General features: G+C 39.8%; 2 protein-coding genes and 1 pseudogene across 3 annotated transcripts; all 3 read right to left on the bottom strand.

Moving 5' to 3' along the window:
- Positions 1–44,367: 44,367 nt before the first annotated feature.
- On the bottom strand, positions 44,368–46,336 carry LOC149023101 (acidic leucine-rich nuclear phosphoprotein 32 family B protein). Its single transcript, XM_089147409.1, has one exon. It carries the CDS (start codon positions 46,117–46,119, stop codon positions 44,809–44,811), a length of 1,311 nt encoding a protein of 436 aa, XP_089003535.1. The 5' UTR covers positions 46,120–46,336; the 3' UTR covers positions 44,368–44,808.
- Positions 46,337–49,562: 3,226 nt separating this feature from the next.
- On the bottom strand, positions 49,563–89,384 carry LOC149023100 (ethylene-responsive transcription factor-like protein At4g13040; annotated as a pseudogene). The gene is made up of 7 exons (XR_016172510.1): positions 89,146–89,384; positions 86,502–86,746; positions 86,084–86,215; positions 79,195–79,249; positions 63,042–63,226; positions 50,461–50,582; positions 49,563–50,353 (listed from the first exon to the last, which is right to left on the bottom strand). The product of XR_016172510.1 is annotated as an ethylene-responsive transcription factor-like protein At4g13040 (transcript).
- Positions 89,385–119,186: 29,802 nt separating this feature from the next.
- LOC149023099 (protein WHAT'S THIS FACTOR 9, mitochondrial-like) lies at positions 119,187–124,191 on the bottom strand. The gene is made up of 2 exons (XM_089150952.1): positions 123,912–124,191; positions 119,187–121,108 (listed from the first exon to the last, which is right to left on the bottom strand). The coding sequence occupies exon 2, from the start codon at positions 121,054–121,056 to the stop codon at positions 119,572–119,574; it is 1,485 nt and encodes a 494-aa protein (XP_089007078.1). The 5' UTR covers positions 121,057–121,108; positions 123,912–124,191; the 3' UTR covers positions 119,187–119,571.
- Positions 124,192–144,179: the final 19,988 nt, after the last annotated feature.

The following is a 144,179-nucleotide window of genomic DNA, read 5'->3' as shown; positions in this document are numbered from 1 at the left end:
AGTGCCCACAAATCCCCATTGCTACCACAGGTCGTTCGGTCTCAATGCCCTTCCGATTCGGGTCTGATACGACAGGGACATCCTAGCCAAACAACTAGACAATCCTATGTATGTCATCCAATAACACGGGAAAGAGTCGATAGGCACCATCGAAGAACATCCCATACTATTCCCTCCGGTGCCCAAGGACAGAATCGTCAATAGGACACTCCCCAATCCCAAGTCATGCGTAAGCAATCACATATTCAAGTTCATCACTTCTCATGCATCCAATACATCTTCATAATACAAGTTAAATCATGATATTGAAATGAATCATCATAGACATAAGTAGACAAAAATAGTAACGTAACATGACAAGAGTATAAAGATTTCAATACTACTGTTCTAACACATATATCACAGTCTTATAACGATTAAAAGAAATCAAGAGATTTTATTCATAAATAAGAACATAAATCATAAGTTGATGATCTATATGTTTATGGAGATAACCATCCTTACCTTAGGTTGAGTTGATGATGAATTGAGAGTACCAAGAAATAGTCCAAAATAATTGTTAAGGCCCTAAACAAACATCAATAATAAGTTAGAGAAGGAATCGGGAAGATTGGATGTCAATTGGATCAAAACTGGCCAAGGTTGCTGGCAGCAACAACTTTGGTCGATGGTCTTGGTCGATGGTATCGACCAAAAGGATCGACCAAAATTGTCTTCGGGACAGAATAGTGGATTTTGGTCCGAAATGGGTCTTCCGGGTTCGGATCGATCCAAACTTGGAGGGATGATTAATAACAATGTAAGAACACTACCTAGCAAGTATTATCACAATCCAATGGTCCAAATGAAAACCCCCAAATTGAGGTCCTATGTTCTAAAGACAAGAATCCTAGCATTCATGAGAAATTGATGTAATTGAAAGGGAAGCTAGAGAATTAGTTGGGGAATAGGTAAGGAACATGATTACAATCATTTGCAAGCCAGAGATTAGACTAATCATACTCCACATCTCAGTTTAGTATAAGAAATCAAGTTGTTAAGCAAGGAATCATGGTAATGTATATGTAAGGATCATGATGCAAGTGAAGCATAGCAAGAATGAAGGAAAAGTAAGTATAAATGGGAAGAGACGTTCATGGCAAGGTGTTTGCAAGGTTGCAGCACCTTGGCCATGGTCTCATCAGTAAAAAGAAGAAGAGAAGTGAATAGAATAGAGAGCAAGAGAGAGAATCATACCTTAGAAGATGGTAGTTGGAGAAGAGAGACAAGGATTCTTGTAGAAGATTATCACCCAAGCCAAGGAGGAGCCTAAGAGGAGCATTCCCACGTTCTCAGGTGTTGAAATGAGTGAAATATCATTCTAGGTTCGAGGTTTCACTTAAATAGATGAAGGAATATCCAAAAAGCATCTTTTTCTAGATTCTGGGCAACTTTGGTCGATGGTCCTTGGTTGATGGTATCGACCAAAACCATCGACCAAAATAGGTAACAAGTTTCAACAGAAAATCCAGAAATAGTTCAGCAACTTTGAACAGGGATTCGGAGGGCTATACAAGGTCAAATTGAGTGAGTTTTTCTCCTACAAGTCAATCAAGAAGTATAGTTTCCAGAAATACCTTTGGATCAAGCATGTGAGGTCATTAGGTCCACCAACTAAGCTCACCTTCTTCGATGCGCAAGCAGGATTTTCCAGACACAGTTCAGCAACTTCGGACAGGGATTTGGAGGGCTATATGGGGTCAAATGGAGTGGGGTTTTCTCCTACAAGTCCATCAAGAAGTCTAGTTTCAGGAAATATATTTTTATTGAGCACAGGATTTCATTTGGTATTTCAACTAATTCACCCCTTTTCGGTGCGCAGATTCAAAACTAACACTGACAATGCTCTCAAGTGAGGGGCATCATCGTCAATGTCCACGGGCTTGGGTTCCGACACCAAAACATCAACCAAAAGGGTCCACAAGTCTCATTTCCCCCACTTCGGGTTTTTGGACCTACAAACATAACAGGTCCCGGGCCGGGCCAAGGTAGGATAAGGCCAAACATTACAAATCTACCCCAAGGGAAAGGTCTGACATGGCTTCCTAAGGTTTTCAAAGATAATAATAATATTACCAAAAAAAAAAAAAAAAAAACAAAGATAATAATATTGAAATTAAAGTCTAACTTTTAAGGTCTAACATTGAACCAGTCTTTCTTTATCCCAAAATAAAAAGGGTGTCCGGGCTAGGTTTGGGCTGGATGTTACAATGCAGCTACAGGAGCTCCCGCACATGCTATTTCCATCTCCCACTGACGGTGCCACATCTTCCTCATACGGGATGGTTCCTTCATAGGAAACCAGTCCATCTTCCTGTAAAGTTCCTTCTTCTGTGCAGGATAATAAACAATACAAAATAAAGACATGAGTTCTAGAGAACTCAGTAAGAAACAATCACAATCCCATCAATCATCCAACAAATGTCAAGATACATAATTAATATAAATGAATGCAACATATGAATGATACTATGATTTCTAACTATGCAGGTCTCTAATAGTTGACATGCTTTAAGTTATACACTGACCCTCCTCTGGGTAAGTCTCATCACTCTGATCCGGCATGGACTAGCTACCTCTGTAGGGATCCTGGGTAAAAGGGAAAAGTCCACACCTAACTCTCAATTCCATGGCTGGGGGTTAAGTCAACACTCTCTTACCACGACCATTGGTAATTAGTACTGGCGCATGTCGGGGTTTCTAATCCAATGCAAGGTCATATTGGTTACATGTCTACATGAAGTCCAGATACATCCCCTATGGCACCAACCAACTCGGTTCAGTATCCTTCGCAACCTAGGAGAAAGAATCCTCACGGACTGGATACCTCTGTTGGACTCCACTCCTTAACCCTATGGTCATCCACATATTATTGGGGCGGATGCTCTCATGATTCCTCACGACACCCGGTCCGATCCTTGGACATCCATGAGCCCAACCCTAACATATGCAACCCTACCATTTATATGACTAACAGTGGACCACCAAGTCACATCACTATCATCACGGGTCACTCGGTTTCAATCCCCCTACCGAAAGGGTAGGAGAATGTGGGGTACCTAACCATGCAATCTAGACTCTACCTAAATAATGCCATCAAGTAGTAAAGACAGTGCTGGAGACATCAGCAGGCATGTGTCCCATTCCACAGCCTCCTGATATCCCTAGCTAAGATATCCCAAAATAGATACCTCATCCATCAGAACCATATACCAACTACCATCAATACATAACATCCATCATCAACACAATATGTATATAATTAAGACAAACAGCAGTAAAGTAATATGATTTCTATATAAGACATATAAACAGCAACATATATAAAGAAATATGATTTCAAATATACACTAGGTTAACATATTATAAGTCTATTTAAGAGATAGGATGAATTGTCCTTACCTGCATATAATAAGATTGTCCGTAAAATGAAATCCGATAACAATTATATGACTTTTCTTTCAAACAGTAGTTACCTATATACGGGTTACAGAACATATAAGTTAAATGAATCAATTTGAATCGAACCAAAACCATTTGGTCTCTGTTTACCACCCGTCGCTTAGGTTGAGCGACCGCGAGGTGACCGCCCCAAAACGTGAGTTTCAATCCGAAACTCGGCCTCTGATTACTCATTTTCAATCCGGATTTCGAGTAATCTTGACCTAAGTCTCGAATCAAACACTCCCTAAGCCAAAAGGGTGAGGGAAAACCAACCATTACCATCAATAGATTACTCGTAACTCTCCCCTTGACTGGATTAACCTTCTCACGAAACCAGGGTTTTGTTTACGGTTAATTCATCTCAAGTAGATTAAAAAGAGAGTTAAAAATATCCAAGGGGGTAATCACAAAGACGAGGGGATGGGTTAAATACTAATTTAACGGACAAAGAGAGTAAAGAACGAAGGATTTATTCAATACCTCATGCCAGAGAGTCAAAGAAGGAAAGGACTGATCTTCCAAGTCATCGCCGCCTCCGAGTCTCTTTCGGATCTTCCCCGCAGCCGTCTAACCTCCCAAATAAGCAACAACGAATAAAGTATTTGTTAATTAGCCGAAGGTTGCCTTTTATAGAAGTCAGGGGGCAAAATAGGGCAAAATCCCCGAAAACAGACCGGGCGATCGCTTGGTTTGATCAACCGCCACTAGCAACCGCCCCCATGTAATTTGCCATAAAAGGGTGCTTTTGCTAGGGGGTTGATACCCAAGGCCATCCTAGACCTAAAGAAGAGATGGGGGAGCTCTTACCTTCATTCCGGACATCTCTGAACAACACCTGACTTTCAGAATTCCAAAATCCAACCAAGGCAAGCTCTTTAGATAAAGGATTCGGACCGGGCGGTCGCTCCAGGTGGTCGCTTGGTTTGATCAACCGCCACTAGCAACCGCCCCCATGTAATTTGCCATACAAGGGTGCTTTTGCTAGGGGGTTGATACCCAAGTACAACCTAGCCCTAAAGAAGAGATGGGGGAGCTCTTACCTTCATTCCGGACATCTCTGAACAACACCTAACTTCCAGAATTCCAAAATCCAACCAAGGCAGGCTCTTCAGATAAAGGATCCAGATCCATGGGTCTAGGGTATGGATCATGGGCTTCAATCCGGACACTCCACAAGTTCACCCGACTAGACCTTCGGACCTGGAATACGGATCTCGGGTTTGAATATGGGGGTTGTTACAATTAGAGTGACTAGACCTACCCAGAGGAGGGCTGGTGTTATATCTTAAAGCATGTCAAGTATTTAGAGACTTGCATAGTTAGATCTTAGTAGCATTCATTCTATTGCATAACATTCATATCATATTTGCATTGCTGATTGTGTTGACGTATGGATGAGAAATGTGTTATCCTTACTGAGTTCATCAGAACTCATTCCTTTTTTTCTTTGTATGTTATACTAACGCACCAGAGGGTTTCACATCGTCAAAAATGGGAGATAATCCATATGAAAGAACCCTCTCGTATGAAGAAGATGTAGCACCGTCAATGGGAGATGGAGATAGCGTGCATGAAGCCTCCTGCAGATGCTTAGAGTGCGCTTATAACACCCATTGATGGCCGAAGGAGGTAGATTGTCCAACATTTTGCAGATCATATGGAGAAGAATTGGAGAACCCCCTTTCTTGCTATTCATAAAGCACATTTCTTAGCTTTAGAAAAAGAAATTGGAAAGAAGATAATTTAGTTTATTTTGATTGCTTCCGCTGAACTCGTTATTCCTTTTTGAACATTGATTCTTTCTTGATTATTTTATTGGAGTATTTGGACTCCAGTAATCCTTTTTATTAATTATTGAACTTGCTTTTGCTCTTGATTGTCTATACTTGCATTTATTATTATTGATGGGTAAAACCGTGGATCCTGTGATGGATCGCACCCACGGGTTGTCGGGCGGGTAACCAAGACCGGCGGGTGGGGTGTGACAGGGAAAGTTTGAATTCAATTCAAAGTTGAAAATTGAAAATCACCTAATATATGCTAACCATTTTGCATGTTACCAAATTTCCTATCAATTAACATCTTATGTGCTAATTTCATTATAAAACTTCCATCATTGTGATGGAAAATTTAAGTTGAATTTCAACAACTCCCCCCCCCCCCCATTCCCGAATTAAATTCTCAAAAGAAAACAAAATGAAAAATAATTCAGGACAATGATTCCATTAAAGATGAACCTTACCTGAAAATTTGTGCGATTTATATTTTTAAGTGAAACAATGAGACCCTCATTAACAAGTATCACGCTACTACAAAGATCATTGTTATTTTTTTCTCTAGTGTAAATTCCATAAATACAACAAACACACAGATTCATTTATTTTCTCGCAATTCACTGCTCTTGTTTGTTTCAACGTAAATATATATTGCAAAACACTTTGTCTTCCATGATGCACATTCTAATGGAGTTAGGGACGAAGAAGCAAGATCTCAAATTCATTCACAAACTTTCTTGATATGGCTCTTCAATCACATTTTAAATGGAGATGACTAGTACTCTTTCAAATCCAAATTTATTCTTAAACCTAAGAATTTTAAGGACATAATTGGCATGCAATATGATTTCTATAAACGAGTGTAGTGTCATTGTTTTGACTTCTTAATGTTAGTGAAAGGAGAAATAGACATTACAAGAGCCACTTAACATTGTGTGAGGTGAGGGGGCAATAGTAATTAATTATTTGCCTTATGAACTTGCGGGCCCACTCCCATATCTTATGCGGGCCCCACTTAGGGCTTCAATTAATTACATCTTTGGGTTCAGAAAATTATGCTAATTCTTTCCTTATCATTGGTTCAATCAAGTTTCGCCATATAAGAGACCGAAAAACGGAAACACGTATCGATCTAGATAAATTAGGGGTTCAAACGTCACTATTTTTTTAAATAATCTAGCGGATTGGGAGCTTGCCAATACCGTATTAAAACAATAGTGTAATGATATGTATGGCATCACATGAGCTCTCTACTCTTAGTAGGAATCTCTGTTAATATTTTGTAAATATTGCAATTAATAGTCTTTCCCCTCTGGTGCTAAGTATAGTAAGTGTTAGAGATTATGAGAGTAAATATGATGTAAAATGATAGGGAGAGTTCCTGTAAAGTGGTTTCCTTATTAGTTTGGGTTTGTGGTGTTTATGGTTTTCTTATAGGGACTATAGTTATTAATGTCCTAGTCTAAGTGAGTTTCCTATTTAGCTTTAGGTTTAATTAAAAAAGTGTTAAAGAGTTATATTTGAGTTTGGGTTTTCTTTTGTAATCATATTTTAGTTTATTATAAATATGTGAGCCTAGCACTATAGAACATATAAATCCTATCATCCAAACTGTTGGTGCTAAAATTGCCGGAGGCTTTGAATCGTAATCTTCGCACCAAATCACTAAGATCTGGATCGATCTGGTTTGCTCTACAGTCAATCAACCTCTCGCTCCTGAAAAATAGAACACCGTAGTGAGAAACGGAGCCGATCGTCTTGATTGGCCCGTCTCCAATGATCTAGTCAGTAGTTGATCAAAAGTAGTGTTTTCAGAGCTCTCAGAGAGCTTTAATGGAAAACAAGCGAGAAGAGTGTGAATATTCGAATTACCTTACCTCTCATGAGAATCTTGGCTCTATTTATAGGCTTTAATACGTTGTCTCTTATCACTGATGACCGTCGGATGGAAAGTATAGATCGGATGGCTATGATTAAGCCTTTGTTTAACCTTTGGGCGGACCCTTAAATTCATTCATCTCATCAGCTGAATCCGGTTGAACCTGGTTAGACTGGTATAAACCGGAAGTGGACATTTTAGTCACAACACGAGCCCCCAAGCCTGCTGATCAGGTTGAACTTGTATGAGACTCTGGTCAGGAGGTTTGAATCTTTATGATAGATGACTTTGAATTATTCCGTATCTTGTATTGGCTATGAGAATTCTTCAATACTTGAGCTTACCTCCAGTTATGAGGGATTATTTGAACGCTGGTTGGGTTCATCCTTCAGTTGAGAAAATTGCTTTTTCATCCAATCTTGATCTTCTCTTACATTTGGAAAATGTTTAGCCCCCAAATCATTTTAGAAAGGAAAAAATGGGTGACGGAAGAGAATCTTGAGGATGAAAGGAATATAGAGGGGGTAGCAATATTTGACCTGCTGCACATCTGACCACATACTATACTTCTGACCACTTGTTGTATCTTTGATCACTTGCTGTATCTTTGATCAGTTGCTTGATGAAGTATTCTTAGGAAAGAGTGGCTGATGAAGCTTTTTGAGAAAATAGCTAACGAAAGCCTTAATAACTGATCAGATGCCTTCAAAGAAAACGGCTGATGAGAGCCTTAATAGCTTATCAGAAACTTTTTGTCCATAGACAATAGTTGAAGAGAGTCTTAGCAACTTTGATTAGAATCTTCAATATAATCTGTCTTGTGAGAAATCTTCTTGATCAGCTTCGGAAAATGTGATCAAACCTTGGAAGGCTGGCTACTTGAGCCTGACTTACGGAAAGTCGGGACCACCCTCAGAAGGAATGATCCGGGGTCAGCTTCAAAAAGCATGACCAAGCCTCGGAAGGCTGGCTACTTGAGCCTGACTTCGGAAAGTCGGGACCACCCTCGGAAGGAATGATCCTTGACCAACTAGCATGATCAGGCCTCGGAAGGCTGGCTACTTGAGCCTGACCTCGGAAAGTCAGGACCACCCTCCAAAGGAATGATCCGTGGTCAGCTTCAAAAAGCATGACCAGGCCTCGAAAGGCTGCCTCGTCAGGCTGGCTTACAAGAGCCTAACTTCGGAAAGTCAGGATCATCCTCGGAAGGAATGATCCTGGATCAGCTTTAAAAAGCATGATCAGAAGGCTGGTTTGATGAAGAAGACCTTTTGCACGATTGAAGAAGAATCTTTAAGTGATAACAGCTGATTGAAATAAGAATAATATTAACAGGAACCTTCTATTTGTAAAACCCAGCCCTAACCTTGACCCGGAAACCTTGTTATTTGTAGGTCCAGTGACCCGAAGTAAAGTAAGAAGTCAGCTTTGGACCATCCCAGTGGAGGACTTGGTGTCTGGCTTTGAATCCATGAGAGTTGATGATGAAGTTCTATTTATGGAAACTGAATCTTGATGAAGATCGGATTAGTTGATGGACTTGGAGTGCTCTCTATAATGGTTTGAAGGCATTTCTACCTATTAGGTAAGTCACTTGATATGTGTGCAAAACCCCTTTAGGATTGGATTTGATCTGGGTCTTCAATTCCCTGTTTTGGAATTGTTGTGCATTGGTCGAGATTGGTCGATCGGGACCGTCGACCAATCCACTCGACCAATGGGTGTTGTCTTTGGCAATTAGGTCTTGCTTGCTCTATTTTAAGTCCAATCTCGAGTCTACTTCATATTTTCTGCCTCCAAACTCTTTGGAACGAACCAAAGACCTCTGCAAGTCATCTCCCTTGCATCCTTGGTGTTTTTCTTGACGGATCCTCGTCAAAACTCTTCCTTTTGCATCAAAGGTATGTCTACACTCTCTTCTTCTCCTCCATCTCTGTTTTTCTTTCCTTTTTGAGTTGAGCGTGGAGGAGATGCTGCATTCTCTGTTGCAAACATCTCTGGACTTGTCTCTCATGATTTTCCTAAGGATTAATGGCTAATGCAATGATCTTAACCATGATCATTGCAAGCTTTTGAGGGAATCATGATCAAACCATGATCTAGTCTTTGTTTATCTTTTGATTTGAATTCTGATCTCCTTAGATCTACTATATTGATCATGTTAGTAGACAATTGCTGTGTTTTCTTTTCATGATCCATGATCTATCAATCTCTAGTTGTTTCTCTTCTACCATACCATGTTTTCTTCATGAATCATGATAATTACATATATGGTAGGTTTTGTTTCCTTATTTAGATTTATGCTCTTAGGTCTATTTTCTTGAAGATCTAAGTATGCTTTTCATGATACCTTTACCTGAATCAATGATTCATTCTCCTATTGTTCTTGCCTTTGATTTCTATTTTGAATTCTTCAAGAACCATGATTGATCTAATTATGGTAACTTTTTGTTTCCTAATTTGTATCTTGATGACTTGATTTGATTAGTGTTTTGAGATCCCCTATATGTTAGGATACTACTAATGTAGTTTATCCCTTGATTAGTACCCTTTTGAACCACCAAATTCGGATTTTATATCTCAAAACTCTGATTTTATAGGCTACTGTCTGCATTGGTTGACTGATTGGTCGACTGGACCAGTCGACCAATCCACTCGACCAATGAGTACAGAACTCGGTTGGTCTGTTTTGGATGTTTTGGTATCTTTTCTGTTAGGGATCTTTCCTAATATGTTGTGTACACTTGTTTAGGACCTTCTTCTCAAGTTTGTCAAGATCTTACTTGATTTCTTAGGATTCCTTTGCGAGTTATAAAAGGTAAGGATGGTTACTTCTTTAACAACATAAATTGCATATCTTAGTTTCTATATTTGAATCTTGTTAAGTTATTTCTTTAATTAGATTCTTATAATGTTATACTACTGTGTGGTCTTGTCTTGATATCGGTAGCATTACTTATTTATATTGAATTGACTCATGTATGATTTACTTACCGGTTATATACAAAGTGATTGTAATTATTTCTTTCTTTCCATATATGAAGTTACCATATATGTGATGTTATGAATTGATGCTTGTGTATGCTTAAGTATGGTTTGGAAAGGAGAGGTGTCCTTTTGACACTTCTGTCCTTGGACAACTACGGGAATATTATGGGATGTTTCCGGAGATGCCCTCTCGGACACCTTCCTAAACTGTTGGATGACATATTTAGGACTGTCTAGTAATGTTTGGCTAGGATGTCCCGTTATGTCGACCCTAATCGGAGGGGTATTGAGACCGAGCGACCCGTGGTAGCTGGGGATTCATGGGCGCTCAAGACCGGTAACCAACCCATGAGGGCGGAATCACATTGTGGGGGCCATTTATTGGTAGGGTTGCATATGGATAGACTTAGGCTCACGGGCGCTCAAGCCGGTAACCACCCGTGAGGGGACGTGAGAGCTTCCCGTTTACCATATGTGGATGACCGGTGGGTTGATGAGTCCGTAGTCGGGGACTATGAGGACTCTAGTGTGAAGGATACCGGAAAGGATCGTCGGGGATGAGGAATGGACGTATTGGATCGACTTGATGTAACTAAGTAGAAGACTTGCATTTGGCTAGGCTTTACCCCGACATGCGCCGGTACTTAGACCAATGGTTATGTGAGAGAGTGGTGACCTATACCCCCAGCCATGGAATGTCCCAGGGATGCCGGACCCATTACCAACTGATGATGAGTGATTGGACTTTCCTAAAGAGTACGGTGCTATGACTTAAAGCATGTCTGCCAATAGAGACCAGCATAGATAGAGTTAGATTCATACATTCATAGTTTGTCTCATACCATATTACATCTATGTTTGTTTTGTAATCCTGCCATTTATGTTATTATGGATTTAACTGCCTTACTGAGTTTCTTTGAAACTCATTCCTTTATTGTACAATGTTTGTTAGACTATTCTACATGTTTTGAATATCATGACGGCCCATATGAAGAAGCGCAAGGAGAAGAGGCATATCTCCAGGAAGGTGATTGCGGTTACAACAATTACACTGAGGATCCCGCGAGTGGTTATGCTCCGTACGATGCTTAGTCCGACCATAGAGTGGAAGCGCCCTTGTGCTGTTTATGAGATTTATACTTATAGGGATGTTGTCTATAAAGTTGAGAACAATTTAGTTACCTATTGTACCTGCTATTGGGATTAGATTTTATCTTGCTTATTCTCTTTTAGAACTACTTTTCCGCTGGTTGTAGAGCGGGATTTCGCCTCACTTTACTTATCTGATTAGACACTCTGATTATATCTAGTACTCTGATTTATATATGATTCATTCTTTCCTTATTTGGATCTATGATTTATCTTCCGCACTTTTATTATTATAGTTCATGATTATGTTATTGTTTATGTGGGAGGTTGATTACTCGATACCTGATCTTCGGGCTGTGGATCACACTCTCGGGTATGCCAGATAGGGTACCGGCTGGGAGGATGTGACACTGTTGATAGAAATAAATCTTCAAGAATAATTAAGTCTTCAAGAATAATAGGAACCTCTGCTCTTGCTACTGATAATATCAATCTTCAAGAATAAAAGGAACCTCTGCTCTTGCTATTAATAATATCTTTTGAGATGGATTATATTTCATGGTTGCCTTAAACAAATCTTTGGTGGCCCTCTGCTATATAGAAAATTGCTGGTTAGAAGCCTTCATAGCCGAGATAAACCTTTTATGCGGCTGAGAGAAACCTTTAGAGAATGGCTGACGTAAACCTTCATGGCTGATGAAGAACCAATTTGGCTGACGAGAAAAAAGGTGTGCAGAAGAAGAGAATCCTGGGGGTGAAAGGAATACAGAGGGGACAGCTGAGTCAATCCAACCCTCTGGACATAATGTCTCACCTTTGCCTTCCCCAGTTCATCTGAATTCATTCTAAGCATTCAAGTTCTTCAATGCTTTAAAGAAAGTTGCACAATGATCAATGCTTTAATATTTAGCCTATTAAAATTGAGCAGAGTGAAAGATCAAATGATAATATGAAGTTTGCCATAAAGTGCAAGATCAAATAATAAAATGATAATATGAAGGTTTAAAATAATTGCAACTTAAGAAAAATGTAATATATGTGGAGTTCTGGATTGATGAATTCCCTTGTCCATGAATTTTCTGACTTTTTATTTATTTATTTTTGAAGTCACTGCATTCTATGCCATAACCATGGTAGTAGAAAACCAAGGCCCTTGGTGAAGTTGCAGTAAGTAACCATCTACAAGTAAAGAGCTGCACTCATCTGGAATTTTTGATATATTCCTTTTGATATTCCACATTCATCTCTAGGTTGTATGTGGCGAACACTCCTGATCAATTATCAAATGTAGAAAGCATCTTTGTAAATCAAAGATTTCAAATATTGTTAAAAAAAGAAATGATGACCATGAATTTGTAAATCAAATAATGTTAGAAAAAGAGATGATGACCAGGAAACTCTAATATACTTATCTTTTTATTGCAGTAGATTCCTTGCTCCATGATCTCTTTCTATACTCGAATTCTTCAAGAATCTTTGAAATGCTTCTTTGAGGAGTTGATACTTGAATAGAAGAGCTTTCGAAAAATAAGAATATTGGGGATGTAGCATCGATTGCTGCTGCTGCTGCTCAAGCTACCATCATCTATGGCTGTTATGCTTTCGTTTCCAATTTCAAAGATATAAGAAATTAACCTTGAGGAAGAAAGTGACTCAGAAGAGAAAGTATTTAGTTCTTCAATATGCTTCTTGATTGGAGTTGTTTCTCCATTAGCAACATTTCCTGCTCTTAAATTCCCCATTCCTCATGCTAAGACGCAGTTGGAAAATATTGGGTGAGAAGAAAAATCAGCAAGAAACCCTCATCTAGTACTTGGTAATGAATCCGTGCTGGGCTTCCTCGGGCAAGGTTCTAAGCCCAAGGAGAGGAGACCTTTTGCATGAGAACAGATGTAAGATGCAGCTGATGCAGTGATTTCATAAGCTATCGAAGGATTGACTGATTGCCAATGTTGCGCTCGACAGTTGAACCACAAACAGAACCACAGCCCTAAAATTATTATGCTCATTCCAAGCTTTAGCTAATGCCTCTGCAAACCCATTGACTGCATCATTTTTGGGGACCTTGTAGAGATCCAAACCAAGTTTCTTTCCATGGTGGTTGAGAAAATTCCTGTCAAGCTCACTAGCAACAGAACCAAGGCCACCAAAAGGAGCTGAAATTGTATTGAGCTCTATTTGGAGAACTGCATTAGTCTGAGCATCAAACATATAGTCTGAACGATGAATCCCAAGATGTATTTCCTCCTTTTTCTGTTTCCACCTGCAAACTTAAAGCTTCAATTCTAAACCTGATAATCATAAAAGGAGAATAATATATCATAACACTATAGGGGAAACCCACGGTTAGAAACTTAATAAAAAGCCTAATTAATGAATGGTTAGGAACTAAGCATTTCATATCAGTTCAGTATAGAATATATGGATTCCTGCCTCATTAAAGATAAGACGATATCTCATCCTTCTTATATGCAGCCAGAAGGATAACTAGACATTCTTTTATGATTAATAATAAAAACAAATAAGACACTTCACAAATTTGTTTAGGGTACTGATATCTATATGCAATTAAAAGAAACATACAAAACAAAATAAAAAACTTCTATGACTCCTCTAAACTTATATTCTATTTACTCAAACTCCCGTCATAAGTTAACTATATACAATACTAACAGAATGCATATTTCACCAATGTCTATTCTTTCTCTCCTTTTTTTTTTTTTTTTTTGGTAATCTTTTTCACTAATATCTAATAGTAAACTATTAGGCAAGAAAACAAGATTGGCAAGATATTGAATACCCCAATCCTTCAACTATTTTGCAATTTGCATCTCAGCCATATTTAGTCATGCTAAAATCAGAATTTCTTTCGACACTTTGGAGGGGAGAAGCGAGGACCAATTTCTCTTTCAACCATGGTCATGAGAAAAATCTCTTTGTTCTTCTCATTTGATCCTCTGGATTGTAGATAATGAGCTAGGTGTATGTGGTGGCATCCCTTGCATCTAAACATGAGAAAATTTTGTTTTCTTGTTTCTCTGCAATTGTAAATATTTCATCTCCATTTACAAGAATATATAAGATTATCCCAGCACTTCATACATCCATACCTTCCCATTGCTCTACACTTCAAACTTCCATACCTTCAGAAGCAGCAATGCAAAGAAATCAAAGCAATGTGACTGTCAAACAAGAATCTCCAATGAGTTAAAGAAGACATCCAGCAGTTTAAAAAATCTTTACTGAACACAAGCATACACAGAAGCTCAATCGGATGATGATCTGCAACAGCAAGTGCAATATAAACCAAACTCTTACAGGCTGTGTTGGGTATCGGGTCTTCTTGGTGGAATTCCGAAATCATTTCCAAGGATCAGAAAAATAAGGACTTTGTTTCGGATGCTCAACACTCATTAGGCTTAGAATGCATTCTACAAAACAGGTCAGTCATTTCAACTTGATCAGATATTTTCTTGGGGCAAATCATCGATTAGATTACAGATATGTATGTGCCTTTGGAAGAACTATAAATAGATAGAGAGACAGCACATAGGTGATGTCCACTAATGATGCCGGAAACTGACCCATGGCCTCCTCAAGCTCCCATTATCAATAATAATGTCCATACCGTGTGTGAATAGAAGCTTCCCTTGCTGCTCGCAGAGTTGCGTCCTCTGGCGGAAGAAACTTACACAAAGCCAGAGCCTCTTTAAAATCACCAGACCTGTTAATTGCACTATCTGTACACCAACAGGAACAGGAAAAAGTGAAGCAAATAAACAAAACATTCTGCAATAGCTATTAGCTGAGATGTCCTTATTTTGTTTGAAACAAAATCTATCTGATCTTTACCGATCAACATGTTTCTTTGAAACATTTTGACAAAGAAATTGTTGAGAAGAATCCAGCATTCATTGAAGCATGGAGAGGTTTAGCAAAGTAAAGTGAGGATCTTTTCTTGCGGCGTCAGTCCCAGCAAAGATTGTGGCAGAGAATGGAAAAGATATAGAGAGAGATGAATTGAATCTAGAAGTAATGCAATGAGTTAATTTGATCTGAAGGGAGAAACTCCTAAGGGAAAAGAGAAGATAAAATCAAAGACGATGAAGGTGAAGGTAATGAAAACTTGCAGTATCTGTTCATTCGAGGTAGGTAAGGCCGTGAAAACTTATCGCTGCGAGATCTACGGGAAAGGATTCAAGCGAGATGCCAATCTTAGGATGCATAAGCGTGTGCATGGAGACCAGAAAGGAGAGATTAGGTTTTAGAAAAGGAAAGCTCGATTCTCTTGTCCTTTTAATGGATTTAATCGTAACAGAATGCACAGATTGTTCAAGCCGTTCAAATCGGCCATTTGCCTGAAGAATCGTTTCAAGAGAAACCACTGTCCGAAGCTGATGTGGTGTAATCGCTGCAGCAAGAAAGCTTTTCTGTGGTGGCTTTTCAACAGGTTTACCTTCATGCTTCTCAGAAAAGAGTGATAAAGAAATTAGAAAACAGAGATACTTAGATGTGAGAGAACAGTGATAGATATCAAAAATCTGAGAAGACGGAGATACTTAGATCTAGAAGAACGGTGACTGAGATCTCAGATCTGAAAACAGAGATACTTAGATCTAGAAGAACGGAGGAAGATGACGGATTTGTTTGATGAGAAGCTCTCGATTTCTTCTTCAAATTCACATAACTGAATCAGATCTAACTTGCGGTATATGAAACTTCGTCGGGAAAAGTGCGTAGAGGTTCTGATGCTTCTCCAAGACCTGACAAAACTAAAAGAATTTTAGTAGAAAACAACAAATACAAGAAATTGTAGATTTCAACAAAGCTTCACAGTAACTGTTCAAGAATCCAGAAAATGAAACAGATCTTAGAAGAAAAACTTGATCGCTGAGCCAAAGATCTTCGAACAAAAAGATTGCAGAAGAATGATCGGTGAATCATCATGCTCTTCCGGTAGTTGAGCCATAGCTTATTGCTCAGGTTCCCACAGACGGCGCCAAATGTTGGTGCTAAAATTGCCGGAGGCTTTGAACCGTAATCTTCGCACCAAATCAGTCAGATCTGTATCAATCTGGTTTGCTCTACAGTCAATCAACCTCTCGCTCTTGAAAAATAGAACACCAGTGAGAAACGGAGCCTATTGTCTAGATCGGCCCGTCTCCGATGATCTAGTCAGTAGTTGATCAGAAGTAGTGTTTTCAGAGCTCTCAGAGAGCTTTAATGGAAAATCTTGGCTCTATTTATAAGCTTTAATACGTTGTCTCTTATCACTGATGACTGCAGATGGAAAGTATAGATCGGATGGCTATGATTAAGCCATTGTTTAACCTTTGGGCGGACCCTTAAATTCATTCATCTCATCAGCTGAATCCGGTTGAACCTGGTTAGACTGGTATAAACCGGAAGTGGATATTTTAGTCACAACACAAACCCTTTTCTCCAATTGTTCTCTCTTCTTCTCCCTGTCCCCGTTTATTCTTCTCTCTACCTAGTATTTGTTATAGATATTGATATTGTTTATATGGTATCAGAGCCATAATCTATAGCTGAATTGAGAGTCATTTTGGTCTTTTGCTTAAATTAAACCCTAGTTCAATAAGAAGATGAACTAAGTTTCCCAAAAAAAAAATTTGAAGACTTAGTTTTTTCTAAGGTTTCACTTTGATTGGAGTTTTCTTGGAAGTTCTGGTATGACTACAATCAAATCTGGTTTTTTATAGATCCCTTTAGAAGGGGGGGGGGGAAGTATTTCCTAGATTCGGCTTTTGTTTCTTGTCACAAGAAGGAGAAGAAGTAGTAGCAAAAGAAGGTGAGAAAAGAGTCTTAGATTGAGGCTATATTTTGCAATCAAAAGCAGAACTGCAATCGTGTAGATTCAAGTCTGTAAAATCGAAACTTTGACAAAATTTCAGAATATCATTGTGGGGTTTGATTAAAAGAAGAAGGGGGGAAAAAATCTTTTGTGTGTCCCTTCAATTGAGGTTTGTAATGAAGTGATAGCAACTAACTCTTCACAACTAACAGTCAGAATTTCATTCTACCACAGTTCACATGAAGCCTCTCTGGTGACTTTTCTCCATTTTCTCTTAGATTTCCATTTTTGATCATGTGGTTGTAACTTTGTGTTCTTCTAGTATTATCTAGAGATGGAATATTGATTGTATACCCATTATTGTTATCATTTAGTGATAGTGAAAGTTTGGGTGGACTCTGATAACAGTCTCGTGGTTTTTTCCCTTGCAGGTTTTTCCACGTTAAAAATTCTTGTGTGTCTGTTGTGGTTTGTTTGTTGAATATTTGATCCATTATTATTATGTTTATTGCTTTGATTTACAATAGCATATTGTTTGAGCCCCCAATAAAGTGGTATCAAAGCTTGGTTGATAGTTGTGTAAATTAAAATAGAAGATACCTCAAGTACTATGGTAAAGCTTAATAGATCAAATTGGTTGATTTGGAAGCTTATGATGGAAGATCTCTTATTTTGTAGAGACTTGTATGAACCTGTTGAAGGTAATATTAATTGACCATCAGATATGTCTGAGGCTGAGTGAACCAAATTGAATAGGAAAACTGTTGGCACGATTCAACAATGGTTGGACATTAGTGTTTTCCATGATGTTGCAAATGAGACCTTGGCAAAAGAACTTTGGAAGAAGTTAACGAGTCTCTATGAGAGGAAAAGTGCTGGGAATAAAGGTTTTCTAATGAAAAAGCTTGTTAATATGAAGTTGAAGGAAAATACTTCAGTTACTGAGCACTTAAATGAATATCAGAGCATAGTGAACAATGAAATTGAAGCTTGAAGATGAGCTGCAAGCTTTATTGTTATTGAGTTCCTTACAAAATTCTTAAGAGACTTTGGTTGTATCAATTAGAAATTTTGTTCCAGAGGGTAACCTATCAATGAGCATGGTTACCAGTGCATTATTGAATGAAGAGACAAAAAAGAAATCTATGGGTTCAAATGATGCATAAGCACTTGTCACAGATAATTGGGGGAGGAGAAAAGGCAAGTTTAACAAAAGTCGTGATAAATCAAAAGACATATCAAAATCTAGAGAAAAATTCAAGTGTTACTATTGTGGCAAAGAGGGCATATGAACAGAAATTACAGAATTTGGAAAAGAGAGCAAAATGAAGACAATAGTTAAAAGAAAGATGATGATAATAATACCGCCCCTGTAGCATCTAACAAGGCTTTAGTTCTTTTTCCTTTTGGTGATGGTCAATGTTTTCATGTGTCAAATCATCAGGTTGACTGGATAATGACACAGGAGCTTCTTATCATGCTACTCTTAGGGAGCCCTTTAGTAGATACAAAGCATGAGAGTTTGGAACTGTGAAGATGGAAAACACTAGTGCTTGCAATATTGTGGGTATTGGTGATGTTTGTATAGAGACAAACATGGCTTACACACTCACTTTGGAAGATGCATGACATGTTCATAATTTGCATTTCAATTTGATCTCGAGGATTGCCTTAGATTGAAAATGATTTGAGAGTACCTTCAGTAATGAAAGATGGAAGCTCACCAAAGGGTCATTGGTGGTTGCTAGAGAAGATATTTGTTTCTCTTCATACAAGACAAGAGTTATGTGAAGGTGGATTGAATGCAATAGAGGATGATTCCTTACCTAATCGAGGGCATAGGAGACTGGGTCACATGAGTGACAAGGGGCTACAAGTTTTGGCAAAGAAGTCATTGATTCCTCTTGCCAAAATTATGATTTTAAATCCTTATGATTATTACTCATTTGGTAAGCAACATAGAGTTTTATTTCGAAAGCATCATGGTAGGAAATCAAATTTATTAGAATTGATACATTATGATACTTGTGGTCTAATTGAGGTTCCATCATTAGGAGGCAATAGCTCTTTTATTACTTTAATTGATAATGCATCACGAAATGTGTGCTTGTTTTTGTTGAAATCCAAAGACCAAGCATTCCATTATTATCAGCAGTTCCATGTCATGGCCAAATGAGAAGCAAAAAAAATTTTGAAGTGTCTCCGCACTGATAATGGAGGAGAGTACACATCAAAAGAGTTTAAGAGCTATTGTTCTATGTATGGCATCAGACATGAGAAAACAGTTCCTAGAAACCCTTAACACAATGGGATAGCAGACAAATGCAACGGGACCATCGTTGAGAAAGTGAGATACATGTTGAAGATGGTTATGTTGCTAAAACCATTTTGGGGAAAAGTAGCCAACACTGTTTGTTATCTGATGATTAGGTCTTCATTAGCTCCTTTAGGGTCTGATATTCCAAAAAGGTTGTGGAGAGGGAAGGATGCCTCCTACTCTCATCTGAAGGTGTTTGGTTGCAACCCATTTGCACATTTACCAAAGGAGCAGAGATCAAAGCTTGATGACAAGGTGGTTCCTTGCATATTCTTAGGATATGGAAATGAAGAGTTTGGGTACAGATTATAGGATCCAAAAAAGAAGAAGACTTTCAGAAGTAGAGATGTAATATTTCGTAAAGCTAAAAATATTACACACTTTGAGAAGTATGAGAAGCCTACTCATGTTGACAATGTTATGTTTGATCCCACGTCAGTTCTAGGAGGAGAACCTACTCACAAAGAACATCTTGATCATAATGATCCAGAGATTGTGACAGATGATTCTATAGAGCACGAGGATATTGAGCAAGGGGAGCAGCCCCTCAAGAAGAGGTTGTAGAACCTTAAGTGAGGCGGTCCACAAGAGAGTGTAGACCAACACAAAGGTATTCCAGTTCTAATTATATTCTTCTTACTGATGAGGGGATCCCGAAAGCTTTCAGGAAGCAGTGATCCACAATGATAAAATTAGTTGGATGAAAGCTACGCAATAAGAGATGAGTTCCTTGCATAAGAATCGTACTTATGAGTTGGTAAAACTTCCTAAAGTCAAAAAAGCATTGAAGAATGAATGGGTATACAAGATAAAGAGAGATGCATCTAAGAAGCTAATGAAGCACAAGTCTCATTTGGTGGTGAAAGGGTTTAGACAGAAGAAGGGCATTGACTTTGATAAGATCTTCTCTCCAGTTGTAAAATTGACATCCATTTGAGTCATTTTGAGTTTAGCAGCTAGCATGGATCTTGAGCTTGAGTAGTTATATGTGAAAACTGCATTTATTCATAGTGACTTAAATGAAGAAATTTATATGATGGAACCAGAAGGATTTGAAGTCAAAGGGAAGAAGCACTTGGTATACAAGTTAAAGAAGAGTCTTTATGGACTGAAGCAAGCCCCAAGGAAGTAGTACAAGAAGTTTGACTCATTTATGGTGTCTATTGGGTATAAGAAGACTCAAGTAGATCCTTGTATATACTTCAGCAAATTTCTAGATGGTAAGTTCATTGTTCTTCTCTTTTATATTGATGACATGTTGATCATTGGGCAAGATGTAGATATGATTAGGAAGTTGAAAGAACAGTTGTTCAAGTCCTTTGATGTGACGGACTTAGGGCCAGCCAGAAAAATGTTGGGCATGCAGATTGTTCATGATAGGAAGGTTAGGAAGCTATGGTTGTCACAAGAAAAATATGTTGAATGAGCGCTTGAAAGGTTCAACTTACAAGGTGCTAAGTTTATAAGCATGCCTCGTACCATTCACTTTAAACTGAGTAAGAAATCATGTTCATTTACCAGTCAAGAAAGAGAAGCAATGTCATGTATTCCTTACTCATCTATAGTTGGTAGTCTTATGTATGTCATGGTTTGCACTACACTAGATATTGAACATGCACTTAGTATTGTGAACATGTTTCTTAATAATCCATGGAGAGATCATTGGGAAGATGTGAAATGGATCTTCAGATATTTGAAAGGAAGTTCCATATGTTTTGACGGTTCAGATCTAGTATTAGAAGGTTATATTGATTCTGACATGGTGGGTACACCACCTTGATTGTAGAAAGTCAACTTCAAGGGAAACTGTCTCTTGGCAGTTCAAACTACAAAAATGAGTGGCTCTGTCTACAACTAAGGATGGATACATTGTCGCTGCAGAAGCAAGGAAATAAATGTTGTGCTTGAAAATATTTCTCCAAGAATTGAGTTTAAAGCAAGACAAGTATGTGGTCTACTGTGACAGTCAGAGTACTATAGACTTAACCAAGAAATCTACATATCACTCTCGCACAAAGCACATTGATGTAAGATATCATTGGTTAGATGAGGTGGTGGAAGATGACTTGTTGAAGATTGTGAAAATTTTCACACAGATAATAATGCCTGTGATATGTTAACAAAGATTGAACTCGAGAGAAGTTTGATGTGTGCAAGGAGCTTGTGCACATGGATTCTAAGTAAGGAGTCAAGTTGTGGTATCCTCCCTCATGGGCATGGAGGGGGAGATTTGTTGGATCCGACCCATTAACCCCTCGTGGGGCCCAAGTTTTTGAAAAAGGATCAAAAAACAAATAGGGTTTTTGTTTTTCAAGTTTTTCAAAAACATTGTTGTCACACAACAGAAAGTGAAAAAACGCAAAAAGAGGAGAGAGAGAGAGAGAGAGAGAGAGAGAGAGAGAGAGAGAGAGAGAGAGAGAGAGAGAGCAAAAACGGGAGGAGGAAGAAGAAAGAGGGCTCTATTGGTTTTTCTCAAGCAAATCTGACAGTGAAACGTTGCTAGAATGAGCTGAAATTTGAAGATAATGGTCGTGGCACCTAGCTCTTCACATCCGTCGGTCAAAATTTCATTTTGTTCATGGGAATCCTCTTTGGTGATTTTTCTCTATTTTTTCTTAGATTTTCATTTTTGATGATGTGGTTGTAACTTTATGTTCCTCTAAATCTAGTGTTATTTAGAGATGAAATATTGATTGTGTACTTATCATTTAATGATACTGCAAGTTTGGGTGGACTCCGATAACAGTCCCGTGATTTTTTCCCTTGCAAGTTTTTCCACGTTAAAAATTATTGGTATTTTGTTTATTGAATACTTGATCTATTATTATTGTGTCTGTTGCTTTAATTTACACTAGCTTAAAAGAAGAAGAAGAAAAATGAAGTCGACCGTGAGAGAGAGGTGACTCTGTTGTGATCAAAAAGGAAAAATACCTCACGGCAAAGAGAGTCCTTGAGGGGAAAAAACGAAATTAAAAGGAAAAAAAAAAAACCTCATGATCAAAGAGAGATTGTGAGGGGATTTATGTTATTTATTTCTTTGCGTTTTTGTTAAGCTTTTCATTAAAATCTATATTAAATTTCAAAATTAGTTTTTGCATTTCTTTTATTTAATTGTTTTGTTAGTGTGTGGGACCCATGAGGTAAGGGTGGTAATGCGACACTCATGAGTAAAAGAGGCCCTTCATGACCTTGGTTATGAGTCTCTTTATAACATTGATCATAGGTCTTAAAGGTCTTGATCATGGTGATGAGGTGGACTTACTTGTAGGGTGGAATTTACTCAAATTCTAACTATTGACCTTCAATTCTCATTTCAACTTCATGACCATTCATGATCATTACCATGAATGGAGTTAAGGTTATTGAATGGATTAAATCCAATTCATTCAAAAGAGGTGAATATGAGAGTTAATTTTCCAAGTAGTGGGGAGGTTAGGTCAAGGTGGTTTATTCTCAGTAGTGAAGAAGGGACAAGCCCATTGATTCTCCAATAGTGGAGAATTGATTCTCCCCCTTGTGAGGAGGTGAGTCATTGTGATTCAATGACTCAATTCATTGTCTTGAGAATCTCAAGGGGTGTAAGGTGTGGTTTGGGTCTATAAACCCAACCCTTTTTTGCATGTGGGGTGCAATAAAGACACGCCTCACACTTGCATTATTTGTTACTTATTTTAAAAGTTTCTTCCTTTGAATTTGTCTAAGTGTTGTGCTCTAGCTTTTGGCTCCTTGAAGGGACTAGAAGAACTACCTCATCTTCTAGTTGGAGGTTGCTTTATCTTAGAGGTGGTGGTGCGAAGAACCCTTGGTAGTAGGGTGCATCAATTACCTTAAAGACAACACTCAAGGTGTGACTTTACCTCATTCATTGGTGGATCGTTCAATTGCAACATCAAGCTCTCCGGATTGGCTAAGGATCTTCATCTTTCAATTGTATTGCAATTTCATTATAGTGTGTTGGGACTAAAATATTCACTTCTGGTTGATACTGGTCCAACAGGTTTAACCGGATCCAACTGATGAGATGAAAGAGCCTATGGGTCCGTTCGAGATTATAAAGGAAGGATAATCAACACCATCCAATCAGAAGCGATGATCCAACGGTCATGATTGAAAGTATTATGAGCGGGAAAATCTATATAAAAAGGGAAGGAGGATTCGTAAAGAGGTAAGTCTCTCAGATCAGTTCAAACACTGGATTATTCCTGATTTACTCCATTAGAACAGTTCAGAAGCTCCTGTGAGCTCTAAGGAATTATCTTCACATATCTAACTAGACCATCGGAGACACGACGTCGATCAAGACGATTGGCTCCGAATCTAACCGGTGTGTTTCATTTTCCAGCGAACGAGAGACTGACAGAGGAATCAAATCAACCAAATCAATCTAGATCTGAGGAGTTCGGTGCGAAGGTTGCTGTTCAAAGCTATTGGCAAATTTAGCACCAACATTTTGGTGCCGTCTGTGGTAAAAGTAACTTGAACAAGTTCAAAGCGAGGTTATGGCTCAATCACCTGAGCGAGAGGAGGTATTACAGACTGAAATGGCAGAAACAAGCCGAGGGGAACCAAGGAGAGTAAATCCAAAAAGGAGAACAAGAGAAACGGTTCCAGCACTACGAACTCCGACTATGTAGACTCGGCAGAGACAAAGAATGACTGAAGATCGCTCACCTTATCCTACTGAGATGTTTGAAAGACAGGAGAAGCAACTTGCAGATACGTTGACGGCATCTCATTTGGAGCTGGATCAAAATCAAATTACTGAACGATTCGAAAGAATGCAACATCAAATACTGGAAACTCAAAATCTGATGAGGACGTTCATCAGCAAATTAGAATCCATCCAGAAGGAAGAGTTCCAATCTCACCAGCTAGAAGATCTCAAACTCTTTCTCGAGCTGAGACAATCTCTGTTCTGAATCCTCAGATTCAAAGGTCAAGAGAAGGCCAAAGAAGATGAATTCTTAGAGAAGGATCAGGAAAAAGTGCAGATCCGAATTATATTCCCCTGGAATCTGAAGATCAAGGATCATCCAAGGACGATCGATTAAGCCACATTCAAAGTAAAAAGAGTAGAAGTCTTGGAGACCGGGGAGATAAAAGAGAAACAAGGAGGTCACAAGGTAGCAGATCTGAAGTTCACGTATCAGAAATTAGTAAAAGATTTTGTATCCTGGATGATCAAATTCAACGATTGACGAACAAGGATAATGGAGAAAAAGTGGAAGAAGCGATGAATCAAAATCCATTTTCTAAAGATATCATGTTAGCACCATTGCCACACAATTTTAAGTTTCCAATATTCACGATGTATGATGGAAGCACAGATCCGATGGAGCATCTGGCTCAGTTCAATTCCGTTATGATGTTGGCAGGTAATTCTAATGTTTTAAAGTGTCGATCCTTTCCATTTTCATTGAAAGGTCCTGCAACAACTTGGTTCTTCAGTTTATTACCAAATTCTATCAGAGATTTCAGAGATCTGACAAAAATATTCTTGTCGAGATTCCAAAGTAGTATGAAGAGTAGTAAAACTGTGGATAATTTGGCTGCAATTCGTCAAAAAGCAGGAGAATCAGTTCGAAGTTATATGAAAAGATTCAATCAAGAATCAATTCAGATAAAGAATTTAAATGAAGCAGTAGCGTACGATGCTATGTTCAGAGGTATGACGGATGATCATTTGTTAGAATTCCTGATCATGAACAAACCGGCAAACATTGCGGAGTTGACAACTCGCTGTAATCAGTATGCTAATATGAAAGACATCCTTCAGGCGAGGAAGGAGACTGATGGCGACGGAGGCAAAAAGAAAGAAGATGGAGTCGTGAGATCTGATCAGAGGGATCGAAGGAATAGCAAAAATTTCCCAGGAAATGGCCCTGATCGTCAATTCAAAAGGGATATTCCAAGGCCATTTCAAGAAAATTACACTCCTCTTAATACTAGAAGGTCGGAAATTCTTATGCGAATTCAACATCAAGGAATTGTAAAATGGCCATTACCAATGATAGCAGAGGCAGATGAGAGGAATCCAAATAGATTTTGCAGATATCACAGGGATCATGGTCATGATACTGATGATTGTAGAATCTTGAAAAATGAGATTGGAAGATTAATCAGTCAAGGGAGACTAGATCACTATGTTCAAAGGAGAAATGGAGGTAACTGGAGAAATGTTGCTGATCAACCGAGAAGATGGAATAACCAGCTACCAGCAAGGGAGGATCAGGCGAAAGGAGATTTTCAATCTAACTCTCCAGATGAAAATGCTAAACATCATGAAAACCAATAGGTTCAACAAAAGCAGTCTCCTATTATGACCATCCTGGGAAGTTTAGATTTGAATTCAATTTCAAAGTCTAAGGCACATGCCAGGTATGTCAATGCTGTCGAATCTCATGTTATTCCTAAAAGAGTCAAAAAGATGAAAGAGATAGTCTTCACAGAGGAGGAGATGGATGGAATTCAAGAGCCACATGATGATGCCATTGTGGTAGTCATTGAGGTGGCAAATAGGGATATTCACAGAGTTCTAGTCGATACGGGGTCTTTCGTAGACATTATGTCTTATGAAGCCTTTCAACGGTTGAAGATGGATACGGTCAAGATAAAACCTTGTGGGACAAGATTATTTGGATTTTCTAGAGAATCTACTTCGATGGAGGGAACTGTGGAGTTAACAATCACATTGGGGACGCATCCACAAACAGTAACTACAGTTACTAAATTCTTGTTGATAAAGAATCTCATTGCCTACAATATGATTTTGGGAAGACCAACACTGAATGTTGTTGGAACTGTAGTTTCAACGAGGCATTTAAAAGTAAAATTCTGAACTGAAGGAGGTGTTGGGGAATGCAAGTCTGATCAGAGAACTTCGAGGCAAAGCTATACAACTTTTTTGAAAGATTCAAAGGCACAAGGTAAAGCTCTTGCTCTTACTGTGGAGGTCATGGATAACAGGGATGAAGAAAAAATTCAAAGAGGTGAACCAGTAGAAAAGTTGGAAAAAATTTGTTTTGGCCTTGAAAATCCAGACAGAGGAACCATGATTGGGGCTGATCAGAGCAATCAAGACAAGGACTAGTTAAAAGAATTTCTTCAGCAAAATGCAGATGTCTTTGCTTGGTCAGCACAGGATATGTCAGGTTTAAGCAGAGAGGTGGCAGAACATTGTCTTTGGATAGATAAATCTATCAAACTGGTGAAACAAAGGCGAAGAAATTTCTCATCAGAAAAGCATGATGCGATCAAGGTTGAAGTGGAAAAGCTCAAAGAATCTAAATTTATTGAGCAAATTGAATGTCCCAAATGGCTGGCGAATGTTGTAATGGTAAAGAAGCATAATGGCAAATGGCGAATGTGCGTAGATTATACTGATTTGAACAAGGCATGTCCTAAGGATTGTTATCCTTTGCCACAAATTGATCAATTGATCGATGCCACATTAGGTCAGCAAATGTTAAGCTTTATGGATGCTTATTCTGGTTATAATCAAATTCTTATGAAAAAGGAGGACCAACCCCATACAGCATCCATGACAAATCGGGAAAGCTATTGTTATAAGGTTATGCCTTTCAGATTAAAAAATGCTGGTGCAACATATCAAAGGGCAATGAATAAATTGTTAGTTGACCAGATTGGAAGAAATGTGGAGGTTTATGTAGATGATCTTCTCGTAAAAAGTCAATTCAGATCTGATCATCTCACTGATCTAAGGGAGTGCTTTAATGTACTCAGAAGGAATGGAATGAGACTCAATCCTGAAAAGTGTGCATTTGGAGTTTCGTCTGGTAAATTCCTTGGTTATATGGTTACACAGAGGGGTATTGAGGCGAATCCAGAGAAAATCAGGGCCATCTTGAATATGACAGCACCCAACAGTATAAAGGAAATCCAAAGTTTAACAGGAAGAGTTGCGGCATTGAGCAGATTTATATCAAAACCAGGAGATAAATACGCACCATTCTTCAAGGCGTTAAAAAATCTAAATGCACTTAACGAATTCAAATGGTCAGAGGACTGTCAGAGTTCATTTGAAGAATTGAAAAGGAGGCTAACCAGTCCACCAGTTCTGTCTCAACCAAAGCCAGGAGAGGTCTTGCAGATATATTTATCTTCTTTGAAGGCGGCAGTGAGCGCAGTATTAATTCGAGAAGAAGGTACTATCCAAAATCCTATCTACTTTGTAAGTCATACATTGTTAGATGCAGAGTCTAGATATCTAGAATTTGAAAAACAGGCTTGAGCTTTGATAATATCGGCCAGAAAGCTTAGACCCTATTTTCAGGCTCATCCAATTATTGTTCTTACTAACTGGCCTTTAAAGAAAATATTGCATAAACTTGATCTGGCGGGGAGAATGGTATCATGGGCAGTAGAGTTGACAAAACATGATATAGATTATAAACCCAAAACTGCGATAAAGGCACAGGTGTTGGCTGATTTTATTGCTGAGAGTATTTCACCACCAAAGGAAGAAGAAGATTCCAATGAAATATCTACCGAGTGGACTCTACATGTGGATGGATCAAGTCATTCTCAGGGATCAAGAGCAGGCGTGATTTTACAAAGTCCATTTGGATTTGTAATTCGGAATGCACTTCGATTTAATTTTCACGCTTCAAACAATGAGGCAGAATATGAAGCTCTCATTGCTAGCTTGCGACTAGCCAGATCCCTCTGTGTGCAGAACATTGAAGTAAGAAGTGATTCTGAGCTGGTGGTCAGCCAAGTTACAGGAGTATATGATGCGAAAGATGATCGGATGATCAGTTATCTTAAGAAGGGTTAGAGTGTAAAGGGTGGTTTTCACAATTCTCGATCATGAGAATATCCCGAAGTCAAAACAATGAGGCAGATTCTCTGGCGAAATTAGCATCTGCAAAGTCTACTTCTTTACCTCAGGCTGTATATATTGAGGAACTGGATATCCCAGCATATTCAGAGCCAGAGATAATGGAAATTGATGCAAAAATATCTTGGATGGATCCTATTATACAAAGGAAAGAAATTCGTGGTAGCTGCAATTGATTACTTCACAAAATGGGTGGAGGCAGAAGCCTTAGCCACAACCACTACAAATCAAATTGAAAAGTTTTTCAGAAACAATGTTATCTTTAGATATGGTCTGCCGAAGATTTTACTGACGGATCATGGAACTCAATTTGACAATGAAAGATTCAAGGAATTCTGTGTAGATTATCACATCGAATGCAAGAACTCTTCTGTAGCGTATCCTCAATGCAATGGTCAAATCGAAGTAACCAACAGAACACTTCTGCAAGGAATAAAGAGGAGACTGGATGAGGCAAACAGCCTATGGATCGATGAATTAACTCATGTACTGTGGGCGTATAGGACTACAGTCAGAACACCAACAGGAGAAACGCCTTTTAAGCTAGCATATGGGTCCGAGGCATTGGCTCCAGTGGAGGTTATGGTGAAAGGTTTGATCCGATGACTAATGAAGAAGGGCTGAGGGCAAATCTTGAATTTTTAGATGAAGTCAGAGAGAGAGCTTTATATCGCAATATAGAATACCAAAGGAGAACAGCGGCGTATTATAAGGCTCATGTCAAACCTAAATCTTTTAGAGTGGGAGATTTGGTCTTCAGAAAGAAATCAGCATCAGATCCAAGGAACTATGGAAAGCTTTCTACAAATTGGGAAGGACCATATGTGGTGACAAAAACTGGTAAGCGAAATACATATTGGCTTAAGGATGCTTATGGGAGCTGTTTGAAACGATCATGGAATGTAATTCATCTCAAGAAGTATTATCAATAGAAAGGAAACATGATTTTCTGGTATTCTTGAAGAAATCATTTTATTAATTGTTGTCATCAAAAAATTCTTCTTCATTTAGTTCAGAAGGTATTTTTGGCGGACCAGTCTTCTGATCATGCCTTTCAACGCTGATCCAGGTCATTCCTTCTGAGGGTGATCCCGACTTTCCGAAGTCAGGCTCTAGAAAGCCAACCTTCCGAGGCAACCTCTTAAAATTTGATCATGCCTTTCAACGCTGATCCAGGGTCATTCCTTCGGAGGGTGATCCCGACTTTCCGAAGTCAGGCTCAAGTAGCCAGCCTTCCGAGGCAGGATTATGCTAGCGGATCATGGATCATTCCTTCCGAGGGTGGTCCCGACTTTTCGTTCGTAAGTCAGGCTCGAGTAGCCAGCCTTCCGAGGCCTGGTCATGCTTTCTGAAGCTGATCATGGATCATTCCTTCTGAGGGCGGTCCCGACTTTTCGTAAGTCAAGCTCAAGTAGCCAGCCTTCCGAGGCCTGGTCATGCTTTCCGAAGCTGATCACGGATCATTCCTTCTGAGGGTGGTCCCGACTTTTCGTAAGTCAGGCTCAAGTAGCCAACCTTCTGAGGCCTGGTCATGCTAGCTTAATCATGGATCATTTCTTCTGAGGATGGTCCCGACTTTCCAAAGTCAGGCTCAAATAGCCAGTTTTCCAAGGCAGCCTTTCGATCGAGAGCAAAGGAGCTGATCAAGAAAATTTCTCACAAAGCAAATTATGTGGAGGATTTTAATCGAAAACGCAAAGACTTTCTCCAAGCCATTATCTAAGGATATCTGACCAGTTATGAAAGCTTCATCAACAATTTTTATCTAAGGATATTTGATCAGTTATAACAGCTTCGTCAGTTGTATTCTCCTCAGGAATATTTCGTTGGAAGCTAATTAAGGGTACAGATTTGGTCAGAAGGGTATATCTAATCAGATATACAATAGCCTGAAGATGGTGGTTATTTAACGTCTGTGGTCAACATTATAAAGAATCTCTTCAAAGTACTATTTTATCAAAACCACAAGGAGCAAAAGAAAAGAAAAGGAAATTCTATTGATATAAAAGATTAACAAAGTCAGAAATCTTATATATTAAAGAGGTTAATAAAAAGGTAAATTGAAAAGCAAAAGAGAATGTTTTCTTAAATTTTTTAACTTGCAGGTGGATCATCACCTGCAGCAACTTCTTTATCACCTTGAGAAGGTGAGTCATCATCATCATCTTGATCACTGACAGAGTGATTATTGCCAGAACTGGAAGACTCATTATTGTCATCATCATTATCATCTTCTGATGAACTATCTGAGTTCGAGTGTTTCAAATTCCTGAGATCAAAAAATTTTCTAGATGGAAGAAATTCTGGGGGCAGCAGCTTGAAGTCTATGTTGGGGTGAATCTTGAGGATTTCCGAGAAGATTTGGTCGAAACAGACCTTTACCATACTCTTGCGAAATCCAAGGAAAGCTGGGGTATCTCCAACTTCCTTTATAGATGAGGTAACTGAACTGAGGACAATTTGATTTTCATCTTGCATTCTTTTCTTTTTTGCCTCAAATCGTCTTCTTTCTGTCTCCATATCTTCAAGCATAAAGGTTTTATCTTTCAGAGTCTCATCTAAAAGAGCATGTAAACTTTCTTTTTCCTGTGAAATACCCTATGGGTCCGTTCGAGATTATAAAGGAAGGATAATCAACACCATCCAATCAGAAGCGATGATCCAACGGTCATGATTGAGAGTATTATAAGCGGGAAAATCTATATAAAAGGGGAAGGAGGATACATAAAGATGTAAGCCTCTCAGATCAATTCAAACACTGGATTATTCCTGATTTACTCCATTAGAACAGTTCAGAAGCTCCTGCGAGCTCTAAGGAATTATCTTCACATATCTAACTAGACCGTCGGAGACACGACGCCAATCAAGACGATTGGCTCCGTTTCTAACATGTGTGTTTCATTTTCCAGTGAACGAGATACTGACAGAGGAATCAAATCAACCAGATCAATCCAGATCTGAGGAATTCGGTGCAAAAGTTGCGATTCAAAGCTATTGGCAAATTTAGCACCAACATTGCGTTTTGTAGAATTTGTAATATAATTACCCCAATAGTTTTGGATCTAAGATTGGTGTGAGGTGTTGTGTTCTTTGAAGCTTTGATTTGTTCGTTCTTTGAAGCATTCTTGCAATCGTTCTTGATGCTTTCTAAATCTTCTGTTTGTTCTTTGGAGCATTTTCTTCGTTCGAATTCTTTATTTGCATGGCTGCATCTGAAACACGGTTCTTAAGAGGAGAAAATTTTCATTCAGATCTAAGGATTTATTTAGAAAAAAAAAATGGTTTGGAAGGTTGAAGAGGAAAGGAAAAAGATGAGCAAAGTTGCAGGTGGGGATGTTTGGTATGGCACCGTCTCTTTCTCGTTGGATTTTCAGGAGGGTTTATTGAAGAAGAAGATGGTTCGGTTGGTTTAGATTTTTGGTTCAATGTTGGGTTCAGTTTTTGGTTTAGTTTGGTTCAATTTTTCGTTTAGTTTTGGGTTCAGATTTGGGTCAGTTATGGGTTCAACTTTTTTGTTCAATTTTGGCTCAGATCTTGGTTCAGATTTGATTCAGTTTTGGGATCAATTCTTGTTCAATTCCAGGTTCATATTTCAGATTCAATTTCTTGAATCTGTTTCCCTGTTCTATTTCCAATTCTGTTTTCTGATTCTGTTATGTTCTTGATTCTAGTATCTCGTTCTGTTTCTAATTCTATTTTCTAGTTCTATTTCTTGGTTAGGTTTTTTTATTTTGTTCTATATTTATTTGCTACTATATTCCCATAGTATTTCTTTAATTTAGGTTTTCAAGTTTACTCTTTGGCTTTTGTTTTTATTTCCTTAAGGGGATTTCTCTAGTTACAATCTTCCATTCCCATTTTAATCTCGAGATATTTACAGATTTGCCATTATTTTTCTTTATTTCTCAATAACTCTGTTTGCAAAATAAAATAACCGCAGCGCGCACGTATGGTGTAGCTAACGGGTCGATCTCAGGGAGATATGCCACCTAGAATTCAACTTCTTAATAGTAATGCGAGAGTGGAAAGATTCAATTTTTATTAACTTATTACTTAAACTAAACAAAAATCCTAATCCATACATCTAATGCAATCGACTTGAAACGAAAAAAATAAAGCAAACATAACTAATGCATAAATAAAAGACAGGAAAAAAAATGCAGATGCAACACCACCCGTCACCAGAAACAGAGGCACGACTGTAGGCTTGCTCCGGTTATGTGGTCCGAAATAATGAATGAATAGACAGAAAGTAAATAACAAAGCAATAAAAAGAAAAGGAAGCCTTAACCAAAGAGAGGCACGACTGTAGGCATCTCTGATCAAGGATCCAGGGGAAGGGAGAACAATAAATAATACTGAAAGTAAATCCTAAATTAAGAATATTGAGGGGTAGATAGAAGCGGGAATGGAGGGGGGAGAGAAGACTATTGAAGAATCTTACTTACTTGCATCTTCTAAACAAAACTTGAATAAACAATTCGAATCTCAACCAACCCTAACAACCAGATCTAGAATAAACTAGATCTGCAATTGCTAGACCCAGAGAGAAAGCGAATCCTCTTGAAACTTGAACATGAACTTGAACTTGAACTTGCATTGATAAACTAAAGGAATTACACTTGCATAAAAGAAAAATTACACAACTTCAATCTTCCTAAACATTCAATCTAAAAACTAGAACTAGAGCCCAAAAATTAATCAAAGAACTAGAGAAAACTAGAGCAAACTAAAGAGAATAGAAAGTGCAAGACTAAAGTAAAACTAAAGAGAAAGTAAAGTGTAAAACTAAAGAGAAAATCAAGTGTGTTAGACCTAAGAGGGAGGTAATATTTATAGAAGAATGAGAATAATTTACAAACAAGGAAAAATAATGATAATAATAATAATAATAAGAGAAAAATAGAAAGAGAAAAAACAAATAAAGAAGGAGCAAAAAAAATTCGTTAGAAAGAAAGAGAGAAAGAAAGAGAGAGAGAGAGAGAGAATAAGTGGAGAAATAAAATAAAATAAAATAAAAACTTGCTTTTGAAGTTCACGTGGAGACAAGGTGGAAGAAAGAAAGAAAAGTGGAAGAAGGAAAGAGAAAGAAAATAAAATAAAACAAAAAATATATATATTTTGTTAACAAAAATATAGGTGGGTTGGTTATTAAGGAAATAAGAAAGTAAATAAAATAGAAAGTGGGAAGAAAGAGAAAAAACTAATTAGAGAAATAAATAAAATATTCTAAAAAAAAATAGAAAATCCTAGTCTTTGACTACTTGTGGGCCCCATATAATTCTCAATTACAATAAACAAAAATAAAATAAAAATCCTAATCTAATTTTACAAGATATTCTGGAGTTGGCCCACTATTACATCTCTAGCCCATCATGCTCCAAATTAGGTCCACTTTCGCACTTGAGAATTTGAACGGACCTCTTGATGTGTAAAACCGCATGTTTAATACCCAAAACTCCAGATATTCGCTAAAGTCCTAGAAATTCATAAAATCTGCAAAAACAACATAAAACCCAAAGTAGCTCCACTCAAAGTGTTAAAAATGCATAATTTATGCCCTAAGATTTCACACATAAATGTGCTCATCAAACTCCATGAAAATTCTGGTTTTTGCCATTATCTTAATTTGGTGGACATCACATCCATTTGATCTTATTTATCATTGTAATTGAAAATGTTGGGACTTTATTTATGGGATCTTTTTTTATAAAAGTTGAGGTGATATTAGTTGTTCTTGGTCATGTGTAAATGACATACATGAGAGGGAAATTGAAAGTGTACAAGAAATTTTTTTGTTGGAATGCCTTCTTTGGATATGAGACTCTCTAATTCTTCTCGATGAGATCAAAGTAGATGACTTTGATCTCTCGGCCAATTTTGTTTCCGATCATTCAAACCTCATCGCACAAATTAATGATGTATTAGATAATGAAATTTTACTAATTTCACGCTTATAATGTAAATAATTGGTTTAAAATAGGAACTCACTTAGACTAGGACATTAATAATCATAGCCCCAATAAGGAAACCCCAAACACCACAGACCCAAGCCAATAAGGAAACCACCCGAGGGGGACTCCCCCTATCATGTTACGTCATATTTACTCTCATTATCTCTAACAGTAACAATGTTGTATATCTCTCCATAAATAATGCATTTCTTCTCCCAAAAACAAAAACAAAAAAATTTGGAAGATTCACCCGTGGATGTAACATTTCTTAGTCTTTGAGATAGTGTGAACCACATTAAAGCCCTATCTCCATTGGTTGTGCGTGATGTTTTATACATGGTTAAGAGTAAAAAATTATTAGACTATTCTCTATATAGCTTGACAGTCTCCTTCAACCTGTGTTTAGGTTGATGGTTCTTTGTATGTGGATCTTTGTTACTGACCTACAACTCTATCAGTGGTTTTCTTTTTGTTGATCTATGGTTCTTTGTGTTGTTGATCTACACTTCTAGCAACTCTTGTCTCCTTCCCGAGATAATGTTTTAGCCTTATTCAAATCAACATTTTTGTTTGTGAATTATTTTTGCTGCTACTCTTGAATTATTTCTCCACTCTTGAATTTTGTATAATGCTGCCCTTGATTGGTTATCATGGGTAACAACATTCAAGATAAGTCCTTTACTTCAAATATTGGTTCCGACTTTACCAAGGTAGTGTCCTATAATGTGAGCAACCAATATCTCATCTCACTCTTAATGAATGAAAGAATCCTCCTATGGCCTTGTGTTGTCACCGTTGCTCTTGGTGATAGATCTAAACTTGGATATATAACAAATAAAACTCCTAGCTCTTATCAAAAGAATAAAAGGAATCCACCCCACCCCCCAAAGACAGCTGATCCTAAGTTTATTGATTAGCAAATTGGTGACCATTCTATTATGTTATGGCTTTTCAATTCCATGGAACCCCACATCTATGAAATCTTTGCATATTCTGAATCGACTTTGGATTTCTGGAATTCTTTAAATGAAATGTATGGCCGAGTTAATAATGTTGCTTGCATTTTTGAGTTACAACAAGAAGTGGTTTAGTCCAGCCACAGACCAATTCAACCATTTATAGAACACCTTAAAACTTGAAAAAAATGTGGGACCAACTTAGCCAATATAGGCTTGCAACTCAATCAACTATAGATTATGTTAAATTAGAATAACAAAACAAGATTTTCAATGTTTGGCTATAGGGGTGCGTGTTTGGCCCTAGTGGCCCTATTCTACCTTGAGCGTAAATAGAGTCTAGTGTCACGGCCTTAGTTTTTGACTAAGCTAACCGTGCCGGCACTTAGCACTTACTTGCACTAAGTCAGCCTAAAACCCAACTAGAAATAGTAGAAGAAGCTTAGAACTCAAAGAGAATCTTGAGAGAACTTGTATTGATCACTTACTTGATGCTTTGTACAAATGAGTCCCTCCCCTATTTATAGTTGAGGTAGGATATAATGAATGGTTATGATTTTGTACAAATGTCTATATTTAATGGTTAAGAACATTCTAGTGGGTCTAGATATTTCTAAGGATATTTCTAGAGACAAGATACTTTCTAGATGTAGATTCCTCTAGAATGTGGGCTAAGTGTAGCCCTTTAGTAATTTTAGCTAAGTTGGGCTAGACCATGTATGGCCCATTAATATTATATCATTGGGCCTATGATAAATTGGACCGTATCACTAGGCCCAAGATTTTCGCCCTGAGGGCGCCAAAATATTTTGACCTAGAATCAAGGCCAAGGGTAGACTTGGATTACTATTTGTCTCATATGACCCATCCCTGATTTTTTCTCCTAAATCCTAACTCTAATTTTAGCACTGATTTTGACCCTAATTTTGGCCTTGATTTTTCCCTAATCCTAACCCTAGTTAAGACCCTAACTTTAACTATGGATTTAATCATAATATTGACCCTTATGGTACGCTTAACGTAGGTCCTTTATTTTGACCCATAGGTCATTCTAATCCCATAAGTCCACTTCATTTTATACATATATAATTTCTTTTGTTGTTGTCGTTTAGTAAGATAAATGTTTATCATTTTTCTATTTTTAATATGTTACCATGAAAACAAACTAAATTGTCTTATTATTCTACATTTTTATTAAAAATATTTATGTAAATAATTATTGACTTACTTATAATCAAAATTCTAATTCAATTTAATTATATGGGGTTTTAGAATCAAAGTTCTAATTAAACTTGGTACATTTTAAAACCCATAATTATTTTTTTATATAGAATAAATGTTATATAATTTAGTCATAAATCATTACTCTTAAACTAGGGCATGTGTTTCTAGCATAGTGGTGGTAGCCTTCTACTTAAATGCAGTAAGTCCAAGGAGGTCATGGGTTCAAACACCTGTCCCTACCACAGTCCCCCTCCCCCTTCTCCCTTGGACCCCCTATGGGCCCCCATTCACAATGGCTGGTTTCATGATGACCCCCCCCCCCCCCAAAAAAAAAAAAAAAATAGGGCATTCTACAAAATTCAAATTAAATCATTCTATGTGTTTCTTAATGATCAAAACACAAAACAAAGTTAATTCAAAACTTTAAGTGTAAATGTGTATCAGCTGCCTCATACTATAAAACAAGAATTGAAAACCAATTATTCTTATACCTCATATTATTTATAGATCAACAACCTTAATTTGTAGTTTGGAACACCTTCTCGTTAGGGGAGAACAATGTACTCTCCTAACACTTCCCACTACACAATAGTGTTGGGCCCATGTGGAAACCATTGGAATTTCTACCTATGATTTATTTTATCAATATTTATAGGTGGTCCCTCCACTATTATGTGATGGGGAAGCATTAGGGAAGCACATTATTCTCTCATGAGGAGGAGGTGATCTAGCCTCTTAATTTAGAACATATAAATAAATTTTCAAAACATAAAGTTTTTAAGAGAAATTCAAATGACATGATATATAGATTAATTATTTTCATATGACATAAAGTATTAAAAAATATTTTTAACCATAAGGCCCATGTAGAACCCATTGGGGTTTCTACCTATGATTTATTTTATCAATATTTATAGATAGTCTCTCCACTATTATGTAGTGGGGAAGCATTAGGGGAGCACATTATTCTCTCATGAAAAGGAGGTGATCTAGGCTCTTAATTTATATCTAAGTAATTTTTTAAGAGAAATTTAAATGACATGATGGATAGATTAATTATTTTTATACGACATAGAGTATTAAGGAATATTTTTAACCATACTAATTGAAAGATGATGCCTTGGTTGCCAATGATGTGAAGCATCTAATATTTATTATATTCTTTTTTTTTTTCTTTCTTTCCATGATTTGATTAATCAAATGGACATCAAACCAAATTACAAAGAGATTAACAAGTTAATCATTGCTAAAATATAATTCATAGTTATTTCTATAAGAATTTTATTTTCAATTTAGAATCGGCCAAAATTATTGGTATTATTTAAAAAATCTTATTTGGAAGAATAAAATCATACCAACTCTATTTTAGGATAAATGCTATTTATATTTGTATTTTCTTTAGATACAAAAAATTGGTTTTTAATCAAAAGGGTACAATTAGGGGTGTCAACGGTGCGGTTTGGAGCGGTTTTGGGCCGGGCCTAACGGTTTCGAGCTGAAAAACCCCCAGCCCAAACCAACCCATTTAAAAGATAACGGTTTCGGTGCGGTTTCAGTTTGGTGCGGTTTGGGTTCGGGTTGACTAACGGTTTGGCCTAATGGTTTGGATTCGGTTTGGCTAACGGTTTGGACTAAATTAAAAATAAATATTGAAATTTATTTTACACAGGCTGGGCCGAGCCAGCCCGAAACCGTTCGAGCTGAGGACCCTCAGCCCAATTACGGCCCATTAAGGATCGGTTCAGGCCGGTTCGGGCTATAACAGGCCGGTTCGGTCTGGTTTTAACAGTTTGGGTTGAAAATTTACACCCCTAGGTACAATAGATACTTCACATCAATATATAGGTTTTATCTTTTAAAACAAAATTTTGATGGTAATGACTATTAAGGGTGTGATTGATACTTTGATTTATTTTATGATGACATTAATATTAGAAGATAAATCACGAAGTGCCAATTGATAATTTGTCTATATATATAAACTCCTTTTCCATCTTTTAATTCAAAAAGTTCTTTTAATAGTCATATACATTGTTAGGCATATAGTAAAAATAAAATATTAGAATAATATATATAAGGTTGTAAACATTAACATCAAATTTTGTTTCTTAATCACTTAGCCATATAATATAGTTGTATTAGACCAATATTTTTATATATTAGATAATTCAAATTAAACAATAGATTATATTCAAAATTAATAACAGGTTAGATTATGTATTTTCTTGATTATATATATCATTAAAATTTGATTACGGATAGAAATAGGGCCAAGGCCAACCAAGGACAGGAACAGGACCATCAAAAATAGGGATAGGGAAAGAATAGGGTCATGACCAATTAAAGACAATTAGGGAACATGCGATTGGCTTGGCCCATCACAGCTCAAGGTCAGGGACTAGAATCCTAGGCCCTAAATCAAAGTCAAGGCAGGAATTGACTTAACTAAGAACATTCAAGGTTGAGATTGGGATTAATAAAGCCTAGCCCAACCCTTCCCTGTTACAACCCTAATTAACTAGCATAACATCAAAATTTGAAGATTGTCGGGATTTATTAATTATTATATTAAAAAATTATATGCCCAAAGGAAAAATGGAAACTCACAATTAGAGCGGTTACAAAATATAGGGTTATATATTTGTAACCACCGCATCACTGAAAAAAAAAGACGAGATTCATTAGTGCGTGAGTTTTTTCCGGAGAAAAGGCGGCTCCCATCTCTCTCTCTCCTTCTCTCTAGAAAACGAAGGAAAGGACCTTCCCTTTGCTTTAGATCTCCTTACCATCCTTTTCACACATGGAATTTATTCCTTTTCCTAGAGATTGTGGAATCACACCGGTGGAGCTTTGGTGGAGGACCGAGTACGTGGAATCCAGATTACTTCCACTGCAGATACTCTATATTTAGGAAAGCGAATCCAGATAAGGATCTTTCCCCATCAATTATGCAATTGATATATATATGGAGTATAACCTTCAAAGACCTTATGTAACAACCCCCATATTTATAACCTGGAATCCGTATTGCAAGTCCGAGAACCCGAAGGTCTAGTCGGATTAATTTTGTGGAGTGTCCAGATAGAAGTCCATAATCCATATCCAGAACCCATAGATCTGAATTATCTTGTTGAAGATTCTTCCTTACTGGGAAGTTGGATCTTTGGTAAAAAGCAAGTGGTGTTTGGAGATGTCCAGAATGAAGGTAAGACCTCCCCCATGTGTTGATTAGGTCTAGGTTGTGTTTGGGTTTCAACCCACTGAGCAAAGCACCCTTGTATAGCAATATACTTGGGGGCGGTTGCTAGTGGCGGTTAATTAAACCACGCGACCACCTTAAGCAACCGCCACTTTCTGCGTACGGGAAAATGCCCTATTTTACCCCATGTTCGTTATAAATAGCATCCCTCACCCTATTAACGCATTATTATGTTCGGGATTTTGCTATTTTGGGCGATTAGGCGGCAGTGGAAACATGCTGGAAGGTGGGCGAAGTGCTGTTAGTGATCTAGAACCTTTTCCCTTCTATTATTGGTGATTCTGATTAAGGTAATGAATCTCCATCTGCAACTCTCTTATTTTTAACCTCTATTTGATATGAACCCATCCCCATTTTGTTAGTGGTTACCCAATTGATTAGTTGTAGCTCTCTTTCCAATGTTCTTGATGAGATCATGTCCATAAACGAATCCCTGCATTTGTTAATGGATTGATCTAATCAAGGGGAATGATTTGGGTAGTTGATCTTTGTTAATTTTAGGGTTTCTTGTTACCCCTTTGTTCCAGACCTATTAAGTTTGAAATTCGGACTAAGATCATCCCAAAACGGATTGAAATCGGATGATCAAAAGTCTGATTTTCGAAGTTGGAAACTGTTTGAAACAGGGGCGGTCGCTTGTGGAGGTCGCTACCTAAACGACCAGCACAAGCAATTGGCTGGTTTCCAGTGACTGTGTAGGTTTGATTTTGGATTTGTTTTTTATGCGTCCAAAATCTGCTCAGCCTTTAGATCTCTTGTGGATGACTTGCAAAAACGAACGTCAAATGTGGCCCGACCGCTGGGGTTAGGAGTCCACCTCCGAAGGCTAAGTCAGTTGATGAACTGATCATAAACGGCTCTGCTTGAGCACAGAGCTAATGAATGAATGATGAGAATACGATTCAAATTGTATGTATTTCTATTCCTCTTTCTACCTTGTAGGTAGGGGATGTCTTATATAGTGTGTACCTTCGAATCTCCTTCGTTGGATGTATTTGAGCCTTCTTTGGATAGCCGTCAAATCTTAACGAATAGATCTGTTAATGATCGATCCGTTTGAGGTTTGGCTAATAGATAACTCATTTGTTGATACGATCGTTATATGGTAGTTATCCATATAATAGCGATAAGCATCTTCCGCAAATGCTGCTACCTGTCTCTTTGACGATTAGTCCATTCCGATCATAGCGGATTAGGGCGTGCTTGTGACTGAGTTAGTTTACTTCCTCAGCAAGCTACCTTTTGAACCCGGCCTGCTAGGAAGCGAGTAGATTCCTTTTGTCCCGACCGGGGTCGAGGGTCAAACCAAGGTTGAACCCGGTTCGATTATATTTTCTCCGTATCAGTTTTGACTCTTGACTCTTATACATTCTTGTAACCCTATGCCTAGGTGTCCTCTGTTTCTACTAAAAGTCTTATAATTGTTATTGGATTGCAACTTAAAGAGGTTCTACTAAATTACAAGGTAAGGACATGCATTCTTATTTATATGCAATTACATATACATGATGATTCAGCTGTTCTATTTACTATTCTTTGATCATGTAACTTGCTGTAATTGTATAAAGCATGTGAATCCTATTGTATACTTGCTATTTGTGATGTTCCTTGATGTACTTCATCTATTATGATATTACACAACTGTTCATGGTATGATAAAGAGTGATATAGTGTAGTTGTGATGGAAAGGGTATTTCATTGGGATATCTTGGCTGGAGATATCAGAGGGCAGTGGTATGGGACACATGCTCACTGAGGCCTCTAGCACTATCATGATTACTGGATGACATACCTAGGAGAGTCTAGAATTGCATGGCTAGGTACCCCATATGCTATTACCCTTTCGGCAGGGGAATTGAAGTCGGGTGACCCGTGACAATGGTGACCTGACTCTGTTTCATCCTACAGCGGTAACCAATCCTGTGCGGAGACTCAGTGGTCCACTGTTGGTCATGCAATGGTAGGGTTGTATATGTTAGGGTTGGGCTCATGGACGTCCAAGGAGCGGACCAGGTGTCATGAGGAGTCATGAGAGCATCCGCCCTAATAATATGTGGATGACCATAGGGTTAAGGAGTGGAGTCCAACAGCGGTAGCCAATCTGTGAGGGTTCTCACTCCTAGGTTGCGAAGGATACTGAACCGAGTTGGTTGGTGCCATAGGGGAAGTATCTGGACTTCATATAGTATGTTACCATTATGACTTACATTGGATTAGAAACCCCGACATGCACCAGTATTCATTGCCAATGGTCGTGATGAGAGAGTGTTGACTTATCCCCAGCTATGGTTTGAGAGCCAGGTGTGGACTTACCCCTTTGCCCAGGATCCCCATAGAGGTAACCAGTCCTTGCCGGATCAGAGTGACTAGACCTATCCAGAGGAGGGCTAGTGTATATCTTAAAGCATGTCATCTATTAGAGACTTGCATAGTTAGATCTTAGTAGCATTCATATTTCTGCATAACATTTCATGTATACATTCGTGGATTGTATTGACATATATATGAGAATTGTCTGTTCCTTACTGAGTTCGTCAGAACTCATTCCTTTCATTGTATATATTATGAGTTTTACAGATGATGGCACAACGTCGAAAGTTGGAGATGATTCGTATGAAAGAACCTTCTCGTATGAAGCTGATGTGGCACAGAGAGTGGTACATGAACTTGTAGAACATGAAGTCTCCTGAAGATGCTTGGTGTGAGCTTTTAGCACCCATTGATGGGTGGAGGAGACAGGTTGCCGGTCAGTTTGCCCTTCATATGGAGAAAGATAGGAGGATCCCTTTACTTGCTAATTTAGAAAACTAGTTTTTAGATTTAGAAAAGAAAACCGGAAAGAGGATTATTTATTTTATTTATTTTGCTTCCGTAGAACTCGATATTACATTTGATTCTTGATTCTTTCCTTTGATTCTTTCTTGGATATTTATTGGAGTATTTGGACTCCTGTAACATTTTTATTTATTATTGCTCTTGATTGTCTGTACTTGTGTTTATTATTATTGATGGGTAAGACCGTGGATCCTGTGACGGTTCACTCCCACGGGTTGTCTAGCAGATAACCGAGACGGCGGATGGGGTGTGACACCTTAGGAGGTAAATCCTTATGAGCCTAACATTGCCTTAATTTTCTGTAGTTTGTGCTACAATTCAGAGGGAAGAAACTATGGTTGTTACTCCTTTAGCTAGCAATGGAACTTTTGAAAGTTCTATTCATGTGGCACCTAATGCTGAAAACCAAGTGAATGATAATTATGCCTAGTCTGAAAAATGGAGCACACTCATGTTTTCATTGTGATCATTTTTCCTAAGATGGTCATGCTAAAGACAAATATTAAGTGTTGCATCCTCATCTTCGTCCAAAGACAACAGTCAAGAGCCTAAAGTAGGTGTTTGTTCCAACTTTGGTAACTTTATATCATCAATTTTAGTACATGCTATAAAGTTACGCCCCAAATTCCATTGGATCTAACATTGCACTTGAATCTGGGAACCTGGCTAAATCATCTAGTAATGTCCATGCTCTCTCTATGCTCTCTAATAATTATTGTATCATGTCAATGGAGGAGTAGTAGGATGGTTAGGAACGTGACTAGTGGAGAGGTCATGGGTTCAACTCCTACCGGTGGCATATGTAATATCCCTATCCCGATATATAAAAAGCGCCTTTGTACCCAAAAAAAAATTTATTGTATCATAGGTTCTTCTCTCCATTGCCACTCGGTCACTTTTGGTGCTCCTCTTGCTAATGCTTCCAGCATGGCCCTTCTTAGTGGGTTCAAGTATCATTATATTGCCGTGGGAGCTTTACAATATCTTACTATGACTCGTCTTGACCTTAGCTATGTTGTGAGCAAGCTTTCCAGTTCATACATTGTCCTATAAAGCCAAGGAGATTCAAAACAAAGCAAAAAAAAACGTACGAGGAAAAAAGAAACTAGAAACAAAGGAAGAACCAGCCAAGGGACTAGAAAATCCCTTCTTTCCCCCCCCTTCCCCTTCCCCTTCCCCTTCCCCCTTTTTTTTTCTTTCGTAGAAGACTTGAAATCAACAACAATGTCTTCATCAAAATGGCAGCGGCCTCTGATAGATCTGCTACTACTCCGACCACTACGAAGAGTAGAGTCCCTGACGGGGAGGCAGACGGCGAGTGGAGGGATTGGAGGGGCAAGGATTAAGGAGGAATGAGCAAGAGAGGGGTGGGCCAACAGCAAGGGAGACAAGGGCGATGGAGATAGGGCTTGGTTTTAATTAGTTGCTAGAGAAGGTTGACACTTGACAATTGAGATGAGGAAAGTGAGGCCTATATATCCACGGTCAACTTGCATGCGAAAGAGGGCCAAGACATTAGGGAAGAAGGATTAAAAGCAATCTGTTTCGAGGGTTACTTCCCCTTCTCCCAAGTCCTAACTCCGGGCATGCATGTCTCTTCCTAATAGGGCCATTGCTGATTCCTGACTCCACCAAGCAAACTTCATTTCTTCTGTTTTAAATCATACCACCTACCACCTTCTGCATTCTTAACCACAGATATTCATTGATTATGAATTCCCTTCCTTGAACAGAGTGAAGCTGCATCAAACTGTGATTGATACAGCACCTCTCTCCCCTTCTCATCTCTTAATTCACTTCTTTGGTGGGGGGGGTCCCCCCCCCCCCCCCTTCCCCCTGTTTTTTGTTTTTTCCCAGGCCCCCCAAAGGGAAAAAAAAACCCCCCCCCGCCAAGTACCAGCCCCCACTACTTGGCTGTAAATCCTGCAGGGATGAACATGCAACAAGGGGGAAGAGATAATCTTACATGACAGGAAGAATTAATCACGATTTTGACAAGATTATCAAAGTCCTCCTAACAGAGCCACTTCAAAGATTTCTAACTCAAAAAACGAAAATGGGAAACAACCATTCTGCCAACAACTAGCTGAATCTCTACACACTCTGTTTCTACTCAGTTCAATCAGCTTCAACTCTTTGCAATTAAGCAGGCTCATACAGAGAGAACAGAAAAGAGAATGGCAAGAGTTGAATAATTTGAGTGACTATAAAATAAGATATTTACTTCGTTATTTTGTCAACAACTTTACTTTAACATCAAACCAAGTGAAACAGATTTTTAATTTGAAAGAGAAAAGAAGGGGGTGTGAGAGAGAGAGGAAGAAGAAGACGAAGAAGAAGAAGAAGAAAATCTATCTTATCTAACTTAATTGATCTACCCTTTCTTACCGTGCCGACTGATCTGATGAAACCATCCAATTCCCTTCAAGGCCTTGGAAATCTTGTTAAGGTTGGGCCTGCCCATCCCCAAGTTCATCTTCCCTGTTGAAAACTTCAAAGCTTGTAAGCAGCAGAATTGTTCATCCATATCATCATCATCATCATCATCATCGTCTTCCTCATCATCATCTTCATAGTGCTCAACTTGGTGTTTCTTCTTTGTATGCTTGTTCTTTTCCTTGCTTTTCACTTTCTTCTCCTGCTTTTCCAATTTCGCCTTGCCTGTGTCAGTTTCATAAGTTTCCCACAGTAAGTCCATCCCTTCTTCTTCATCTACATTCTTTCTTTCTTCATAAAGCTTGCACGCCAGTGTCCTCTTCCACTCCTTTTCTCTCCTCATTGACCCAAAGCTCCCAAGAGTACTGGAACCCAGTGCCTCAGGATTTACATTCATAACTTTAGGTTTTGAGTAGTACCCTTGGTCATCATCATCATCATCATCATCATATTCCAGACTCGATTTGACTGGGTTTTCATCTACCCTGTTCACAGCTGCCTTGGATTCTCCACCCACTACTCCTACTGATGACTCCATTTGGTTTTCTCCACCCTTGTCGTCGGACACGGTACGTTTTTGTACCGGTCCAACAACATGCTTTTCTTCTTCTTCTTCTTCTTCTTCTTCATTTGGACCTGAATTCTGTAAGAAGCATCCTAGGCCATCTCCACCACACTTCCACTTACTCTGAACAACCACAACAGGGTTTTCTTCTACCTTGTCAGTTACTGCTTCAAGTTCAACTAAATCAATGTCTGGTACCTGTGAGCCTTTGACATCAAACTCAGCTTCTACAACCCCAAATGGGTCTTCTGCTCCTCCTCTTTCTCCCACATTGAAGCCAATTCCGTTGAACACTAGCACCCATGATTCCAACTCCTCAAGAAGACTGAATTGGATGCCTTCATCGTCAATTCTGGACCGTAATGCGTGTACTACTTTTTGGGATGCATCAAGGAGAAAACCCACTTTGGAATCAGAGGTTTCTAGAGAAACTCTGTCATCCAAGATGCCAGGGAAGACAGTTGAGAGAGTCAGGAGGAGAAGGGAGGTGGTGATGAAGAGAGGAGAAAGAAACGAGAAGAGTTTAAGGAGGTAAGGAGAGAAGAAAAGCAAGTAGGAGAAGTATAGAGGATGGGAGAGTATGAAGGAGCAGAATATGACCAAGTCAGAGAGGAGAAGCCTAGAAAAATGAGTCTTCTGCTTGCTGTTCTTGTTATTTGAGATGGAGAAACAGAATTCGGACATCTCTTCTCTTCACTGTGCACAAGCAAGGAAGAAAGGAAGGAAAGAAAAAAAGGTTAAGTGGAGAGAAATATTAGAGAATTTAGAGGAGAGGAACGGCAGGGAAGAATGGAATGATGGAATGGACAAAGACGAAGAAGAAAGCAAAGACTTGTTACTTCCTTTTTCAGTGCGTGAAGAGGGAAAGAGAGAAAGAGAGAAAGAGAGAGAGAGTGAATTGGGGGGTAGTGAGTGAAACCGGCGTGACTATAGGAGAGGACAAGGAACGACAAGGTGAGAAAAAGGTAACAACCAACGTTGGGTGCAAGCAAGCAAGCAAGGAACACCTTTACATTGTTTACAAAAGTCCTCTTCACCATAACCACCAAATCAGTTTCTTTTAATAAAATGACTAGAATGTCCTTCCTCGCTACCATATTATTTTTTGAACAATAATTGCAGTCCTTTCTTCATAATGCCTCTTACTTGACTTCTTGAGCTTTATCACACTTACGAACCTTCTTGTAATTGAGTTTTTTCGAGTCTTGTGTGTTGGGGACCTTGCCAAGCTGTGTTGAAGTTGTCCAAGGTCCTACCCAGATCCAAGCTCAAAGTGAGGTATTTACTGGCTACTACATATGAAATATTAGTGGCATCGTATTCACAAGGCCAGACTTTTGAGAGCAACGACAAGCGTTTGATCCTACAAGTGGTACTAGAGCTATGAGGTCTTGCCAAGGTTGTGCTGAGATTCAGAAGGTTGCCCAAGGTCCTGATCAAATCTAGACTTGAAGCGGAGTAGTTGCTGGTTACTATATATGACGGCAAACACTTGATCCTACATTGTGGTTACAGTTTCTTTTCTGGTAATTAATGACATCAAGCCAGAATTGGATGTACTACCTTCATGCATTTATTGAATTTGCATGTTCTCACAACTAACTAGCGTTACTCTATCATGGCATCAAAGTGAATGATTAAGATGGGGATTCAATAGGTAATGATTAGACTTAATGTCGAAATATAGTATAACCGCGTAAAACCTATAGTTGGATGAGACTTGCATCGATGGGTCCGATATTCTCCTTCTTCTTCTCCTTCTTCTTCTTAATAATTCAACGGATGCAACTTGCATTCATGATAAAAAAAGCATCTAAATGAATCATGAACTACTAAGTGATTTAGAAAGGCATGTGAAATTGAAGGTGGTAGTTACAAGGGTCCTGATTAATTTGTCTTTTGATATGCTGATTCGAACATTTTACCTAACATGAATCAACAACCAATTTATATAATTTAACAAAAAAATGAATTAAAAAAAATACTATAGTTAAACAAGAATGTAAAAAATCCCTACTAAATCCACCATCAATATTAGAAAAATATACATATTCTGTATAAAAAGAAAATAACCCTTAGCCCGATAGAGGACAATAATTGAAAACTAGCACTAGTCATGTCATCGAGTGCATTTGGTCCCTCCTTAGACTGAATTTTGTAGTGATAGAAGAACGCTAACTGTTTTTTTTTATTTTTTATTTTTTTCTGGGTGTGGCTAATAAGAGCGAATTGCTTCAGTGCTATGCAATTAATGTACAACACAGTGAAATTTGTAGTCGAGATCAAAACTTGTGATCTAGCAAAATCTCGACCACTTATTTCCCGCAAGTAAGCTTTTTTTTTTCTTCTTATAAAGTTTATCTATGAGACAAATGATCGAGATTTTGTCTCGACCATGGACTGCACCATTCTATGCAGCACTAAAGCAAGACCCATAGTAAAGGGAGCAAGGAGAGTAAGGAGAGGGCCTGTGTATTATGCATAGAACAAAATTTCATCGAAACTTGCGAAATTTCCACTGAAATTTTCCATTTTGGAAAATGCGAAACTAAACTCATGGGGACCGGAAAAAAATCCTCAATTTCGATCAAGTTGGACCAGCTGGTTCATGAGGAAAAAAATTCCCAAATTTCGTGGGAAACTTGGGAAATTTCGTGGAAACTTGAGAATTTCGTGGAAACTTAAGAGATTTCGTGGAAACCTAAAAAATTTTGTGAAAAGTTGGACTTTTTCCTGTAAATTTTGTAGTTTCCCAAATTTTCAATTTTTTTTTTTTATTTCATGTTTCCCCAAATACCCCCTCCATTAGGACTTCCCTATCCAAAGTGTGTATTCCTTCAGGTTAGTTATCTTAAACATATTGAAGATCATACTCATAAAGTTACAATTGTCGATTAACTTGACAACCATAGGCATAAAATGTCATGGGATGTCTATGTTCATTGGTTGGAGGAGAGGATGTTATATGCATAGTACTACTCAGCTCACAGGATAAATCCACTATTGACATTCCTCTTAACATTAAGTTGTATTTTCCTTTTATTGTCAACTATTTTGAAATTAGAAATTATATATTGAATGTTATGTATTTAAGTAGTTAGTTTATAATGTACTTTTTGGACAATTCTACATTGATGTTATGTATATTGAATGACATATCTACATTGATTTTTTTTTTTAACAAATTACAACAAATGTATTCTTTATACTCTAATTAGCTTAAATATAGGATCTCACCCCAAAATACTTTCTAAAACCTGTCAAAACTTGTAAGAAAAAGTTCTCGATTTTCTCGAAAATTTTCAAGTTTCCATCTAAATTTTCCATTTTCACCCTTGAGTTTTCTTCGAATTTTTTACCATGATATTATATATATCTAGATGGCTGGTCGGGGCCTTGGTGGGAAAGGGACGGAAGTGAAGAAAAATCGGGTTCTAAAAAAACAGAAGTCCTATCAAAAGAGAAAGAAGAAAGAAAGAAGAGTAAGATAATTTAGGGTTCACACTTCACATGGGGAACCCAATCATGACCACTCGAGTGCACCCTATGCAGATTGCAGGCCCTTTCCTCCTCTTTAACTTAACCGGCCCTACAAGAACGGAAAAGGCCCCATGTGTCTGTCTGTTGTTACTCAGGGAGAGAAAGAGAGAGAGAAAAAAAAAAAGAGAGGACACTCTAGGTAGCACAGATGCAAAAAATGATAAAATGCTCCACAGCACATTCTAGGTAAAAGTATAACTGATACATAAAACGATAAAATGCCCCCACAATCCACACAAGTGAGAGGTACTTCTCTTTGATCCTCTTGATCAACTATGATTACCACTGGATGATTGTACCACTGGGGGTGGTGGTCTAGTGGTTCCAAGTTCATTTCTAAGTGGTTTGATAAACCTTATATCTCAGGTTTTAATCCCCTATGCTCTTATGTTTTTGGCATTGGACAGTTGTTTGCTCTTTAGCCTGGGCATGAACCATATCAGCTTCTGTGGACTATACTAGGCCTCCAGTGGGGCTCCGCTGACAGGGTCAGTGCTTCCTTTGGTAGTGCACAAGGCTAATGCTTGCATAGATCGCACTCGATAAAAAGTCCAAACAGTGCATAACGAGGGGCGCTAGGTCGCCGCTACTACATCCCCTCTTTTCCTTACCCAAAAAAAAAATCAACTGTGGCTGTGGAGGTGACTACATTGCATTGTTTTCACTATCTGACGATAACACCGTTGCTTGGACCTTAGAATTAACCGAGGATTGAAGTGGGACCAACATCCTCATTCTCACTCTCACTCTCATTCTGTTGTGAAGACCAGTTTTCACCATATGGTTAGAGGGTTTAAGCTATTAACCAGGATTGGATTGTGACTGCACCGCACCCAAGTAAACCTGGAATTGATGGAGCTATTTTCCATCCAATTCATTCACAATGCTTCAACTTCCATCTCAACTACATTCAAAGCTCATCTCTAAGAGTCAATGTGACATCCATCCCCAAATATGGATGTTTTCTACCAACAAATGCAACTTGGAAAAAAAAAAACAAAACAAAAGCCAATCCATAGCTAGCGTTATGCAAATAGAGGACAATTAATGGTGCAAGAAATCATAATGATTATTCCAATTGAGGTCAACATCTGCTCAATGATACATGGTCTCAACTATACCCTGCCCTAATAGGGGCCCTTTATGTACAAATAATAATGAGGCCAAATGACTTACACATGAATTACGCTAAAACTGGGTTATGGAACCTTCCACCTGCTCTCCCAACATTACCACGATCAAAAGACTGACATGCCTTGCTCCGCATCCTCAGAAGCCGAAAACCCCACAGCTCCTCGTGCACCATCTGAATCTTCACTCTTCGCTCCGATTTCAGACTTCTTCACAGGCACTGGACCGACCCTTCTCTGGTGGTGTTCTGCAAACCAGTAATGCATCTGGTTAATTCATATTCTGGATATCTCCAATGAAGAAGAAGACGCTGTAAGAAGCACATGAAATCAATTATGTCTAAGAAGAAAATACTTTTACTAGTAATTGCACTGCGAGTATAAGTCAAGAATTCATCCCAGTTGAATCGCCTTAGCTCTTGCTTCTCTTCCTCTGGGAGCTCAAAGTTGGGTTCTCTCCCGCACATAAAAGCTGCCCTGTAAAGATACAAGATGGATACTAAGTAACACACTGCCATGTACCCAAATCATTTCAAATTCTTAAAATCCTACTCTTGAAAGAGGATGAATGGGAACTAGCCATGAGGACACTTCCTCATAGATCTACTGCCCAGTCTTCTTCCAATAGGTAAATCACCTCAAAGCAGTTATGCCTTTGCTCCTCATACCATCGTATGTAAGGAAAACCCTATACTTTCACTGGATGTGCATATCAGTGACTGACAAACGACAGCAAGAAAATGAGAAAAAAGCGTACATTAGAAATTCAAAACCAAAGTTTGGCACATCAATATATAATCCTGAAAACCATAGTATTATTTGCAATTGATTTTTTTTTTTTTTTTTTTGGGGGGGTTCAAAACAAAAATTGCATAGTTGGCTGCAATTGTATGAACTGTTTGGCTACCCAGTTTACAAGGCTCCCACCACTATAAGGTCCCGGAAGGATCATAATGTAAACAGCCTTTTTTTACCATGTTTGCATAAAAAGGCTATTTCCAGACTTCAACCCACGACTGTGGTCACAATGTTTGGCATTCCATACTCCTTTAAAATAAGCAAATTTAAGATGTCATATGTATAGATTTTCTCTTTAGAAGCCTGACCTGACTACATTACATGGTGTTGGGATTTTATAATTATTAATTTAATTATATGCCCAAGGGCAATATTGGAAATTCACTCTTAAGGCGGTTACAAAATATAGGTTATATATTTATATTTGTAACCACCGTATCACTTGAGTGATTACATTATTCATGCATAAGTTTTCCAGACGAGAGGCGGCTCCCATCTCTCTCTCTCCCCCTCACCAAGAAACGCAAGAAAGGAGTTCCTTGCTTTAGATCTCCTGACCATCCTTTCCACACGGCATTTGGGTTCTGGAACTTGTTCCCTTTCCTAGTGATTGTGGAATCACACCGGTGGAGCTTTAGTGGAGGAACGAGGACGTGGATCCAGTTTACTTCCGCTGCAAATACTCTATAATTTAGGAAAGCGAATCTAGGTAAGGATCTTTCCCATATCAATTATAAATTGAAAATTATATGGAGTATTACCTACATTGATAATAAAATTGTGGTTCCCACGATTCTCGGTTCCTCCCCATTGTTTATTTTCATTATATGGATCCAATGGGAGGATCAAGGGGTTTATGATAACCCGCGGAGAATCCAAGGTTTAATAGGAAACCCATGGGAGAATTGATAGGGTTTTTAGAAACCCTTATGTTTTGATTTGGATCCGAGTGGGAGGATTTTTTTAAGTTTCCCTTATGACAAAATTGCATGATTGATAATCCATGAGAATTATTTTTGCTTAATGATTGCTGGATTTTTTTCATGCATTTTTTTTTTTTTGATGAATTTTTTGGGACAAAAAACTGTTCTTTCGTTTTTTTTTTTTAAAAAATTTCGTTCAAGAAAAAAAAATGACGCCGTTTGGTCACTATGGACCAGACGGACGTCCGTCTATTGGTCTGTCGGATCACAGTGACCTAGATGGTCGTCCATCTGGTCACAAAAGGCTAGATGGATTGTCCATCTAGTGAGACAGCAGTCCGTCTGGGTAGACGGAGAGCCGTCTCAGAATCCATCTCAGACGGATTGTCAGACGGTGATCCGTCTCGGAATCCGTTTGAGAGTTTGTCCAGTTCTAAATGTGTTTCTATTTACTGGACACCAATGGCTCGACAATCTGTGTGATGTTTGGGCATTGAAGGCCTATTGGGGCCTAGTGGGAGCTAATAAGGTAGAAGTGTTATGTGTGAACTATCTCATAGCATTAACATGATTGCATATTTTATTTTATTAAAATTATTTTTAATTATGGTTCTATTAATCATGTTTCTTGCACAGAATGAAACTAGTGTATAAGTCTATGTGGGTTTGCATAAGAATTTGATTGAATGTTTTTTAGCATCTCTTTTGGTTTGAATGCTTATCCCATAGGTTGACTATGCTAGTGTGATTTGTTGTTGCTTGTGTTATGTTTTATGCTAGAATAGTTGAACTCACCCTTGCATATAATGTCTCTAGGATAAATGGCTGCTACAAAGAGCATAGTTGCCGACCTCACTAAAGGAGATAAGCTAAATGAGAGGAATTATGACATCTGGCACCGAAAGGTACAATATCTCCTGGAAGAGCAGAATATGCTGGAAACCATAAACCAAACCATGTCCCCACCTGAGGAAGGTACCACTGCACAGCATCGCAGGGACCTTGAGTCAAACAATGCTTGGAAGAGGAAAGACCGGGTAGCCAAGATTATAATCCTGAGCACCATGAGGGATGACCTGATGCTTCGGTTTGAGAAGCATAGGACTGCAAAGTCTTTGTGGGAGGCTGTGAAGTTCCAGTACGGGGGGACTTCCACCACAAGAGGCCGCCGGCTCGGACTCACCTTTGACAGTTATAAAATGCGCCAAGGTCACACCATGAGGCAGCATATAACCGTCATGTCGAACATGATTAGTGAGTTGAGCGCATGTGGGCACCAAAAGACTGATGAGGAGCAAGTCTCCACAGTCATTAGGTCACTGCCAAAGACTTGGGAGCATATGAATATCTTCTTGACTCATGCTGATGATGTCAAGACTTTTGATCAAGCTACCAAGCACTTTGAGCTAGAGGAAAATCAGATGTTGGCCGATGCCCCTCAAATTGAAGTACTTGTTGTTGAAGCTAGCACTAGTAAGGGTGCAGGCTTCAAAGCGCAAGAGAGACAAAGCTCAACCTCAGTAGTCCAAGCAAAGTAACCAGGGTGGGAACAAAAACAAGAGTGGCCCCAAGCGTTCAAGGGGGACTAGAGCTGGCAAGAAGAAATCACCTTTGATTTGCTTCATGTGCCGAAAGCCTGGTCATTTTGCTCGTGATTGCACTAGCAGGAAGTATGTACTGTGTGTTATACCTCATCTTGTTATGTAACAAATTCTACTATGCTTGCTGAACTAAATCCTTTGTGAATTGTTGATTCAGGTGTGACAGAACACATAACAAGGGAACCCTCGAGCTTTGTGGAATATCGTCGTATTCCAAAAGTAAGCAAGAGAATAACGATGGGGAACAGCTCAAGTGTGGAGGTTCATGGCATAGGCACATGCAGATTAGTTTTGCAAGGTGGCCAGACGTTGTTACTCCATGATGTGTTGTATGCTCCAGACATTCGGCGGACTCTTGTTTCTGTTATTTATCTTTTAAGACATGGTTTTAGAGTTGTATTTGAAAACAATTCTTTGGTTTTGTATCTAGGTGATTCAGTTTATGGTTATGGTTTTCTTCATAATGGTTTTATTGTATTGGATACAATTGATAATTTATGAAATCCTAGTAATGCTTTTGTTTGCCAAAATACTATGTATTGATTCTAATTTGTGGCATGTTAAACTAGGACATATTGTCTTAGATAGGATGAACAGGTTGGCAAGAGAAGGTCTCTTAGGCCAAGGTTCACTATCTGATTTGCCAACCTGTGAATCATGTCTAGTAGGAAAAGCAACTAGAAAACCATTTAAAAGGGCTTTAAGAGCCTCTCTTCCTTTAGAACTTATCCATTCAAATGTGTGTGGACCCATGAATGTGCATACTAGAAAAGGACAGGCTTATTTCATCACATTCATAGATGACTATACACGGTATGGTCACATTTATCCTATTTCTCATAAGTCAGAAGCTCTATAATGTTTTAAGAAATTCATGAGTTTAGTTGAAAATTAGTTAGATAAAAAGATTAAAACTCTTAGAATGGATTAGAGGTAGAGAGTATCTCTAGGATATGTTCAAAGGGTTGTGTGATGAAAAGGGGATATCTAGACAACTTACTATTCCAGGGACTCCACAGCAAAATGGGGCTGCTGAGAGGAGGAATAGAACCTTGCTAGACATGGTGAGATCCATGATGGCGTAGGCAAATCTACCCATCTCTTATTGGGGAGATGCTTTGCTGACTGCGGCTTATATCCTCAACAGAGTTCCAACCAAATCGGTTCCTTCCACACCATATGAATTGAGTTGTGGATCGAAAGGAAGCCAAATTTGAGTTACTTGCGCACATGGGGATGTGCAGCATATGTTCACTCTACTTCTCACCAATATGGAAAGCTTGGACCCAGAGGAAAAAAGTGTATCTTTGTGAGATATTCTGAACCCTCAAAGGGCCATGTCTTCATTGGACTAGATGAGAGTGAGAGGAGAACAGAAGCTTGAGTCTAGAGATGCAACATTCATGGAGAATGATTTTCCATCTCTTTCAGGAGTTAACAAAGAATCATCAAAATTCTTTGAAATACAAGATAGTGGTCTTGTCACTCCAAGAATTCAGATTATGGACAATGAACCTGGGGTTCATCCAAAAGATCCTAGTGGGAGTGGGAGTGCAGATGTGATAACTACCTCAGAGGGTGAGCTATCTGACATGCACTTGCGCCGTAGTGGGCGCAGGCTAGTTCTTCGTCGACGTTTCGACATTGATGATGAAGCCTATATGGTAACTCCTAAAGAGATCAACTGTGAGATAACTTCAATTGATGAGCATGAACAGAAGAGCGTGCAAGAAACTCTTGCGAGGTCAAGCTCAAAGGAATGGTTGAAAGCAATAGAGGAAGAGTTGGAGTCGATGAAAGTTAATCATGTTTGGGACTTGGTTGACTTGCCGCCGGGCCGAAAGGCAATTGGGAACAAATGGGTTCTCAAGATCAAAAGAAAGGCGGATGGATCTGTTGAGAGATTCAAGGCTCGTTTAGTGGCTAAGGGCTACACCCAACGAGAGGGCGTTGATTATAAGGAAACTTTTTCCCCTGTGGATAGGTTTGCCTCAATTCCCCTCATACTAGCCATTGTTGCTCAGTTGGACTTGGAGCTTTATCAAATGGATGTAAAAATTGCTTTTCTCAATGGAGAACTGAGGAAGAGATCTATATGGATCAACCTCAAGGCTTTGAAGCTAATGGACTTTAGCGCAAAGTGTGCAAGCTTAAGAAGTCCATATATGACTTAAAGCAAGCATCTAGACAGTGGAATGTGCGCTTCCACCAAGCTATGAAGGAAAATGGTTTTTCCATGCTTAAAGAAGACCACTGTGTTTACACCAAGAGATCTGATGGTAATTATGTCATTCTAACACTGTACGTAGATAACATACTTATGGCTAGCAATAACAAGGAGCTATTGCAAACAATTAAGAAATTATTGTCCTTCGTATTTAATATGAAGGACATGGGTGAAGCAAGCTATGTGGTTGGTGTCAAAAATTGTCAGAAATAGGCAAAAGAGATTACTGGGTTTATCTCAAGAGACCTATATTGACAATGTCTTGACGAGATACCAGATGCACAACTGCAAACAAATTGATACTCCAGTGGAGAAGGGTTTGCATTTGAGCCTTGATATGGGTCCTAAAACTCCAGAGGAGAAAAACAAGATGGAAAGAGTTTCATATTCCAGTGCAGTGGATAGCCTTATGTACGCTATAATGTGTACTAGGCCGGATATTTGTTATGCAGTGGGTTTGGTTAGTCGGTACCAACCAAACCCAGGCATAGAGCACTGGATAGCAATCAAGAGGATATTGAGATATCTCAGAGGAACGAGTAACTACATGCTGCGTTATCAAGGATCGAATTTGCGGTTAGTTGGCTATAGTGATGCCGACTGGGCTAGAAACATTGATGAGCGCAAATCAATCTCTGGATATGCTTTCATGCTGAATGGTGAGGTCATTTCGTGGTGTAGCAAGAAGCAGACTTGTATATCCCTCTCAACCATGGAAGCAGAATATGTAGCATGCTCAACTGCGGTTTAAGAGGCTGTTTGGTTGAGGAGATTCCTTTGATATACTGGAATTGTGATGACATCCAAAGAGGCTGCTTTTGTCTACTGGATAGTACGGCAGCTCTTAGCTATGTCAAGGACCCCAAGTATCATGGGAAGACCAAACATATACAGTTGAGATATCACTTTGTTAGAGACATTATATCAAAGAAGAAAGTTGTACTTAAGCACATATCTACTAGTCAGATGGTAGCTAACCCTCTTACCAAACCTATAGCCAAGAATATTTTTATTTCTCATGTAAAATCCTTCGGCTTGCGTAGATTGTGACTTACGTTTGTACTGAAACTTTCTTATTATTAAGTAATATGAGTTCATTCCAGCATTTATTTTATTCACTTTCTATGTGATTGTGTTCTTATAGCATAAAACGAGATATGTCAATAAGCAAGAGAATTGCTCACTCACACGAGCATTCGCCTCTGGCGCCTTGGAGGCGAGTAGAGATGAGACGGATTGTGAATGACTTTGTGTAGGTCAATTCATAATCATGATGTCGCCTTGATTTGGAATCAAGATGAGTTTCTTTATTGTGAAGAGAATCATACATGAATGTTCCCACTATTCATGTTGCCCATAGGAGCCAGGTGCGAGTACTTTATGTGGTGCTAGGGTGGTGACAATAAAGAAACTCGGGTTAGGCGCAAGAGGTTGCGACTAGACTAAGACTTGTATGGTGTTGAGAGGGACATACATTCTATTGAGTATAGAATGCTACACCATAGCACGTATATCATACTATGTGTGCTTAGCGATCATTGAAAATGAGAGGATGGATCCCTACTCCTCTCATTGTGTGAGTCCTGGACTTTATGGTCCGTTAGTGTTCTTAGTGACTTTTGACGACATCATGAAACAAATGGTTGATGTGGCTACTTTGGGGTGTTACCTATGGTCATGATTGATTCGACCTAAAGGGGCACTACCGAGAAAGGAGTCAATCCTAAGTGTAGTGATGGTCTGGGGCAAAAGGAAAGGTTTGATTCAACTGCACCCTAAAAGTGTTTGCTAGCGCCAACTATATGTGTTATAGTAGTGAACATTTTAAGGACAAGAAGGTGATCTCTCAGAGGGATCGAGATACCTTTAGTCTTGTGAGTTTGAATAAACCTAGGACACTGTGGTATACTAATGCTTATTTGATTTGTTTCTTTGAATGATGGCCTTCTGGGAAGGTTTTTAGTTTGGGGCTCATGCTTGCAGGTATATCACCGGTCGCACAACCCATTTGCAATATGACTTGTGGATGTTTGTGTCTGGGACACAAGAGGTCTATGTATCTGGGATACATAACAGAGAGATCAAATATGTATATCTGAGATATACATGTGTCTGGGACACACTGTGACAAAGAGATTAACACTTGCCCTTGTGCAAGTGGGAGATGTTGGGATTTTATAATTGTTAATTTAATTATATGCCCAAGGGCAATATTGGAAATTCACTATTAGGGCAGTTACAAAATATAGGTTATATATTTGTAACCACCGTATCACTTGGGTGATTACATTACTCGTGCGTAAGTTTTCCAGACAAGAGGCGGCTCCCATCTTCTCTCCCCCCCCCCTCTCCTAGAAACGCAGGAAAGGAGTTCATTGCTTTATATCTCCTGACCATCCTTTCCACACGGCATTTGGATTGTGGAACTTGTTCCCTTTCCTAGTGATTGTGAAATCACATCGGTGGAGCTTTGGTGGAGGAACGAGGACGTGGATCCAGTTTACTTCCGCTGCAGATACTCTATAATTTAGGAAAGCGAATCCAGGTAAGGATATTTCCCCTATCAATTATGGAATTGAAAATTATATGGAGTATTACCTACATATGGTTTCAATAGTGAAATAATGCTGAACTAAGATAAAAGATATGAAAAAGCAAAAAGGATGTGGAGCTTGCATTAGTCGTTAAGCTTCCAAGTAGACTTATAAATGGATACCCAAAATCTACCTCTGAATTTGCATTCATATTCGTTTAAAGGTCTTTGAATCCGAAATTTTTCTTATCGGAAAATATTCTTGTCCATCCAATAAGTAATCGGATTCGGATTTGAATATCTGCTAATCGGATCGGATAATATCCGGTTAAGATTTTATCTGATTAGAATAATATGATTTTTTTAAATATATATAATACGGCATTCAGTTAACCCTAATATTGAACTCACCCTGAAGGGCTAAGTCAATAAATCTATAATATTTTAACCCATTAACTCACAACCCTAAATGACTATATCCCCAAATCGAATTACCAGAACGGCAAAACACTCGTCCAGCATCTTCAAGCTTGGGAAACAACGTTCTTCAAGCTTGGGAAGCCCAAACAACCAAACCCTAACTACCCTCTTTCAACTAGCAGCAATCGGCATTAGTCTTCGTCTTTCTAATCTTCATCTTTTCCCTCTTTCTTCTTGGATTGAATCCTGGACAACCATGGCTAAAGATTCTGGATTTGTATAGGCTACTCTTGCGAAGGTTGTGTTGTACAATTCTTCTTCAAAGGTTCTGTTGAAGTATATGCAAGTTTGGGCGATTTTACTGTTCACATAAACAATAACGCAAAACAGTAAAATAGCCCAAACTTGAGTAAGCAACTAGGAAATCAGCCAAAACAGACACTGTATACTTCAACAAGTTCTGCTCACGACATTAAAAGTCGAGAAGATTAAGCCTCTATATCATCTGAACAATTTTATCTCTTAGTATTTCCTCTGCTCCTGCTGAAAAAAGTCTTCGACTGGTAAAGTTTCTTCAAGAATGATAGCATTCACTTGCATGAATTGGAAATTGAAGATCTAGTCTTATTTCTTCTTCTTCTCCTTCTTCATCTTTTCTCATTTCCATTTGTCAATTGGGTTTCTTGGATTTTGAATGTCTGGGTTTTCTGTTATGTCTTCTCCTTCTTCCTTTCTCATTTCGTTTTTGTGAGAGCAACCCCCCCCCCGAGAGCAACTTCTTCTCTATTATCAATCCAGTTTCTTGAATTTTTTTTTTTTTTTTGTGTTTTCTATTTCCGAATTCAAATTCAGATACCTTCTGGGATAGGACTGGAATTAGGAACTGTCCCGTCTGGGGGATCTTTCCGCGTTTCGGTTGTTTTTGGGGTGGGTCGGCTTGGTAGTCATTGTTGTATTTTACTGTGTGTCTTTGTCTACTGGTTGTCAGTACTTTAGTTCTACTTGCCTACTTCATTTTTTCTACTTCAAATGTTGCTAGGAAATCCTTGTGTTGGGGTGCCGGTGGTTCTCCGTGGGGTGTCTGCGTCTCCTCTCCTCCCCCCTGCTCCCTGCTTTTGCCTTGGTTGTCGTTTCGCCGCTTTGGTCGGTCTCTTGCTTGTCCCCGGGGTCCCTTTGGTGGGGTCCGTGGGGGGTTTTGTCGTGGGTTTTGGGCTGTCTTGTTTGGCTCTTTCGGGTCTCGTTTCTTTTTCCGTTTCGTTTCCTGGTTTCTCTTTCCCGTTTCCCACGTTTGGGTTTTTCCTCTGCCCTGTCCCTGGGTTGCCGTTTTGCGTCGGTTCGTTTCGTGTTTCGTCGCGGGTTTTTCGGTCCCCGGTTTCGTTTCGCTTTTCCTGGGTTTCGGTGGGTTTCGAGTTTCGATGGAATTTTGTTCTATGTATAGGATTCAGATTTGGATAGCGGTTTTGTAATCGAATTCAGATTCAGATAGTGGAGCATCCAAGCCAAATCCAATCCTTTACTGGTCTACCTCCAAGTAGTGTGAGGTGCAGCTCCCCTCTTAAAATTCTTCTAATAGGAAGTCCTCAGAGAAAATCCATGCAAAGAGTTTTCCTAGTGGGTTATTAAATTGATGATGGCTACAAAGAACCCTGGCAATGATTCACCCGGAGATCCATTCACAATGTTTCCTCAGCCACCCACCCTACCCCCCTACCCCTTCACTTTTCTGATACAAAAATGGCATTTCTGAAAGCCTCCCGTCACCCCCCCCCCCCCAACAAAAAAAAAAAAAACCCAAAAAGAAAGGAATAAAAGCCTAAACAACAGCTGCTCTCTCCCTTGAAGCAGAGAGTCCATCTAAGTCACCCCCATAGGCAGTTTCTAAGTGCTTCTGCTCCACATGTCTAAATAAGCCAACCAAATCAACTAACTTGTGTCTTTTCATAATCTCTCATAGCTGAAGAGATCATTTTATGTCGTTATTATCCTTCTGAAAACTGACAAGCATTCGTTTAGAAGACAATGAATATGCATACTGTTAAGTACCCGAATGAGGCAACTTAACAAAGATGGAATAACTCAAAAAGATAATAGCAATAATGGACTTTGAATAAAAGTTGAACGAAAAACAAAACACACTACTAGCATGGTGAATCCACTACCCAAGGCAATAACTCTCACCCATACTCAAAAACCTCTCCCTCCTCTTCCTCCCCCTTTTGCATTTCGTTCCTCTTTTATCATAGATCTCCCGTTCATAGGACTCTTCTCTATCCTAGTCCGTGTTCTCTTCAATCTAATCCTGTCTCTGTTCTCTTCTCTTCCCCGTTTGGGTTTGCTTCCTTTCGCTTGCTCTGTGGGCTTATCTCTCCTCCCGTTTCCCTTGTCTCGGTGTCTGTCTGCTCTCTCTTTTCCCGTTTTTCCGGGGCGTCCTTTCTTGTCCCTCTGCTCCCTGCTGCTGTTGGGTTTCTGTGGCTGCCCTCGTCCTCTTTGTCCCCCCTCCCCTCGCCGCCGCCTCGCTGTCCGTCTTGTTTTCGGGTTGCTGGCTCCCTTTTCTGGTTCGGTTGGTGCTCCTTTGGTTTTGGTTGGGTCGGCTTGGTCTTTTGTTGGGGCTTGGTTCTGTGGTTTTGGCCCGTTTGGGGTGGGTTTTGGGTTTTGGTTTGGGCCCTTTCTTTTGCGGGTTGGTTGGTTTGAGCGAGATGGGCTTGGTGTTTGGTGGGTTGGGCCCGGGTGGTCTTTTTGGGTTGCCTGCCTTGGTGGGTTGGTTGGGTTGGTTTGGGTTATGATGATGGCTGTGTTTTGGGTGGGCTTGCCCGGGGGTTTCTTTGGGGTCTGGGGGCCTTAGTTTGAGCGAACATCTGATTGGGCCCTCCTCTTTGGCTCTGGGTTGGCCCCCCGCCGGTTTGGGTGCCCCCCCCTTTCTCCTCTTCTTCTTTTCTGCCGGTCTTGCCGCCGCTGCCGCCGTGTCCGGCCTCCTTGCTTCTTCCTTCCCGCTCTCTTTTTGGTTTGTCCTCCCTGCCGGTGGTTCTTCTCTCCTTCTTCGTCTTCGTTGCCGTTGGTGTGTGTGCTCCGTGTCTTCATCCTCGTTCGTCTTCTTTCGCCTTCTTTCCCCGTTTGCGTTCGTCCTTGTCTTCTCTCCCCGTTGGTGTCTTCTCCTTTGTCTCGGTTGTCTCCCGTCGCTCTCCCTTCGGCTTCTTTGTCCCGTCCGTCCGTTTCTTGCGTGTCCTCGTCCTCTCCTTCCTGTTGGTCCCCCCCCCCTGCTCTTCCTCGTTTGGTTCTCCCGGGGCCTCTTCCTCTCGCTTCTCCTTCGCGGTGTGCCCTCCCTCCCGTCGTTCCTTTGTGCCTTGTTGTCCCGTGGCCTACGTGGAATAACTCAGATAATAGCAATTGGATTTTGAATAAAAGTTGAACGAGAAACAAAACACACTACTAGCAGTAGGTGAATCCTACGGCTACCCAAGAGCAATAACTCTCACCCAATAACTCAAAAAACCTCTCTCCTCTACTCTTCCTTCCCCCTATTTATAGCAATTTCATTCCTACAGTATTAATCAATAGAATCATCCCAATTCAAATAGGACTCTTCAAATCTAATCCTAAAAAGTAACATGAATGTAATATGACTCTTCAAATCTAATCCTAAAAAGTAACCTGAATGTAATATGACTCTTCAAATCTAATCCTAAAAAGTAACCTGAATGTAATATGACTCTTCAAATCTTCCACCCGATTTAGGGGATTTGCTTGCCATGCTTTTGCTTATAGACTTGTGATACAAGGGGCTTATCACATACAATAAATATGTAATCTCTAGGGTAGATCTCTGAAGGATGCATACAATAAACACAGAATTTCATTTCTCTACCATGATTTGAGAACAATATTCCTGAACATCAGCATCACTTGTGTTTTTTTGGCTTGTGAAAGAATGATAGATCAATTCTGACTTCTGGATGTTCACAAAATAATGTGGATTGTGCCACAATTCAAAGGGAGACAAGATTCAACATATCCTCTCATATACAAGCATACCGGTCTGTATATGTCCAAGCATGCCAAAAGGCCCAAAACCATTTGTTTGGTTCATCTGATATTTTCCAATACCTTGCTTTGGCGCTTGGCAATTTCAGATTGGGGCTAAGATTTAACATTGAGCCATAGATTCCAAATGTAAATTTCTATTTCAAATCAACCTGTACTACCACTTGGCATTTATTGGATGACATGTAATTCTACTTCCTTGCAGAATCTGTATGCACCTTCAAGGAAACGAGGATCTTCTAGAGTTATTTATCTGCATATTTACAGCTACAAGTACTAACCATGCCAGAACCTTGAGATTCTCGAGAGAAGCACAGTAATCAAATTTCTCATACAGAGAATACTTCATGATTTCATGCTAAATTATCAGTAATCTCAGAAAAGATGTTTAAGTACCTGTCATATAAATGAGCAGCTTCCTCTTGAGATCCAACAGTTCCCAAGTGGATTTGCTTCTTGTCAACTTTAATTGCTGCCTGCCATTTCATATTTTTGAAATAGACACCTCTCATCATACATGGCTCTTGATTTTCCAAATGCTTCCTCCTCCTGGTGTCGCTTTCTGCGTTTGATTGCTTGGCCTACAAATAGCGGCATTGCAGGTTAGTTGCACACCCAGATGGCAACAAAAGGACACGAGATTATAAAACATCATTTGAGTTCTTTCACATATATTTATAAGGAATATATGTTTTAAGTGCACATCTTTAACTACAGAGAAAGGCATACAGATACTTGGGAACTATTTGGTCTAGTACAAGTTGCTCAATTGACAATCAAACTGAGGTAAAGCAGAATATACAAACCCAAGGTGTACTTAGTTATCATGTACTTCTTTGTCCTTGCCTCCTCTCCTGTTATTTAAGCATCAAGGAAAGTGCATATCTTTCAATCAACATATCATTCCAATTCGTAAGTATTAACCATTCCTCATGCCATGACTATATAATCCATGGCACCAAAATTCCTAATGAATCAAGATCAGCCAGTTGGAGGGTAACATGTAAACACTGCGAAGTTAATGCAGCTCATCTAAACCCTTCACCCAAAGAACAGACGGGTCCAGTGGCCTCAGCCCTGGTCAAGTTCACAAAGAGAATAAGAAAAAGAGAGCTTGAAACTAATGCAGCCTGCCTAAGCCCTTCCCCCATGGAATAGAGGGGTCCAGTGGTCTCAGACCTTGTCAAGTTCAGATAGATAATAAGCTTGAAATCTGAAATAACAGTGGATCGTCATTGATATTGACAAAAAAAAAAAAAAAAAAAAAAAGAAGAAGCAACTATTTTCCAAATGATAAGCAAATATCCAGAGAAAGACGGACTTCATACAGTCAGATCTCAGATCCAGGATTGAGACAATGAAAAAATGGTGACCACTCCTCAAGCAGACACAGAATAAAGAGACCCCTTTATAGAAAATTTTAACTAATGACCATTTTGCAAGGCTTTTTAGGAGAAAGGCATCTGATGCATGTTTCCATCTTTACAGAAAGCAGCTTGTTGGATGTTGCCTGCAAACCCATAAAAGTTGTAACCCGAATTCAATTTTCAAATTTTTAATACAGGTCTTATTTCAGCAACCAAATCTCTTTTGACTGAGGGGCATATGAGAGGGCTCTGGATAACAACTATCAGTTCAAAAGGCTTCAGTTGTAACCGATTGAGTCCTTCCAAACACAAGAATTCTCAGGAATTCTCTTACAGGCATTGGTTATACCCAAACAATGACCTGAGTACTTAATGATTGTCCGAGATTCCAGAAAAGACTTTATAACAATTTTTAGGTTATGCCCGAATGAATTTGTCTAATGATGTTAAACAGCTACAATATTTCAATGCTAAGGATCGTTGAATGGTGATCGGGAAAAGCCTGATGATCACAAGATCAAAAGTAAGAGAATTTTCATTCACAATGGCCAGAGGGGGCCAACTCTTACAAAAAAAAAGGGAGAGAAGAAAAAATACAAGTACTGAACACAGTCGGTATACAAAAAAAGAAGTCAAAAGGATTATGTTTTCATTGTTCGAGGACTGGGTCTTCAACTAGCTCGGGATCGGCGTTTTCATCTACTTCTTCAAGTTCGGGAGTGGCTGGAGGAGAGTCACTCAGATACCCTTCAATATTTGGGTTCATGGGTGGAAGGTCTGATTTCTGTAACGCCCATTCGGGAACCCCCAAGTTTAATTCCTCAAACACCTCTACATGACAAACGCCATGACGAGGTTCGGTCTTGAATTGAGGGTTCTGCTTGAGAAGGGACCTCCACACCTAATTCTGCCCCTCTCTATAAGCCATGACATTAAAATTCACCAGCAAGTTGCCAAATGGCTTAGAGTTAAGGTATTTCCGGATGCAAGCTTTCCGAACGTCCAAAGAAAGATGCTCAGGCTTAGAAGGAATCCTCATATCTTGAAGAGCATCCCTTTCCTTCACCAAGTCATCAATCTTGGCATTGGCTTCCGAAAGTGCCCCTTGCAATCGGGTCACCTCTTCCTCCAACTTCCCGACCCTTGAAGAGGAAGCTTTAAGTTCGGCTATTAACTTCTTAAATTTAGAACTGTCTTCCCGAAGACGGCCGATCTCTTTATCTTTGGCAACCACCTCCTCCTCACAGCGTTTAGATCGAACGCTAAGACGCTTGATCCTCAACAATGCCTCCATCTGCCCATGGAAGACGTCCGCAATTACCCTGCACACCAAAAGAAAATTACGAAGATTAGAACTTTAGATTGAGATTCGGGAAAGAATATAATTCTACTTACTTGAATGAAGAGTTGATAAGCTCTTCATCAGGGACAGAGTTAAGGATCTTGCAGTCTGCTGGCATTCTGACATTTAAGGCCCAGTCCATGGCCTTGTTCGGGTCAGAGGTTACTTGATCGTACACCGACAGCTTCCAGGGAGGTATGTATATGTCCTCCATCCTCCTCTTCTTGGAGACAACATCATCAGCGAGATCCTGCTTCCTCTTTGTCAAGATGACGTCGTCGTGAGTAGATTTGGCAACGTCGATCGAAGCTTTTTTCTTTTCAAAAGGGGGGAGGTGAACATTCAATACTCCCTTCGGGGCCAAAGGTGGAGCCTTCGGTGTCGATTGCGAGGGTTCGGTCTCTTTCTTCTTGGACTGAACAGCCCTGTCCTCATCTGCATCTAATCCTTCAGAGGCTTGAACCTTAACCGCCTTCGAGTTATAATGAGAAGGCACTGCATCAAACAGAAAAGACAACAGTTAGAACACTGGCCAAAGACAAAGGAAAGTGATAAGCACATTTATGTGTGAAATCTTAGGGCATAAAGCATGCATTTTACACACTTAGAGTGAAGCTACCTTGGGTTTTGTATTGTTTTTGCAGATTTTAGGACTTTTCAAGATTTAAGCAAACATTTGGAGTTTTGGGCGTGAAACATGCAATTTTACACGTTAGGAGGTCCATTCAAATTCTCAAGTGCGAAAATGGACTTGATCTGGAGCATGATGGGCTAGAGATGTGATTACGGGCCACCTCCAAAATATTTTAGAAATAAAGAAGAACATGGAGAAAAAGAGTCCTTGCATACTTCAATATTTTATTTCCTATTTGGGACTTGATCAAAGAAAGAAAAAGAGGAAAAAGAATCATATTCAGAAAAGGAAGAGGGAAAAATCCCGTTTTTGAGTGTCTTTGTCCAGGTTTGATCAAAGCCTTCATTTGATCTCTCTAAGTCAGTCCGATTTGGTCATCCGATGTCCGATCGAGCTGATTTTTGGAGGAGAGCTTCACGACTTCTTGATCCTCAAATCAAACGGTGGAATTGTGCATTTGATCTCTCTAAGTCAGTCCGATTAGTACGCCAAAACTCTCCTTGGTTGAGTCAAATAAGAACCCTGAGTTTGATTCAAACTCTGTCAAGAATCATATCCCATGTAAACTCTATAAAAGGAGAGCATACTCCAGCAAGGGAGGACTTTTTTTAGAGCTTAGGAGGAGCACACTTTCTTTTCTCTTTAGTTTATTTAGGCTTTCGCTAGTTTTCTTTGATTGCTTTTGTGAGATTCTAATTTCTAGATTGAATGTTTAGGTTTAATTTTTCTATGTAATGCAACTTCAATTTCAAGTTCAAGTTTCAAGTTTGAGGATTCGTTTTTCTCTGGGTCTAGCAATTGCAGATCTAGATCTGGTTGTTAGGGTTGGTTGAGATTCGAATCGTTCATTCAAGTTTTTTTTTCTTATTCGAGATTCAAAGATACAAGTAACCTTCACCAATAATCTTCTCTCCCCCCCCCCCCCCTCATTCCCACTTCTATCTACCCCTCCATATTCTTAACTTAGGATTTATTTTTCGGCATTTATTTATTGTTCTCCCTTCCCCCTGGGTCCTTAATCAAATATGCTTACAATCATGCCTCTCTTTGGTTAAGGTTTCCCTTTTCCTTTTATTGCTTTTTGTTATTTACTTTATGCAATTTATTTTTCAGCATTTATTTATTGTTCTCCCTTCCCCCTGGGCCTTAATTAAAGATGCCTATAGTCATGCCTCTCCTCTTTGGTTAGGGTTTCCCTTTTCCTTTTATTGTTTTGTTATTTACTTTCTGCATTTTTTTTCTGCCTTTTATTTATGTGTGGTTTATATTTGTGTTATCTTTAGTCTCAATTCGATCGCATTAGATGTATGGATTAGGACCACTCGTTTAGTTTAATTAATTAGTTAACAAATTTGAATCATTACACTCTCGCATTACCATTAAGAGGTTAAATTTTAAGTGGCTTATCTCCTTGAGATCGACCTGTTAGCTACACGATACCGTGCGCTTGCGGTTATTTTTATTTTGCAAACAGAAAGTAACAAGTATAAGACTAGATGGATGATCGGGAATCTCACCGGGGGCTAAACCCCACAATTGGAGTATGGCCTCATATTCCACGGCAAGCCCATGGATCTCCTGACACGCCTGGATGGACTTTATCTTCCGAACAGCGCTTTCTTCGTCGGGAGATGGGGCCAAGGGATGATTTGCCAAAGTATACGAAACCAGGCAATTCCACGTGATTAGGAAGTTTAGATCTTTGGGAGGCGCTCGGTAGAATATAAACCAATAACAACACCCCTTATAGTTGGAGGGGCAGGTCCCCTTAGCAAGGATACTCCCCGACCATCCCAACTCTTGCTTGGAGTGTTTAGAAAAGAAAACCCAACCAGGAGGGTTGGATTTGCTCAGATAAAAGAAATGAGAAAAAAAGAGGAAGTGAAGGAGTAATCTCTAGGTCGAAGTAGAGGCCTAGAAGTCCGATAATAAGGTGCCAACTGTTTGGGAGCAGCATACCCGGACATATTTCCTAGTGATTGAGAACTTCTAGAAAAAAAGAGGAGAGAAAAAGGGAAACCGAACCCCACTCTTCAGGGTGTCGGCGAACCCCACTCTTCTGGGTGTCGGTAAATAAAGAATTCATCAGGAGGGTTGGAATTAACCCTCTCGTCCGCATTCAGGACGCGTAGCAAATAAGAAAAAGGAAGGAGAGAACTGACTCGAAAGAGGTTCTACCTCCTCTAGACAAATGTGGGAGACGAAGAAACTAGGGCCATTAAAGGGCCTCTTAGATGGTCGGGGACCTTCTACCACAGTGGGAAGGGGGTTTTTTCTTTTGGGAAGCTGGTAAGGAGACCTTTTTCTTATTCACCAAAGCGTTCCCCAATGGTTTCCTCGGAACAAAGCGAACGAAAGACATCACCGGTCAGTAATCCTATCATTTTTGTCTCCCGATAGTTCAACCGATTCAGAAGGACTAGCTTGGTTAGCTGAATCGTCTCCATTGATTAGACGATCAATGGAGTCATCATTTGAGGTATTTCCACTTCCCATCCTAGGATAAACTAACTAAAGGTAAAAGAAGGGTGAAAAAACAGAAGTCCAACAGGGACTATGGGAGAAAGTCTCGAATGAAACAGAAAAAGAAAGAAAAGAATGAGAGATTAAATGAGGAAATGTCACTTACTTGTGTAAAATGGAGAAGAGAATCCTTCAAACACCTGGAGCTGATTAGAAGACGAGACTTGCAGAAAATAACAGCAGCAATTCATAGCAAGAGCAAAGTGAAAAAATGAGTTAAGAAGAAGAAAGGGTTTAAATAGATGGAGTAGAAAGGAACGATTAAGATTCATTCAGATCGATGGATGAGGACGAACGACGATTCGTGTGTCAGCTTTCAATGGACAAGATCAATCTGAAATAAATGGTTGGGTATGTGAAACGGTTCGAGAAAAAGGAAATAATGGCGTCTGAATATTGTAGGCACGTGGCAGCAAAAGGAGCAGCAAACAATGCACAAAGGCGGCTCGATGAACGTAACGTTATACGGTAAAGTCATAAATGTGACGTTTCAAAAACGGGAAGGACGTTTAACCTTCTAGCTGATGATCGAGAAAATAAGCTAAGCAATCGGTTCCAATGACTCACCTCAATCACTTAGCCTAGGGGGCTCACGATGAGGACAAAATAAGGCTAGACTGGGTTCAAACCACAGTCCAGCTGATGACTCCAATCGGGATTGGCTCAACGATCGAGCCATTAAGTAACATGAAGAAGAAGAGACTGGAATGGTTATAGAAGGTGGCATAATCCCTAAGGGCTGACCGGGACCGACGAGCCCGTGGTGCCCCCCCCACGGAGGTTCAAGCTCTTCCCCTCCTTTTCCCCCCACTCTTTTCTCCTTTCTTTTCTTCCGCCCCGCCCAAAGATTCGGGATGGACGATCGTGTTCCAAAAGGTAACAAACACCAGTATGGAATGAACAATCAGTATGGAATGAACAATCGTGCCAAAAAGGGTAACTACCATTATCTCTAAAGAGAGGTAAAACCTTAGGATCGAATAGCTACAAAAGAGGATGATGAACAAATCCAACGGTCAGGAATAAAAGGTAAATCCTATAAAACTAAAGGGCCACACACAATAGAGGTATTTGAACCGTTTCCCTCCATTAATGTTATTCAATTAAGCTCTACAACTAGCCAGAGCTCTGTGGTGTTCTAATTACTGACTTAGCCTTCGGAGGTGGCCACCCAACCGTGCAGTCGAGCCACGTCTAACTTGATTTTGCAGGTCATTCTTCAAGAATTTGAAGGTTGAACGGTTTTTGGATGCATCATTTTAAGCCCCCTAGACCATGCGGTCGAGCTCTTAAGGTCGAGCGTGTGGTACGTTACTCTCAAACAAGAATTTGTTGGGAAAGAAATCGATCAGTCTTTTTCTCCCAAGCTTTCCAAAAATCACATTGATTGGAAGGTTGTTACATCTTCTCGAACCGCTACTACCAATCAATGATTTCTAAAGTTGTATTTTTCTTAAGTTCTATTTTGCTTAACTTTCTGAATCTCGATCACATTCTTTGAGTGTTGGAGCCTTAATTGACCCCCGATCCGTTCACAATCACTTATTGTAGTAATTTTTCTAAATATTGCATGCTAGAGTCAACAATGATTCCTCGTAAAAAAAATTAGTGTTGATACCTTATGGATCTTTATCGGTATATTACTGAAGCCCTCCTTAGAAAAATACACTTCGATTTTTCCAAGTATTTTATGGGTCTTAGTTGGGATGTCCTCCTAACACTTTAGATGTACTCTAATTTTTCTAAAGTGTTTGTGGGTCTTATTTTTCTGTGGAACCCAATTTCTTAGGTCTTACTGGGGAAGCCCGAAGCCCTTAATGGGGTCTTATTCAGGAAATCCAAAGCCTTTATGGGGTCATATTCGGGAAATCTGAAGCCCTTTTTGTTAGGTCTAATTCGGGAAGCCCGAAGCCTTTATGGGGTCTTATTAAGGAAATCCGAAGCCCTTTTTCTTGGGTCTTAATCGGTCGTAACCGAAGCCTTGTTAGGTGGTCTTATTTGGGCGTAGCCGAAACCTTTACTTATGAATTTCCTGAAAATTCACCAAGTGTTAGGAATTTTTCTAAGTGTTTGTGTGTCTTGCTTTTCTGTGAAGCCCAATTTCTTAGGTCTTACTCAGGAAGCCCGAAGCCCTTAATGGGGTCTTATTCAGGAAATCCGAAGCCCTTTTCCTTAGGTCTCACTAGGTCGTAACCTAAGCCTTGTTAGAAGGTCTTATTTGAGCATTGCCGAAGCCTTTACCTAGGATTTCCTAAAAATTCACCAAGTGTTAGGAGGACTCATTTGGGCGTAGTTGAAGCCTTGTTATAAGGTCTCATTCGGTCATAACTGAAGCCTTTACTTGGAATTTCCTGAAAATTTCACCAAGTATTAGGACTCATTCGGGCATAGCCAAAGCTTATTAGAAGGTCTCATTCAATCGTAACCAAAGCCTTTACTTAGGAATTTCCGAAGAAATTCACTAAGTGTTAGAAGGTCTCATTCAGTCCTAACCGATGCCTTGCCTTCGGAAATGGTCTCATTCGGTCCTAACCAATGCCTTGCCTTAGGAATTTCCGAAGAAATTAACTAAGTGTTAAAAGGTCCCATTCGGGCATAGCCGATGCCTTGCCTTAGGAATTTCCGAAGAAATTCACTAAGTGTTAAAAGGTCTCATTCGGTGGTAATCGAAGCCTTTACTTAGGAATTTCCTAAAAAATTCACTACATGTTAGAGGACTTATTCGGGCATAGCCGAAGCCTTGTTAGAAGGTCTCATTCGATCGTAACGGAAGCCTTTACTTAGAAATTTCCTAAAAATTGCACAAAGTGTTAGAAGGACTCATTCGGGCATTGCTGAAGCCATGTTAGAAGGTCTCATTCGGTCATAACTAAAGCCTTTACTTAGGAATTTCCAAATAAATTCCCTAAGTGTTAGAAGGACTTATTCGGGCGTTTCCGAAGCCTTTTGAATTCTCCAACTATACCACATGCCCCTCATTCAAAAGAGGTTTGGCTTCTGAAACTTGAACTTTATTGGAATCTTGAGAGACTCTCATTCGGGAATACAAAGATAACTAAGAGTGAAAAAAAATTCAAATGTCTTGCATTCCACGACCGGTCGAACTCTCAATCAGTTATTGGATTCTTTAATCTATAAGCGTCCGATCCTATTGGCTTCACGATCATGTATGGTCCTTCCCAAGAAGGATCTAGCTTCTTCTAGTGCCGATCATAATGATAAATACCGATCATAATGTCCCCATTGAAGGGTCTTAGATTCTGAAGTAAATAATTCCATAGCTTGGTCATGTATTCAGTCGCAGCCACAAAATGCCCTCCTAAGCACATTATATATCATAAAAAGGAAAGAAGCTACTGACAATTTTTTGTTCTCATTCCTTGATTGATCAAGATCTTGAGTCACTCTTGGATCTGTCAATCGGTAAGCTCCCGATCAGCATTTGGTCCCCGTCGGGTTCATATTGCCCACGATCTCGGTCATAATCACGTTCATGTTCAACACGATCATGTAACCCACGATCATTTTCAGACCCTACACGATCATATTCCCTTTTAGAATCAACAACCCAATCACGTTCATGCTTTGACTCCCTACAATCGCAATCACATCGGCTATCTTATTCATAATCCCCACGATCTTAGTCCTTTTCCCACTCTCGAGGACGATCACGACCACAATCACAGTCACAATTACATTCACAATTATCACGATCTCTATTGTATTCTTTCTCCTCGTCCCTACTCCTATCACGGTCTCGAGGGTTTCTTTCTTCCCGCGTGTGCACATACTTGATGAAAGCATAACCTCTAGGTTCGTTTACCACTTTGTCAGTAATCACCTAAACCTTTTAAGTTGTACAAATTTGCCACAAAGGATGCATCACCACCATTGCTCAAAGTTGTGGGGAAACATATGAATGTGGTTGATTAACCCATTGTCGAAAAGACATACCATCCCCTTACCAGGGATTTTTTTTTTGTAGAAGCTAATCATGATTCATGAAATAAAATAATACCAGAATATCTTATGAAGCTAAGAATTTTTTTTTTTTTAATCGAGCTTGGAGCAAAAATCAAATTTTCAGTTGTAGATAATGCAAACAACAAGCCAAGAAGAAAGGTACTAGTTCTCTGGAGCTCTACCCAACCAAGAGAAAGAATATATATGACAAATCACATGTAGTAGCTTGAAAATAATAGACAAGAGGTATCATCCATGATCCATCACCACCTCACTTGCTCACCTTTGAGGTCTCTTAACCTTGTTTGCTGCTAGTCCACTCGTGTTTGAACTTTTGAACGTGGCTTTGATTGATGATCTCTCTCGTCCTCTTCTTATGGTGGGTTGGCAGCATCATTTTTCAGATTTTCTAGACTAGAGAGTTGCAGCGGCAGGCGATGAAGTGGAAGACTCTTCACCTTTCATTACAAGTCTTTCGGAACATGATTCCCAAGACTCATGTTGTCAAATGAACACAAGCTCTCTTTTTTCCCAAAATGAACATTCTCATTAGCATAAATAACTGAGTATCGAACATTTATGATCATTATATCTCTTAACAACTCTTCATCAAGTTTTGATGTTTATCTAAGTGTTTATCATTTAAGAATAATAAATATGCATGTTTTGAGTGCTACTACCAAGTTGTTTTTAGTCACAACAATAACTATAAGGTGTTTAACCGGATAGTTGGATCTTGAAGATGAATTAGAAATATCTGATAGACTTCTTTGGTTTATTACTCAGTCCACATTTTTTTGCAATTATTTTCTCATGTAATCCACCATTTTTATGATTGTGTAAGAAAGTATCAGTTGTCTTGTTGATTGGGTATCTGGATGGGCTTATTAAGTCATCCAACCTCCATCACCTAAGACCTATGGCTCTCCTAACAACCCACCTCTTACACAGCTCTTAGAATAGGACACAACTATTGAAGGAATTCTACCTACAAAGAGAGTGGTGTCTTCTAAAATAATCGTATATCTCTATTTGTTACACATGTTAAGGAATATATGGGATCAAATGCAATTTGTAAGACCAAAGACCTAATCACATCATGTTTTGATGTTAAGTTGACATTTGGAGAATAACATATGTACGCAACTCTACCTGCCAAAAGTTTCAAAATTGTAAAACCATCAAAGACGATAAAACAAATAAGACGACTAACAAAGACAACTCACACCTAACACTCAATATATGTAGAACTAACATAGGATTCCCCAAGCTACAAACCAATTGATCAACAACCATTTAAAAAAGTAGAGAGAACAAACATGCATTTTCACATATGCGTGTATATATATATATATATATATATATACTTTTAAACTAATGGAGTTAGGGCAACAATGACTGATTTTGAAGGTGAAAAGCAACAACAATAGATTAAATATGATCAATTAGTATGGACTAATTATGCGGTTATTGGTTGTGGATCCTTTTCAAGCAATCAAACATGATTAGACCCAGAGCACCTCTTTGTCAAGAGAGATAGATCAACCAATGGTACTGATGTCATCCTGAAGATAGGGATAGATCCACCTCAATAGCAGCAGCCTTTGTGGACCTAGATCGATACCTTTCTCCCTAGTCCCCCACCAGTATATTTGGACCCGTTAAGGTTTCATCTATGACTTTCTTTCTTTTGATTTTACTTAATGAATGTGCAACCATACAGACTGCATTTATACTTGAATATCTACAACCATGCTAAGATGAGCAACAACTGCTCGACCATTCTTTCTTTAGGCAAGTAGACTAACCATTCTGTTGGGACATTGTAGGGGCCCAATCGCTGACAAATCCTACAGGTGCAGCAATGGAGGTAGTGACAAGGATGGCCAGAGGAGGCCATCAATCATCGATGGTTTGCGTGGTGGGTGGAATCACAGGTAGGTCCATTAGGGTTTTCTTCGATAAGGAATTACGTGGGTTGATTTTGTAAATTCAAAAAAAAAAATTCTCATGATTGTTATAAATGATATTTATTTGTGGATGTCCATCACCCTAAAGAGATAATACTTAATTTGAATATCTACAATTATGCTATAAGATGAGCAACAACCGCTCAATCATTCTTTCTTTAGGCAAGTAGACTAACCATTATGTTGGAACATTGTGGGGGCGCAAATAGACCTATAAATGGATAACCGAAATCTACCTCCGAATTTGCAATTGTATTCATTTAAGAGCGTCTGAATCCGAATTTTTTCTTATCGGAAAATATCCGAATCCATCCGATGACCGAATGGATTCAGATTCAGATATTTGCTAAACGGATCGGATAATATCCAGATAAAATATTATCCGGTTATGATAAAATATATTTTTTAAAACTAAAAAGTTAAACTCGTTTAAATTTTAAATTTCAAAATTGAAATTTCTTTTTTTTGGTAATTGATCCTCAATGGATCATTTACCAAAAACAAAAACATCACTCAAACGTGGAAGTTCAAACGTCTCAAACACTCAACCAATTTCCTCTCAACTAAACTAAAAAACAAAAAGGTATTTCCTTCATCTCAACCTGTGGCAAAAACGGCAAGCAACAGCAAAAACCCTAAGGTCTCTAACTACTACAATATTTCCTCTCCCACTACTCAAGGAATATGCTGCAGGTGGGACAAAGCTCCACGTTTCCACTATCACCATACCTTTGCTTCAACTTCCTATTCACTCATGAAAGACCAGTAATAAAAAATCTGCGACATTTCCCTTGGCATGCCAACAAGGATCATTTTAAGGCTTGGAAACAGGGGCAGACTGGTTAACCCTTGGTGGATGCTGGTATGAGAGAGCCTTGGGCTACAGGATGAGTGCATAACAAGATTGGAGTGACTGTTTACAGTTTCTTAGTGAAGGTCCTACTATTTCCATGGACATGGGGGCTGAAGTACTTCTGGGAGACCTTGTTGGATGCTTTACTCGGTCTTCAAATACTAGTTTTCAGCTGTTGTTTTAGAACCAGATAAGTCTACCTCAAAGCCTAAGATGAGCAGACGATTTGATTTTGTCTAGCTCGGTCATCTAGTTGTGGGCTTGAGCAAATCAATTTTTTGAGATTGCAATATAAGCACCATGCACAGTTTCACCTTGTGCAATTCTAAAAGACTAAAACTAAAAGTAATCAAAGGATGAACAAGATCGAACTTTCAAACTGGCTAGACTTACTTGTTTGTGTTGCGCACGCCCAATTGTGCGATTGAGAAGATGATGCAGCAACAACAGCAGTTTTTTTTTTAACTAGGAAACTAATCGTGAAATAAAATAATACCAAGTATACTCTGAAACTGCTGAGATTTTTGATAGGCTTTAAGGCCTACAACAATTGCCATGCACAATGCACCATCATTGTTGAAATTCAGATTGGAAGAATTCAAGGTAAACGTTAATCACGAAACTATAAATTGGTTCTCTTACCAGGTATATTGTTCTTTGGTGATCTGCTTCTCGTGTGTTCAGATTCAACCTTCGTTGTGATCAGCCTTGTAAAATGAACAGGAGTGCTCCTTCATTGCTCCACAGATTTATTTGATCTCCCATGCATCTCAATGTTCAATAGCTTATTTCGCCTGGAAATAGATCTTTACGTCGGTCTCGTTCCTTGAATTTCTTGTTTTCTATAAAGTTCTAACTGTCTCTAGAATTGAAACTCAAAGCAGGGGAGTCTATTCCTGTTCTTCCAACCCGACTGATTGGAACCCTCGACCGGGAAGGTTTCATGACTACTATGGGAGATTCTTCGCCATATGATATTCGACCATACACGAAATTTCGATACCCAAGCTGTTCCTCTGGTCCTCTAAAGTGAACTATTTTGCTTTGGTTGTTGCAGCAACCTTGACGGTGACGTCAGCGATCCTGCATATTGTAATTTTTGTGACTCGCTTCACAGCTTCTTGATGCTGAATTCCTTGGAATTCACTGTTTGGACCTTCAGTGTGTTACCTCTTGAGGCTGTTTGTCTCTTTTGGTGATATTTGAAACGGTGCTCGCAGAATTTGACGTGAAACACCAATTTTTCTGGAAATTGGTCTCGTCACTCCTCACGGCTTACCTTTCCCTGTTCCTAGTCCACTCGGGGTTGAACTCTTGAACCCCGATGATGTTTCTCGCGTCCTCTTCTTCGTGAGCTTCTCTTCTTCAACTGAAGAAATGGGTCCAAGTTTCCGACTGAAACATTGTTTCTTGTCGACTTCTGATGCTGGTTTCGGCTTTTTTTTTTAAACAGCGGACAACGACTTTGTCAAGATCGAACTACGCTTTCAGAAGGCAACAATCAGAGCAAAAGACTTGATAAACACCATAACTTTAGTGAGATCAAACTGTGCTTCTTTCTTTTCTTTTTTTCTTCACTAAAAGAGACTGAAAGAAATTCGATTATGTGAATCTTTATCGAGTAATGGCGGATCAATAAACTTGAATCGTTCCCACAAGCAGCGCCAAATGATGCATCCAAAAATTTTCCAACCGTCGGAGGCCTACAAAACAAGAGTCAGATGTGGGCCAACTCTTCAGTCAACAATCCACCTCCGATGGCTAAGTCAATAATTGCACCATAAAAGAGCTCTAAATCGTTGTAGAGCTTGATTGAGAGATGAAAATAGATGAAGAACGATTCAATCACCCCCTCTGTACGGATTGTTGTTTTATATAGGGTTATCTTCCATTCTCGACCGTCAGATTAATCCATGAGTCTTGTTTATGACTGTATGATCTTAGGGTTTAACTTCCCTAATCCGTATTATTCCACATTCCTTCCTTGCCACGATTGTCTATCCCGATTTTAGTGGGATCATATCTCTTACCATATCGGTTGGGTCTTCCATAACTGTTAAGTTTCTTCATGCTCAAGTAACCTTTTGGTTTAGCTATTCGCTCCGGTCCTAATGGGATGAACCGACCGACCGTGGTTCGACCCGGCTGGCTTATTATTATTAATTTTACTCATCACATGCCAAACAGTTTTATCCAATTTATGTGTCATACAAGAAATATGTTTCTTCATAAATTCTAATAATTACTTACATAAAACATTTTTCCAATAGCCCTCTTTCCTATGATTACAAAATTCACAATCAAGATGTCTTAAAATCTTGAAGTGAAAAAAGAAGAAAGAAGATGCAGCATGAAGCATAGGAGCTAGAGAAAATATCAGATTCTCAAGTTAAGATTTTTGAGTTAGCCATCCACTATTCAAATTCTTCTTCATATTTGAGATATCAATTGAAGCATCATGAGGTGAGGTGGGAGGCGATGAAGATGGTCTTGTTTGGGTCACTTGTAAGATTTAGTGAAAGTAATTATGTCTCCCCTCACCATCTCTCTTTCTTTTTTTCATTTAAATCCTTTGGCATTCCTTAATTTTACAGTATTCACACATTAGTACATTACCCGGTCTTTTTTTTCTTCCTTCTTTTATAAATAAGATGGTGTGTATGCCGTTTTGAGGTCAGCCAAACTTTTGAGTTTCCTTTGATTTAGATATTAGATGAGATTGAACTCATTGCAGCATTAGACTAATAACTACCACAACTGAGCTTTAATTTGTTTTCATCATGCAGTACTGTTATGGTCATCATGGTTCAAGCCAATGAACTAGAGCAGGTCATTTGGACCAAGCAAGGGATTCAAATCTGGCACAAGATGATTCATTTGGTACTTCTCAAGCTTGGCACTTCTCGGAAGAGATACCAGCTGAGAAGCTACAAAGAAGACCATGTAGTGACACACAGCTATCCTCATGCGACTTCCCGGCAAAAGTAGCGCAGATAAGAGATTTAGTGTATCCTAATCCAAATGTCAATCACATCATTTAATTCAGCATTGAATGCACTAAGAATCAATAAATGCTCATTACTGGTGAGGAAGCTTCTCATTCGTCCAAAGTCTGCCTCAAGTACTGCATCCTCACCTTTTGTCCCCCAACTGTGGGTTGAGGTTACATCAGGATCAACCTAATGCTGACCACTTGATTCACCAACAAGATCTCTAGCTATCGTGAAGATCACACAGTTTAGCTTGCTGAGCAAGCCTCTCCAAAAAGTCATCTCCACCCTTCATTTAAGTCATGCTCATCTAAGCGCTATAGAGCGTCCACTATCAATATAGGTATGGACCAGATATATAAATCATCACTATGCCTAAGCAACGGTAAGACTTGAATACTCCAGCCATCTGCAATTACTCCTAAAGAACATTCTCTTCTCCATCTCCTTGAGCATTGATTCCTCAAGGGGAGTCTCTGGTTCTCTTACCTGAACTGACTCATTCATTGGAGGTGGCTTCCCGTCCTCAAAGGTGGCCCACTCTCACCATTGTTTTGGTTTCGGAAAACCAGATCTGGATTAAGAGTGAACCAAGGAGTCCCCAGCACATTTTCACCACAACAAGTACAAACTAATAGCTCAAAATTTGAAAATAATTTGCATATTTTAACCCCTACATAGTACACATATAATTAGGCTTACCTGTTTCAAAGAGGAAATACGGTACTTCTATTATTGTTTATGAAAATAATTTAAAGAATAAAAAGGAGAAAGCATATCATTTGTTTTTTTTTACCCTTTTTATACAAAAATAAAATAAAATAAAATCCTAGTCATTCCTCAGTTTCCAAGACTGTAAGTTCAGCCAAAAACAATTATTATATAAAATTCTAGTCTAAAGACAAACCTGATAATTGTTGATGTTGATCTTCTTTTGACGAGCCAGAAATGGATACATTTATCTGGGACATAATGGTATAGCATTAATATTATCTCAATCATAAGATTAAACAAATATGCATCAGACGTTTAATTGAACTTTTTCTTTAAAAGTATCCATGTAATGTAAAGATCAAATACAGTTCTATGGAAACCAAGGAAATGGAAATGCTTAAGATATAGCCTCAAGTTGTTTCATTCATAACACTCATATACTGAGAGATACTATAAATTCATTATTATGGGTGTTGTGAAACCAAGAATGTCAAGACATATATGTAGAAATAAAACAATCCAGACAATCGTTTTAGTTATTAAAATGGTGGCACAACAGAAAATATGGTAAAATTTACATTGGCAAAATGTACAATGAGAACAACCCCCAATTCTGTTGCATCCAAGCAGAGAAAATAGAAATATACTCCCCCAAAAACCATCTAATATATTTAGGACAAACAGATTCCATATTTCACAATTGATTGAGATGAAATGAAGCAATTGCACCTCCTATCCAACAGAGACATGGCAGTAATTGTCATGTACAATGTCAACAGACAAAAGAAATCCAGCTTACCAAACATGATGCTAGTATGTTCTGACATCAAAATTTACATTATATACATCTGTAAACACTTTCAAATAGAAGATGCGGCAAAATAGTGTGACCAGTGCATGAGGCTTCACCACTCGGGATGGTCATAGTGTACAAAGCCTTTGCTCTGCTTTTGCAGCAAGGCCCTTCTCAGAAATATCAAGAACTCGCACTAAAAATAACAACACAGCACTGAGTTGTTTAGGTGTATGGAGGAAGGGAGGGAGGGAGGGAGGGAGGGAGGGAGGGAGGGGGGAAGCGAGAGAAGAGAGTCATATGTGTGCCTTTATAATCTGCTTGGACCATGGGAGCTAAAGCAACTATCAGTTTACAGGTGGATTTTAAAACATTTAGCAGAGGTTGAACATGAGCTATTTGATGGATTCTACTACCATATTATGTCCCATTAGAATTGACACACCATAATTGATATGAAGCTTCAAATTCCTATTGGCTATGTTAGACCTGCAAGACAACAGAAGCAACTATAAAAATATTCAGATCACACTTGGAACAGCTTACTGGAGAGTTTAGGCTAGGCAGGACCAACCAGGTTGGCAAAACCAGGAAAGAGAATTGGGACTAAGGGCGTAAATGGTACTGTATCGGTACACTACAGAGAATCGGCACTTAAACCGAAATCGTCCTGTACCATTTTCATATCCACATTTGCATACTCATATGGTACCAGTACAGTGTGGTTTCAGTATGTAAACAGTATGAATACGGAACAGTAAAGTATCGGTATGTCAACAGTAACAAATGGAAACTGTAGGGCATGGAAATGATACATTTGGTACTGTTTAGCACATACCGTCAGTATATCACCCAAAACAGATGCTGTATGTGTCGTACTGAAACAGATGCTGCTTTTAAGAACTGTACCGTGCCATTTTTTAAACAGTTTGGGACAATATGGTTTCATAATGTCAGTTTTGGTACAATACAGATTCATATGGTTGGTTTCAGTTTGGGTATCAAATTGACACCCTTAATTGAGGCCCAGCCCAACCCAGAGTACATGCCAGGCCACTGTGGGGCAAATCATAGAAAGAAGTTTCACAGAACAACTATGAGCATGATACAACTACAGACCATCCACTGCTCATCTGAAAGATAAACCAGATGTATCAGGCTTGTTAGCCAATAAATTGATCGATTTACTTACAAGCTATATTGTGCAACATTTTATCCCATTACAGTCAATTAAAAGTAAAGCTTAGTTTGAGTACCATCTTATGTTTTATATGACTTTCCCAACATGGAAATGACTTGATCTTAGAGAATGGAACTGAATGGTTGATGATAAGCCCCTTGTTATTCAGGTATACAAACACAAGGTTAAACAAGGGAAAGGAGTATCACTTACAGCAGGGACAATAGAGAACATAGCACCACTAGGATCTGAAGCAGGGGAGGGGACAGGTGGCAACTCTTTATTAGACAATAACCATGAGTCTTCTGTAGCCAGAGCTGCAGAGCAGACATCCCAGCTGGCAGAAGACGATTGGATAGAAGAGTAAAAATTAGTTAGAGTTTGTTATGTGAAGGGGGCAGTATGAAAGGGGGAATGGGGGAGAGAGAAAAGGGGAGGAGAAAATAGGAGTAGCAAGCAGAGCTTGCGAGGGAGAGGGAAGACCCTCTCAGGTGGAGAAGTGAGTATGTGGTGTTATCAGTTGCAGATTTAGTTTTTTAGCTTCTTATTTCCAAGAACTGAATATCAGTGGATAGAGATAGAGTTATATCTATTCTTATTGATGATTCAGAACTATGCAATGAAATGAATATCATTCTGTTACTATCTTCTTGTTTTGGAGTCTGTAGACATCGTTAGAAGCTGTGTTTATCTTTGATGTTGGAAGAGTTAAGATCTGGTTGCTGTATTTGCTGTATTTGCTGTTTCTGTGAAAATGAATGAAAGAATATATTGCTGTCAGTGAGGTTCTTGGTAGGATTCAGGGCAAGCTGGTTAGGGTACTATCAGTTGAACATATAGTTCAATTGTTGTGTGCTCTTCATTTATGAAGTTGCAATAGGAACGTAGCTAGCATACTGGAAGAGTGTTGGTCAACATGGAGGCTCAAAGAGACACTCAATAAAGGTATAGACGCCTGATTACTAATAGCAACAGAAAAGATCTTCTAACCAATCAACTAAAAGGATGGTGACAAAGGAATTAAGTCTTTTTTGACTTGCATTTAAATTGTGCTAGTTCTGAAGGAATGTCTACAAAAGAGAAGGGGAAAAAACAGCAGAACAACACGACTCCAAAAATATAGAAAAGCAAAGCCTTCCACAAGAACACGAAACTCAATCACGAAAAAAAAATCCCTTCTATACCCACATTGACAGTACAACTGTGGAGCACCCTATGATGTTCATCTCAAGTCCATGTGTACCAAGGAACAAGCCCCAAAACCAGCCAAGCAAGGTTGTAGGATGTGACTGCTGTGAGAAACAGCCTGGTCTGATGATATGGCAAGTTTCCATCAATGGCAACCCTAGAATGAAGAAGAGAAGGGATCAAGAAAGTTTCGTAAAGGAGAAAAAGGGAGGCTGATGTTATGAACACTAACTAAGTTACTGTTCACATGAGCAGCGATAAGAGGCAAATATGGATATCCACAGTAAAGATAAGATGCCAGATATCGGCAAAATATTCAATGAAAAGAAACCATTAGTTTAGTTTTAATTTTTAGTTTTACAAAGTATATTTATTTCATTGCTATAAAACCGTAGATAGTAACTCATTCCAGTTTGTTACTATTTTAGGAATTCCTATTTTTATGCCCATAGGAATTCTATTTTAGCTGCTTTGTTTCTAGTTTCTTAAGTTTCTATTATTGCTTACTATTTTGTAATGACGTGGCCTAGCCATAAATAGGCTATTTTCATTGCAATAAGAGATTGAGACAGGAGAAATCAAATTTGTAGGCCATGTGTTACCATTGCTTATGGAGCAATCTGTATTCAGCGGCTGAGATAGTCCATCTCCCTACTCCCCCCCCCCTCCCCCAACTTCTATCCATGGTGGGAGATCTTGCGAGATATCTCGTTTTTTCACCTTGGCGAGACGAGATGGAGGTCGAGATCTGTGAGTTGGGATATCTCGCTCGAGATCTTGCCAAATCTCACCATATCTCGCTATATCTCGCCATATCTCGCCCTAGATCTCGCTGGAACTCTCAATTTTTGCTTTTTTTTTTGTAGATTTTGGCTGAATTTTCACTTGCAATTACTCTTAGCACATCTACAACAAGGAAGATCAATCATTCTCTACTTGTCTTATGAATTTATGATTTAATGACTTATATAGAACTTTTAATGGTTGTATAATTATTTTATTCTTGAAAATTGAGATTGTGATACTCATATGGATGGAATTTTGATAACATTTAAGTTAGTAGATGCATTTGATATACTTGCTTTTCATTTATATGCTTTAAAGGTCCTATATTACATGTTGTATAACATTGCATTCCCTAATCCTACTAAATTTCGGTTTCACACTATAGGTAGACTTAGAAATCATACATAGGATTGTTTCTGACAAATCCAAGGCCACCAACGTGTTCAAAAGGCCTTAAATAAGCTAAATACCAAGTTTCAACCCAATTGGGACCCTAAAACCCACCGAGATGGGCCACCGAGTTGACGCCAAAAAATTGTATATCTCGATCGAGATCTCACCGAGATGGTCGAGATCTCTCTCAAGAGCGAGATCTTCTACCATGCTTCTATCTATCCTCCTTATCCTTTTATGTTACTCTTTGTATGTGTTGTAAAGGGCAATTTGGGAAGGAATCTCCCTTGAGATTTCTCTAATTAGTGCAAACTCAAGAGGGGATAATTTCCCTCTTTTTACTTCTTTTTGTGGTCGAGTAAAATTGAGTCGTTCTTTTCTTTTCCTCATTTGACTCAAAGCTTTTTGCTTCAGATGCAACTCTATATAAAACCTATTGAGGCTGTGAATATTTTGAGACTTCCTCTCTTAAGAAACATCAATATATAAACAGGAGAAAATAGAAAGCCAAAAAAAGTTCTAGTTATTTAATTTGGTCTTTATTATCATATTGATCCTCACTCCAATCGATCTCCCACTGGTTTTCCTGGTTTGAGGGTGAATTTTTATTCCTTTACCAATAGATGCTAAGCTGAGCTAGAAAAGACAGCAACCAACCATCTTTCTTCAACAAAGATTTCATCATAAGATAATTAGTTTATCAGATCGTTCATGTATTAGGTAGAAGGTTTCTACTGACACTGGCACACCTTGAACTTGAATTACTCATAAGATATCTTAAGTTGCGAGTTCAGTTAAAGTACGGTTTTTCTCCTAACGTTAGCCAAGTGCTACTCTCGCCTGATCTTCTTTCCCCTGCTCGATTCTAGAGAACCTAAATGAAGGTTCTTTCCCCACAAGGTTCTCCAGGTTAATGTTGGGAGTTTATTAACACGAAATAGATGCTCAACCTCTGGTATGTATAGGTCATTACAAGATGTTTGATGTGAAACCCAACTTTAGGGTTAGGAGTCTAGGATGATTTCCCCAAAATTAAAAGTTGGCCCAGGATAGTCTTCTTTAAACCACCAAAGTAATTAACAGATTTGGGTGGGATGGATAATATTGTTATATCAATATGGGCATCAAAATGTAAAGGTTATGGGTAGGGTACGGGTTTAACAAAACTAGATGAGATGTAAGGGGAAGAAGTTTGAGGCTTAAAAAATTCTTCATGGGCCTTCCTTGGGTGTCTAAAGATTATTCTTAGGGTTGATAGAAAAGACGGATGAAATAATGGGGGGATCGGGCTGGATCCTGCAGCGGGTCTTTTTCTTGTTCTTCCTTGCCTTCTTCCTTTCTTCTTTCTCTCTTTCTTTCTTTTCTTTCCTTTTTCTTTTCTCTTCTTTTTCTTTGCCTTTTTCTTCTTTCTATCTTTTCTTTTCTGTTTTTCTGTTTCTGGGTTTGCCACAAGGAAGAAGAGGAAGAAAGGGAGGGCCGAGGGGGTTTGAGATGGGAGGGGAGGTGCTGTCGGGTAGAGGAGGGGGTGGGGAGGGACTAAGGAAAGCTGTATGGTGTAGGGGAAGGGGTTAGGAGTGACGTGGGGGCTTGGGAAGGCTGCCGCCAAGGTGTGGGAGCAAGGGGGAGCGGGAATTAGGGCTGCGCAGAACAAGGAAGGGCAGGGGAGGGTCTTGTGGGGGTTAGGGGAGGTGAGAGAGGGACTGAGGGTTGCTTCAATTGAAGGGAAAGGGGTGGGGAGGCCTGCGATGGTAGGGGAGAGAGGGGAAGGGGCTGGGATTGCATTGCTTACTTGGAAACTTCTTGGAAACTTGCTGGAAGTTCTGGAAGAAGAAAGCTAGACAGGCTGTTGTTGCTGATCTTTGAAGAAGAAACTTGACTCAAAATCTGCCATGGCCCCCTCAACAGGAGCCACGGTCCTCAACTCAAATATTCTTGTTCAAATAATCAGATTTAAGAATTATAAAGAAGCAATGGCTATTTATAGCCTACTAAAAGACTCTAATCCTAATTGGATTTCATTTATAGATTAGGATCCACTTACAATTAATCTCAACCATCCAACTTATTAATTAGATATCTAATGATCCTTGAAAATAGATTCCCCCTAAGACTTAAATACTAAAGGAACTCTTCTTGTAAATAAAGATTACTAAAGAGTCTATCTTTAAAAAAGAATCCCACTGATTCGAAAACTTATCTTTAACTCAAACTAGCCTCTTACCAAGACTCTTCTGAAAATTAAAAAAAAAATCTGAAAATTAGAATCATCAAGTAATTAGGGCTGGATTGACCAAAATACCCCTCCAAGAGGGTTCTGCCAGCCCTAGGTGCGCCACTTTGGGGTGGCCTTGGGGCCAACTCCAGGGTTTTGGCCAGGGGCAGCTTTTGGTTCACATCACTGTTACACTTGATCAATGCCTCAAAATCAATTCTGGAGTCTAGAATTACAACAAGAATTGGCCCTTTACCTTACCTGACACCCTTAGTTATCATTTGGTTCCATCAAAGAAGAAAAGGGCTTCAACTTCTTTAACGTTGAACTAAAGGAACTGGTTTCAGGGGTTGGGGGTTTAAGAATTTAAGAAGTTTACACTCAGATCAATAGATACTTGGATTAGCAAAGCACTCCAGATATGATGGAACCCACACTCAGAGCATTTCTGTCAAACAATGAAAAGAGTTGAAGAACAAAGTATTCCAAAAGGAAATGAGTAGAACATGGATAGAGTGATCCAAGCTTGCCTCCTTCAGTTGGTTGACATCCTCCAAAGGCATTTGATGTACATTTACCAATCTGGTATTGTGGATAGCATTTTCAGAATCATTTCTGTTGTCACTACACTTAGGGAAGCTCAACCATAAAAGGACATATCCCTGCAAAGGCCACCAAAGCAGTGATGCGCTGATTCAAGCATAATGTAGACCTTGATGAACAAATTCAAACGAGAGAAAACTTTGCAGGGTAATAGAATTTTGAGTAGCAAATAGTGGCACAGATACTATAATATAGAACCTAATAAATGAGACCCCCTAAGTAGCAGGCTTACAAGACCTCCTACAGTGGATCAAATCTGACAGCTGTTCTACATCATCTTATATAAAAATGTCATTTTCTTTTTCTTTTTTTCAAATGGAAAACAGTTTTTAAAGCTGAGTATACCAGTAGAAAATCCAAGAAGTCTGCGCCTTCTAATGCTAACCATTGTTGGCTCTGCTGACAATGGTTCTGTTGACCTCAAGAATCAATGCCTCCACACTGATCCATAAAACTGAAAAATTATAATCTTGATATAAGTGAAGCTTCACAACTCCTGGTAGGTACTTCGATGGAGTTTAACAAATCAAATAACTCATGACAATCGCCACTTCTTAGAACATAATAAAATGTGCCACACTGCAGCAGATCTGCAAAGGTTAATTTGAAATTTTATATTGGACAAAATCATGGCTTCAAGAAATCAGAGAACTTCAAAACAATAAACAGAAGCAAACATTGACAACTGGAAAACCATGAACTGATACAGAGCACATATTCAATTCTAAGTTTCTCAAACACAGGGTGAAAAAAGTTTTGAACTATAGTTTTTAAGGCTTCACCTAGAGAAATGGCACTTGGTTACCTAGCGACAGCTTATTGGTGTTACTTTGAATTTTCCTTCCTCCAACATCTAAGATTACAACTATGGTCTGAGTAACATCAATCTCTCTCAGGAGCTCCAGCTTATGTTCAGACACCAGAGATAGAAAACCATGCCTGAACCAACTTGTTAGGTAAGTTGCACAGGAGTGACTATTAAACAGATATAAAGGAGCCATAATTTATATAGTCAACAGTCAGCTCCAGAACAATCAAAATTCTAATAACCTAGGCACAAAACTTAAATATCTTGGCAACTGAAACGCAATGATCCAATTATCAATCTGGTAAGATTGGTCCAGACATCAAGCTAACTAGCGATTATAGTTGTCCCCCACACTAGAACATATGGATGACTCAGAAAGTGACACAGAACAAGAATACATGGGAAACAACTCAATTCTTGATCATGGGCCACCCAAAAATAGGTGACCACCCTGGAAAAACCCTTCAACTAGTGGAGTACAAAGCTAGTAAGTAGTTAAAATGGAAAATTTTCTATGCTATGCACCAACACCATCAAGCTTTCAATACTACATCAATATGTTTCTCTACGCATATTGGAAGATTCAGGTATCCCCAAGGAAAGCATTCTTCGAATTAACATCATCAACCAGGATAAGGATAATTTTAAGACAGCACAGAAAATCAGGAGAATCAAGAATCAGTTACACCCCACCACTCCATTTTTACCCAACCATACAACATAGATAGGGCAAACTGTAGATAGTGGTGGGATGTTGGGTAACATGAAAAAACGAATCTTCATTTCTCAACATTTGACAGTCAGACATTTAAGTCTCAAGCATAAAAAGCATATTCATCTTGCGCTTCAAATAAGTTATCCTTCTACATATGCTTAAACATTATACAATTGCATAAACTTAAAGAGTGTTATTACAGATAACATAGTTCAACAAAACTTAATGTTCAGTACCAGATGAAAAAAATGTAGACTCAGCATGAACTCCTACCAACCAAAGGATGCATGAAACAATGAATCTTCACTTCTCAACATTTGACAGTCAGACATTAAGGTCTCAAGCATTAAAAGCATATTCATCCTGCACTTCAAATAAGTTATCCTTCTACCTATGCTTAAACATTGTACAATTGCATAAACTTAAAGAGTACTATTACAGATAACATAGTTCAACAAAACTTATTGCTCAGTACAAAATAAAAATAATGTAGACTCAGCATGAACTCCTACCAACCAAAGGATGACCCTATGGATCCGACAACGATACTGAAAGCGCTTCATATATAGCTATAACATATTCAACAAAGCTCAACGTTCAGTACCAGATAAAAATAACAAAAGACCAGCATGAACTCCTGCCAACCGATAAATGACCTCAAGTAGTTGAAGACAATGGCAATGAATGGATATTTTCATAGCTAGTTTCACATTCAGGCTTACATTAGAAATGATCATTTTAGATCAAGCTATCACATTTGGGCGTACACTTGAAATCAACATTTTTTTTAATCCAATTATCAATAATCAAACAAGTCACTGCTAGTTGGGCCACACAAACAAAAAAAAGAAAAGAAAAAAAAAAAAACAAGTTCTTGCTGCAAGCCTGCAACCATTTGCAACTTGGATTTAATAACAATTATTCAAAAATCAATTCACAAGTAGCATAATCTTATCCTGAAAATGGTTAGAGGACCTTAAAACCCGCTAAGAAGTCCAGGAGCTGACAAATGATAGTATGGCTGCTTTCATCCGGCAAAAACTAGTCGTTAAAGACCTAAAACCCAAAAACTACGACCTGGAATCTAAAGAAGCGATAAATAGAGCCAACTCAACTAACGCATCATATGAAAGAATTCCCAATCCCCTCCAAATTACGAGTCAACCGCACCAACAAACCACCTCTAAAGTGTAAACGACTAAGATAAAACAGACCCAAATCTGCGAAAAAAAGAACAGTTAACGCTTCCATGGACTCAAAACAGAGAATCAATCGAAACCCATAAACCAACATGAACAAAAAGCTGCCTTTCTCCTTACACCACTCCTAACACACCCATGACCCAGCAAAACAACACAGAATACCATGATGACCCAGATACAAATAACATTGAGTGGCAAGTTGATAAACTCAAGAAAAAACAGCAAAATCACCGATTCTAGGAGAAAGGGGAGGGATGTTGATACCTGAGAAACAGAGATGACCATGGTGGAAGCGTAGAAAGAGCGGTAAATCGAGAAATGTCAGGAAATCAGGGAGATGGGGCGTTTAGAAGCAGAAGGTGGTGAGGTTTGTCATCGAGAGGACTTGAGGATGTGGTGGTTTATTAATCTACCACCTTTTGTCCTTCACTGTGTAAGGTGGTGATGGTAGTGGTGGTGGAGGTGGTGGCGTTTAAGGAGAGAGAGAGAGAGAGAGAGAGAGAGAGAAAGAGAGAGAAAAAAAATACACGAGACTATACTTGAAGTGGGCGAGACTATACTTGAAGTGGGCTGGAGAACGTTTGATTTTCTGTATGACTGTATGTATCTAAAACTACTTCGAAGGTCTAAAATACCCCTCCTGTCTTTTTAATTGGTCCGGGTGACATGTCTCGTGTTCACATACCCCTTTTTGGAACTAAAAATCACCCCGAATTTTCTTCACCCAAAAACAAAGAATCACTGCAGATTTCTCCGGGGCCCTCTTCTTGTCCTCTTCCTCCTCCCCCACCCTTCTTGCTGAAACCTTATAAGAAATCCTCATCTAATATCACGGTTAAATATAATTTATTTTGCTAAAGGGGTGTTGAACTGTCTGATGCGTCACAGTTATATCTCTGATTCCAACTAAACCTCATCTCGTTCTCATCTCCCAGCAATAAAGGTTAGACGCGGGCCAATTGGTACGCTGGGCAGCCACCTCCGATGGCTAAGTCAGATAGTGAACAGGTTAAAATCTCGTGCAAGAGCTACACAAGACTATGTTCAGAATGTATTGGATGCTTATCGGAGGAGCGTGTCCTTTCTTTTATACTGTAAGTGTTACCTTTTCTGTATTTGGTAAGTTTACCCAATGAAAGCTGTTGTTTCTCCTAAGATTGTGCTCCCCTATCTTTGATCCCGCGTAATTATCCCTGAGTTGACCTTCCATCTTGAGTGTCGTTGCCAAATAAGTCCAGCGGACGTTACGCTTTAACCCAGTCGGTTGGCATTAGTCCCGACCAAGAATCTCGACCAGCCTTACCCGACCTTAAGCCAGTCGGGTATAAATCCCCCCATATCACTGTCATTGTTTTTTAATCATAAGATTTCCAACTTTATTGATAGAAAACAGGGAAGAAATACCTCCCCCTACAAATGATAGGATTGACAATGAAATCTAGAGAAAAAATCTGGACTTAGAATACTCAAACTTTTTCTCTTTTTCTTTTTTAAGAATAAGCGTTTTTATATATAGGGGATGGTATATTACATATGTCGTATGTAAGGGTTGACCCCACAATCTCTTTATTAAAAGGTATGAATTTTTGCCACCTGACCAACCTTGCATTGGAATAACTCAATGTAGATGCACCATGTAGCAACCATAAACGTCTTATTGGTTTTGCTTTGCATTTAGATTCTGTAAAATGCTCTTTAGTTTCCCAATATCATAATATTAAGCAATTAAGCTGCGTTTGTTTGCTGGAATAAAGGTGGGGTGGGAAAAAAGGGGTCAAAAAATTCTTGAAGAGAGTGCAGATTTCTTTTTTTTTTTTCCTTAAATCTCAAGCCATTTAAAACCGCACATATTTGGTGGGACTTTGTGGGAAAGTTGGGAAAAGTAAAAAGTGGGACCCACCACTATCACTTTTCCACAAAATCATTTTTTTTCTTTTCTTTCCCCTCACCCCACTACACATGGGACCCACATGTTTTTTTTTCCCACCCCACCTTTGCAAACAAACGCAGCCTTAAGGTTAAATGTATAATGTTGCATGGTGAACGACTAAAATAAATTCAACCCCATATAATGTTTATCTAAAAGAATTCTCATGCTAAATGCAACTTCAAAGCTGAAAAATGTTGAAGTGTATGACCTAATTAATAATAAAATATCTTCATTAATTGGTAAAATATCAATACTTCATAATATGAGATCAAGAGTTCGAATCTCGTTGGAGTCAGATGCAAAATCCACTTTTATTAAAATCATACATAATAGTTACTCCCTTGAGGATGTAGTTAGGTCACACGTAAGGTGGCTCAAGTGAATCTTAATTCCAAAAAAGATGTCTCCACTTTACACTCAAGTTGACTAATGATAACTTAGTTGCTGATGCTTTGGCTAAAGAAGGGGCAGTAACGCAGGAATCTTTTTTACATTTACAGACTCCCCCTTCTTATATTAGCTAGTTAATGTTGTTTGATCTTTTTTCTCTAGGTTGTAATCATGGTTTTTCTCTTTAATAAAGTCTTCTGTTTGCAAAAAGAAAAAAAGACTAATGATAAATTCAAATGCTTTTAATGTGTATCAAATCAATTAATTAGTGTGTTTAAACTAAAAGAATTGCTTTGTATTTCAAATTAATGAATAAGATAATTTTATTTGTGTTTTATAATATTTATTTATCCGGATCCGATGACTTATTTCAAAGTCAACACGTGGATGTAAATGTCCTTTTAGCACATTGATGAAGACGGGAGATACAGAAATTTTAAGAAGGTCATGAGTTCAAACCTCCACCTCTTTATACATTTTCCTCTTTTCTTGGGATGTAGAGGCTTTGACTAGTTGATGATTAGAAAAACAAAAAATAATCAACACATAGTTAGCTCGATTGTAAGTTCTCTGTTTGAATTAAAAAAAATAAAAAATAAAAAAAAAATGAAAGAGAAGAAGAAGAAGAGAGATTTGTTGGTTTAATTTGATCAATGAAACATAGGATGGTAAATCGAGCATATAACACAAGGGTAATATTGACATTTAACTATTTTCTGGGTACGATTGTACGAATTGACATCTAGTTAATTGAGTCCAACAGCATATTCACATACACAGGGCAAAGCTGGGGGAATAAATTGGGTAATAGAGAGAATCTAAAGGTTAAAAATGGAAAATAAGTGGTAAAATTATTAAGAGGCTGCTGATTTTGGTGGGGGCGAGGAAGATGACAAACCATAAACGACGGTTTACCGACAAAATAAGTAGCAAAGTGATTGGATAGGGCGGCTGCAATGTACGGCGTTCGGATAACAAACCGCCAAAAAAAACAAAAAAGAAACATACTGGCAACAGCAACGCCAGCACAACAACATAGTACTCTTTCAATTGACTTTTCTTAAACCATTCAAAGAAAATTTTATTTTACTTTTTGAATTTTTTATGTGTGATCACTTTAGTAAAACTCAAATTAATATTGGATCATCTAATATAATATTACATGTGGGTTCTAAATAGACTAACACTTTTAGTTATACATTAAGAATATTCAAATTTTAAACATGGATAGACTAAAATATACATTAAGTTATCTAATACATTATGTTATTATTATTATTTTTTGAATATATGTATTTTTAACCATATAGTTAGGCTTAATGACTGATTATCTCTCCTTTTAAAACCATATATTAACACAATGAATTAAATAACATGAGAGCACTTTGGTTCCTTTATGTTTGAAACACCATGATGGATTTGCCCTTATGTGGGTTAGATTTTTAGTGATCAAACTACCCTTCATTTCTCGTCATTTCCATCAACCAATGTTCAATGCTACCTCCTTGCATCGAAACCTCATCCACGGCTCCACTGTCATAGCTCAGTTGTGCTCATCCATCTTAGCTCCGCCGTCTATCAAGGGCTAAACAATATATCAATGTAAGTTAAAGCAACAAAGATAATAATACTGAATCAAATATTCAACAACCAAACCACTATAAACACATAAGAAATTTTTTTTAAGTGATAAAACTAGGAAGATAAAAAATTATGGGACTGATATGGGAGTTCACCCAAACTTTCACTATCACCAAATAATAACAATAAGAGAAAATTGCATTGGCACCTAAAAATGGAAGCTTTAAAGCACTAACACCCCAGTTTATGTTTGAAAAACATAGACACCGCAATTCATTAAACATAATATTCCATTCCGTTAGTGAAACCGTTAACCCACTGTTTATTTTTCTTTAGTTCCAAAAATGTCCTTACCAAAATCTGAGAAGAAAAAAAAAAATCCAACAATTATTATTGTTAATTGTAGTGCCTAAGTTGATTAATCCAACGAAAATGTCTTCATCGGATAACCTTCGTAGGTGGAAGAAAAGATGAGGAGACAAAGCAGAAGGCAGCTGAGATTGGAGAGGCAACCAGGGTTCGCTAATGAACTTATTCTTGCTCATGATTGTCTTTACTTGCATTTATTAATATTGATAGACTAAAACCGTGGATCCTATGACGGATCACTCCCACGGGTTGTCGGGCGGGTAACCGAGACTGGCGGGTGGGGTGTGACAATTATTATTGCTGAAAAGGGTTTGATGGATGAGAAAGAGGAAGAGGCGAGATGAAAAATGGAAGAGATGAAATTGAGAGGTGAGGAGCACAATCTGCTTTCTTTTATAGTTCTCTTTAATTGATTTGAAATTTTACATGTAAACATTGGATCTCAAAGCTTTATCTAACAGATAAGACAAGCAAGTTGTGCCCACCAAAGTAACTATCATGGAGTTGTCTTTTAAGGAGAAGTGGAGGAGGAAATTAGTGATGGCATCTCCTCGGTGAACCTCGGGAAGACCTCGAGTAGTGACGACAAAGCAACTTCTAAGGGTTTTGAGTGAACTGCAAGGGAGGTTTGAGGAGGCGGATCTGCCGCTGCTGATTGTTCACGGCAAGGAGGATAAGGGGAGATCGTCGACTGGCTCTAACATGTTGCATCAGATCGTCGTTGATGAGCCTCATGAGAATGTTGACTTGGTCTTTGGCGAGTTCATCGATTGGCTTTGCAGAAGGGCCGGCAAACCACTATTTGCTGCTTCGCCTCCATCAACGCCTAGTTACGGCCATGCTTAGTCATTCTTGAATGGGTTCATGTTTGTAAATTTGAAATTTTGAAGTCCTTGAGAGTCAAATAAAAAAAGTCCTTAAGGGTATAATAGTATTTAAGATTGTATAGCTAACCATTCTAATGGAATAGCACTCTTGTGTTTTTCAAACATAAAGTGGGGTGTCAGGGCTTTTTTGCCTCCATTGCAATTCGCTCTAAGAATAATGTGTACACAATCAATATCTCATTTTTAAATAAAACTAGAGGAATAAAAATCACAACCATATCATAAAAAATGGAAATCTAAGAGAAAATTGAGAAAAATCACCAGAGAGGGCTTCGCGTGAACTGTGGTAGAATGAAATTCTAACCGTTGGATGTGAAGAGCTAGGTGTCACAACCATTTCCTTCAATTTCACCTCATTCTGGCTACATTTCACCATCGGCTTTGTTGGATAAAATATGAAAATCCCCTTCTTCATTTCTTCACCATTTATGCTCACTTTTTCTCTCTTTTCTAACTTGTGCGACTGAAGCTTCTTTTTCAAAAGTTGAAAAAGGTAAACACCAAACCCTTCTTCTTTTGTTTTTAAAAACATGGGCCCCAATAGGCCATGGGCCATGGACTCAACAAATCTCCCCCTTCGTGCCCATGAGGGAGGAAACCACAACTTGACTCCTCATTTGGAATCCATGTGCTCAAGCTCCTTACACACTTCAAACTTCTCTCAATTAAAATCTTTGTTAACATATTAGAGACATTCTTATCTATGGCAAATCTTCACAATCTTCAACAACTCACCTTCCACCACATCACGCAACCAATGACATCTAACAACAATGTGTTTTGTGCGAGAGTGATATGTAAAGTTCTTGCTCAGGTCTATGGCACTCTGACTGTCACAGTAGACCACATACTTATCTTGCTTCAAACCCAATTCTTGAAGAAATCTTTTCAACCACAACATTTCTTTCCGTGCTTCTGCATCGATATATTCAGCATCAATTGTAGACAAAGCAATACATTTTTGTAGTTTGGATTGCTAAGAAACAACTTCCTCTGCAAAAGAAAACAAATGCCTTGAAGTTCACTTTCTACAATCAAGGTAACTTGCCATGTTATAATCAATATACCCTTTCAAGACTAGATTTGAACCTCCAAAACATAAACACAGATTAGAACTTCCTCTCAAATATCTGAAGATCCATTTCACAGCTTCCCAATGATCTCTTCCTAGATTATCAAAAAACCTGCTCATAACACTAACTGCCTGTGCAATATCTGATCTAGTGCAAACCATGGTATACATAAGACTATCAACTACATATGAGTAAGGAATACCTAACATTGCTTCTCTTTCTTGACTAGTAGATGGACATGACTACTTACTTAATTTAAAGTGACTAGCAAGAGGCGCGCTTATAGACTTAACACCTTGCATGTTGAACCTTTCAAGCATCCATTCAACATATTTTTCTTGTGACAACCATAGCTTCCTAGACTTTCTGTCACCAACAATTTGCAATCAATATTTACCTGGCTGGCCCTAAGTCCTTCATATCGAAAGACTTGTACAATTGATCTTTCAACTTCTTAATCTTATTTGCAACTTGCTCAATGATCAACATATCATCAACATAAAGGATAAGTACAATGAACTTACCATCTAGAAATTTCCTGAAGTATATACAAGGATATGCTTAAACTCTCTTATACCTAAAGGTCACCATACGTGAATCAAACTTCTTGTACCAATGTCTTGGTGACTGCTTCAGTCCATTAAGACTCTTCTTTAACTTGCATACAAAGTGTTCCTTCCCTTTGAATTCAAATGCAGTTTTCACATCTAACTACTCAAGCTCAAGATATATGCTAGCCGCTAAACCAAGAATCACTCGAATGTATATCAATTTTATAACTGAAGAGAAAATCTCATCAAAGTCAATGCCCTTCTTCTGTTCGAACCCTTTCACCACCAAACGAGCCTTGTATTTAACTAGCTTCCGAGATGCATCTCTCTTTATCTTGTATACCCATTTGTTCTTCAGTGCTTTTCTATCTTTAGGAAGTTTAACCAACTCATAAGTATGGTTCTTATGCAAGAAACTCTATCCTCTTGCATAGCTTTCATCCAACTGATTTTATCACTATGGATCATTGCTTCCTGAAAGCTTTTGGGCTCCTCCTCATCAATAAAAGGAATATACTTAGAAGTGGAATACCTTTGCATTGGTTTATGTTGTAATAACCCCGATAATCCTAACCTGAAACCCGAATTCGAATTGCAGGTCCTAGTGCCCCAACCTTTAGTCTAAAGAATTTATGGGCCATCCGAATTGAAGCCCATGTTTTGGCCCCACAGTCCATGGATTTGGATAAAGAAGATGAAGAACCTACCGTATTGGGAACCAGAAGATCTAGCTGGAATCTAGATTGTTTGGGCAGGTGGATACCCAATGCGAGAAAGTCAAGTTTAGATGTTGTCTATGAGCGAGGTAAAAACCCTCCACATGTTGGTTAAGGTTGTAGCAGATCTAGGGATCAATTGAAGAGCAAAACACCCAAGTACTGAAAAGTACTAGGGGGTAGTTGCTTAAGGCAGTCGATTGGCCAAGCAACCGCCACCCTTGGCTGTTGATTGCAAATTTGACAAAAAATGTATGTTTTGCCCTCCAACACCCTATTTAAGGTCCCTAATACCTAATTTCACATTATTTTAGTGCTCTAGACTACTGGGGACGACTACAACATCAGAAAGCATGTGGAGAAGAAGAAGACCTTGATTCATGGAGAGTTTCGTGGATATTTGATTGACTGTTGGACTCTTGAGAATGTTAGACTACTCTCTTATTCTATTAATTTATGCACCTTAGAGAGTAGTTTTTCTTTCAAATCTTTGCTAGGAATTGATTAGAGATGAAGAATTATTATTTCTATCATTTCCAATCAAATCGCTGAGAGAATAGATCTTATGTCTATTTTAATGGTGTTAACTTTCTAAAAGAGATTTCTATTTCCAGATCTATGTTAAGTTTGTTTTCATTTTCTCATTGTTAGAAGAGGTTTCTATAGTGCTCTAAGAATGTGATTAGACTTGAGATCATCCCAAAATCCTTCAAAGATGGATGATCAAAAGTTTGAATTTCAATCTGAGTACGAACAGAATTGACTCAAATCGACAATTGGCTTCCGGATTGAGTTCTAGACTACTTTTAAAGTACATAGAAACTTATGAAATTATACAAGAACATTATATATTATTAATAGGCATTCAACAGTGCAAAAAGAATAAAAAACCTAGCGAATCAGAAGTTAGGTCTTTTCTGAAATCATTATGAAGGAACAGGGATGAGCCAAAGTGAATGAGGATTCACTCTGGGGTACAGAGAATAGAAGAACTAGGCTATTACAATATTTAGAAGCCTTCTACGAGGTCTAGGCAGGAGAGAGAAAAATCGTGGAAAATGATCTGAATGAACGGAGATGAGTACTAACCTTAAGAAAAAGTCAATTGATGCACGGAAAGCCTTTTTGGAAGATTTCCATATTGTCCTTCACCTTCGTGAAGCACTCTTTGAGAAGATCTTCGAGGTCCAAGATCAATCGCGAGCAAAGCCATAAGAATGTATTGAATAAGGCCATATGGAGGCAAGGGGTTCCTCCCGAAGGGATTGGGTAAAGGGGTAGGAGAAGAAAATGTGTTCAAGATCCTTTGAACCATTCCAGTAGGGGATGCAATTATGGTTGGCAGGAATGTGGTAGCTAATGAGGAAGGTCTAGGTGGGTAGGCCAAGGTTGAGAGTTCTCCAAAGGGAGAGGGAGTGGTAGGGGATATGCATTTTGAACCAAACTAAGGGGGGCCCAATAAGCAAGGGGAAGTGAAGCAAAAAAGGTTCCAGCCCGAGGAGGTGGAAAAGGTATTAGCGAAGGAAGGGAGCCAGATTGTGAAGTCGTGCAAAATGTCCCGAGGGAGGGGGGAGGACCAACTTTGTATGAGACAGGGGTTGGGAAGGGGAGACCAAGAACCACCAGAGATAAAAGAGGAGAGGGGAGTAGATTTGGGGATGCATGCCACATACACTTTGCAGGGACCCAGGAGATTGTAGAGAATGCCCATCGAATGCCATGGGTCAAGCCAAAATAAGATGGAAGAACCAATGGATATATGGGTGGAGATGGCGAAGAGGGCAAGTGTCACCTCCAAACCCAAGAGAAGTTAGAGGGATGGGAGTGTCCAAATGGAGTTGGATTTTGAGGAGATATGAATAGACTCACTTAACCTAGATGAAGTCATTCGTAGAAGCAATCTTCTAGATGAGCTTCAAGCGGTAGGCTACATTGACATCTTGGATGAGGCGGATCCTAAGGCCACTCTCAGATTTTGGCCGGCAAATATTCAGCCAGCTGGTAGGCTGGAGGAAGAGAGAGGACTCTTAGCATTTCTAGAAGAAGGCGCAAAAGAGTGTTCCTGTGGCATTTATGGTGGTTCCATGGTCACTTGATGTTCTTGTTTATGTTAGTTGCATATATTTTTTTCCTTGTGTCTTTTTGCTAGTGTTTTTGTGTGTTTTTTGTTGCAAGTTTGGGCAATGATGGAAGAACTCAGGTGCACTATGGCAAGCAGCTGGTTTACATGTTGGGGGGAGATTTGAGAGGGCTAATATGAAAATACCTTAGCTACAGACTTGTGTTTGAATCAAAGGAGGCCTTGGTTCACATGGTTCGCACTAATTATGCACCACACCTTTTCATTGTGTTGGACCGAGTATTTAAAGGCTTTTCTTGGTTCATTTTTGTGATAGATGAGTTAGGGTTTCTCTTCGTCTTCCTCCTCTCTTCACTGTGATGTGATTCCCTTGGATTTGTACTTGTAATCTTACATGGTGGCGTGGTTTTAGGTTCTCGGATGTGGGTATCATAGTTTACACACTTGTAGTTCTCCCCTTTCTAAGATTACAAGGCTTCTATAGTGCATTTGGGTTCGAATCTGAGCCCCCAAGATGTAGGTCTTATTAAGACAGAACTTCGTCATCAAATCTCTCTTGTTCCTAGGGGCGCGTTTGATAACGTTCTTAAAAAACGTTTCTGGCGTTCTTCTATTCTTTGGGAACGGAAGAACGGGTTAGAGGCGTTTGATAAAACGGTTCGTTCTTCTGTTCTTTAAGAACGGACCAGTCACAAAAGTGTTCTGAAGAACGTTTTTTGTAGAACATAAAAAAGATGTTTTTACCAAAGAACAGAAACGGAAATGATAAAATTGGTTCAAATTGAAGCCTTAGAACAAGTTTATCAAACACCAACTTATTTTTCAACAAAAAAAAAGAAAAAAGAAAAAAAAACACTAACATATTTTATTAGTATTTTAAAAATATTTTCAGAACGGATTTATCAAACGCCCAATTTTAAGCAAAGAACGGTATTTTAGCACAGAAACATTAAAAAACGGTTTTGCATAAGAACTGGTTTCTCAGAATAGAAACGTTACCAAACGCATACCTATTTTCTTGTGTTGTTCTTCATTGATTTCCAATAAGGGATTAGAATTGTAGAGTACTGGTCCAACAGATTTGGTTGTTGGGGCGATGGATGGACTTTTTGAAGCAATAGAGCATGCGGTGTTTTCTTCCATCACCCACAATTAATTTACACTAACTATGCTTGTCTGAATAGGTTTTCGCCCCAACCTAAGGCACCATGGCCATATTACCTTGTCTCTAAACTGTTATGTTATCTTTGACATATATCTTACGATTGAGTGTAAGCTAGATTGTGACACCCCCTCCCTCTATAATGTATTTTTCCTACCTTGTTGTCTTGCCTTTACAAGAGGCTGTTTCAATCTTGTTGCAGGCCAAGATTTTCATTTTTAGGAGAATCAAGAAAGCAAATAAAAGAAAAAAATTAGAGACATTATCTGGTAATGGTGTTAATATATCCCAACTCCAATACTTCGTTTGGTGGTTGACCCCATCCCCTTTCGTTGTAAAATCAATTTTAGCTTGCTTCTAGAGTATTAACCTAGAGATCGAGGTTAATATAAATGTTCTTTTTGACCAAAGAAAAAACTCAAATACTTGGTTCCATCATTCTTTGATGGATTAGTCAAAATATTAATAATAACCACCATCTAGTGAGTGTGCCAAAGCTGGTCTAGATGAAACTCAGGTCCAACAAATAAATAAGGGTAAATATCACTTACCTCCCTTCTTAGCTGGACAAATAGCACTTCCACCCCCTCTTAGTTAGATAATATCACTTACCTCCCCTCTTACCTAGCAAATATATCAAACACCTCCCCTCCGTTAACTTTCTCGGTTAAATTTAACTTTTACCGTTTAATATTTTTTCTAAAACACTAGACTACCCTTAGCTTAAAATATTTTTTATTTTAAACACTAAATTACCGTAATCACCATAATAGTTAAAATACTAAATTACCTTCAATTAAAACAATTATTAAAAACCAAAAACCATAGTTAAAATCTAAATTATCTTTAATTATTAAAAGCCCAACATACCCTTTTTTTAATTTTTTTTATCAAACAATTAAAATAACATGTATTACTATCAAATAAAATAAAAAATGCAATTAAGAAAAAAAAAAAAAAAAAAAGGGTACGTTGATAAAATTAAACGTCTACTATTTTTGGTTTTTTAATTGTTTGATAATTAAAAAAAAATGTTGTGCTTTTAATAATTAAAGATAATTTGGGTTTAAACTATGGTGTTTTGGTTTTTAACAATTATTTTAATTGAGGGTAATTTAGTATTTTAACTGCTAGGGTGATTACAGTAATTTAGGGTTTAAAATAAAAAATATTTTAAGCCAAGGTAGTTTAGGGTTTTAGAAAAATATTTAACGGAGTTAAATTTAACCAAAAAAATTAATGGAGGGGAGGTGTTTGATATATTTGCTAGGTAAGAGGGGAGGCAAGTGATATTATTCAACTAAGAGGGGGTGTAAGTGCTATTTGTCCAGCTAAGAGGGGAGGTAAATGATATTTACCCAATAAATAAATAACCATAATAACTATCGAAAGTAGCTGCGCAACGATATCGATCCTCTTTTGGATGCAGCAATGTCTGGAATCTGGAGGCCACCAGTGAAAGACAGATCAAGTAAGTCTCTCGGTTATGCCAAAAAATAGTGTAATTAAGCCTCTCTGTCTTCGCAGTGAATGGCGCAAATGGTGAGGGAAGTGGCAAACCCAATAATTGTATGTGAAATACAAGAAAATCATGACCTTCTCTTTTTCCTTTGTACCTGATATGGAGAAAATATGATCGGACCGGGTTCTTACCTGGTTCGACCCTCGACCCCGGTCGAGACAGAGGGAATCGACTCGCTCCCGAGCGAACCGGATCCAGAAGATGGCTTGCTGAGGAAGAAAACTTATTCAGCTACAAGCACGCCCTAATTCAACTTATGAATTATGTTAATTACCCTAATGATGGCAGACTCAAATTGACAACTGCGGCTAATCATTATCGAAGGGATAATCATCACATAACCTAAAGGTTATCTCAGGAGTTTGCTACTAGTCCAAACTAGTAGAAGTCTATCGCTCAACGGATTTAACTGTTAAGATCCAACGACTACCCGAAGAAGGCTCAAGTGCATCCAACGAAGGAGATTCGAAGGTACACTCTATATAAACCTCACTGCCATACGAGGTGGAGGACAGATTCAGATACATACTGATAGACGTAAACTATCAAAGGCTTACGATCTAGATCATCTTTCCCAGTTCTTTATTCCTTAGCTTTGTGCTTCTAGCAGAGCCGTTTGTGATTAAGTTCATTAACTGACTTAGCCTTCGGAGGTGGACTCCCGACCCCCGCGGTCGGGCCACATCTGACGCTTTGGTTTTGCAGGTCATCACGAGGAGATCTAAGGGCTAAGCAGATTTTGGACGCATCATTTGGCGCCGTCTGTGGGAACCGACTTGTAAAGCCATGGTGACTAGATCGGCAGCAGCCGTAGCAGCCGCTGCACAACGCGATTCCGGTTTTCAGATCCCTGGAGTGAATAATCCAGATGTTCCCCAGGGAAGCCAAAATCCTATCGAAGTAGATGGTGGTCAGGGAGGACGTAATCCTCCTGATACATTCCAAGATCAATTGAATCAAGTAAAGATTCAACTCTTGGAGGTGAGCCAAGCACTCTGCATGCTCACCAGACGAGTGGTGTTACCACAAGAACCTGACCAACGTGATCCAGGGAGGCGCGTGTTACCACGTGATCAACCGCGTGATCAAAGATTGGCTGAAGACCGGAATATCGGTCAGAACTTTCGTGAAGGTGACCGAGGACCTAGGAGAATTGACGATCAACCTAGGCGGGACGATCGGTTCGACAGACCGCAGGAAAGTACAACCGATTCAAATACAAGGTTGGACACAGGGGTGAGAACTCACTCACCAACTGTCAGAAGAACCGGTCCCGATGATCGAGCAGTTCGCGATGAGCGGAATGTTCGGGAAGGACGGGCTGTTCGTGATGATCGAATAGCACGTGATGATCTTGTTAATCGAGGTTGTGATCATATCGCTAAAGATCACCCGACCTAGATTGGTCAGGAATTGGCCAACATCAATCAGAAGTTAGGGCAGTTGGCTAAAGGAAGGATGACTGAGGATATTTACTCAGTCATTAGGAAGACCCCCTTTGCCGAGCCAATTGCGAGATATCAGTTTCCCCATAACTTTCGTTTGCCTTCCTTTTCTACATTCGATGGCTCTGGAGATCCAACGGCCCACATTGGCTATTATCAGCAGACCATGGCAGTTTCAGGTAATTCTGACGAAATTTTATGCAGGGTTTTTGGTTCATCTTTAACCGGAGCAGCACAAAAGTGGTTTTCGAACCTCCCCTCTGGAAGGATCGTAAACTTTGATGAATTGGCGCCCAAATTCATAGGGCGATTCTAGAGTGGAATACAGGTCAAGAAAACGGAAGAAACCTTGTTTACTGTCAGACAAGGAAAAAGCGAATCAATCAGAGAGTTTCTGAAAAGATTCAACAAAGTAACGATGGAGATAGAAAATTTGGATGAGCAAGTAGCCAAAACTGCTCTATTCACTGGACTCACTAACCGGAAACTCTTGGAGTTATTACTATAGGATATGCCTGCAACTTATGTTGAGTTGGTACAGAGATGCCAGAAGCAGGCTAAAGTCATGGAGATCCTAGATGCGCGCCAAGGAGATAACAAAGTCTCCAATAAGGAACGTAAGGCTCCCTGAAGGCTCTGAAGCGAAACGAAGCCAAAGAAAAATGTCCGTGATCGGGTTGGAAAATCTCAGGCTTGGCGCCAGAGGTCTCTCGGTAAAAGTGAATATACTCCATTGAATGTTCCTTGGGCTGATATTCTAAATATCATCAAAAGGAAAAATATTTTGAAGTGGCCACCTAAAATTCTTTTGAAGCCTGGGGAGCAGCAGGATCGAGAAAAATATTGCCGATTCCACAAGGACTATGGTCATTATACAAATGACTGTCGTCATCTGAAAGCAGATATTGAGAGATTAATATCTCAGGGACATTTGTCCAATTTTGTTAGCAGAAGGAGGGAGGAGCCACGTGAGTCACGCGTGGTTGCTCCTAAAAGGGATCGTTCGGTTAGTTCAGAACGATCAAGGGAGGCTCCGAAGTCTAAGAAGGGCAAGGAGGTGACTGAAGCTACTTGGTCACCTATCCTTACCATTTTCGGAGGACCAGAGCCCGAATCACTCCGCAATTTGAAGATGAAATCCAAATTTGTCGGAACCGGAGAGACGCAGAAGCGAAAGAAGCTCAATGGTGAAGATTCGATCACCTTTGGCAAGGAGGATGAAAGAGGTGTTTGTTTACCTCATGATGACGCCATAGTCATCAAGGTAGAGATTGCACGTCGGGAAGTGCATAGAGTTTTGGTTGATACGAGGGTCTGCAGCTGACCTGATTTCTTATGAAGTGTATCAAAAACTGAAGGTGGATGAGGACTTGATGGAGCCTTCATCCACGCATCTATATGGTTTTGCAGGGTTCGTCTACGGTGGCGGAATGATCTATCCAGTTGGACTTATCTATTGGAAGTTTTCCTAAGGAAACAACCATCCGAATCAATTTTTTGGTGGTTCGGGAGCTGCCAGCTTACAATGTTATCCTCGGGCGACCATCTTTATCCAAGATAGGTGCTATTGTTTCGACAAAACACCTGAAGATAAAATTCCCGACTGATATGGGAATTGGTCAAGTTTCCTCTGACCAGAGGATCTCTCGGCAATGTTACGTTGCCTATTTAAAAGACAAGGAGGGCCCGAGGAAGGTGATTGCCCTACCTATAGAAGTTCGAGACGATCAGGAAGAAGCAGAGATGCAAAGGCCTGAACTAGTGGAGAAGCTGGAGCAAATGCTTCTGTGTACCGAAGATAAGAAGAAGATTACTTATATCGGGTCTGAACAACTGGAGAAATTCAAAGATGAGTTGAAGTTATTTCTTCAACAGAATAAAGACATATTTGCATGGTCTGCTGAAGACATGCTAGGAATCGATCGGGCTGTCGCAGAGCATAAACTCTGGATAGATCCGAAGGTGAAACCAGTGATACAGAAAAGGAGAAATTTCTCCATTGAAAAGTATGAAGTCGTTTGGGGCGAGGTTGAAAAACGGAAGAATTCTGGTTTCATAGAACCAATTGAATGCCCAACCCGGTTAGCTAACGTGGTAATGGTAAAAAAGGCGAATGGGAAGTGGAGAATGTGTACAGATTACACAGATCTCAACAAAGCTTGCCCTAAAGATTGCTATCCGTTGCCTCAGATTGACCTCTTGATAGATGCAACTGCAGGATATGAAACTCTAAGTTTCATGGATGCCTACTCAGGGTATAATTAGATCCTTATGAATAAGGAAGATGAGAAGTTTATGGCTTTCATGACTGATCGTGAAAGCTACTACTATAAAGTCATGCCATTTGGCCTGAAGAACGCAGAAGCAACATATCAGAGGGCCATCAACAAGATTTTTAAAGATCTGATAGGAAAGAATGTTGAAGCTTATATTGACAACATGCTAGTGAAGAGCTTTACAAAAGCAAATCATATTGCAGATTTGACTGAGGTATTCTCAGTACTGCGAAAATATCAAATGAAGCTGAATCCAAAAAAGTGCGCCTTTGGAGTTCCCTCGGGCAAATTTTTGGGCTTCATGGTGTCACAGAGAGGTATTGAGGCTAATCCTGCCAAAATATAGGCTCTAATTGATATGGAGGCTCCCAAAACTATTCGTGATGTGCAATGTTTAACAGGGAGAGTCCGCTTTGAATCGATTCATCTTTAAGTCTGGAGAAAAGTGTTTGCCATTCTTCAAGGCACTCAAAGATTTGAGGGGCAACAAGGAGGCAAAGTGGACCGAAGAATGCCAGAAAGCTTTCGAGGAGTTAAAAGAAGCACTCGGACAACCGCCGATCTTGTCCCAACCAGAGAAGGGGGAAATATTCCAGCTATATCTAGCGACGTCCCTTTCGGCGGTCAGTGCAGTACTTGTTCGTGAGAAAGATAAAAAACAGTGGCCGATTTACTATGTGAGCCACATATTGCTAGATGCAGAAACACAATATTCGCAGATTGAGAAGCAGGCTCTGGCTCTCATGATGACCGCCAGGAAGCTAAGGCCATACTTTCAGGCTCATCCAATTAAGGTATTTACAACTTTTCCTCTCAGTAAAGTTCTTAATAAACCTGATTTATCTGGAAGGATGGTGTCCTGGTCAGTTGAACTCATCGAGTTCCAAGTGAGCTTTAAGCCCAGAACGGCAATCAAGGCTCAGGCGCTAGCTGATTTTGTAGTAGAAACTACTGCACCAGTGGAGTCCACCATTGAGGATCCCATTATACCAACCACTTGGGAGGTATATGTGGATGGTTTGAGTAATAAAGATGGAGCAGGAGCTGGAATTCTATTGAAAAGTCCAGCAGGCTTTATTATTCGATATGCTTTGAGATTTGCATTCGGAGCAAGTAATAAAGAAGCAGAATATGAGGCTCTGATAGCTGGACTTCGGTTGTCAAAAGCATTATCTATCGCAGATGTTACTATTTATAGTGACTCTCAACTTATAATCAACCAAGTCCAGGGGGAGTACGGTATTAAAGAACCACGTTTGTAGAAATATCAAGAGATAGTGCAGGCATTTCAAAACCAATTTCGGAATTTGAAGATATCTCAGATTTCGAGGAATGAAAATTCATGTGCAGGATGAGCTATCCCGACTAGCCAATGCCAAAGAAAAGAATCTAGACCCTTCGGTCTATATTGAAGAGATAACATTTCCAAGTTATCATGAGAAAGAAATTTCTTATATTGAAGCAGAGCGTTGCTGGATGGATCCGATAATTGAGTATCTAAGAGATGACAAATTACCTGAGGATCCGAAAGAGGCAAGGTTGATCAAGATACGATCGGCGAGATTTGTCATTCAGAATGGGAGACTATACAAAAGATCTTATTCTGGACCCCTTATGAGATGTATAGGCCCCGAAGGAGCAAAGTCAGCTTTGGCTGAGGTTCATGAAGGAATTTGTGCGGCTCACATGGGTGGACGAGCCCTGGCCCACAAAATTCTAAGACTTGGGTTATATTGGCCTAAGATCCAAGAGGCTGCTATGGAGTATGTTCGTCGATGTGGCAACTGTCAAATTCATGCTATAGTATCGAAGTGCCCGGCGGAAACCATGACTTCAATTCTAGATCCCATTCCCTTTGCGATGTGGGGAATTGATATCATGGGCAAATTCACCACAAGGGTCAAAGCGGACGGGAATATCCGATAGTAGCAATTGATTACTTCACGAAATGGGTTGAAGCCAGTGCACTGGCAACAATTACTGAGAAAAAAGTGGAAAAATTTGTGCTTGAGTCAATCATATATCGCTTTGGGATTCCAAAGATTATCGTCACTGACTATGGTACTCAGTTCGACTGTCCGCAATTTGAGCAATTTTGTGGAACATATATGATCGAGCATCGTATGTCCTCGGTGGCATACCCCCGAGCAATGGAGAAGTAGAGATTACTAACCGAATGCTACTCGGAAGGAATAAAGAGAAGACTCGAAGCCGATAAGGCTTCTTGGGTCGAAGAACTTCATAACGTCTTGTGGGCCTATAGAACTACGGTTCGAACACCCACAGAGAGAACTCCATTCAGTTAGCATATGGATCTGAAGCATTGGCACCGGTGGAGATAATGACGGGGATATTACGGGATCGAGAGTTCGAGGAAAAAGCAAACGAGCAAGGACTGCTTGATAGTCTTGATTTGTTGGATGACGTTCGGGCAAAGGCAATAGCACGAACTCAAAATTATCAAAGAATGATAGCGTCTCATTATAATACTCGAGTGAAGAATCGTCGGTACTTAGCCGGAGATTTGGTGTTGAGAAACACCTTAGCTTCCGACCCACGTCACCAAAGAAAATTGGACCATTCCTGGGAAGGACCTTATATGATTGTAAAACCAGTTGGTTCAGGAGCTTACAGGCTGAAGAACATCAACACCCAGAAAGAGTTGGATCGTTCGTGGAATGCTAGGCATCTCAAAAAGTTTTATCCTTGATGATGATTTCAATTTTGTTCGTGATGTAAACATTTTCAACTCAATCAATGCAATTTTTGGCTTTCAACAAATTATCTTTTGATTGGGGGGCATCATACACCACATTCAAGAACAAGATTCAACTATAAGGCATCGGATGAAAATCCGTGTGGGTCCTTTAACACTTATAGAATTTTTTTGGAATCTCTTAAGTCGAGGCATCGGATGAAAATCCGAGTGAGTTCCTTTTGCAAGGCGTCGATTTGAAACCCGAGTAAGTTCCTTCAAGACTTATTGAATTTTCGAATTATCCTTAAGTAAAGGCATCGGTTTAAAACCCGAGTGAGTTCCTTCTCAGACTTATTGTATTTCTCCGGAAATCCTTAAGTAAAGGCATCGGTTTAAAACCCGAGTGGGTTCCTTCTCAGACTTATTGTATTTCTCCGGAAATCCTTAAGTAAAGGCATCGGTTTAAAGCCCGAGTGAGTTCCTTCTCAGACTTATTGTATTTCTCCGAAAATCTTTAAGTAAAGGCATTGTTCTAAACAACTAAGACCTAGTACAACAGCAATTCAAGTGGCTAGAAAAGTTCAAGATGAAGTTAATTTCTTTTTTCTTCAAAAGATCAGAAGGGGCCGGTCTCAACATCAAACAGAAGATTACAAGAGCTGGATACAATCTTCGGTCAAAAAAGAAAGTCATCATTGGTGATCATTAAGAAGTCATACAAGATCGGCACAACTTTGCTAGACCAAACACATGAGTCAATCATTGGTATGGATTCAAGGAAAAGAAGAGGAGAAATGAGGATTACAAAAAACATTTCAGTATGTATAAAATCCTCCGCAATTTCATACTCTTTGTCCAGCTTGTCCAGGAGAAGTATGGTCTTCGACCAAACTTGCATTCAAGGCGAGCTCGTCATAATTGAATCCTTCCAAGGGAGAATAAATAGGAGAATCTTCCAGGATAATGCATAATATCTGGATCAGAAGGCGGAGGATCAATCTTATTTTTGGTCCAGTCAGGAGGAGGAAGGCCCAGTTTGGTAAATACTTTAGGATGACAAACAGCACTGTAGGGAGTCGTATTAAAATGAGGATCTTTCCTTAATATTGATTCCCATACTTCGTTCTCACCATCCCGGTATGCCTGCAAGTTATAAGCATTCAGCATATCAACAAAGGGCTTACTGTGTAAATACTTGAAGACGCAGGCTCTGCGAACATCGGTTGGAAGGGATTTGGGCAAAGGAACGACAACTTGCCTTTGGGGTAACGTTTCAGATCCTTTGGCTCCTGACTTTCCAACTCCTCGCTCCCGATTGCAGAATCTTCTCCCTGGCATCATTCAAGTCTGACCAAAGACGATCGATCACCGAATTCTTTTCTCCTGCAACCTCCCAAGCTAGTTTCCTAAGGCGAGCAATCTTAGCATCTTTAGCTTCAGAGATTTCCCGAAGCCTGGAAACTTCATTGCTCAACCTATTGAGCTAGGGGCAACCCAAACCGAACCGGACGAACCGCGACGACCCCCGACGGGCGGCCCCCCCGGCCGCGCCGGCCGCCGGAGTTTAATTATAAAACAAATTAAACCGATAGATAGACTAGTTACATAGACTTTAAATTTAAAATAATAAAACTAATGTTTTTTTGGATGCAATGTAAATGACCGCGTGTTTGAGCGGGACCGTTGATGGTGGGCCCGTTAGCTGTTTGTTACCTTTAATTAATTTGTTTATTATTAAAATTAAAGTCTCCGCACCGTTTCCTACTTTTATTTCAAATTTCATTGTTTTATTATTTAAATTTAAAAGTAATTGAACTCTTAGCTTAATTCGTCGCGTCCCGTTCCTGATGAATCTAATTCTTTTTTTGGGGTGGGGGGGTTGGCATCTAATGCACCCTTGTCTTTTGGGTCTTCACCTCATCTTTAGTTTGGTGTGGCTGTTTGGGTTGGGATAAATAAATTTCAATATTATTTTAATTTGCTCACCGTTAGCCAAACCGCCAACCATTGCCACCGTGTTAACCCGACCCACCCCCCCGCCGCCGCCGTCTTGGGCGGTTTGGGCTGGGGTTTTCGCCCCCGTGCCCGGCCCGCCGCTCCCCCCCCGTGCCCCCTTTTGGCCGGGCGCCCCTGGTGTGGGTCCGGCTCCGCCCTTCCGGTTGGGAGGGTATATTCAATCAAAGATAATGAGGACTACATCCCGACTTCAGCTTCTTGGCCGAAACTTCATTGCTCAACCTATTGAGCCTAGAGGCTGCTTCCACTTGGTTGTGGAAGTTACCAGTAAGACTCCTGCAAACAACTTCCTAGTTAAAAAGGAGTAGAAGAGTAATATTCAGAATCAAAAGATAATGAAGAAAGACTTACATCACCAGTGACTTCATAAAGACTTCATCTGGAAGTTTGGAAAGAACTGCGCTCTCGAAGTCATTCAAGCAGCAAGTGCACCATTCCAACGCTCTCATCAAACTCGTTTGACACTAATTCGGGTGAAGGATGAGAAGGATGAGCTACATCAAGAGAAGGATGAGCTGCATCACTTGTCACCCGACGGTGCTTCCTGGTGGCAAAATCCTCCAACTCCAAAGGAGAGGAGGAGGATGCGAAACAAACACTAGAATTGGAAATAGGAGCAGCACCTGCTGGGACCACACCTTCATCAGACGCCAACATAGTTGCCTCCGATGCCTGAAGAGTCTCCTTCGGGGGTGCACCAACGGTCACTGCAGCAGGGGCGTCAACAGCGCCATCAACAACGGAGTGATCAAGATCTTCCTTGGAAAGACGAGCGATCACTTCGGGCAAAAGAGGCGCAGGGACGACATCAATAGAAACTGTGGGAATCTGACTTGAAGATTCACCAACAACAATCGCCTTACACTTGGAGGATTCACTAGCTGAAACCACCTCTCTGGCCCCAACCACCGCCGACGGAACGATTTTCTTACAAGATTTCGCTCTGATAAAGTTCGGGTTGATCTTGGGAGCCACTATATAAACAGAAAAACCATATACAAATATCCAACAACAACAGCAACAAGGGAAAACCCTAGTTCTCTGTCAAAAGCCCAAACACGATTAACTAAACCCCAAGTATTACTACTGTGCAGTTTATTCAGGGGGAAAGGGGGAAAGAGATGAGTAATCAAAAAACTCACTTGGTCAAAAGTTGATTTAGTTATTGTTGGTGTACGAGGAATATGGAAGCAAGCAAGAGGACGGAATGTCGCTTTAGCAAATCTAACTTGCAGATAGCAGGATAGATGGAGAGTACCCACGAAGGCTTTAAATAGCCTCAGGTATTAACACGACGGTTGAGAGCTAAGGACAACCAATGGCCCATATCAAAATGATGCTTCGAAATCCGTAACAAGCAAGATCAACGATCGTATGGAGGCCACATGGAAACATGTGGAGGCGAGCACCCGATGCAAGGATACCTCAAATCGTTGCACCGCCATTGTGATAATGGATGTACTACCGATTCATTGGAAACAATGAATGGTATACCAAAGCAAGGAAACTTTTGGACTTCGCGGATACCAGAAGGGAAACGTGTGGACTTTGCAAGAAATGAAGGAATGGGGAAGATTAATGCATCTTTCCAAAACGTATCTTCATAATATCTCTACAAGATTATTATTCGTCGAGGAATATGAAGTTAAGTGATAAGTTTTATCATTTATTTTTTATTCAAGACAAGATTTCAGCAGGAGACGAGGAAATAGTAAGGCCAACATGAAAAAGAAGTGTCTATTCATTAGCAAGGAGGTCAATCTTTACAAAAAAAAAAAGAGATAACTCCCTAAGCCTCTTCTTCATTGTTGCCCAAGGAGCCTTGGTCAGGAGGACTTTTCTCAGGATCCTGAGAAGAGCCTTCTTCGAGATTAACGTTGTTAGAATCCTCTTTAGCGGCAGCTTGTGACTCGGCTTGTGACTTTTCCTCTGGAAGTGCCGGCTCGTCAGCCAGATATGCCTCATATTGTGGGTCAGCTGGAAAAAGGATCATTTTCTTCCCGAGCCCAGTCTGGGAGATCCATGCCTAATTTCTCGAAGACCTCTTTATGGCACACCTCACGAAAGGGAGAAGTATCGAAGGAAGGGATTGATGCGAGAATTCGCTCCCAAACGTCATTCTGCTCCAAGCGATAAGCTTGGATGTTGTAGGCACCTAGCAGTTCCGAGAAAGGTACGCTGTTCAGGTACTTCCGAACACACTCCTTCCGAAGCTCTGGCTTGATGTGCTCGGGCTTGCTAGGGACCGCCCATTTCAGATATTCTTCGTTCTCCATACATTTAATTTCAAGCTTGTCACCGAACAACGTGGCAGCTTCTTTTTGCTTCCTGGCCTCGCGCTCGGCAGCAGCGGCACGAGCCTTTGAAGAATCAAGGGCCTCTTTGAGGGAGATCACTTCTTCCTCATGCTTTCTTTGCAGCTCCTTGGCAGCTGCAGTCAGCCGGTCTATCTCAGAATTGGGGCCAACCCGGCTCAATGCTTCCATGTGTTGATAGAAGCTCAACACAGCATTCCTGGGAAAGCTGAAATTATCAGAAGAAGTCATAAGAAATTGTGAAAAAAATAAGTAAGCAAGAAGACTGGTACCTTGTGGATTGACTAACAAGGGCAACGTCATCCAAGGTTTCAAATTCTTGGCGATCAGAAGGAGCAAGACTGAGGGAGCTCCACTCTGCAGCTTTCTCAGGATCCTGTGTTACCTTGTCGGTCAACTTCAGGGTCCACTGGGGGGTGAAGACCTCCTCACATTCCGTGGAATTTTTGGATTTTTTATGGGAGGAAGCATCAACTGTATCATGCCTCCTTTTGGTTCGGGCGGAGGAGGAGACATTAGACCTCTCCACCATTGGCTTCTTCCCTTTACCCGAAGCATCAGCCACGGGCCTGATATTCCTGATACCCCTATAAGAGGGGTCGGGAGAGGGAACAGAAGCCTCTTGATTAACGGTCAAGGCTCTAGGCGATCGTTGCTCGGCTGTCTCAACGGCCCTAGCGGCCTTCACTCGCAGGTTCTCGGGGTTCATTCTTGGAGGCACTACAAAGAAAGCAAAAGTCAGAATTGAAGACGTATCACTTCAGTAAAATTAAAAGATGATGGTTAGAAGCTCACAATGAGCCAAGCCCCAGTACTGAAGAATGGAGTTATACTCCACCTCAAGTCCATGTATCTCTTGATACCATGGAATGGATTTGATCTTCCTGACGGCCGCCTCGTCTTCTTTGGATAAGGGAAGGCCTCGGTTATTCTCGAAAGAAGAAGTGCATCGCCTCCGACGGTCGGGAAGTTAAGATCTGAGGGAGGCACTCGACAAAAAAAGTATCGTTTGCGCCATCTTTTGTGGTTAGAAGGGCAAGTTCCTTTGACAAGGATGCTGCCCCTCCAATCAAGTTCAGCCTTATTGCGTTTGGATAGAAAAACCCAACCGGGAGGATGGGAGATAGAAAGAACATGAAAATGCACAAAGAGAGAAAGAGATGGCGTAATGCTAAGTTCAAAACACAAACCCAAGAAGCCGACGATGAGACGCCAGCTATTGGGAAGGGGCATCCCGGGACAAATGTCCCAATGATTCAGAACGGCTAAGAACAAAGGATTAAAAAAGGGAAAGCGAACCCCGCTTTCCAGTGCATCTATGTACAAAGAAAATTCACCCGAAAGGGTTGAATCAACCCTCTCATCAGGATGGGGAGCCCTAACCTGATAAGAGGAAGGAAAATCAAAATCTTGGATGGCTGAAAGAAGGGTTTCCTCGTAAATGGAGGGAACAGAGCCAGGTCCGCCATCGGACCTGGAAGTTTGAGGCTGCCTAGAAGACTCGGCAGTTATCCTAGAAGTCTTGGAAGATTCAGACTCAGGGAGGACAGAAGGAGTTTCGGTTTTTCTCTCTAAACCTTTTTGAGAAACTTCAGCAAACTCGCGCCAGAGGACAGTTAGGGTTTTGTTATCACTATCCGACTGTTTGGAAGGAGGAGAAGCAAAAGTTTCATTACCACTACTATTACTAACATTGGATACCAGAGAAACCCTATTATCCGCCATTACTTGTTTCAGTAAGGTACAAAAAGAAAAAGACCAGTAAACTTACTGATTCAGTGAGGCAAAAGCTTGAGAGCAGGAAGGCGCGAAGCAGACGACAAAGGTTCAAATTCCGGACAGGAAGAATGAAACCTACGAAGACAACGAACCGCTTTTAAAAGCACCCGCACGAGTGTTCGGGAATCTGAACGATTGAGATTGATTCAAAATCAACGATCGAGATTAGAAGACGTTTTGAAAGTTTGAACTCACGAATCCGAAACGGGCGTTGGGAAACCGTCGCTTGGATTACGTGAGCCATGACAGATCGACTGCAAGGAGACACGTGGCCTTACCCTCACAACGCTTGAGGAAAAGTGACCATCGTATTAAATGTGATATGACATTTAATGGAACACGCATAAACTATTGCCTGACAAAGAACCCAGTTAAAAACCAAGCCCTCGGGATCGACCGAACGCTTGGTTTGGGGGGCTCGTGATATGAAGAAAATATGATCGGACCGGGTTCATACCTCGTTCGACCCTCGACCCCGGTTGAGACAGAGGGAATCGACTCGCTCCCGAGCGAACCGGATCCAGAAGATGGCTTGTTGAGGAAGAAAACTTGTTCAGCTACAAGCACGCCCTAATTCAACTTATGAATTAGGTTAATTAACCTAATGATGGCAAACTCAAATTGACGGCTGCGGCTAATCATTATCGAAGGGATAATCATCGCATAACCTAAAGGTTATCTCAGGAGTCCTCTACTAGTCCAACCTAGTAGAAGTCTATCGCTCAACGGATCTAACTGTTAAGATCCAACGACTACCCGAAGAAGGCTCAAGTGCATCCAACGAAGGAGATTCGAAGGTACACTCTATATAAACCTCACTACCATACGAGGTGGATGACAGATTCAGATACATACTGATAGACGTAAACTATCAGAGGCTTACGATCTAGATCATCTTTCCCAGTTCTTTATTCCTTAGCTCTGTGTTTCTAGCAGAGCCGTTTGTGATTAAGTTCATCAACTGACTTAGCCTTCGGAGGTGGACTCCCGACACCCGCGGTCGGGCCACATCTGACGCTTTCGTTTTGCAAGTCATCACGAGGAGATCTAAGGGCTGAGCAGATTTTGGACGCATCAGTACCCATGCTCTTGAACCATCAATCATGCATGTAGTATCTCCGGTGGAATCAATCAATTCACGTTAAACCAAAATGAATAATTGGATTTCAACAATAGATGAGTACCAAAATTTCTGGAGTTATACTTGTTTTTGTGAACTTGTTGTAATTAGCTCAAGAATAAATTGTTTGAAAAAAGGGTAGCAATAGCCTTTCAGCAAAAATAGGGTTCTTTTTTTTTGGCAAAACATGATTTGGATTTTGGGTTCTTGACTCACTCCAAGTGTGAAAGATACTACCTTGATCAAAGTAGGTTATTCAATTTTTCAAAATATCAGTAAAATCATGAAACTACACCTATACCGAACAAATATTAATCCATAAAAGAGAGTGGTTCGTTCAGTAGGAAAAACGAGCAACCAACCTTCAGTTTGGAGGAGATGGGTGTTTGATTAAAAGTTTTGAATACAAGAAACTTTCAGACTTAACGTTGGAGGACGGACTGCAACAATTTGAATTTTTGGGAAATTTTCAACGCCACCACTTAAGTTAACATTTTAAGTAATAAAGTCACTACTCCCTAAGTTGCCCACAAGTCCAATAATAAGACCCCCATTGAGGAAAATTGTATCACTGAGAAACCTTCTTGTTGGTAAAACTCAGTTACTAATGGTGTAAGCAAGTTTAAAAGTTTTTAAAAGACTACCCTTTGAGAAAGAAATACAACCCACCTACATTATACTACCCCTTTCTTTTTCTCCTTCCCGTTTACACTCATGCCTAGAATTGAAACAGACTAGCCAGATTAATATGCCTTGTAAATAGTGAGAATAGAAATGGAAAACCCAGAGATGAGAAGCAAGGAATGAGTGGCGCCTAGGTTATGAGGTGAGGGACACGCCTCCCCTACTCTCGAATTTTCCAGATCAGACACCATTCTTCCTTGGTAAGAAGTGGAGCATAACTGAGTTACAGTAGTATTGCTATTGTGTTTTGGTGTTAAATTCCATTGATTGTGTTCCGGTCCAAGTTCCCAAATTCTGGACTCCCCCGGTTATAGGTTCGACAAAAAATCAATTGTGATGGTGCACTTCCTTTGAAGACCCAGCGCAGCTGGGTGGTGTAGGCTGCATTTTTTGAGATTTTGAAGGCACTCCTCTCCTGGGGTTTTCTATCCCTGAAAAGATGCAGACTTCACTAGTGGGAGAGGCCGTTGCAATCAGGTATGGTATGCCGGAGGCCTTTCGCTTGGATCTTTCCAATTGTGTTGAGTCTGACTGCAAGGGGATTATTTCTATGATCGAGTTGGAAGTGGAACCTTGCTTGGAGGTGCTCAGCATCGCGGAAGACATTAGAAACCTTCGTTCCTCCATTCAATCTTGTGTTTTTTTCTTGTATTTCTAGAGCTGCAAATGTTACTGCAGATGCTCTAACTAAGAGAGCCTTCTCCTTGGCAAATAGGACAATCTGGCCATCCTCCAATCCTTGGCACCTGGACTTAGTGTTGTCAGGACGCTTTGTGTTTCTCTTGCCCTGCTTTTGAATGAAGTTGCCTTCTACCCAAAAAACAAATATCCATTCATTGTAAGAAACCCAAGTCATTAATCAGGTGTTCCCTGCATAGGAAGATTCATGTGGAGCTTGCTTCTAAAGATGCAACAGTTAACTGGAGTCAGTGTGGTCATCGGAGGTAGTTCAACTTCTACGGGGATCAAGGTGAAGCCAACGCAGAGCTTATTCGCCACCAGAGTAAAGCCACCAAAGTTCTTCCAGATGATCACTGGGTTTGCAAACTAGAGGGTTTTCAATTCTGGATATGGTGGTGGAAAGGTGCATGTTGGGTTTAGGATGGGATAGCTCACATCAACAAAGTACAATGAGAGAGGTGATCGTTCAGACCTAGGGTGAAGTTTCCGCGGCCCACCCGCCTAAGCCCGCCCCGAGCCGAATAGGCTTGGGAATTGCCCTAGGCGGTTAATTCCCAATGCGGGCGGATTATCTCCCATCCGCCGTCCTTGTTTTGCCCGTGCCCCGTTTTGGGTTGGTTTTGGTTTGCCCCCGCCCGTTTTGGCCGATCTTGCCGTTTTGGCCCGTTTTGGGTCTTGCCCCGCCGCCCGTTTTGGCCCGCGCCCCGTCTCCCCGTTGCTCTGCCCGTTTTGGCCGTCTTGGCCGATTCTGCCCGTCGGCTCGTCTTGGCCCCGTTTTGCCCGCCCGTCCGGCCCGTTTGATCTGCTGACCCTCCCCCCTTGTTTTGTTCTTGTGGATCTTGACCGTGTCTTTTCATGATCATATTTTGTGTTTAATAACTATAACCTCATTACCAATGTAATAGCATCTATTTGATTTTGGCCCGTCCGCCTTAATTTTGGCTCTAATCTTATATTAATTTGCGATGATCATGTCTACAATACTAGATTTTTACCGATCTTCATACTAACATTGATATGAGTCTTGATTTTGATATTTAGTCACTTTGATCATATTAGACTATAAATTCACTTTTTATATTATTTTTAAGGTAATTTTTATTTTTCCAACAAAGTCATTTCTAGTTCAATAAAATATGATTTTGTTTTTTGACTAGGCGAGATAATATATTATAATAATAAACTATTACATAAGAATTAATATCTAACAAATCTATACCTTAACTTCTCATCATGATATCTAACAAATCTTGTGATATTTTTATTAAAACATATAGCAATGTTTGTAACTAAACATCATTTTCTTTAACTATGAATACTTTTTTTTTTGTTGAATACTAAATTATTGTCGATTTACTTGTTAAGTTTTGATATGATTTTTTTGTATTGAATAAAGATATCAATTTATTGAAGTTGTATGACATACCTATCTCGGCTTAAATTCTTACTTTGAGATAATTTTCATTTATCGATTCCTTTTGAATTATGAATCTCCGATGTTTCTAAGTTTACAAAGAGTTTGTGTGACATTCTCTATAATTGACTTGACTTTCAAATATGCCTAATTTAATTACAATTCTTCTCTTACTTATTCTATTTCATGAATAATTTTAACTTTTGCTCTGGAGACCGGAACATAGAGGGGGGGGGGGGGGGGGGGGGGGGGGCATTCCCTAGATTTGGATTTCTTATTTCTTTAAAATCTAAATGGGTATAAATAGTTAAATACATATTGAATCTAAGTTTTGGATTATTTGTTGACATCTATAATATTTTATTTTCGATTGAGTTTGGATTTAAGTATTTAATTACTTTAATATGTATTTTAATTACTACTATGTTACATTTGATATTTCGACAAAGATATGGCATTAAGCTGGGACGGTTGGGCCTGGCCTCGGGGTGTCGGGCTAATTGGGCGGGCCTTGTTGCTCGTCCCGTCGGGGTGGTCGCCCTCCCAACCCATCCCGACCCGGCCCAATTGGGCCAATTGGCGGGATGGGCTGCGGCCGGGGCTTAGGGCCGGGGCGGGATAGGGCCAATTAGGGCCGGGGCAAGGGCCAACCCATCCCGACCCGGCCCAATTAGGGCCAATTAGGGCGAGAATGGGCTTGGCTTGGCCCTGTAGGGCTTAGGGCCGTGGACAATAATATTGGCCCCGAACAGGCCGGGGAATGGGCTCAAATTATCCATATAGGGCTGGGCTTGGGATTGCAAAAGCCCGGCCCAGCCCGGCCCAGTTGCAGCCCTATTCAGACCTACACATCCAAGTTGGATAAGGGACATTTACTTCCTCGTAATGCTGCCAGACTTGCTGGTGTAACTGCAAGGCCAGAACCGCCACCACCCATTGGCGTTGCTTGTTCATCTTAAACGCTTTCCAATTTTGGGCCAAACCCAAATTCTCTGTTTCTTCTACGTGTTGTCCTTGCCAGGCGTAGGCGTAGGTTGTTCTTCTTATACATACATAGACATTTAGCAGTCTTAACGATGGAAACAAAGATTGAGTTTCTCTCTGGACCATTCGGATTTTGTGCATAACCAACCCATCTAATATACAAGGTTGCACCACTCTTGGCGGTGGCGGTGAGCTGGATCACTATCACTTTTTCAGCCTTCAATTGGATCATCACACAATTACAGGAGAGCAGGCGGCCAGACACCACGCCAACCCACCAATGGGCACACCGCTGCAACACCACCCCAGCGCGTCCAAGAGGGTAGGGGCTAGGGGCCGGCGCAGCAAGGAATTTTGGGGTGAATGAGACCTAGGGGGTCGGTCTGATAAATTCAAGTATGTGTGGAAATATTGGAAATGGCTGAATAAAATTGAGACTTAAACCATTAGTAATAGGGAATCTGACTGATAAATTGGGTACCTCAAGAGGTGGAACTAATTTTAAGGGATAACTCCGGGGTGACCCTGAAAATTGAACCATCACTACATCAACAACATAAAAGAGAGCATGATTAAAGATACACCAATACGAAGTGCGTACGTAAATATTCTCTAGTCCATGGCTAGGAAAATACAGAGCCAATTAAAACTGCATCTCAGTAATCATATCATAATAAATGCAAGGAGAATAAATGGAAGAAGAAAACAAAAACCAACATGGATGCTACTAGGAGTGCAGATCTGCCTGAATCTGAACTTTGTTTTGAACCAAAATGAGTCCAAGCACAGGCACCATTAAGTACAAAGTTTATCCATTCACCAGCCTACTGCTAACTGACTTGCACACCTAAATGTCACCATAAATTGTTAAATTTCCAAATTAGAATGAGAGAGAGGAAACCCGAACTCACCACTATCAAGTACAATGCTTAAGCAATTAACCTCTAATCTACAAAATCTAGATCTTTATTTTATCCAGGAAACGCCTTTCCCACTCCTTAAATAGTTTGATCACCCCTAGAATCTCACACCGGCTCTGTGCCCTCGGTGCGATGTGGCTCTTCCAGAGATGGTTCTAGGATTTCTGTCCCCTCTTCTATCTGAGCGTCCTCCAACAGATCTTTCTTGAACCGAAGATCTCAAAGGCCTTTCGAACTCAATGTGAGGGTTTCTAATCATTCTTTGTCTACCCAAGACAACACTGCCATTAGTAGCAGACTCATTTTCATCTTCATCCTCATCATCCTCTTCATCCTCATCATCACTGATATCATCTGACTCAGACAACGATGAACCATAAGACTCATGTTCTTCCTCACTACCATCATCTTCCTGCCTGTCTTCCATTTTCCGTGCTTTCTGGCGAATACTGTCCGATGAGCCAACATTCTTAAGCTGGTCCCTTTCCTTGTTCATAAGATGAATATACTGGTACCTAATTCCCATCAACGGATGCTTCTCCACCAAGAGGTCCCTTTTGAAAGCCTCCCGCAAAACCACAGTGTGCGTCCTAATCTTATTTGAAAGGTAAAAAATGCCTGGGTGGTTAATCAAGGCCTTCTTAAACCTTGAACGCAATCCGAGTTGATCACCAAGACAGAGGATGTGATCTTTCTCAGTTTTCTTCGAGACAAGGAGATGGAGAAGCTCATGCAATACAGCAACTGTCCATTTCTCTGCCTGATCACTCTTGGACTGAAGATGCAGGGCATTCTCATAGGGTGAGATGTAAGGTAATTTCTGCCAATCGTCGACCCACTTTTTAACCTTCTTCTCCATGTCGAAACCTCTAGAGAATTGGAGAGGAAATTGAAGGGGCATCCCCTTCATGTAGGTTCGGTTTGCTTTAGCTGCCCTATTTTCCATGGCAGAGTCAGCAAGCTCATCAATCCAGCAAACCAGCTCCAATGCAAGCACTTCAGAACCAGGTGATGTATCAGATGTAACACTGGTGACTTGGAAGTAGTCCGGATAGTCGGGGACAAGTGAGCGGGCATAATCATGTGGAAGGCCAAGGTCCCATCTTAGCTGGTCAATGACATGCAGGGGAAGCTTATTGACCCTGGTAAGCATTAGCAATTTGAGAAGCCGATCAGCAGCAGTCTGCCGATGGTCTGGGTTATCATAGATTAACTGCTCATCTTGCTCAAGGCTCAATACTTCAGGGGTGAGGCGAACATAGGGACGGACACCAGCACCACTAGGGTGGAACTCTTCAAAGACAGAAGGATATCGGCGAATGAATTCAATGGCTCGGTAAGGAAGGGAAAGGTTTTCTTTGTTCTCAGCAGCAACAGAGACAGGGAGTGACTTGGAGGGCTCAGATTTAATGACATTCTTAAGGGCAAGCATGGCCCTCAGATGCTTCTCCTTTTCAACGGCATGGTCGAGCCCTCGGTCTCGAACCCATTTGATCCTTGCATCTACAAAGGTACGACAGTTCTGTCTCTGCCACAGTCGTCGTGGTCGGTTTTGTGTAAGGCACCGGAACACCAACACCATGGCCTAAGCTTGTATTACTTTAATCAGTTCCTTTTTTATCCATGCACGAGCTCTTTAGAAGAGAAACAGTTTTCGACATGTCAGCAATAATATGGTACAGGATATCTTCAAAAATCATTTAGTATAGTAAGTACAAAGACAACATAAAGATTAATCTGGGGAAAATGTAAAGGTGGAAACATTGAATAGAAAAAACTTCAGGCCCTTAAACAATAATGAGCAACACATAAACAAAATTTAATCACCATCAGATCTGTTCTTTTCCTAGGTAAATAGTGCCAATCTTATAACTTTCTTTTCCTTCCACTATCCAATGATTCTTTGTGTGTGTCTCTCTCTCCTTTTGGTCACTATCTTCTCTATCAGACTCAAGAAATTTCAGATGCAAATCCACTCTTTTTTATGATTGAAAGCACCAATCTTATCTTTCCTATTTCTTCCACCATACGATGATTCTTCGAATCTCTATTTTTATTTTTGTCACCATCTCATTTATCAGGCTGATCTGAAACTTCAGACAACTTTCTACTAAAATTTCCCTTATTTCCTGACCAGTAATCCAGTTTTACATATTTTATTTATATCAAATCAGACCTCCTAACCCACTCTATGATTTTATTTTGTCCTTAATTTCATTCCCATCACTTCCAATACATTGAGGAAATCTTTTTTATTGTTTAAATAAATTAGAAGCAACTGGTTATCTGATCCCACCTAGATCATAATATGTTAATGAGGCATAGAGTGAGTAAAAAATCCCAGCTGAAAGCCAAACTCTTTTCCTTCCAGACATCAGGTCAGAGGCAAAGGCCTCATACGTTGTAAGCATATTAGGGGAAACTTGAAAATCATTTAAAGAAGAAAAATTATAAGCTGACAAGAAACAACAAGGCTCAATAAGTAATCAATTCAAACAGTGTGTCCCTCCTGTAAACTACTATGGCAACTTCCATCCAAAACCAACCAACCAAAGCCCCCACTAGTAGTGCTCCCAACCCAAGCAACCCCAACAAACTAACCCCCCCCCCCCCCCCCAACCACAGAAAAAAGCCCCCAACTCCGAAAATTTTGTTGTGGCTAACAATCTGTTCTAACTATATTTTTCAGGGCTGGGTGGTTAACCAAATCATATTTGGAAATCGGACCAGCATCATGTCTAATGCAGAAACACTTACAGAATCTGGGAGATTTCAGACAATCATTGAAAAAGAAGAGAAAGGACGCTTAATATCTTTAGATTTAGAGTGAGACTTGCAGAGTCGCCTACAAAGCCTGCAAGGCAGCAACTGAATAGGAGGCCAAGAAAGCCCATTACAGCCCTTCTCTTGAATTGCAGAATTTTCTGCAATTCGGTTTTCCCCTTGAATCAGTGCTGAATTTCAAGAAGAGAAAGAAAAGAAAACAAAGAAAAGAGAAGAAAGAAAGAGAATAGAATCAAGAAAGCACAAGAAAGATTCAAGATCCATCAAGAGTGATTCAAGAAAGCCTCAAACCCCTTCCCAAGACCTCCCCATCCTTCCTTTTCTTTCCCACATCCATTACTCTGTCCCCTCTACAGTGCCAAGTGTTAATTTTGATCCTCAAGTTCTTCCTTTTTATTTAGGTTTTGTTAAACCCTGATCATTTTCAATCCCACCCCATCATGAGTCTATTAAAACCCTACCTTCCCACCATTCCCCTTAACTGATAAAACCCTAATCCCTGCCATCTATCTGACTATTTCCCCATGCCATCCTACCTAGGGTGTCTCTGGGTGTCTCAGAACCATTAATATTCCCAAAACTCTTACCCAATTAAGTTTTGTTAAAACCCTACCTTTTCCTAATCCTCCCATAAAAAAGGACACAATTCTCCCCAGCCCATCCAAATTTTGTTAACTTAAAACTTCCCCATTTTCTTCACCAAAAACCATCCCATCTTGATATAAACAAAACCCTACACTCTCAGGGATTATTTAATTGATAACTGGGTTTTAGTTGAGAAAGATCCTGGAGGCTGGCCAAAACCTGGTTTACATCAACAACAGTGGACAAATGTCATCTTGTATCAACTAATCATTCTAAAACGGGACTAATATGTAGCAAAAATGCTTGTATAACATAGTTGTCACGGCGATGAGGCGATGAGTCGACGAGGCGCCCTCCGAGGAGCTTTTGAGGTGGTCGAGGCGTTTTAAGTGAAATTTTTACTTTTTAGTGTACATCTCATATACTAATTCCATTAATTCTCAACTCTCTAAGTATCAAGTTTCCTGATTTTCCCATAGCAACTAAAGTTCCTGAAATTCTGATTCCTAAACTGAGTCATTCTTCTTCTGAATCTCGTTACTGTTTACTTCATAATCAATAATTTTGTTCATTCTTGATTTTATATTCTGAACTCTAAAATCCCTGCATCAATCCAGATGTTCTTTCTTGATTTCTAATTTCCCAATCACCCAATCAGAAGAGCAAAAGCTCCCTAACTTGAGAAAAAACCCATTCTGGCTCTTGAATTTATTCTTCCGCTAGAATTCCATTATATCGTTAAGTATGGAAAACCAATCAATCAAGACAACTAACTGATCCAAGTCTAAATCAAAATGCTGCAGGTTTTCTGTGGCTGTTCGCAGGGACCTACTAGTAGCAATGGTGATCAATCCTACTTAATTAATAAGAACGACAGGATGATCAAAAGCACACAAGCCAATAACCAGCAAGTAAACGGTAAACCCGAACATCAGTTTTAATGCAATCATCTTGATAGGCTAAATGAATGTATACAAAGGAAAACATCCTACGATTTCATCAAAGATAGAAATAGGAAAAGAAGGCGAGTCGAGTATTATACAAAGGAAAAAAAATTCTTGCTCTTACAGTCTTCCGCTGCCGCTGGAGGTTTCTGGCTTGCTGCCGTTGCAACTAAGGTGATTTTTGTATGACGAAAAAAAAGAAGCAGAAATAAGAGAGTCGCCGGTGTCGCTAGCAGTTGCAGAAGTAAAAGCAGTTGTACAGCTGTCGCCGGTGATGTCCCTGACTGTCGCTGGTGTCACTGGTGGTCGTCGTCGATCGTCTGGAAGAGAGTAGCAGAGGGAGAGGCAGAGTGGAAGAAGAGAGACGTACGGTAATTAGGGATTTCGGGTTTTCACTCGACGAATTCTCGATTTTCCATTGTTTTTGTGTTTTTTTATTTTTTTGTTTGTTAATGAATTGATGTTTGTTTTTTTTTTTTGGTAAATGATGATTTCATTCAAGTGGCAAGGCCAAGGAGGGGGGACAAAGATCCACCAACCAATGAGTGGAAGATGGCCAAACAGTTGTGCACGCAACCAACTGGGCCTTCCTAGCTAGGTGATCAGCCACAATGTTGATCTGCCTAGGGATATGTGCAACAATGCACGACTCAAAACTAGCCGTTATCCTTATAATATCTGCAATAATGGGTGCTACATCCAAAGGGGGAAAGGAGGGAGTACTAGTTACAAACTTTACAAGTTCAAGACAATCACTTTCCACCACTAGTTTGTCGACACACTCCGCAATCGCATAAAGTAGCCTACTTCGCATTGCTAGAGCCTCACCCATCAACGGTGAAGAGAAAGTTGCGGGTTCGGAAACAGCATTTACTACTTGATTTTGGGCTCCTTTAATTATGAAACCCAAGCCCATTATGTGTTTCTTTGGGTTAAATGAAGCATCTGAGTTAAGCTTAAACCAACCATTTGGGGGCGGGCTCCACTTTGCTATTGGGCTTTCCTTTGGGCTGCTTTGTTGGGCTTTTTTCTTTTCTTTTCCTTTTCCTGAAATCTCAAGAAGTTCTTCATGTGCTTTCCAAGCTTGTAATGCTACCAGCTCTGGAGATAGGCCACTTTTAAAGATGGTGACATTTCTTGCTAACCATATATGCCAACAAATGAATAAACACCCACTTATGAAGCATTTTGATTTGAATGGCATTGTGAAAATGTGATAAAGCCATTCATGGAATTTTAGAGTTTGAGAGGTGGTGGGAATGAAATTTACAGGGCTTGCGAACCATACCGCTCTGGCTAAATTGCAATCTAGAAGAATGTGACTAATGTCCTCAATCTGCATGCCACACCTATTACAGCTTGGGTCCAATGTGACTCTCCTCTTTGCCAATGCCTCTCCGATAGGTAAACCATCTACGCATGCTCTCCATATGAATTGTTTTATTTTGGGAAGAGATGTGCTTCTCAATATGCCTTTCCATACCTCTTTCTTCACTTGCTTCCAATTTTGACCCCTTGAAGAGCAACCATTTGATTCTTCACTTTCCTCTTGAGCATTTTTTTGTGCATGGTAAGCTGATTTCACTGAGAAGCGTCCATCCTTTGATGCACTCCAAATTAGTTTATCTTCGCCAGGGAAGAGACTAAGTTTCATATTCTTGATAGCTAAGGCTTCTTGGGGGTGAAAATATCTATCAAGTAGCTCCTCTTTCCAAGTACGAGTTTGAGGTTCAATAAGATCATCTACAAATTCTATGTCACAGGAAGTGGGTTTTGGGTATTTTAAAGAGTAATTGGGAAGAGTTTGAACCCACTTATCAGCCCATATTCTTATTTTTGTACCAAGGCCCACTTGCCTTATAAGATGATCTTGAGAACTTGTTTACCAGCCATTATGCTCCTCCAAGCCCATGAGGGCTGATTTCCTACTTTAGCATTTAGGAAATCCACATTTGGGTAGTACATTGCCTTCATAAATCTAGCCCACAAAGATTCCTTATCTCTCCATAATCTATTGGCTACCTTTGCAAGCATAGCTAGATTTTGGAGGGAAGTATCCCTAAAGCCAAGTCCCCCTTTCTCTTTTGAGGCACACAATCTTTCCCATAAGACCCAATGAAGCTTGTTTTTATTACCATTGTTCCCCCAATAGAAATTGGCCGAGTCCTTTTTCATATTTCCATGTATTGCTTTTGGGAGTTTAAAATGTGCACCAGCAAAATGAGGTAGGGCAAAAATAACTGACCTCAATAGGGTGTCTTTACCAGCATGTGAGAGGAGTTTGATTTTCCAACTTTCAAGTTTTGATGCCACTCTATCCTTGACATATGAGAAAGCTTGAATCTTTGACACTCCAATCTCAGGTGGAAGACCCAAATATTTGGATGGCTCCTTTGTATATGGCACTTGTAAGATTTTGGACATCCACCTCTTGAATTTTGTTTGGGTATTTGGGCTAAACACCAGACTAGACTTTTTAAAATTTATTGCTTGTCCACTACTGTTACAATACATCTCCAAGGCTGCCTTTAGATTCCATATAGCATCGAGCTTGATCTCTGAGAACAATAGGGTATCATCTGCAAAAAGGAGATGAGATATAGGAGGGCCCCTTGTTCTTGCCTCGATTCCTTTAATCAAGCCTTCATTCTCTGATGCCTACAAGATAGAGCTCAGACCATGTGCACATAATATGAATAAGGTTGGGGAGAGGGGGTCTCCCTGTCTTATACCTCTAGTGGGTTTTATGTCACTTGAAATGTTTCCATTGATAAGGAGTTTGTAAGAAATGGAACTTATATAGTTCAAAATCAGATCTACCCATCTCTTATCAAATCCAAATTTCAATAGAATAGCTTCAATGTGTGGCCACTCTAACCTGTCATAAGCCTTCTTCATGTCACATTTGATTCCCATGAATCTTTTCTTCCCTTTCTTCCTTTTTTTGATGTAGTGAAATATCTCGTGTGCCATGAAGATATTATCCGAGATTTCCTTGGATGGGATAAAAGCCGATTGTGTAGGAGCCACCATTTGATGTAGAATGGTCTGTAATCTATTTGCCATGACCTTTGAAGCTACCTTGCAGGCCACATTGCCTAAGCTTATTGGTCTATATTGATCTGCTGATTCTGGATTTTGTACTTTCGGGATGAGGCAAATGTAAGAGCAATTCATATCTGGACTCATGTAACCTGAAAGAAAAAATTCATTTATGAAAGCAACAAGATCATATCTGATACATTCCCACAAGTTTTGAAAGTAGAGGGGGGGGGGGGAAGCCATCTGGGCCAGGGGCCTTAAGAGGACCCATAGAAAAGAGAGCACTTTTGATTTCCTCCTTTGAAGGTTGGTGGGATAACATAGCATTCATGTCATGGGTGATCATAGGTTGGACAGTTTCCAAGAGGTGGGTTAGGGACTGATGTTCAATAGGCTCGGATGTAAAAGCATCAAGAAAATGGGAAGTGAGAGTGGCTGTGATTTCTTTAGTATCTGAGGTCCAAGAGCCATCTGGTTTTTTTATGTTGAGGATCTTGTTGGCTTGTCTTCTTTGAAGTGTGGAGGCATGAAAGAAAGCTGTATTGCTATCACCACCAGTCAACCAAGAAATTCTTGATTTTTGTAACCACAGTTGTTCCTCTTTTGATAGTTCTTCTGCCAGCAGATCTGTTAAGAGGTTCACTTTCTCCTGAGAAAAGTCAGCACCTATCTTTGCTTGCTCATTGTCAATATCTTTGTAGATATTTTCAATGTTTGTTTGGATTTTCCCAAAGGATTTCTTATTCCATTCCTTCAGCTTCTTCTTGCTTTCTTTCAACTTGAAATTTAATTTCTGTGTGGCTGATCCATGTGTTTGGCAGTTCCAAGCATTTGAGGCAACCTCTTTATACTCCTTATGTTTCATCCATGCACTTTCCCATCTGAATGGTCATTTCCCATGTGTTCTTCCCCCTTCTGACTCCAATATGAGAGAAGCATGATCTGATCCTATGATTGGTTTAATGAAGATTGTAGTTTCAGGATAAGATAGCCTCCATCCAACATTGCAAATTGCTCTATCTAACTTGATTCGAATAGAGTTTTCTCCCTTCCTCTTGTTTGACCATGTAAATGGAGACCCCTTTGAACCCAAGTCCATTAGGTTGCATGCATTGATGAAAGCTCTAAATGTGTGACAGTCCCTTGAAAAAATATTGTTTCCACCTTCTTTTTCTCTCCATTGTAAATAGGAATTGAAGTCTCCAATGCAAAACCATGGCCTCTTCCTTTGAGCTCCAATTTCTTCCAGCTGGTTCCATACATGAATTCTGTTGGATCTGATTGGATCACCATAGACAAAGGTTGCAAAGATAGGTGGGTCTTTTGCAATTGTGATCTCTGTATCAATGAATCTGAGATTTGCTTCCAATACTTTAACTTTGACTTCTTGTTGCCAGAAGATTGAGAGACTACCTGCTGTGTCTATTGGGTCTACATGAAAGGAATCTTCCATTCTAAGGAGCTCTCCAATTTTCTGTAATTTATCTTTGTGGCTTCGGGTCTCCATGAGAAAGAGAATCATTGGTTTCTCTTGTTTGTTTAGTCTCTTCAGGACTCTTTTAGTGAGGGGATGTCCCAGCCCTTGAACATTCCAGCTTAGGCATCGAAATGCTGCCCGTGGAGCATCTCTTGGTCTCCCTCCACGGGCTCCATCATTAAAAAATGTTGTTCATCATCTTGGTCCATTGGTGCAGTAGGTATGGGTAGGTCTTGGTTAATGTTCCTGTTGGTAGTTGTGGTGTGTACAAGAGTAGGAGGGTGAATCATTTTGGGGTACACTGTTTCTTCACCTTGACATGATCTGGCTCTCTTTGCTTTTTGTCTTTTGTTGTTTGGTATATCAGTGCCTACGGAGGTACCAATATGTGAAGGCGAGTGTGGTAGGAATGGAGGAAGGGATGGATTGGGGTTGATTGTTGGTTTGAGTTGTAAGAGAAACACCTGCAAGTTGAGGTAGAAGCTGAAGCATTGCTGCTGCCATTTTTGGGTGTTGGATTAGTTGCTGCTGTAGGTAAGGGATAGGGTTACTACTCATGGTCTGAGTATTCATGGCATACGAGGGAGAGGTAGCATGTGGTCCCCTTAATTGGGTCTGAAAAAGGGGGTTTTGGAAATAAGCTTGGGCTTCCACGAGGGGGGGTGGTTGGTGATGTGAAGTATAAAAAGGAGAGAGAACATTTGCTAGAAAGGCTTGGTTTGGAAAAGGGTTTAAAAAGTTGGGGTACCCAGGGTAGGCAGAATTGATGTAAGTGGAATTGGGATTCAAAAAATTTCTGCCAATTTCAGGTTGTTGGCCAATCATATGGTTTTGAGTGCAGGTGATAGGAGTGTTGGACTGACCTTGGATGGTGACTAAAGCAGAGGCCGTTGGTATACGGGCTTCAGAAGTTGCACTTTCATTGGTGGGAATAGTACTGTCTTGACCAAGGGTTGGCAGGTTCTGAGAAAGTTGATTTGGCAGGATTTGTCTTTTGTTTCTTTCTCCTTCATCTCCGGTAATTGCTACAAGGCTAGGGGCATTTTCCAGCAGTCTCGTCGTCGGTGGGTTGCCTCTAATATGATTCCCAAAGGCACAATACTCAAACATCTCACAATGTTCATCTTGAAGGCATCCATGAATTTCTTTGTGTGCATTCTCCTCTTCAAATAATTTTTTGCATCTGCTGTCTTCGTGACCAAGTATGCCGCAAAACACACAAAACACCGAGAGCTTTTCATATTTAAACTTCACAGTAGCAGTATCACCATTTCTTCTTTGAGTATCCATCTTGATTTGTAGAGGTTGCTTGATGTCGTATTTCACCCGAACCCTAAAGTATCTAACCTGTTCACCAAACTGAGTTCCATTAATCAGATAAGCTTTCAGGGGTTTACCTATTGTTGTTGCCAGCTGAAGTGCCAACTTTAATCCTGCAATTTCTAGTGGGATATCATGGATTTGAACCCATATTTCAATAGAGTCGAAACTTCATTTTCCTTGAGCATTCCATCTCTCGAGCAGCAGCATATTTCCGGCCACAGACCAGGGTCCTTCTTCAATGACATTTTTGAGGTCCATTGGATGATGGAAATGGAAGAAGAAAATGTGTTCTTCTTTAGGAATAACCTCCACCTTTGCTTTTGTGTTCCAAGCTTTCAGAAGTCCTTCTGTTACCGCCTGAGTTCTATATCTCTTTTTTTCCATGACTTTGCCAACAAGGGTGTTTGTTGAGTTGAAACAGACTTGATCCTCAAACTCATCATTGATGATGAAGGTTTTTTTCTGAGTGCCATCAGGAGGTTTTGGTTTAAGGTTTTGGTGGGAAGAAGATGAAGCCATTTGGTAAAAGAAAAAACAGGGGTTGGTAACGCTTAAGCAAGTTGGTTTAGCAGGGTCGTTTTAGGTTTCAAGGGAGGGTTGGTATTGTCAGGATAACTGGGTGGGAAGGAGAGGCGGTGAAGAAAATTAGCAGATACACTCCTGCAGGAGGAAAAACACACTCCAGAGGAGGAAAAAACTTTTCGGACAATGAATTGATGTTAGAAATGATCCCATGTATCCCATGTAACATTTATATAAGCATTCAACCATTAGATTATTCCCAATTAGAATTTAACATTCAATTTATTTTTTTTTCCTTTGATTTGGAATAAAAAATGGTGCTTTTTTAAAATCCCATAAGGCGGTCGCCTTAGGGTCCAATGCATCCGAGGCAACGCCTCAGAGCCCGAGGCGACCGCCTTATGGGCTCCAACTGAGGCGAGTATCGCCTCAGACCCTCTAATGTCTCCAGGACGCCAAAGCGTCCCCTAGAGCCTTGACAACTATGTTGGATAATGATGCTGCAGTAATGGTTTTCAGAGCTGACATATTAACTTCCTAGCATGGAATATCAAGAAGAGAGAAATAGGGGTGTTTAAAGAAATACAATACCTTGACAGGTGAGTTTTAAAGAAAATGAGAAAAAAAGAGTTTATGGTGGGTTGTGCTCCTCTGTTAAATCAGTCCATTAGGGGTCATATGGATCCATATGATTATAACCATTAACACAAATGATTTTTCATAAATTATTTTACCATTGTTTTTTTTGTAAGAAGACACTTGATTAAAAGGAAAAACCATGACTACAACTTGCAGAAAAAAAAGTCAAATAACATAAACAACCTAATAGAGGGAGGGTGTGTGTGTACATATAAGAAAGCATCTTGAGTTAGTGCTCCCTCCTTAGCCAATGCGTCAGCTACAAAGTTGGCTTCTCTTGAACATGATGCTGTCAGTATGCTGATGTCTTTGATAATGGGATAAAGTTTCCAAGGCACCTCTTGGGGGTACTTTTGAATAATAGTGATCAATGCTTGATTATCACTCTCCATCATTATTCTTGTCACTTGAAAATCATGCGCCCATAACATAGCCCTTCGCATTGCCAGTGCTTCCAAAATAAGAATATCTTGAGATATTGATCCCTGTCCAAATCCAAATAACATTTTCCCCAAATGGTTCCTAGTAATGCCGCTATATCCCGCTTGCCTTTGCGCTTGATATAATGAGCCATCCACATTGATTTTTATAAACTAGGGAGGGGGGGCTATCCATTTAATAACTCCATAAGTTGTAGAAGACGCAAGAACTCGAGGCTGAGGACAGTGGTAAAATTGTAAGCCCATCCAAATATGGAAACATTTCTATGCTGGTTTAGTGGAGTTAGGTGTGTCAATATTGCTCATATAAGACTTCTAAAGAAGCCATAAGGCGAGAAGAGAATTGATGATCTTGTCTGCCTCTTCATTTCGCAGAGCTAGAGACAAAGACTGTTCCACCACATCTTTAAGGGACGAAGCTCCTAGTAGGGCCGAGAAATGTAGATTATGCCACACTGTGTTTGCATATCGGCAGTGGATAAAGATACGATCGGGGGATGTCTCCATATTGCCACAGAAAAGACAAGATGTTGAAATATTACAACCACACGCGGCAAGAAGGTCAGATGTGGGAAGTTTTTGATGTAGCAATTTCCATAAAAAATGTATGGCCCTTGGCGGAAGTGGTAATTTCCATAGTAAACGCCAGGAAGAACTCTGCTGATTGTTGTGGCTCTTCTTTAGAGCACAAGCCAAGTTGTAAGCTGATTTCACTGTAAAGAGCCCCGATGAAGTCCAGCTCCAGATGATGCGGTCCTCCATGTCAAAATGTGCTATTTGGAGTGTTAGTAGTTTTTCCACCATGTCACTCGGCCACCATTTCTGCAATAGATCTCGATTCAGGAATGAGAGCTAGCATTAATCAACTGGGCTACTTTGACAGGAGCCTTCCATGCAAAGGGGTAACAGCCCCGGTCCGGGAGGGTGTTTGGTATCCAATTCGCCTTCCAAGGATTAATGAGTTCTCCATTTCCAACTTGCATAAACATACCATGTTTCATCAGATCACGCCCCATTAAGATAGATTTCCAACCCCAAGAGTCTGTGGCATGTGGCTGGACTTCAAGAAATGAAGAGTGTTTGCAATATTTTTGTAACATAAGTTGACCCCACAAGGAAGATGGAGTCTGGAGTAATTCCCATGCCTTTCGAGACAGAAGTGCTAGGTTGAAATTATGAAGATTGCGGATATTTAGCTCGCCTTCAGTTTTAGAGGTACACATCGTGTTCCAATCCACTGCATGTACATGTTGCTTATCACCACTAGACCAATAGAAGGATCTCATTGCTTGTTCCATAGCCATCAATGTGGTAGTTGGCAATTTAAAACAAGACATAAAGTGTGATGGCATAGCAGCCAAAGTAGACTGTATAAGGACTAGCTTACTTGGTGATGAGAGGAGCTTTGATTTCCATCCTTGTAATTGGCGAGAAACCCACTCAATGAGGGTTTGACAGTGTTTCTTTTTCAACTTGCCTGCAAATAGAGGAATGCCCAAGTATATATCCATCTCTGATGTTGGAGTGATGTTAAAATGTGTGGATAAAGTTCGCTTCATGCTTGCTGATGTACTTTTACTATAATGTGCCCAAGTTTTTTGGACTTTGAGTTCTTGACCTGATACAGAACAATAACGCTGAATTATTCGAGCAAAAGTACGTGCTTCTGACTTGTTTGCTTGACCAAACAAGATTAGATCATTTGCAAAAGCAAGATGCAAAATCTTCTCCCCTCCCTGAGATAAGGAAATGCCTTTCAATTTCCTCTACATAATAGCTAGCTCCAAATGAGAAGTTAGTAACTCCACACAGAGAATAAAAAGATATGGTGATAAAGGATCCCCTTGTTGTAGTCCCTGAGAAGGGGTAACACTCCCTTCTATGGAGCCATTCACTAGAATATAATAATTCACTGTTTTTAAACAGAACATAATCCATCGATCCATTGAGCCAGGAAACCATATGCCATGAGAGTTTGATGGATGAATCCCCATTCTAGTCTGTCATATGCCTTGCTCATATCCAATTTGACCGCCATAAGCCTTGATTTTCTATTTTTGTGTCTATAAATTTTCGTGAGAAGTTCATGAGCAATCAAGATATTGTCCCGAATGTGTCTTCATTTGACAAATCCATTTTGTTGAAATGATATCACATGAGGGATAATATTTTTGAGGCAGTTTACTAGTAGCTTGACAATTATTTTATAGCTTGTGTTACACAAGCTGATTGGCTTATAGTGTCTCCTGAGGGTAGGGGTGTCAACGGTTCGGGTTGGGCCGGTTTCAGGCTGGGCCTAAAGGTTTCGGGCTGAAAAGCACTCAGCCCAAACACGGCCCATTAAGAAAATAACTTTCGGGCGTTTGGGCCGCTGGCGGTTTGGGTTCGGGTTGACTAACTGTTTGGGCTAACGGTTTGGGTTCGGGTTTACTAGCGGTATGTTTTGAGTACTTTATTGATGTGTGGAATTTATCAAGAGCATGTAAATACATATAAGCATTAACTTTTCTTCAAATTTCTTGTGTTGGGTGTTCAAAACCAAAAACTCTTTTTCCACAAAGAAGTAATAATTATAGAACTAATATACAAAAGAAATCTAGCATCTTGATGAAAATCTAGCATCTTGATGAATTTTAGTGGGTTGTATTTGCCTATTCTCCTTTCCCTTCTTAACACTTGTAAAAATTGATCAAAATATAGCATTAAAAAATTTTCAAATGATAATACATTTGCTAAATATTTACTAAACCCATCTTCTAAATGGCGAAGGCTTTGATAGGCTTGTTATTTGCATATTCCAAAGCAAAACAATTAAGAAAACAAATAGAAATTTGGGGGTTTTCTTGGCTTTTACATTTAGATTTATTTTATTTAATTTACTTATAAAGGGTTTAACGGGTTGGTTTGGGGGGGGAAATTCATGCAATGGACAAAAATGAACTAAACAAAATGCAACATGTTGAGACTAAATAAAACAACACCTAATGAATACTATCACTAAAACAAAGACAAAATACTCCTAAATCAAGCCATCTCAAGTATAAAAGTTATAAATCTTAACTCTATTTCATAGAGTTATCAGCCGCACACGGGCTAGCCCGGCCTAGCTCGAACCGTTGCGGGCTGAGGTTGTTTAGCCCAAACACAGCCCATTAAGCTTCGATGCGGGCCGGTTTGGGCTATAACGGGCCGGTTTTAACGGTTCGGGTTAGGTTTTGACACCCCTACCTGAGGGGAATCAATCTTGGGAATAAGAGAGATGAAGGTAGTATTGTGAGCTAAAGAAAAGGTACCTGAATGATGAAATTGATTCACCATAGCCTCCACATCAGCTTTGATAACCTCCCAAGACTGCTAATAAAATATCCCTGGATAACCATCCGGTCTTGGTGATTTTAATCCATTGATGCTAAACACTGCACTTTTAATTTCCTCTGAGGTAAACGGTCTCACTAAGCTTGCTTTTGCATCTTCTGGGATCCGATTAGTGATGGGTAAGAAATAATCATCATAAATCATAGGCTGAGATGATGTATATACCTGTCTAAAGTGCTATTGAAAGGCAGAAGCAATATCCCTAGGCTCAGATAAAGTAAGACCATTGTGCGTGATTTGTCGAATCTTGTTTCTCGCCTGACGCACCATTGTACTTTGGTGAAAATAGCAAGTGTTCGGGTCTCCTTCAAGTAGCCACTCTGATCATGATTTTTGCCGCCATTTATCCAATTGTTGTTGGAGATTTCAATTTGAGCATTGCCACCCTTCTCTTTTCCTCAATATACCAACTGTATGTTCTATCTGCAAGAGCAACATTTTCATGTGCTACAATAGAAGAGCGAATAGCAATCTCATTTAGCTCAAGCCTTTTCACCGTCTTATGATTCCAGCTTCTTAGTACTGAGGATAGTCTGGATAATTTCTTAGCTAACGTATATGAGGAAGATCCTTTAACATGATTATTCCAAGACTGCTGAATAATATCATAAAAGGATTCTTCATGAGTCTAGAAAACCTCAAACTTGAATGGACGAGCTTGAAAAGAGGAAGGTGTAGACATCTGTACAAATAAGGCTTTGTGATCCAAGTTGGCTATAGTAATGTGAATGATACTGGCCTCTGGGAACATGGATAGCCAAGCTGAATTACAAACTCCTCTGTCTAGAAATCCTTCAATCCGATGAGGGTGCTTCAGTTTATTTGACCAAGTGAATTTATAGCCTGATGAGGGTACTGTGGTTAAGCCAAATTCATGCATGAAGGCCTAAAAAGGCAATAATGTAGAGGGTGATAGCGGTCGACCCCCTATCCTATCATCCACAAATACATAAGAATTCCAGTCTCCTCCTAGTAGCCAAGGTTTATCAATGAAGGACCCCATATTTTGAAGTGTTTGCCACTCATACTTTCGAATATGTGGGAGAGAACTTAAATACACACAGGTCAAGTACCAAAGAGAACCTGATTCACCAACAAGAAGACGTACACACCAAGAAGAGTACCACACAACATCCACTTTTACATTGTCACTCCAACAAAACACAAGATCTCCAGCACGCCCTTCAGGAGGCACAGAAACACACTTTGAAAAACCTAACTGAGCACAATACTTACTAACATCAACACTTACAGACTTGAGTTCAGATAAAAACACAAAAGATGGCCTTTTCTTCTTAACTACCGCAAGAACTTCTTTCTGAATTAAGGATCGGCCAAGTCCTCGACAATTAAAAATTAACCCATTCATTTCCCCCATGATGACCCTTCCCGGCTGGTCATCATCGCCTCAGTACATTTCAAAAATTCAAGTCATCCAATTTGATTTTTTTCCAGTCTTTTTCCTCAGTACACTGCAAATTCTGAATTTGCATTTCATGCAACTCCAATTCTCTTTTGCAAGGCAATTCTAATGATGGCCCTTCAAGGCTGGCCGTCACTACCTCAGAGCATAACAGATTCATTCCATATTGATCTACTTTCACCCACATAATAGCATACTTTATTGTAAACCAATCAGGGGCTCCATCAACTAAGTGTATGCCATCAATCTCAAAGATTTTGGGGTTTAGGGCTTTGGTGGTGAAGTTGAGAAGATCATACATCGTGACTACAATTCACGAGCTACCCACTCCAAGAGAGTATACTGGATATTAACTTTGATACATGCAATTGTCCATAGGGTAAAGAAGCTTTTTCCATAGGACAAACAGGTATTTCAAGTTTTGCAAAATCAAAAGCTAGCCGTTCACATGAGGGGGATGTAGAAGAAGATAAAGGACAGCGAGAATAATACATAATCTTCGTTGTGTCACAAAACTTAGTGAGATTCTTCTGCTTTGAGTGAAAAACTGAAAACCAGTGTTCACGAACTTCTGATTCACTTGGAGTCTGTGAAACAATGACTTGTATCTGATTAGTATAATAGCTAGAGATAAATAGAAGAAGCTCAAAGAAAGCCTTGCTCCTGATAATTGCATGAACATGCAAACAACCATTCATCACAGTGATATAAAAGCCAAAAAGATAGGTGATAAAGGAAAATATAAACTAGACCAAACAAGTCGGACCAATCCGAATCAGTTCAGCTAGGCCAATTAGGTCGGACCAACCCGAACTGGTCAAAGTGAAGTCGGCGGAATAATAAGCCGTATTCCAAGAAGAACAGTATTCAAATAGAATCCAACTATTCGTATATGAGTAGGATTCAACTACTGAGATTCATACTACCGACTAACTAATGTTTGAATGCCAATAAAACTCTTATATCGAAAAGCTATAAAAAGGTATGACAACACAAGAGAAATGTACATTGAATAGAACTATCACTATTCGTATTCTTATTGTTCATTACTTTCTTGTCTTCCTTAGTCGGATTCCTAACTAGATCGTTGGAGGTGAAAACTTGACCTCCACGGTTGAGCTCATTCTTGCAGATTCATCCGGTTGAAGGGATGAATAGGATTGTGCAGCAACAATTGGCGCCGTCTATGGGAAACTTTGATAAAAAAGCCATCATGAGAACCAGATCGGGGTTGTTGACAAGAGACGGATTTGAGGGAGAAAAGGAGGTTGATCAGGGCAAAAATCCACAGGGAATTGATATAATTCCCGAACCCCAAATTTAGCAAGATCCTCCAGCTCTTTCAGAACCTCCAGCAAATCAATTTGCTACAATGCATCAAGTGGACAAAATTCAGAAGGAACAAACTGAACTCAGGAAAGAATTCTCATCCCTAAGCAAGTTGGTCAGAATGGCCATGCAACATATAATTGCTCCCGGAGTAGATCCTCAGAAAAAGCAAAAAACTCCTGAGGAAGGCAACAACAGCTGACCATCCATGCTCGACCAGAAAATTCGAATCCCAAAAAGAGGAGAAGAAGACAGAAAAATCCCGAGCTTCAAAGGGAGTTATTCTCGAGAAAAAGTCTCCAATCAACGATGAGGAAGATCAAGGAAGCAGCTCGGATCCAATCCGGAATCCAAAAGACAAAAAAAGCCATAATGGTCCAGACAAGTGAGACGAAGAGATGAACAAACGAATCACCGAATTGGATGAGACGGTAAAAAAGTTGAAGAATCCTGGCAAAGACAAGCTATATGCCGTCCTAAAAGAAGATCAGTTCATCAAAAGCATCTCGGAAGCAGAGATGCCGAAAGGCTTCAAATGCCCCGCTTTTACCACTTACGACGGATCATGATGCCCAAAGCGTCACATCACACATTATAAGTCCGTTATGTCTACTTTTAGACATAGTGAAGCAGCCATGTGCCGAAGTTTTCCTACTTCACTAGTTGGGGCAGCGTTAGATTGGTACTCGACACTTCCAAACGGCTCAGTCAAAAGCTTCGACCATCTAGGTCGGACTTTCCTACTATGATTTCAAAGCGGAGTAGAAACGAAAAAGAGGGAGGATACCTTGTTCTCTGTAAAACAAGGGCGAACAGAGTCCATTCGAGACTTCCTTGCGAGATTCAATAATCTGGCCATGCAGATTGAAAATCTAGACGAGAAGATAGCTTTCCATGCCCTATACCAAGGACTCAACCATGAGGGCCTACTCGAGAGACTCTTGCTAGACATGCCAAAAACGTATGATGATCTCAAAGAACGATGCCACAAACAAGCAGAGATATCATAAACAACTGAATCTCGAAAGAAGGAGCATCCAACCACTGAGGCGAGAGCACATAAAGAAAAACACCAACTAGACAGGAAACCGACCATAGACCCAACTAGGGATGGTTGACCTGATCAAGGAGGGGCATCAGCTATGAGAAGATCAGAAATCCTAATGCAAATTAAAATTCAAGGAATTCTCAAGTGGCCCAGCAAACTGTATTCTCGACCAGATGAGCAGGATAAAAGCAAATATTGTGAGTTTCACAAGGATCACGGACACTGGACAGATGACTGCCGACAATTAAAAACAGAGATTGATAGAATCATATCTCAAGGGCAGCTCACAAAATACCTCCATCCTACCCAGCCAGGTAAAAAGCAAGAAGGAAATAAGAAAAGAGTGAGATCTCCGAGCAGAGAAAGATACCAAAACAAGAACCGAGCAAAGGGCGGAGAAAATAAAAATCGACCACCAATATTTATGGTGTTCGGTGGTCCAACAGAAGAATTAGCCCGGCAAGCTAAAAGGAAAGAGCGTTACATAGGAAATGCCGAGCTCGAAAGGCCAACTGGAAAGGTTATATCAGAACCTATCACCTTCTCGGCCAAAGACATGGAAGGAGTAAGCACTCCTCATGATGATGCCCTAGTCATCAAAGTCATCCTAGTAGGAACGGAGGTCCACAGGGTTCTAGTCGACACAGGATCTTCCGTGGATATCTTATCTTTGGAAGCCTTTAGAAAGTTACAGCTTGATGAAAAAATGCTCATCCCATGTGGCACACACCTATATGGTTTCACAGGGTTGTCAACTCGAGCAGAGGGAACTGTCAGGCTGGACCTCCGAATCGGCAAATACCCTAGAGACAAACTCATTCAGTCGAATTTTATGGTCGTTCGAGACTTATCTGCATATAACGTAATCTTGGGACGACCAACCCTTGTCACTCTAGAGGCAATAGTTTCATTCTTACACATGAAGATGAAATTTCCTACTAAAAAGGGCATAGGAGAATGCTCTGCCAATCAGAAAGGAAGTCTACAAAATTACGCCAACTACATGAGAAAAAGAGCAAAAACAAGCACTACCATGGTGGTAGAGGTCAGGGATGATAGAGATGAAAAAACCATGCAAAGAGCCGAACCAATAGAAAAATTGGAGAGGATCAGACTGAATTCAAAAGAAGATCAAGGAACGATGATCGGAGTAGAGCAAGAGAAGGAATTCAAAGCCAGTTTGACAAAATTTCTACAAGAAAATTCGGACGTCTTAGCCTAGTCGGCCGAAGACATGCCCGGAATAGACAAAAGAATAGCCGAGCACAAATTGAATATCGACTCTCCTGCAATACCAACAATTCAGAAAAGAAGAAAATTTTCCCTAGACAAGCATGAGGCTATCCGAACAGAAGTGCTGAAGCTAAAACTATATGGATTTATCGAATCCATTGATCACCCAACTTGGCTGGCCAATGTGGTGATGGTGAAAAAAGCAAGCGGAAAATGGAGGATGTGCACGGATTATACCGACCTCAATAAAGCTTGTCCAAAGGATTGTTATCCTTTGCCAAGGATAGATCTACTAATTGATGCAACTGTAGGTCACAAGATGTTGAGTTTCATGGATGCCTACTCGGGGTATAATCAAATTCTGATGAATCCAGACGATCAAAAGCATACAACATTCATGACCGACAGGGATAGTTATTACTACAAAGTAATGCCCTTCGGTTTGAAAAATGCAGGAGCAACTTATCAAAGGGCAGTTAACAAAATATTCGAGCACCAAATAGGCAAAAACATGGAGGCGTATGTTGATGATATGTTGGTCAAAAGCACATCTCAATCCGACCACCTCCAAGATCTAGCAGAGGTATTTGACATACTTCGCACATACAAAATGAAGCTCAGCCCAGAGAAGTGTGCTTTTGGGGTAACATCAGGAAAGTTCTTGGGGTTTATGGTATCCCAAAGAGGGATAGAAGCCAACCCAAAAAAGATTAAGGCCATATAGGAGATGAAACCACCAAAAAGCATCAAAGAAATCCAGAGTCTCACTTGTCGGGTTGCAGCTTTAAACAGATTCATTGCCCGATCAGGGGAAAGGTGTTTCCCTTTCTTTCAAAGTTTGAAGAATATAACCAAAAAGGGAGTACCAGAATGGAGCAAAGAATGCCAGTGGCTTTCAAACAACTAAAAGGGAAGCTGACTACCCCACCCTTACTTGTACGACCGACCACTGGAAAAGAATTGATCGTCAACTTGGCCACATCACCCATAGCCGTTAGTGCGGTGCTCGTACAAGAGGAAGAAAAACAACAAAGCCATGTTTACTACGTGAGTCACGTACTCCTTGATGCTGAAACACGATATCCAGAGGTAGACAAGCAAGCTTTGGCCCTGGTCGTAGCAGCCAGAAAGCTAAGGCCATATTTTCAATCACATCCAACCGCCGTATTGACAAACTTTCCTCTAAAGAAAATACTGCACCGGCTTGATCTGGCCGAAAGACTGGTGTCGTGGGAAATTGAGTTAAGTGAACATCAAATCGAGTTCCGACCACGACCAGCTGTTAAAGCACTGGTCCTTGCTGATTTCATCCTCGAAACATCAGAACCAGAGCATACGCAATAAGAAGAGGCTGCTTCCGAAAGTATCAAAAGATGGATGCTTTCGGTAGACAGATCTAGTAACGCACAAGGAAGTGGAGCAGGATTGCTCTTGAATAGCCCAGGGGGGTTCCAAATATGATATGCACTACGCTTCAAATTCAGAGCCTCGAATAATGAGGCAGAACACGAAGCATTAATTGCAGGTCTTCGCATAGCAAAAGCCCTTGATATTCGGAACATAGAAGTCAGAAGCGACTCACAACTGGTGGTGAATCAGGTAAACGGACTATATGAAGCAAAAGAAAAGAGGATGAATAGGTATCTGAACATGGTCGACCAATACCGACCATACTTTAAAGACATCCAAATCAAACAAGTTCCTAGAGCAGAAAATGAGCAAGCCGACGCTCTATCCAGATTAGCTACGGACAACGTGGATACATAACTAGTTGTATATATGGAAGAGCTTCAATTTCCAAGCATAAACAAAATCGACCAGATGCACGTGCAAACCGAGCAGGGTTGGATGACTCCCATAGTTCATTATCTGGAAAATGACTTACTACCAGAAGATCCAAAAGAGGCTAGAACTATAAAACAAAGAGCAGCCAGATACACTGTCAGAAATGACAAGTTATATAAAAAGTCTCTGACCAGACCGTTATTACGATGCGTAGAGGCTCCAGAAGCAATTCTCATCTTAAAGGAAATTCATGAAGGAACCTGTGGAAGTCATATAGGAGCTAGGGCACTAGCAGACAAAGTAATAAGGCAGGGGTACTATTGGCCCACACTACAAGCAGATGCAAAAACATACGTTCGAAAGTGTGACAAATGCCAGGCACATGCCAACATACCTCATGCCCTTGCAATGCCCTTAACATCAACACTCTCTCCAATTCCTTTCGCTAGATGGGGAATAAACCTGGTAGGAAAATTACCAAAGGCATCAGGAAGCAGAGAGTACCTGGTGGTGGCGATAGATTACTTCACTAAATGGGTTGAAGCTGAAGCTCTGGCATCCATTAATACCGACCAGATGAAAAAGTTCGTCACACATAATATCATATATCGATATGGTATCCCAAAGATCATCGTCACCAACCATGGCAAACAGTTCGAAAATTCTGAATTCGAACGATTTTGTAAAGAGCAAGGTATAGAACATCGTTGGTCTTCTGTAGCATATCCACAGAGTAATGGACAAGTAGAAGTTACCAATAGATCAATGCTCGAAGGATTGAAGAAGAGATTGGATCAATCCAAAGGAAGATGGGTAGAAGAGCTACCTAAAGTTCTCTAGTCTTATCAAACTACTGCTAGAACGACCACTGGCGAATCACCATTCCGACTAGCGTATGGAAGCGAAGCTCGGATTCCCATGGAAGTTAAAGTCGGATCTATCAAAGAAGAAGAGTTTAATGAAGAAGCAAACATCGAAGGAATGAGGACAAGCATAGATTTCATTGAAGAAATCAGGGATAAGGCACAATATCGTCTAGAAGAATATCAAAGACGCATTGCGACATACTACAATGCGAAGGTTAAACCACGACAATATCTCCCTAGAGATCTAGTCCTTTGAAAATCGTCTACTTCTGATCCCAAAAATCAAGGAAAGCTAGCTCCAAACTAGGAAGGCCCATACATTGTAGTACAACAAATTGCCCTTAGAGCATACAAGCTGTGAGATCCAGAAACCGAGCAACTAATACCTCGGACCTGGAACTCGAGCAATTTGAGGAAATACTATCAATAGTATAAAATCCTCACCAAATTTTCTAAATTCCTAGTTCCTTTATATTTTTAGACATTCATGTCATAGTCTTTGATTCATACACTTTGAGTTTTTGAAAGAGTTGAATGAAGTTTTCGAAATTTTATCAATCTGTTGCATATCATCACAGCTCAAATCAAAATACCGAGCTAAGATGATGGGGGAGTAGAGACAGGAATGAAATTTCAAAAAGACCTAAGCTACTTAGGCACAAAGAAAAACCTTAAGATCCTTAGGCAGGAAAAATCCTAAGATCCTTAGGCACAAAAAGACCTAGAAATTCACTAGGTAGTAAAAACCGACCTACTAAGGTCAGGAAGGAAAGACCTAAGATCCTTAGGCGTCAAAAGACCTAAGCTCCTTAGGCACAAAAAGACCTAAGATCCTTAGGCATCAGAAGACCTAAGCTCCTTAGGCACAAAAAGACCTAAGCTCCTTAGGCAGAAAAAGACCTAAGCTACTTAGGCACAAAAAAACCCTAAGATCCTTAGGCAGGAAAAGTCCTACGATCCTTAGGCACAAAAAGACCTAGAAATTCACTAGGCATTAAAAACCGACCTACTAAGGTCGGGAAGGAAAGACCTAAGATCCTTAGGCGTCAAAAGACCTAAGCTCCTTAGGCACAAAAAGACCTAAGATCCTTAGGCGTCAAAAGACCTAAGCTCCTTAGGCACAAAAAGACCTAAGATCCTTAGGCGTCAAAAGACCTAAGCTCCTTAGGCACAAAAAGACCTAAGCTACTTAGGCACAAAAAAGTCCTAAAGATCCTTAGGCACCAAAAAGCCCTAAGATCCTTAGGCAGGAAAAGACATAAGCTCCTTAGGCACAAAAAGACCTAGAAATTCACTAGGCAACGAAAACCGACCTGCTTAGGTCGGGGAAGAAAGACCTAAAGTTCCTTAGGCACTCAAAGCCCTAAACCTATTAGGCGCCAAAAAGATCTGTTTTCATTAGATATACAAACAACCAAGCTTTTATGTTCGGAAAGACAGAGGTAAGGATCGACCAAAACATCTTTGGATATTAAACAAACTATTCTATTCTGAACAAACAGAGATTACAAAGAGAGAATGGCATAAAGCAAATCAAATCCAAAAGGTCATCCATACAAAAAAAAGACCCTAACAGAATACGGTCTCAAGAAAGCTCCAAAATGTTGATAAACAGGGTTTACAAGAAAAGTAGGCTAAGATTTGCTCTCTGGTTTCTTCAGAACGGATCCACTCTTCGAAGTAGAGGTTCCTGAGCTACCAACCTCGGGCAAAGGATCCCAGTTGGAATCTAGAAATTCAGCTACTTCAACCGGTTGAGGCTTGGGAAACCTTGGCCGAGCAGCACACCAGGAAGGACGGGGAATCTTAAGGTCGTTATAGATTTCAGGATCGATCAAATCTTGAAATCTTTCCAAGTCCAAGTCCTTAAAAGCTGCAATGATACCCTAA

This window comes from Hakea prostrata, chromosome 3 (genome assembly GCF_041222555.1).
Source record: "Hakea prostrata isolate BN-2017 chromosome 3, UWA_Hpros_2, whole genome shotgun sequence".
Lineage (NCBI taxonomy): Eukaryota > Viridiplantae > Streptophyta > Magnoliopsida > Proteales > Proteaceae > Hakea > Hakea prostrata.
The sequence above is the reverse complement of the archived record's forward strand: the minus strand, read 5'-3'. Positions and strand labels throughout refer to the sequence as shown.

Excerpts from the sequence above, each read along its gene's own strand:
- LOC149023101 (XM_089147409.1), bottom strand. The coding sequence starts at position 46,119 with ATGTCCGAATTCTGTTTCTCCATCTCAAATAACAAGAACAGCAAGCAG.
- LOC149023099 (XM_089150952.1), bottom strand. The coding sequence starts at position 121,056 with ATGGTGTTGGTGTTCCGGTGCCTTACACAAAACCGACCACGACGACTG.